This window comes from Neophocaena asiaeorientalis, unplaced genomic scaffold, assembly GCF_003031525.2.
Source record: "Neophocaena asiaeorientalis asiaeorientalis breed wild unplaced genomic scaffold, Neophocaena_asiaeorientalis_V1.1 scaffold136, whole genome shotgun sequence".
In the NCBI taxonomy this organism is placed as follows: domain Eukaryota; kingdom Metazoa; phylum Chordata; class Mammalia; order Artiodactyla; family Phocoenidae; genus Neophocaena; species Neophocaena asiaeorientalis.
This window is the reverse complement of record NW_020185333.1, coordinates 2,500,497-2,644,675: the sequence shown is the minus strand read 5'-3', so window position 1 is coordinate 2,644,675 and position 144,179 is coordinate 2,500,497. Positions and strand designations below refer to the sequence as shown.

The window sequence follows — 144,179 nt, the reverse complement described above, 5'->3', positions numbered from 1 at the left end:
ATATATTGAAGAATTCTTGCATTCCTGGGATAAACCCCACTTGATCATAGTGTATGATCCTTTTAATGTGCTGTTAGATTCTGTTTGCTAGCATTTTGTTGAGGAGCTTTGCATCTATGTTCATCAGTGATATTGGCCTGTAGTTTTCTTTCTTTGTGATATCTTTGTCTGGTTTTGGTATCAGAGTGATGGTGGGCTCGTAGAATGAGTTTGGGAGTGTTCCTCCCTCTGCTATATTTTGGAAGAGTTTGAGAAGGATAGGTGTTAGTTTTTCTCTAAATGTTTGATAGAATTTGCCTGTGAAGCCATCTGGTCCTGGGCTTTTGTATGTTGGAAGAATTTTTTTTTTTTTTTTGCAGTACGCGGGCCTCTCACTGTTGTGGTCTCTCTCGTTGTGGAGCACAGGCTCTGGATGCGCAGGCTCAGTGGCCATGGCTCACGGGCCCAGCCACTCCACAACATGTGGGATCTTCCCGGACCAGGGCACGAACCCGTGTCCCCTGCATCAGCAGGCGGACTCTCAACCACTGCACCACCTGGGAAGCCCAGGCAAAGACCTTTTTGACCTCGAAGAGCTTACCATTTAATTGGTGAGGCAAGCTTAACTAACAAGACCACTTTTCTGTAATAAATTTACTATTTACCACTCTTTTTTCTCCTAGTTTAACTGAGCTGAAAGGAAGGCTCAGCGGGACCTTGTATATTAGTTATTAGGCAGTATAGGGAAAAATAAGACAAGGTACCTCCCTTGAAGCGGCTTGCCTTGTAATGGGAAATAGAGAACTTGACATATGGAAGAGTGAAATAACACTCTAAGAAGGTGCAGACCTTGCTTCGGTGTGCGGAGGATTAACTTTGACTGGGACTATAGGGGCAAGGCTGAATGTAAAGTTTGTATTTGAGCTGAACCTTAGTGAGTGAGTAGCTCTTTGATAATCAGAGCAGTGAATGGAACAGGGTGGGGGTATCTTAAGTCTGGGGAAATTGAAGGGCAAACACAGACTGTCCAGGAATCTCATGGCAGATTCAGGGAATTGATATACACTTGGATTGTGGTTTTATGAAAATACTGATATGCAGACCACTAGTCGTTTCAGAATAAATTGAATAAGCATTAGGGGGGAGAAGTTTAAACTTTGCTTATCCACCATGAGAAAATACAGAGCCTGATTCTTTTGGGATATTTATAAAGTTCACGTAAATAGCTAAAAATGAGAATTTTCAGTTGAACAGGGTTGTTCAAATGCTAACAGACTGTGTGATTTTGAGATAGTCACCCAGCCTCAACAGCCCTCAATTTTTAAAAAATAAGATGAAAGGACTGGACTACAAAAACAGGAAAAGTCTTACCCACCATCCTTTCCTACACACAAACACATATACAACTTCACCTCCCTCAGTGTACAGCTGATGCTATAAAACCACTTCTCTAAGTCTCTCTATTACAATATGTTACCTTTCCATTTAGCCACTGGGTTGTCACCCAATGCTAATAGCACTGTTGAATATCCCGGCTAGTTCAAGGATTCCACGACTACATGCTTGGGAGGAGTGTACAAAGTGGGTTAGGAGGGGAGAAGAGCTAGCTGTTAGTCCTGACCACATCACTGACTTGCAATGGGATAATAGAAACATCACTGTGGTTCTTGTGTGTTCTTATCAGCAGGATGAAGATCATTGGCTGTCATATTGACTAGCATAGGAATTTTTCTCGAGTGGAGGAAAGAATGGATGGAGGTTTATGAACAGGCATTAAAAGTCATCAAGAGTGCTCCCTCTTTGTACAAAGAAGACATTAACACTGCCTACCTGCGTGAAACTAAAACTGGTGCTTGTAGTACAGGAATGATGCACTGAGGTAAATGATAGAATTCTAATTTTCCATCTGACAAGCATGTTGACACTTTTGTTGCTTGTCCCAAATTACATATAATCATCTTATGACACTCAGGTTATCCAAAGCTGTCCCCAAGGGGTTTGTCTTGTCAAATAAACATCTGAAAAGGAATGAAGATCACAGTTGCTTTTGGCTGGGATTTATCTGTCAACTTTAGTTTTGTTGTTCCTGCTGTTTTCTCAAACATTTATATCTAATGGTGGGGAATTTTCAATGCTAAAAATAATTAAAATAAATGCATGCAGTGAATGATGAAACCTCTACCATCTTCAGGCTCTCATATGATAAAGTATCCCTTTTTAAGTACTATATGTTTAGGAAGCCTCTCCTTTTAAAAGTTCTCAGGTTCCCCTGGTGGCACAGTGGTTAAGAATCTGCCTGCCAATGCAGGGGGACACGGGTTCGATCCCTGGTCCGGGAAGATCCCACATGCTGCAGAGCAGCTAAGCCTGTGAGCCACAACTAGTGAAGCCTACACTCCTAGAGCCCATGCTCTGCAACAAGAGAAGCCACCACAATGAGAAGCTTGTGAACCACAGTGAAGAGTAGCCCCCGCTCGCTGCAACTAGAGAAAACCTGTGCACAACAATGAAGACCCAATGCAGCCAAAAAAAAATTTTTTAATTAAATAAATAAATAAAATTAAAATTCTCATGAAAACCACTGCTGCATTATTACAGAACGTATATTCCATGACTAGGGTATACCTAGCATAGTTGATGCCCAGAGTGCATGATTTTTAACAACCATTTTTTCTATATGGAAAAATATTTAGAAATAATCATGAAATGAAACAAATAATAAAATGCCCAGGAAAGAAACATAGTGAATATTGTTTTCATTAAACTTCATGTATAAAATGGTGCAAGTTGGACTTCCCTGGTGGCGCAGTGGTTAAGAATTCGTCTGCCAATGCAGGGGACATGGGTTTGAGCCCTGGTCTGGGAAGATCCCACATGTCATGGAGCAACGAAGCCCGTGTCCCACACTACTGAGCCTGAGCTCTAGAGCCCATGAGCCACAACTACTGAACCCTCGTGCCACAACTACTGAAGCTCACACGCCTAGAGCCTGTACGCCGCAAGAAGAGAAGCCACCACAATGAGAAGCCTGTGCACCACAACAAAGAGTAGCCCCTGCTCGCCACAACTAGAGAAAGCCTGCGCACAGCAATGAAGACCCAACACAGCCCAAAATAAATAAATTTATAAAAAAAGAAAAGAAAAGAAAAAAATAAAATGATGCAAGTTAAAAAATGTTTGAAAAATAATAATAGAATAGAAAAAGGGAAAAATGCACAGCTATTTATTTAATAATTTTATATCTATCTAAACAATGTGAACTTGGATCCTTTAGTTACAGCCTGATATTGTAGTTTATGTAAGTAATTTTCCAGTAATTAATAAGCAAATTTTATTAAAACTGAAATTCTATAAAAGACATAATTTAGACCATTACTGAAGTGTATCACTAATGTAAAGTTTTATTTTCTTGATCCATTCTTTAATTTTAAAACAACACTTTAAAGATTATAAATTATAAAGATATTAATCAATAAAACAGTTCAGATATAAACTTTAGTTCATGCATGAGAAAACAATTGTATCTCACAGTTTGTATTCTCTTTCACTGTTTTAAATTTTAAACAAATAAATATTCAAAATGGTTGTATGGAATGAAAGAAATGAAACAACACACATTCTGTTCCTTTGTCTCTCTAATCACTGTGGTATTATTGTTATTTAAAAATCTACTGTTTAAATGTAGAAATATGTAGTACCACAGGGGTTGGAGACACAAACTATGCCTAGAGCAAGCTCATGTGATTCTGAACATTTATGAATTTGCTCTTGAAGTGAACACATATAGCTGAATTTGAAGTTCTCTGAGTTAACTTTCAGGTAGATGCAATGTTTCTTAAAGAGGAAGTACTGAAAATGTGCTAATTTGAAACTTACATACATATTATTAAAATTTAGGAGTAACCATGGTCATTATTTAGAACTTAGACCAAAATATTTGGGGATGGGGGAACATTTTATTACTGATATTTTTCAGAATTGCTGGTACATGGTGATCATTAAAAGTAGACCAACTTTTATTTGCTTTAAAACTCTGTACAGACAATATTCCCCCTTATTGCCAACACCCAGGGAGTGGGGTGGACATCCCACTATTCATGACTATTTAGTTATGGGACAGATTCTACTGCAAAGGGGATGCAGAAAGAGGCTCACTTGGCTCTTCAATTTTCTCATAAGATTTTTTTCTTTTTTAAAGATTGAACAAGATACAATCTCTCAGAGTTTTCAAATCTCCAAGAGGGAGAGAGCCCTTCTGTCTGGGTTATCAGGAAATGCTTCAAGGAGGAGGTTGAATCTCCTCCTGTCCCAAACCCCACTCCAGGGCAGATCTGGTCCTCCTCCCATTATCACAGTATAAAATACCATTATCTACCTAATCACATGGACCAGAACCTGGGTGCCATCTTTGTCTCTTACCCCACTCCATCAGCCACCAAGTTAAGTTAATTCAGCATCCAAAATATCATTCAAATTCGTTTTCATGCTACTGCCTTAATTTGGGTCTCATTCTACTTCATGAGGATTATTGTCACAGCTTACCAACTAGTCTTCTACATTCCAAATTTGGCCTTGTTCCCCTCCCTGCACCCCAATTCATTCTCCACATCACTGTCACAGTTTACATTCTTTTTTTTTTTTAAAGATTATTTTTTTTATTTTTATTTATTTTTGGCTGCTTTGAGTCTTCATTGCTGTGCATGGGCTTTCTCTAGTTGCGGCAAGTGGGGGCTACTCTTTCGTTGTGGCGCCCAGGCTTCTCATTGCGGTGGCTTCTCTTGTTGCAGAGCACAGGTTCTAGGCACGTGGGCTTCAGTAGTTGTGGAGAGTGGGCTCAGTAGTTGTGGCGCGTGGGCTCAGTAGTTGTGGCTTGCAGGCTCTAGAGCGCAGGCTCAATAGTATGGTGCATGGGATTATTTGCTCTGTGGCGTGTGGGATCTTCCCGGACCAGGGCTCAAATCCGTGTCCCTTGCACTGACAGGCAGATTCCCAACCACTGCGCCACCAGGGAAGTCCCACAGTTTACATTCTTAAGACGAAAATCCAACTGCAAGACTTTTTTGCCTAAAATCCTTTAGAGATTCTTCAGTGCCTGCAAGAAAATGTCCAGACTTCATCAAATGGCATTTTGCCCCTGCCTCTTTATGCAAACTTGACAGTCCCCCCCACACACACACTCCAGCAACCCACATCCACTTGATGTTTCTCCTACCAAATGTCCCATGCTATTTTGTGTGACATGCATCACTCTATTATGAGTAAATATGTGTTTATGCATCTTTCTTCTGATCTTGTCTATGACCTTCTTGATGGGATGGCAAAAGGAAATGGCCTTAGAAAAGGTATGAAAGTGAGAAAGCATGAGACTGAACAGAGAGAGCTTCATGAAGAGAAAGATCTCCTGTTCACACTCTAATGCTCTCTGTGCACTAAGACACAGAGCAGACGCAGCTGAGTCCTTAGGTGTATGGACTAAAGACATTGAGGTGAAGGATGTATGTATATCAACATACCCTTTAGTGGTTATAACTTAACCACTAAAGAAAAACTAGAACTTACAAGTATGCAATGTGTAAAGGCCTGATTTATGTCCATTCATGGGTGATATTCAAAATATTTAAGAAGTGACACTCCATGGTCATCCAGATACCCAGATCAGCCAATCGGAAAGGTGTGCCGACCACAAAAAACTGCATGGTCCAGTACCTTCCAGCTTAACAAGTGTAGCTGCTGGTGTAAATAATATCAGGAGCTGAAGGGAGTAAGTAATTTGTGAAACTTACTAACTACTAAAAACCTAAAAGCCAATCGACAGACGAATGGATAAAGAAGATGTGGTACATATATACAATGGAATATTACCCAGCTATAAAAAGGAACAAAATTGGGTCATTTGTAGAGATGTGGATAGACCTAGAGACTGTCATACAGAGTGAGGTGGGTCAGAAAGGGAAAAATAAATATCGTATATTAATGCATGTATGTGGAGTCTGGAAAAATTGTGCAAATGAACTGGTTTGCAGGGCAGAGGTAGAGACACAGGTGTGGAGAACAAACATGTGGACACCAAGGGGGGATAGTGGGGAGGGTGGTGGTGGTGGTGGGATGAATTGGGAGATTGGCATTGACATATATACACTAATATGTATAAAATAGATAACTAATAAGAACCTGCTGTATAAAACAATTAATTAATTTAATTTAATTTTTTTAGAAAAGAAAAAAACAAAGACCATGAAATGAATAGAGAGAATTTTCACATTCATCTTCTATCACTATTTTCTCTTTAAAATCTTCTTAAAATGGTATGTGAAACCTTTCTTTAATTTTGCTTTCATATGGTATTTACAGAGCACATTTTTTAAATAATTTTTTTTTTTTTGGCTGCACCGCGTGGCATGAGGGGTCTTAGTTCCGTGACCAGGGATCGAACCTGTGCCCCCTGCAGTGGAAGTGCAAATTCTTAACCACTGGACCTCCAGGGAAGTCCTTATAGAGCACATTTTAAAACAATTTCTTCTAGGGCTAGGATTTCTCATAATGTGATATGACTATTTTGGAGAATATTTTGAAGACGATCTCTTTACTCCAGTAGTATTGAGCAATCTAAGACATTAAGCCATATATCGCTTGCTTTTATATAGTTTGGGATAATTCTGAAATTTTTTTGTCTTGATATAGTTATTCTAGTATTTGCCATAGCTTTGTCTAACAGTTAGCAAAGCATCTAAAGTACCTGTGTCATTTCCTTTCCTTGAGATATTAAAGAATAGTACAAGCAGAGAGCTTTAGCGATCATCAGGTCAGATAGTTTAAGTCACATTTGAAAGGTAACCTCCAGAATCACTGCTTCATATTGATTGCCACTTGCCCACAATTGCAGCATATTTCGCATTATCAAAGTACTGTAAACCCATCCTAGGTGCTCCCGACAGGAGGAAAATAGGGATATGCCTAATATTTTTTGAGTTCTTATTATGTGCTATGCACTTCTACGTACAATACATATATTGTTTCCTTTGATCTTCACAGCAGTTCTATGAGGTAGTTACTACTATTATCTTTATCTTAAGTGGGAGAAACCAAATATTAGAGAAGCTAAGCCACTTACTCAAGATCACCAGCTGGCTGGAGGCAGAGACAGGACCAGACTTGAACCCAGGTCTGGTTACAAAACCACAAGTTCTTTTCTGGTAGAATAGTTGTGAAAGTGCATGGGAACACATAGGAAGAGTTGTTAGCACTGTGGTTCATTCACAATAAATAATAATAAATGCCAGGCATTACTATTTTTTGGATAGGGTGAATTTAGGGAAGCAACAGAGCAGTTGAGTAATTGTCCAAGGGTGCAAGGCCTATGGGAGGCAGAGACAAGATGGAAACCCAGAAGGTCTGCCCCAAGTGCCTCTGCTCTGAGCAGTTACTTCCAACTTCTTTTGGGGATCAGCAGTGATGTGATCATGGATCAGTGATGTGGTATATTCACCAGCCAAATGAATATAATAGAGATAGAAAAGGTGTTATATCCCATAGAAAAAAGTCCTTTTATATGAGACGTGAAATTCTTGAGAATTATACTAATGAAGAAGGCTAGTCTTGGTCAAAACTAGGAAGTAAAAATCCTTTGCTTTTTGGTACTTTCTCAAGCTTTCTCTGAGTACTTCTTCATTACATTTCCACCCAATGACAAATATCCCCCTGCAGTTCTACCCTACTGGTCATGCCTTTGTCTCCTCAGACCAGAGGATTCACTCCAATCCTTCAGAGTCCTGCCTGTCCTATGTGATAAGGATGAGTTTCCGGTGGAGAGTTCGTTGGCCAATGTGTAATTATCTCTCTGGAATAGCAAAGGTTTTTACCCAGTTCAACAGACCCTAAAGAAAAATGAGTCATGTTGACAATTTAGGGGATAGTTCTGGGTAGGGAAGACTGCCTGGTATAGGTGGGTCTGTCCTTCAGAGATGCTAGGCCTTCTACCTTCCTCACAGTGGCTTTAGGAAGAAAATCAGGTCAAGAAAAGCCTAGAACATACCTTGGAAGCTATGGACAGTAACATTCAAGAGAGCCTTTGGCATTTTATAAGAAACCAACATGAGTATTTCTAAATGTTGCCTTCAGTGTTTGAGTGGTTACATGTGATGCTCAGAGTAACCGTGGGTTATGTGTTGTTGGAAGGACACGAGGAAAGTCCATCTCTACTTCTTTTCCAGATACTTCCTCACCATCCTAATACATTCTACTACAGAGATCACACTGAGATTCACTGGCATTTTCAAAGCCCTAGAAGATGCCTAACATTACCTATGTGGGCAGAAACTGCCAATTGTCCCCCAATATTAATTCTCCTAATACCCCAGAAGAAAAAGAAATGGGGCCATCACCACCCAGGTAGAACCTAAGTGTCCCAGCCTTCCTTATAGCCACTTCTGGACAATGGGTTGTTTGTGATACATGCAAGTTCCAGATTATGCTTATAAGATAAATGTGGCTATCAGGAAGGTGGTAAGGAGGAGTTAAAGAGCTCTACCAGCTAAACCTAATGTTTCCCTATGACTGCCTAGATGGCCCCTCTATCACTCGCCTGTACTGTGTTCAAAGTGAACCTCACGTTGTACATGTTTAGATTCTGAGCATACTAACATGATTCCCTGCATGTGTACACACAGACACAGGCACACAAGTAATTTCTTCCATGGAGATAAGCATGGAGATCAGAGTCCATAACCATGAGAGGATACCGGAAAGGTGGAAAATATTGAGCTTATTTTAGGTAAGGGAGTGAAGAAAATTGGAAAAGTGAAGCAAATTGCTTATGATACAACAATTCACTGACACAAAGTAACTCAAGCCTCATGACTCCCAAACTCTGTTCTCATTTCTTGGTGATGGGGATGATGGGAGATAATGATATCAAGAGTTCTTTATAGACAACTTTTGTCAACCCCAAATGAGAGATGATCTCCCAATACTACTTTAAGGGGACTATCAAGTTAATTAAGTTTGGGACTAAAAGGGAAAAAAAACCTAAAACATTATTAGCTAAACTTACACAGGACTTACTATGTAAGTTTAGCTAATAAACTTCAGTCACTGTTCTAAGAGTTTTACAGAATTAATTCACTCAATACTCACAACAACCCTATAAGTTCGATATCATTATTGTCCCCATTGTTTAGATGAGGAAAGAGAACCAGAGAGGTTATAGTCACAGAACCAGTAAATGGCAGCGATGGGAGAGTAATCTAGTAATCTAGAGTCCCTGATCTTATCTGCTCCACCACTGTGCCTCCAAGGAACAAAGAAAAATGTTGATTTCCTTTTTGGACCTGATTACAAATACCTGTGAACATTTTTCTTTCAACAAATTCTGAACTCTAAGTAAAGGTGAAACTCACAAATGATGGAAATTAAGTAGGAAAGTCCCAGTGAATCAAGATAAACTGTTTAACTTCAACATTACAATAGAGGAAATTTTGATAGTGGAACAGAGGAAACAATAATTAACTAAAGACCTCAGTGTTAGGAAAGTCTATTCAAGGCTGTGATCAACACAAGAATTGGTCTTTTCATACCTCAATCCAGGAAATCCTGTAGCTGCAGAATGTATTTTTAGACATTTACGTAAAAGGTAGTCATATCTTATGACAGGCATTTTTGTAATAACAATACACAGGCATTTGGCAGAAGGCAGAGCTCTATCTCTGGCATACAATGTGCATATTTCAATAAGAACAAATAAGTAGAGCCAGAGAAATAAGCCTGATAAAGACACTGTGTTACAAAACCAGAAAATGAAGGAATGAGAGACAGATTCAGAGCACTTTTGCCCCAATGTTTCTTCTCTGACCCAAGGATATGGCCTGTTCATGGTGGAGAAACAGAATATGGGAGGAATGTGGAGTATGGATCCATGGATCACACTGAACTACTACCATAAAGGAGAAAGAGAACACACACAAGACCCACATGGAGACTTGGCCCCAACCACTGTGTTTTCAAAGGCACCAAACAGTCAGTGGCCTCTGGTACTAGACCAGATTAGGATGATTTTTTATTACAATAAGCAGTGATCAGAGATTTCCTCCTGCCTTTAGTCAGGATCATATATAATCTCTGCTATAACCAGACATTAACTGCAGTGCTCCTGGCTGCTTGAAGCTGGGATCCTTCGTTGATGCTCAGCTGAACAATGTCCCAGGACCTCTCAGCTGGAGCCGCTCATTGGGGATGAGGCAGGTGACTGACAAGGGCCATCTCCACCTGCAGCCTAGTTCTTGCCAGAAGAATCTCTCTATATGTAGGTGCTGAAACTTTTATTACTTTCATCCAGACAGAAAGTATATGTTAGATACAAAGGGACAGAGTTCCCCCTAATTTTTTTTTGAGAAACACAAAAGGCAAGCAAGCGTAATTTCATTATAAAGAAAGACCTTAAGCTGGAAGTTTGTAGAGAACTTTACCTTTTTTACAACCTTATTACGGATGCAGCCTCATTCCTGGGAAGAGGCACACAGACTTCACATTGCTTTGAAGTGGAAAGGAAAAAATCTTTAAAAATTATTTTTAAACAGTTTGTGCCAGTGTAAAGAATTCAGTAAGCAAATCACGGGAAATCTCACCAACCTCTCTTCCTAATTTAATTCAAGTAGTGCTACAATCCAAAAACTGCTGGATAAGATACCTGGCCAGTACTTTATCTAAGGCATTCCGTTTCATTTTTCAAATAATTCATGTCACTATACTTTGGGCTAAATATATTGTACAATATATTTCATGTATTCATTTTATTTTAGCTTCAAAACCTCAACTATTTTAAATGATAATATTAAAACTTGCTTCCCACTTAATTGAATATTGTGTGGGTTGCTTGGTGTAAAGAATATTAGCAAAAATACCATTAATGTTTTTCAAGCTTTTATTATGTGCACTTACTATGCCAGGCACTTTATCTACTGTATTTGTAGTCTTCACAGAAGCCCCATAATTTAGGTACAATTATTATTATTTCTATTTTACAAAAGAGGAAACTAAGGATAAGAGAGGATAAGAAACTAAACCGAGGTCACACAGTAAGTGGCAGAGTCAGTCAATGAACCCAATTCTAACACCCAGGTCTGTTTTTGTAAGCACATGGAGAGGAGGAACAGAGTTGTACCATACTCCCAGTGTGATGCAGCACTGCATGTTCTTTTACTTCATTTCACAGAGAATCGTTTATATATTCTTCAGACTGGTATGATTTCTGTTTAATAATATTTGACTTCAGTTCTAGCTAAAGTGAAAAATCCAGTCAGCCATCCTACACCTCATCAACATAATACCAAATACTTAGAAACATAAAAACGCTTAAATGAAGGGGATTTTTATTTTGCACCTGGTTGCGTGCCATCCTAGCATCACAAAGACATTCCAAACCACACAGCTTCAGAATTGAAGATGACATTTACAGGATTTCAGTGACCATATTTTCTGATTTGAAAAATTTAAGAGTATGTGTGCTTGTGGGGATAATAAGGCAAGGTATTTGAAACCAGGAAATCAGAAACTTCTGCTAGCTTTTTATAGCCCTTCCCCCTTTACAATATGTGGGCATCTGTGACCACGTAAGGGAGCAAGTGAACTCATCACTTTTTTGCCTGCATAAAGTCTTTGCAAAAGTGGCCAAACATCGTCTATGCAGAATCCAAGCTGTTTTCTATATCATGACACCCAAGTAGGAACATTCTTTTTCATCATACTAGAAGCAGAGACAGAATGCTCCGATCCCATATTTCTCAGCATTGTCTCATTCAGTATTCTCAAGGCATGTTCCCCATTGAAGCAAGTAGCGAGATTTTATTTAGCCACATTATTCCAGAGTAACCATGGAATCAGATATAACTCCAGTTATCCAACACCTAACCTACCCACCTGAGTACCTCAACACTCCTCTAGCTTCAGTTTGGAAAGAACAAGCTATTTATTCACCATCTGTATGACATCCAGAACATTTTTGCTAGTAGGAGGGATAAATTTCTACTGAACTATTTATAATGTTTGCCCAATTCTCTTTTCTTACCATCTGTGTTTTTAAGAAAACAGCCAAACTGTGACTTAAATACTGTTTTCTAATTTGGTTTATGTCCTATAATGTCTTCAGTGAGCAAGTCTAACTACTTGGTTTCATCTACCATTATCCACTTGACATAAACACTACATCCTACTACAATCAGCAAGGGAAAGCATTGCCTCCAACCCCCCCTGAGAAATAGAAGAAGTCAGTGCCTTACCATTGATACTCCAGATGCCTACAAGTGGAATTAGGAAGAGGACCCAAAGCAATTTCCCAATTCCAAGCATGGTTGGTGATGTCTTCATTTCCTGTTTATATCACAGATACTCAAGTAGAAAGCTTCCCTTCCTCCCCTGAATTCTTCAGAGTTGGATCAGGTTACCTACTCCAGTGACATCTATAAAATAGAGAAGAGAGAGGAGGTGGGAGAGAACAGTAAGAAGAGCCCAAGTAGTCTGTGAAACAAAATGAACAGAAAGACTAGGCGGTACTCTGTTGTGTGGGTTTCACTTCTTGTCAAATTAGCTGTTCACTTTCAAATGCTCTGATCCATTAAGCAGTGCAGTCCTTAACTTCTCTTTCCATACCAGCCTTTTTGCCCCACATTTAGGTTTTTCTCATTCGAACTTCAGTGAATGAACAACTAAACTCTAAAGAAATTTATATTGTTGAAATCTTTAGGTTGAGATTTTAATCAAATCAAGGTCAGGAAATTCATGGTAACAAGTACTTATGGTAAGTATACATTTTCCCCCTTTCCACAACTTGTGATTATGAAACTTCTTTTATGTAAGAGAGTTTAGATTTACCTTCCCCAAAATCATGTCATTATAAGATGAGAACGCTTATTAAACCAGTGAAGATTCTTCTGAGGTTATGGAGAAAGTGAGTGACAGGAAGCCTTTCCTCAACAGATGAAGGAAAGGCAACTGTCTTTAGTCTGTAGATAAATATCAATGGGATGAGATCATCATTAGTACTGGCTACATGTTCTCTCTAAATAATAAAGTTCCAAGCTGAATAACACCTTGAATATCAATTAACGGAAACTTCCATTTTCAACATTCTTCACGTGGTTATTATCTGGATTAAATAGAATAGAAACAATAAAGGAAGAAATGGAAAAGTTCAAGATCAGACAGGATCAATGTGGGACTGTTTTCTCCAAGGCCACTTGTAATAATTAGCATAGCTTCTAATCACAGAAGCTAATTAAATTCACCCATTTGAGATTCCAAATGAAAAATCTAGATTTGTGACATATGTGGTCATTGACAGAAGTTGATTTTGTAAGTCTTTCTCTCAGAGGCTGGTGATTTTCTTCCAAGGCCAAATTTCAATGGTTTTAAGTATATAAGGTTAAAAAACAGTTATCATGTATTCACTGATTCAGATAAACACTGTGCAATGGTTGGAGGAACAAAGAAGAAAAGTCACTCTTTCTGATTTTAAAGGGCTCACCCAGCACTGTAATTTCCTCATATCAGCCTTCAGTGTTGGGACATAAATATTCAGGCATTTCAACCACCACACTGTAATACAGAGCGACTACACATAGCTTCTTAGAACTTCCATTACTGGAGTAAACATCCTGCAAATATTACAGTATTTATGTAATATTTACACAACTTTCTTTCCCATGCTCAAGGTGGAATGCAAATGACCTATACCAGCCGAGGTAAGGCTCATTGTCCCTTTAAAATGGTCTCAGAAGTCAAAGCCATAAACCACAAGGCCAAGGATCTCAGGATATTATCCCAAACCAGAAAGAAGTCCTATAAATGTTGTTTATCTCAACATAAAACCTTCATGATTCACTATTCTAAAGATTTTTTCATATAAAAATGCCTGCGCTAATTAGATAAATTTGGGGGAAAAAACTTATGTAACATCTAATGTATTTTTTAAAAGATATCTATTTTGTGACTTTTATCAGCATGACTGGTCCTTTGTCCCTCCAGAGCTGGAGTCCTTAGAGCCCCACTGTAGACAGAATCCTCAGTCAGAATCTGACTCCTATCTTCATTCTGGTAAAGAAGAATTGAAAGAAGCCTGGCTCAAAAGTTTGTTAGCTCAGCAACAAATCAATTTTGCTTTAAATTTTTACCTCATCTAGTAATTAAGCTTCTATCTTGACCCTTGTCCCATTATAAATATGTACTGTTTGATCAGAAAATTATACTTTTATTTAAATGTGCAAATTTGAAGAATTTGCTACATCTTAAAAAGTAATTGCATCGTATTTTAGAAACAATTTCAAAAACATGAACCTATCTCCGATTTTATAGTTAAAGACAAAAAGCAAAATAGAATTTGGAATCTTCAAATTCATTTTGCAAACATCTTTGGAGCTACTTACAGGGCAAATTCTTCAGTTCACTTACAGATGCAGTTGCTTTCATGAACCATGAAGCAGCTGTGCTTTCTTCAATATTTTTACCCAAGGGTGATCAGAGAAACAGCAATCACAAAATAAGACGCAGGGTCCTGGTGTGGTCTTGCCACTGACTTTAGATAACATCAGCCCAGGGGATGAATCTTGATTCTGAATTTTTTTAACACTCCAAAACTCTTTGGGTGACTTCTATCAGAAATATAGTACAGTGTTTAAAACCATTTCCATTCTTCTACTTGGCATCCTCTCCTCATCAATGATAGTAATAGTTTCTATATATGACTGTACCTTTGAACCAGCCTGGGCACTTTTTATTAACTAGGTGGAATTCTTGGATCTCACCCACATCTACTGAATTAGAATCTCACAGGATTGAGGCCAAATATTCATATTTTAAAGAAATTCCTATTTTAAAAGTGATTCTGATACAACTAGTTTGGGTGAATATTTGGAAACCAATTATAAATTAGTGGGGATCATGGACTTTTGAGCCACAAAAGACTTAGTGTCAAATCTTTGCCACTTACTAGCTGTGGACTCTTTCATATATTTCCTACATTCTTAGAGTCTGTGGTAGACACAGACGTACCACTCAGATCCTTTTTCAAGGACATATTTGCTCTTAGCTATTGGGGAATGCAGTTAGCAGACTGTATCCAGGTATGCTGTATGCTCCTTCAAGGTCTGCTCAGCTGAGATTTCCCTTGTCCAAGGTCATGCTTTCCCATGACAGCCTGCATCCAGTGATGGAGCAAGGAAAGTGTATAAAGGGTTGGCCATTGTGACTCCACACGGGATGTCGATGGGCAATACTTGACCCAGAGCTTCCAGTTCAGTCAGCCAAGGTTATGTCAGGCTTCTATCACAGTTTGACTTCTTCCTCTGCCCAATCTCCCTTATACCCCCTTTCTTTCACAGGTGTTGATCCCTAATCTATTTTGATGTCTGCTTCCAGAGAACCAAATCTGCTCCATATCTCAATTTGGATGGATACCAGGAAGATGGATACGAGGAAGCCCTGTATTAATAAGCAATAAGATGGATACCAGGAAACCCTGTATTAATAAGCCAAAAAATAATGATAGTGGAACAACTTGAAAATGTGTATTTGCTAATGGTAGTCACTGTTGTATAGAGAATGAGACTCAGGAGTGTCATAACAAAGCTGTGATTAGCAGAGAAATGTAATAGATTAAAGGTCTGAATTCCAGAAAATTCACAAGGATGGATCAGCTTCACAAACAGGCCACAGAAGTAAAGGGCAGAAAGAATTAGAGGCCTGAGAACAGGAGATCTAATGAAGGGTCCAGCCATTTGGTCTGTCCCTCAGGGAAAGAGCTGTAACCCTCCAAAAGACTGGAAGGGGTCAAAGTAGTCACAAGAAGACTAGAGGGCTGGACAGGTAAACAAGGCAGGGGCCACTTACTGAAAGTGGGATACAGAAAAGGATCATAGTTATTGGCACCACACCTGAGAACCTGAGATGGGCAAGGATGCTGACTTGCTACTGAGCTCTTCCCCTTGGCTCTTTAAAGTGTATGTTTGGTGACAGAATCAATCCCATACTGTGAGGTGGATAGGGTTGATCCAAAAAAACAGTATAAAATACCCTCAGCTGCAAAAATTAGAAGACTGAAGTTGCTTTAGGGAAAAAAATTCCTTGAAATAAAAAATGTATATATAGACAACACCCGAAAACACCCTTCTCCCCTTACTTCTGTATTGGTGGACTTGAAATGTATTGTGGTTCTGTTATTTACTAGATGTGTGTCCTTAGACAAGTTACTTAACTTTGAATCAATTACCTCCTTGAAACCCATTATTCCCTCTGTAAAGCAGGAATAATCACACTTACCTGGAACCTTGTTATGGGTATTCAATAAGAGACAAAAATAGTAACTAACATACATTTTAAGTTTAACAAATGTGAAACCACTTACCACAGTGACTGGCACTAAACCAGGATCCTGATAAACGTATTTTCCTCTCTTTCCTCCCACTCAGACAAAAAGTATAGAGTGCCTATGTCTTGTTTATTTGTATTATTTGTATTGCATGGGCAGGGAGAGAGTTGACTTCTCTTATATCCCAGGAACTATATTTGTATATGCTCATATTTTTGTGCCATATGTATGTTTATCTCATTGCTTGTGTCATGAACCAATTTATGGATGCATCATTGCTTTGCAAATTGTTTTCTCTTTTACTTTTGTGGATGTCCACATGTCTTGATGAGCCTACAGCTTTAGATCTCAGCAAAATGTTAGGGTCTGAAGCCATGAACTTGTTCTTCCAGGAGGGACTAGGGGGTTTACATGGAAAAGAAAGGTGGCATACCTTGTAGATTTCCAAATATAAGGGTGTAATTGACCAAAAGCCCCAGGTTCTGCACGCTGAGATTTATCACCTTATTTGTGCCATGAGGCTCTGCTTCCCAGCCAATGACTGAACACAACAAAAATACCAAGGTAGGTCCATTTCTGAGGGACACAGGATACTTCTAATGACCTACTTTCACTTAAGAACTCCCCTAGAGCCTTGCTAAACCTTCTTGTGGTACACAGCACTCTAGGATTCTTCCACCCAACCTATTTCCTGCAGTCACTCAGGATCACACTTGCTTTGTGGTCTAATAGTTCTTCCTGGCATTTTTTTTTCTCACAGGTGTTTCCCCTAATCTAATCCTTGCATATTTTATCCCGTTTTGGAGTCTGCTTTTTGGAGCACCCAGTCTAACACATTAATTTTGCATAGTTATGACGATGTTGAATATACAACTTTTAATTTTGCTTTCCCATACCCCTTGTTCAATAGATGATATTCTGCATAGAGGGGATCTATTTTGCAGAAAGTGGGAAGGCATGAAAGCTAGTTAGTAGAAATCGCAGTATTAAATTAGTCAATCTGGGAGAAACTGTGACGATCAGCCAAACCAATGGGAACAATAGTGAAAAACAGGCATAGAAAGCAGGCAGAAACTTGGCAAATTCACATCCTTTTAACTACAAAAGTGAAAGTAGCTAAGAGCACAGTGGGAATTGGACCAAATAAAGCTTTATCAGAGCTGCACTGTGCATGCCCCACTCGCATGTGTCTTAGCAGTAGAATCCTCTCCTTATTTACATGGCTTTATGAGAAAAAGAACATGCAAGCGAAGTAAACAGTAATTCAAAGCAAAGGAAATGGATTTAGTTTTATTTTGGAGTAAGGTCAAAGAAAGAATTTGGGAGAAGTTTGTCCTGAAATGAAATATATATCCATATATATTCTCCAGCAGCTTCCTGAAGGCCCAATTGTGCCGGTCATTTCAGTTGCTCAGTAATGAAGAGATCCCAAAATGATAGGTCCCAAGGAAGGATCCCAGGGGGCCAGGGATGCAGGGAGTACTCAAGGGCTCAGGTCAGGGCAGCAACTAGTTGCCATTCCCCAACCAGTTCAGAAGTGCAGCATTTCATATTCTAACATCTGGTAGAGCCATATCAATGGTAACTGACTGAATTTTGGGCCTGTTTATCCCTTTAATGCTAATTGGAGTCAGTGTTAATAAACTTAGATAACTATATACCTAAATTTTCACACATAATGGTTTGAAAGGAAACTCAGAAAGATCAGGTCCAGGGGAGGCATGTTCTCCTGACTTCTGAGCAGATTTTTAGCTGCTGCTCAGCTGCCTTGTAAGATTGCTCTCCCTGCCCTTACCATAGGTGTTTCTCCAAGTGAATTAGGAAAAAATACTTTCCAGTAGCATCCATTTAAATAGCTGAATAATATTCTATCTTATAATTACAGCGCTATTCATTTAGTCATTTTCCTATTGTAGGATGTTTAGGTTTTTCTAATTTTTCACATAAAGATAAGTATTTTTGCTCTGCTGCATTTTGGATGATTTCCCAAAAGTGGTATTACTGAGTAGAACATATGAACATTTTTAGCACTCTTGATACTTAGTGCTACATAACTTCCAAGGAAGACCAGCATATATTTCTAGCGGCAAGTTATGAAAGCATCCAGATTTGGTTAACTGCACTCTTACCATTAGTAATGTCTTGTTATGATCATCATATTTCTAAAAGTAAAACTTTCCATTTATTTTGGAATTTTATGCTTAATGAGGATGAACAGATTTGGGGGGTGTTTTATCATTTGTGAATTGTTCTTACACGATTAACTGTTTATGAAAATATTGGAGTCAGTGATTTTCTTATTATTTTAAAATTTTTTATAGTGCATATATAGAATATATTATACTTTTGTCACCTTGCCTGCTATATTTTCAGCAAACAGTTTGTTTTTGCCTTTAAACATTTTAATAGTAGTTTTTGATTTATGGAAGCTGACTTTTTAAAAGGCAACCATATCTACCTGTAACCATATGTAACAATTTCTGTTGCTTTTAAATTAGAAAAACACCTTTCCTGAATGATTTCTAATCAAGATGTCTATGTAAGTGGAGTCAGCCTCCCAAATGTGTCTACATCCTAAACCTTGGAACTGTGGAACCCCTGATACTTTATATGGCAAAAGCTAATTCACAGATTTGATTAAATTAAGGATTTTGAGATGAAGAGATTATCCTGGATTGTCCAAGTGGGCCTGATGTAATCACAATGATCCTTATGAGAGGGACGCAGAAGGAGTCAGAGTTGGAGGAGAAGGAAATGTGACAACAGAAGCAGAAGTTGAAGTGATGTGGCCACAAGCCAAGGAATGCCAGCTGCCTCTAGAAGCTGGAAGAGACAAGGAACAGATTCTCCCCTCTGGAGCCACCAGAAGGAACCAGCTCTGCTGACATCTTGATTTTAGTCTTGTAAGACTCATTTGGGATACCTGGGTCTCTAGAACTGTAAGAGAATAGATTTGTGTTGTTTTAAGCCACTTAGTTTGTGGTAATTTATTACAGTGGCAATAGAAAAGTAATGAATGATGTAATTTTGTTCTCCATCACACAAATTGCCAGTAAATGTCAAAATGTTATTGTCCAGTAAATATTCTCTACTAATATAAAAGGAAACTTGCTTCACTATAAAATTTCATGGAATTTCTTTTAGAAATAGTGTGGATGAGGATGAACCATAATACCATAAGAAGCTAGAAGTTCTCGAGCCTAATTCATCTCCTGTGAAGCTTAGTGTACCTGGTAACTATGGAGACCACTAGGCAGCACACCCCTCACCTTCCCTAGGAAGAGTGATGACAGGTCAAAAGGCTATTTTAGGATTACACCACTGGAGTTCTATATCAATTTAGATTGAGTGCAGCTGTATATAGTGGAAAAGTCCAAAATAGTGATGGCTTTAATAAAATAGAACATTTTTTCTTTTACATGCAAAAGAAGTATAGAGGTAGGCAGGACAGGGTTGATATTATGGCTCCTCATTAATCAGCAACCCTGTATCCTGTTTTTTTGTTTGTTTGTTTTTTTCACTACCTTAACTCTGACATCCATCTCCTGGGTCCAAGATGTAAGATGAATGGTCTCAGCTCCAGTCATCATGTCTGAGTTATAGGTTTGAAGAAAGAGGCAGAGGACAAAGGGAGCAGACCTTGGGGATGACTGAGACTCTTTAAGGAGATTTTTCTGGAAATCCAATCCCAAACTTTCACTTACAACACACTGAACATGACTTAATCATATGACCACACCTTCCTGCAAGGAAGACTTGGAAATGAAATTTTCTATCTAGGCAGGAAAAAATACACAACTAAATTTCTAGATTCCATTGTTAAGAAGGGCCAAAGCTTTATCTACCACATCCACCACTTTGAGCACTTAAACATCCCTGGAAGAACACACATCCCTCTCCAAAAGGGACAATATCAACAGCTCACCTTGCTAACTCATCCAAAGTCAACGTATTTGGAGGACATATATTCTCCGCATCAGATTTGTACATAGCTTCTCATGGTTCTATGACCTGTGAACTAAAAGGTAACTCATATGCTCCCAACATTTATATGGTAGTGTTTAAAAAAGATTTTATAAGCATTTTTGATTGTTGAATGAAATGTTATTTCCAATGATAAAACATAACATAAAGGAGGCCCTCTTCTAAAACAACTGGTCTCCCCAAATGAAGAAGGAATATAGTATCCATAGTTTAAATTATTATATGACAATAATAAATTCTAATCGGGTAACATTTTGTCCATTTTGATAAAAATAACATAAGTTTCTGCATATCTTTTCTAGACCATGTTGTATCAGTGTTCCATATTATATAGAAGGTTACTTCAAACCAAAGGCAAAAATGTCAATATGATTTCTTTTCAGCTTTTAGGAAAAAGATACACATTTCTATACAGAAAAGGGTATAAAGGAAATACAGGTAGCTACTGACAAGAGTGAGGATATCCTGCTGCCAACAGTGGACAAATTCCTATGTTTGGGCTTCCAATTGCCCTAGCCTTTGCCTTCTAAAGTCTCTTCCTAGTTTTTGAAGATTAAGTTCCTTGGGAAGCCGACTCTGAGGCTGAGATGAGCACACAAGAATTTTATTAAAGAGTGCTCTAGGGATCATTGACTGTAACGACAGAGAAGAGAGGAGTATTAAGCAGAGGGGTACACCAGGCTGTGATACGGTCCCAGCAAAGGCTTCAGCCAACCATGGGGATGTCTGAAACTGGATTGGCCCCTTAGAGTAGATTTGAGCTTGGCTGAGAAGACTGGGACTTTACATACCTGCGTCAACAAGTCATTGGATGTAGGCTGTCTTCAGGAAAGGTGGTGTGTCCTTCGGTGAAGTATTTCTCTTCAGCAATTTCCCAGACAAGACTGACAGCTGAGAACACTCTCAGCAGCTCAAGAATTGTCCTTCAGTCCTAAAGGGGATCTGGATCATACATCATAGCCTCTACTACACTGGTCCTTTTTCCTTTAGGACCACAGCTGAGGGGGGCATTGGAAAGGATGACTTTGGGGAATGCACAGCTTCATCATTCTACTTCCTGTTTGTGCAAGTTGGGGTCCAAGTACAGTGTTGATATTTATCAGTCACAGGCTATTATAAGCTAGTCTTGGGGTTCCCGCAAAAATCTAGTAGGATTTTCTTCTATTATTTTTTCAGTAAGTTTCATGCACAAATAACCACAGTTAAGGAGCTGGTATAGTTGTGAAATTTTAAGCCAGAAGACTTACTTACTGGCCATTATCCTTTGTCCACCCTCCAGCTCTCAGTTAATGAGAGCTATCCTGAGACTATTTGAAAGAGGATTAAGTGAGAAGTTAATTTTTAATCTGATTTTTATCAATGAGCTAGCTCTCATTATCAGGCAAACAACTCTTATGGGACTTGCTTGAAAAAACTTGCGATCAGAAACTTATCTCCTTCTAAGGCTAAACAGTAGCCTTTACTCTTAAGGTAAGAAAGCAGTTGATTTTTTATAATAGATTTTATTTTTTAGGGCAGGTTTAGGGTTCACAGCAAAATTGAGCAGAAAGTAGAGGATTCCTATATACTCCCTTCCCCCACACAAGCACAGCCTCTCCCACCATCAACATCCTGCACCAGAGTAGAAGCTTTGTTACAACAGATGAACAAACATTGACAAACCATTATCACACAAAGTCCATAGTTTATATTATGGTTCACTCTTGGTGTTGTACCTTCTATAGGTTTTGACAAATGTATAATGACATTTATCCCCCAGTATAGTACCATACAGAGTAGTTTCACTGCCCTAAAAATCACTGTGCTCTGCCTATTCACCTCTCTCCCTCCCCTCTAACCCTTGGCAAACACTGTGGTCACCTTTTTGCTTTTTCCAGAATGTTATATAGTTGGAATCATACAGTATGCTGCCATTTCAGATTGGCTTCTTTCACTCAGTATAATATACTTTTAAATTACCTCCATGTTTTTTCATGGCTTGGTAGCTCATTCCTTTCTTTAATAATTCTTTATTTATTTATATATTCTTGGCTGTGTTGGGTCTTCATTTCTATGCGAGGGCTTTCTCCAGTTGCGGCAAGCGGGGGCCACTCTTCAGTGTGGTGCGCAGGCCTCTCACTATCACGGCCTCTCTTGTTGTGGAGCACAGGCTCCAGACGCACAGGCTCAGTAGTTGCAGCTCACGGGCCCAGTTGCTCCGCGGCATGTGGGATCTTCCCAGATCAGGGCTCGAACCCATGTCCCCTGCATTGGCAGGCAGATTCTCAACCACTGTGCCACCAGGGAAGCCCCTCATTCCTTTATAATGCTGAATAATATTCCCTTGTCTGGACGTACCCTACTTTATTTATCCATTCAACTGAAGGACATCTTGGCTACTTCCAAGTTTTGGCAATTATGAATAAAGCTGCTATAAACATCTATGTGCAGGTTTTTGTGTGGACATAAGTTTTCGACTCATTTGGGTAAACACCAGAGTTGAATCTTTTAACTCTGCAAGATTCCCAATTACTAAAGACTCAGTCTATTTAGATTGCAGGCAACAAGCCCACGGCCTCTCTTAGCCAAGTGCTAGTCCCTCCCACCTATAGTTTGAGTTGATCTGTATCTTGCAGGACTTCACTGAAAGCAGCAAGAATCAGCACACACACATTAACATTTTGAATTTTCCCCAACATATTGGTTAATGTAACGAGCTTGGGCAGCATGGGTTCTGCCATCTAAGGATTGTGTGATGTCATATAACTAGGTTCGCAAGCTTTCTACTCTTCAAAGTCTAAATTCTTAGTATCCTTCCGCCTACTTCCTTCATGAAGCCAAAGACACAATTTAGGTTGTGATGCTCTCTGTACACAGTCCTGGTAAAAATGATTGCATTTCAGATAGCAGAATCATCTATAGTTAGTTTAATCAAAAGAATTCATTTCATTTCAAATTTCTTGAAGTGCCAGGAAACCAACTTAGAGGTCACATAATGAGAAGGAATACAGCAAAGAGAAATATCCAGTTATCCAGTAGGCTTGTTACAACAAAATCACACTGCTGCCACAGCACTCAACACATGTGAAGCCAGAGACTAGGCCATCACCACTACTGTTCTAGAAACAAAGCATAACAAATACCTCAATGACACTGCTTGTCATAAAAATCACTGGTCTGCTGCCTCGTCATGTTCACTGCCATGTTCCGAGTCTCACACACAGAATCCTGACTACGAGAGAGTCTGGGGAATGTGATCTTCACTTGCTGCCTCCAGGGTACCAGAAGGCAGGATGAAAAGGAGCTGGAGTTACATGAGGAATGGTTCTCACTGAGGGGTGATTTTGTCCCTCCAGGATATTGGATAATGTCTGGAGACACTTCTGGTTGTCACAACTGAGGCGGGGCTGATAATAACATCTAGTGGGTGGAGTTTAAGGATGCTGCTCAGCATCCTACAATGCATAGGATAGACCTCAAATAAAGAATTATCCAGCCCCAAATGTCAATGGTGCCGAGGTTGAGAAACCCTGGTATAGAGTGAGCCAATCTATAGTATCTGCCTTAAAGTTCCACCTCAGATTCACAGTCCTTGGTGACCGTGGAGGCCCTAGGTGTCACTTCTGGAGACTCACAACACAGAGCCTTACTCTAAGCACTGGAGAACCACATCCAAGGAGGAAAAAAGGCAGGGACTATGTTTTGTTACCACCTGAGTCTCAGACTTCCACCCACTTCCCAAGGCCCTTCCATCCCTGCACCTTGGAAATGATAAAAATTTCTCATAAATATAGAACTGTCTTCTTCAATCCAAACTTGAAGAATCTAAACAAGTACCTACATCGGTCTCTCACCAAAACCATCTCAAGCTCGGTTTTAGATTGCATTTTCCCAGAAGCAAATCCCAATTCAAGGACTTGAGTGTAAGTGGTTTTTTTGGAGGTGTTTCCAACACAATATGGGAGTGAAGAAGTTGGAGAGGAATGGTAAGGAAGCAAATAAGTGGGTTTTTTTCTAGAAAAGTACCACTGTAGATAAGGCACTTAATCCTCACCTCCAGGAACTCTGAGATCCAACACAAAACATATGCCTCAGAGTCAGCCCACTCAAGCACTGAGGAAGCTGGTGTATTTAACCATTTTATGAGTTTCCTATTGCTCCTGTAACCAATTGCCACAAACATAACACAATTTATTATCTTACAGTTCTGGAGGTCAAAAGTCCAAAATGTGTCATACTGGCTAAAATCAAGGTGACAGCAGAGCTGCATCTGGGAGCTTTTGGGGAGAATCCGTTTCCTTGCCTTTTCACCTTTGAGAGGCCACCTGCATTCTTTGGCTGGTGTCCCCTTCCTCTATCTTCAAAGCTAGCAGCATAGCATCTTCAAATTTCCCTGTAATTGTGACTACCTTCTTCCATTTTTAAGTGGATTAGGATGTGCACCTCTTTGAGCAGGTCATTTTTTTTTGTCTACCCAATATATCTATTCTCATCAGTTGTTACTTGAAGACTACTCTCAAGAGGGGCATTAGCATGTCTAGCCTGCTACTCAGATAAATGAAGCAGGCTCTGGTGGCTAGGGAAAGCCCGTAAGCAAAGAAGTGCAGGTGCCAGCAAATTGCACCAAAGTGGTGAGGATGAAAGATATAGGTGGGGCTTGGACACCATCTGATGCAGTTCCTCCTGCATATAAGTCAATAATGGAAAACACAGGCAGTCCTTTTATTAGTCTTTGTTTTGGTTTAAGAGAGGAAGGAAGGAAGGGAGGGAGTGAGAGAGCATAAAAATCATAGTATATCTATGTAAAGATATTGTTTATATGTAAGGAAAGGTTCATATAAAGGTAGAAGAGGGACACAGAAATATGGTTAAAAAACCATATTTTTTAACACTATTTTTTAAAAAAGAAAGGCAACTGTAAAGAATCAAAGGGACTGCCTCCCTTTGAAAGAGATTTATTAAGAGAAACAGAATAAATTTTAGAAAGTTTTATGTTTTCAATGTAATTCATGAGTTCATTGTTCATTTTGGGAAGATGGGGGTGGCGGCAGCATGGTTTTGGAATGTTTCCAAATTCCCACATCAAGACAAACAGAGTAACTACATAGCAAAACCAAAAACCCCTAGCATTTACAAGAAAACCAAAAGCAACAAACCCAAAAACCCCAGGTAACAAACTGCCCCACAGGCCACAAACGAGGACAAACTACACACAGGCATAAATCTGCATGGTATCAGCTCTGTGCAAGAGGAAGTAGAGGGATGTAACAGGGCACCTGACAGACCTGAGAATAGTAGAACCCCAAAATAGCCAAGGAACTCACTGGAGCATACAGTGGGCCTAGCGGAAATAGCAGCTGAAACTGGGAGGGCATGTCTACTCCATTAGCAGGTAATCACAGGAGCCTGCTGTAAGAGGGCTGAAGAAGCATAGTCTCTGTGAACTTTCAAAACTTAGCCACATGGCTGTATCCCAGGACATGGCTCTATCCCAGGACATGGCCCTACCCTAAGCAGTAACTACTAAGGGTGGCATCAAAGTAGATGGCAGCGGTGATAAAGGTGAAGAGAAGAAAGGGATCATATGAAGGTGGGGGAGGAAAACAGAGTTCAAAAAGCAAGCCACAGTATTTCTGAACTCTGAAGGAAAAACAAAAACAAGACAAAAAACAGACAATAGAGCTCTCTGCAGTTAGAAAAGCTACCTTGAATCATTCCTCCTTCTAAAAATTTGGAAAAATTAATTAAGAAACAGGAAAGTATTGAGGTCAAATCCCATACAAAGTTATTATAAGAAAAGAGAATAAAGAACAAAATAACTTCCCTACCAACAATGAAAGCATGCCAGAAGACTTCCCTGGTGGCGCAGTGGTTAAGAATCTGCCTGCCAATGCAGGGGACACGGGTTCGAGCCCTAGTTCGGGAAGATCCCATATGCCGTGGAGCAACTAAGCCCGTGTGTCACAACTACTGAGCCCATGTGCCACAACTACTGAAGCCCGTGAGCCTAGAGCCCGTGCTCCACAAGAGAAGCCACCACAGTGAGTAGCCTACACACCACAACAAAGAGTAGTGCCCACACGTCACAACTAGAGAAAGCCCGTGCACAGCAACGAAGACCCAACACAGCCAAAAATAAATAAATAAATAAATTTATTAAAAAAAAAAAAGAAAGCATGCTGGAAAGACATGTTCACAGAACAGATTTTAAAAGAGCTAAAAGAAATTAAATAACACAAGACATGAAAGAACAACATAATTTAGATCAGAAAAAAACTCAAAATGAGGTGACAATTCAGAAAAGAATTAGAACTAAAAGAAATTTATTTTAGAGACAAAGACTAAACAAGAAGGAACACAAGGGTGAATGAGCACAACAGACAATGCCTTAATAAAATAGAAGGTGAAAAATTAGACAAGTTTTTAAATTCAAAAGAAATGAATAGGTAAAAAAGGATTTGAGAGAAAGTAGCAGTATTGAAAGTAGGAAAAAAAGGTCAATTATACAGTCCTTTTTTTTTTTTTTGGCTGTGCTGGGTCTTCGTTGCTGTGCATGGGCTTTCTCTAGTTGCTGCAAGCGGGGGCTCCTCTTTGTTGCGGTGCGCAGGCTTCTCGTTGCAGTGGCTTCTCTTGTTGCAAAGCATTGGCTCTCTATGTGCACAGGCTTCAGTAGTTGTGGCACGCAGGCTCAGTAGTTGCAGCTTGTGGGCTGTAGAGCATGGGCTCAGTAGTTGTGGTGCATGGGCTTAGTTGCCCCATGGCATGTGGGATCTTCCCAGACCAGGGCTTGAACCTGTGTCCCCTTCATTGGCAGGTGGATTCTTAACCACTGGACCACCAGGAAAGTCCTTGACTATACAGTTAATGTAAATTTCTGGTGAAGAAAAATCAAAGCAAGAGAAAATCTAAAAAATATAATTTAAAAAATTTATGAAATAAAAAATATTGTTATCCTAAGCCTATTATATATGTAATATGGGATAAAGTAAGTATAGGATAATCTAATTGTTCCAATCCCTATGTCTCTGAGAACAGAAGTCTCTGTGACAGGAAGGAAATACAGATGTAATATCGAGGTCCAAGACACTGTAGCATTCCCAAATTTTAATTGGAGGTATAAAGTATTTTATCCTAAAATATGTATATACATAAGCACAGAGCTAGGAGATAGATGGATAGAGAAAGGAAGAGAGGAAGAAAGAAAGAAAGAAAAGAAGAAAGAAAGAGAAAAGAAGAAAGAAAGAAAAAAGAAAGAAAGAAAGAAAAAGAAAAAGGAAAGAAAGAAAAGAAAAGAAAGAGAGGAAGGAAGGAAGGGGGAAGGAAGGAAGGAAGGAAGGTAGGAAGGGAGGGAGGGAGGGGGGAAGGATGGAGGAAGGGATGAAAGATGGAAGAAGGAAGAAAGAGAGAGAGGGAGGGAAGGATGTCTTTCCAAGCTCTACCCACTGAAGAGGCCTAGAAACAATGACCAACCCAGTAGCAGTAAGCATCTCTAGAACCTGAATTGTGGTCTTGACATAATATTTCCCATTTAAAAACAAAACAAAACAAACAAAACCAGCAACCCAAAACTAGGGCCTATTGGAGAAACAGTTGATTCAGGACTTGGGGCAGGAAATGGACAAAATAAACGTGGAACATATTGTCAGAAAAAGAGCAAGGAAGCTATGAAAGATTACTAGGGTTATACAAAAGGATTCAGAGCCAACTTGAAGAGGCTCCTATTGGCCAAAGATGAGACAAATAAGCATATAAATGGATAATTGCAATTTGTTAAAATCAATCAAATGTGAGGAACGAAGTAAGCTGGAAGAGAATAGACAGCATGCCCATCCTAGCAAGGCCAAAAGAGAAAGCTTAATGTCAATTCAAGGGTTTTGTCTTCCACGTTAGATTGAACACAGTGACTACTGAATTATGACTCTGTTTGCAAAAATGATTCTAGGACAATCTATTACTCAAGAAAGATCAGAACAGCCATGGGCCTGGAACTTTACCCAGAGTAAGGGGAAGATTGCTGCTACTTCATAAAGTTTGAAGGAATGGTGAAAGAGAAAAATAAAGTTATGATTTTTTTAACGTCTTTACTGGAATATAATTGCTTTACAAAAAGTTATGTTTTGATTATAATCCATGTGTCATGTTTATTCAACATACCAGTTACATACATAAATATATGAAATCTGTCCCCATGGAGCAGGTAATCTAGGAAAGATTTTACATGTGTACAAATAACTATATTGCAAAATAGTATGAAATAAGTGCCACAACGGAGGCACAATCAAAATTCTATAGTTAAGTAGGCAGAAATATCACTTTTGACGATGCTGAGAGAAAGAGAGAAGAGTAAGATCTGAGTTGGTCTTTAAAGGAAGAGTGGCATTTAGTGGGCAGAGATGAGAGGAATTACACGCTAGCCTGAAGAAATAGCTTGAACAGAAATGCAATATAGAAAATGTAGGGAATGTCTTAAAGCACAATGAGAGATTCCACTTGTCTGGAAGGAGAAGGTATATGATGGAGGAGAGGCAAGGCTGGAAAGATGGACTGGGACCAGGAAATTGGACAGTGCCTTTATTAAAGATTTGGAATTTATCTTACAGTCAATCATTGAAGGTTTTTAAATGGGAGAAATTTCTACCAACTAAAACAGCATTTTAGGATGCCTGAAAGATGCATTAAAAGGAAGGACATATGGAAGCAGAGAGACCAGTGAGGAGGTCACGGCAATCAGAGAACTGAACTGCCATGGACACGGAGGAGGTGAAAAGAGAGAGAGGTGCCAGAAATATTCTGAAGGAAAAATCAAAATTGGGTTTTGATGAATGATGATGCATGATTAGATAGGGCATTGAGAAACTGGAAGGGAGTAAGGATAACTGAGGGTCTGAGCTTAGTGATTGCAAAGAGCTGTGACTGGGTTGGGGAGAAGAGAATTTTGTGCTTTATAAACTTGAAATGAGTGTACTAGGAGGAACAGGACAATGCAAATGAGAGACTGGAGTCAGAGAGAGGGGCTGAGGCAGGAAATAGAGTTTTGGGAGACATGTCTATAAATACGACTCTGAGACAGTAAATGAGAACTGAAGGGAGTGCAGAGAAAGAAAAGAAGGGAATCAATGATAGGCCCTCGGGAGAGACCAATGTTTGGTGTGGGCAGGAATGGATGGTGAGCAGGATGGAGCAGGGCGGAGACCCAGCGCTGTTCTCCTGGGTATGCCAGAGTCTCCCAGTGTTTAGACTGCCCCCAGACATGGATTAAATCAACCTAACCAATCCACCAGGTTCTATTTGAGAATCGGCACAGTTTAGAGCAGTGCTTCGCAACCTAACTGTGGTGAAAGACCAGTTTTCTTCTTTCCAATTTGTTGTCATCAATACTTTTGTAAAATCAATAAAAGTTAATTAACAGAAAAATGATTAAGTGCTTGGATGTTGTGGCAATGTCAAATTGCTGTAAAATTTTCTGTGGGCTTACTTTCAATTTCTGTACTAACATTGTGAATATAAAATAAACACCAGTACACCCGAGTAGCACCAAGAAGAACTGAGTCAGGATACTATTTCGGGTGCTGTCATTAGCACTCTGCGTAGGCAAGCTTTTTAAGTTCACTGGGCTTACATTCACTTGCTTTTAACGTAAGGGAATTAAATTTGCCCTAAAGTCTAGAACATACAGTCCTTAAACATTAGTTGACACTGAAAGGGCCTGACTAAATTATCATTCTGCCCATACTCGCTTCCTTGTCCAAGTAAGGTTTTCTTCTTCTGGGAGACTTTTCCCCCTCTTTTCTAGTATTTTGAGGTGCAATGCTGTGTGTTGAGGCTGGAAGACTAATCAGAGAAAAACAAGCCTCCAGGGGGCCAAATTTTCTGCAAAACTATTCTGAGCTAACCTCTAATTATCTCTAATTGCGGCACATAGAAATCACAGGAAATCTAAAACAAAAACACTAACCCTGAACCACAGATCCCAGCTTACACGACAGGATCCATGGCTCAGTAGCTCAAGATTCCAGGCTACCAGCACCTTGCCCAGATCTGAGTGTGCGCATTTCCACGTCCACCAGCTGACTTGACATGGTCAGTGGCATTTATCATATCCTGTTCATCTTATATGTTCCAAATGCCAAACATAATGCGAGGCATGAAGTAGAGGTTCAATAACTCCTTCTCGAATAAATAAATGGAGGAAAAACACTCATTTCCTTCAAAAGCCTTCCACACCCCCAGGCTGACACTACTAAGTTTTTCCTTATTCAGTGTCCCCTTAGCACTTACTCTTTGAAGAAATTACCCATTTCCTGCCATTCATTATAGGAACTGTGATTCACAGCTCTAGAAAATACCTGTTTGGACTGAATTGTGTCCCCCACATTCCCCTGCCTTCCAAATTCATGTTAAAGCCCCACCCCCAGTGTGGCTATATTTGGAGACAGGACCTATAAGGAGGCCATCAAGATTAAATGAAATCATAAGGATGAGGCATCAGTCTGATAGGGCTGGTGTCCTTATAAGAAGAGGAAGACATTTCCCTCTCTCTCTCCCACTGTCTCTGTACACTACAGAGGGAAGGGCTTGTGTGGACACAGTGAGAAGGTGGCCATCTGCAAGCCAAGAAGAGTCCTCACCAGAAAGAGGCTTTGCCCGCATCTTGATCATGGACTGTGAGAAACTAAATTTCTGTTAAGACACCCAGTCTGTGATATTTTGTTATGGCAGCCCAAGCACACTAATATAACGCCCTTCCTTGATTTCTCCCATGCAAACAACAGAAAAAAGTGACTGAGATTCCCCCACATAGAAAGCCTCTAACTTCCCTTTACCACAACCTGAGGGGATCAGGGGATTATGCTTTGGGACGTTATATTTCATACCACAGAATCATCAACACAGGTACAGCCCACCTCTCAGGGACAAAGCTATTTTTATATACCATGAGGCAAACACCTATACTAATTAAATGATTTTTAAACTTTTGCAGTCATAGACTCCTTTGAAAACTGATGTAAGTTCTACAGTAGCACTGTCTACCTGAACTTTCTGAGATGATGAAAATGTTCCATAATCTGCATTGTCCAATATGGAAGCTACTTAGCCAGAAATGACTATCAAGCTTTTGAAATGTGGCTAGTGCAACTAAGGAACTGAATTTCGAATTCAGTTTAATTCTAATTTGTTTAATTCATTTAAATTTAAATAGTCACATGTGGCTAGTGGCTACCATATTGTACACCACAGCTCCTTAGTGTCTAGGCTTCTAAAAATGCATATATATACTTACACTCAAAATTTTGCAAACCAGTGTTGGGGAGTCCAGTAACAGCATTAACAGCAATATCTACTCAGGTCAGGTGACCTGTACTGAAAACAAAGACCTATGAAGGAATGAATTTTTTTCAGTGTGCAGTTGATGTGTGGTTAGTAATTAGAAGTAACACAGAGCAGATAAAAAGCCCAATTTCTGTAGTCTAAAAAGTAGTCAACTAGTGCTTACTAGGTTCTTAATATACATATCCAGCTCAACCCCTCTGGCTAATGAAAGATGTCTATGCACTCCTTCTGTATCCCCACTGATTCCTATGCCTTTGGGGAAACAGAAGAGGTAGTACAATAACAATGGCTTTCAGAGTTTAATAAATCTGGGTTCAAATTACAGCTCCCTTTATTTTACTCAGAATAGATTTTTTAATATACTAACAAACAACTCCCACATCTCAGTGTTTAACAAAAGTTTGCTTCTCACTTTTCAAGTATCTGCTTGGTGCAACTACAGGGCACCACTCCTTCAGTGGTGACGCAACAGACTTTCTCCATACATAGTTTCATCATCTGAGTACGAGGGGAGGGGAGAGACTGAAGACATTTGAGGGACTTTTCACTGCTACATCTCATATCTCATTGATAAGAACTATTACTCAGCCCCACTTAATTACCAGGGAGATGGGAAGCAAACTTTTCATGTCTAGGAAGGAAAAACATTACACTAAGTGTTGATGAACACAAAGCATTGTCTTCTGCTATGCTCTCTAACCACATAAACCTGAAAATTTAATTAACCTTTCTTAGTTATCTCATTTGAAAAATGGTGATAATTGTATCTACTAAATAAAATGAATGTTCATGTGTAAAGTTCATTGAACAATGTTTTGCACATTGTGGGAACTCAGTGATGGTGGATTCTTTTTCTTCACTGGAAAAGGGATGGTGTAGCAAACTTGCAACAGCTCAACAGACTCATGGAACAGCACGTACACATCATGTCTCAAACTATCATAGCTCTGATCTAATTCTTCCTGCTCTTAACTATTTTTCCTCCCACTCGGTCCACCAACAACCCCTTACCTTTATGTAATTTTTAAGATGGACCTTTTGTTGTTTCTATTAGCAGGTATGGGTAATTAACCATAATTATCACAACCAGTAGCTCTAATAATTAGTAACTATACAGAGAAAGCTTTAATGTAAAATTATAATAAAGTCAGAGTTCTAAAATATCAAACTCATAGATAAAAGGTGCTTTTCCCCCTCTCTTCCCTCCTTTTCATACATACTACATAGCCTGAAGTGAATGACATATTTGTTATGTACTTGCAATTGTTAGTAAAGGCAGATCTGAATAACATTATCAATCACTTTAATCTAACTGATTTTTATACAATAGTATATCCTGCAACTGTACAATATATATTCTTTTCAAGTGCATATGGTGTGTTCTCTAAGGTAGACCAATGCTGGAATATTAACAAGTCTCAATCAATTTAAATTTACTGAAAACGTACGGAGTATGTGCTCTGACAACTGAATTACAAATCAATAGTAAGATATTTAGAACAACTCCCTAGTTTGGAAATTAAACAACAGACTTCTCAATAGTCTATGGGTCAAAGAAGAAATCATAAGAAGAATTAGAAACTATTTTGAATAGAATGATAATGAAAATATATCAAAGTTTGTAAATGCAGCTAAAGCAGTGCTTGGAGGAAAATTTATAGTTTTAAATGCTTATTTTAGAAAAGAAGAAAGGTCAAAATTAATGGACTAAGTTTAGAGCTCAAAAAACTAACAAAAGAAAAGCAAAATAAACCTAAAGTAGTAGAAGGGAGAAAATAATAACGAGAAGATATAAATACCTTGGAATAAAATGAGCAAACAACAGGGAAAGTTATCAAAGACAAAAGTAAGTTCTTTGAAAAGATCAACAAAATCGATAAAGTTCTAGCTAGAAAGAACATAAATTTCCAATATAAGAAATAAAAAAGAAGTTATCCCCACACATCACACATACATTAAAAAGACAATAAAGGAAATATAATGAATAAGTTTGTACAAATTTGACATCTTAGATGAATGGACAAATTCTTTGAAAAATACCACTAACAAACACAAACACAAAATGACATAGAAAATCTGAATAGGACTGCCTATATACATTAAAGAAATTATATCTGTTATCAAAATCTTCTCAGAAAGAAGACTATAGACCCAGATGACTGCACTAGTGTCTTCTATCATATATTTAAGGAAAAAATCTTACATAAATCTTATCGGTTCATAGCAGAGAAAGGAAGTTTTCCCAACTAGTTTTATGAGGTCAGTGTGTCCAAAATATCAAAACCTGACAAGAATATTATAAAATATAGAAAAAAGGAGAAATAAAGATACAGAGAGAGAGACAGAGAAAGAGAGGCAGAGAAAGAGACAGAGAGAAAGGAAGAAGGAGGGAGGTAGAGGGGAAAATTACAGACCAATATACCTCATGGACATAGATGTAAAATGTCCACAAAATATTAGCAAATCAAATTCAGCTATATATAAAATGGATAATACATTATAACCAAATAGTGTGTATTAAGTTTAGTTTAACATTCAAAAATCAGCGTAATTCACAAAAAAGGGGGGAAAAGTATATGATAATTTCAATAGATAAAAATAAAGCATTTAACAAAATTCAACTCATTTATGATTTTAAAAGTCTGAGTTTTTTTATTGGAAAAGCAAGCCCTACTTGGAATACATATATTTTTTTAATTTTCAGAGTCCCTTCAATGTCACAAAGAGTAAGTTATTTGAATTTGCAGAAGTTAATGTAGTGGTGGAACACTGATAATCACCATTCAGCAAGGCAACAGGCATGGTAGCCAAGTATACCAAAAATTCTAAATTTACTATGTTAAATGATTTGCAATTTGAGAGAGAAAGAGCATCCTGAGAATCAGATCTTTTAAAAAAAACTCATAAAACTATGAATACAAGGGACTTTCCACAATTTGACAGAGGTCATTGTCAAGAACTGTAAACAGTTTTTCTCTACTTACAAGTTAACAAATCAGCCTGTCATGGATGCTGGCAGAAGACACAAATCTCCTAGGTCCGCTGTAAAGGACAGTTTATTTCTCATAACAATAGCAGTAGCTAGAGTATTATCATTTTCTTGTGCTACTTTCTCAAGCCCCAATTTCACAGGATGACACAATGAGGCCTAGGTGCCACCTGCACACACAGTAGCTTACATTACAGAAGAGAAACACTGAGTTTAGTGAAGTCAAATCTCTTGTAATGGGCTGCAAGCAACCCTGCCTAACATTTGCCCCAAAGGGAGACATTATCATATTGGACAGTAAACAGATCCACCCTTTGCTCTGGAGGGAGACACTATATATTCCAAGGCTTTTTGCTATACAAATATCCTTGAAAAGGTAGTCTGGAACAAAACAGTGCTTAGTATATCTGCTTGCAAGATATGTAGCAACAGGAGACTCATGGAGAACTGTCTCCTCAAAGGTGACATATATCCTATAGCTAACATAGCTAACGATAAATATCAAATGCTTTTGCCACAAGATCAGGAGCATGGAAAGGATGCACAGTCATATCACTTTGATTCAACATTGTACTGAAGGTCCTAATCATTGTAATAAAACAGAAAAAAGAAATAAAAGCATAAAGTTTAAAAAGCAAAACTATTTCTATATGCAAATGACATAACTGTTCACATGGAAAATCCTAGAGAACTCCAAATGACTACTAGAAATAAGTCAATTTAGTTAAGTGATAAAGTTACATAATAATCAGTAATAATAATCAGTAATATGAAAAAATCAATTGTATTTTTATTCATACTAGCAGGAATCAAATAGCAGCATACCATTTACAACTATGTAAAAACCAAAATATTCATTAATAAATTTCAGATGTTCAAAACACCTACACTGGAAACTACAAAATAATGCTGAGATACATAAAAGAAGATTTAAATAAATGAAGAGCTTTACCATATTCATGGAGTAGAAGATTCAATCTTGTTAAGATGTCAATTCCCTCCAAATTTATCTATAGATTCAATACCCCCAGTAAAAATTCCAACGGGATTTTTCTTGTAGAAACTGACATGCTTATTTATAATTTTATATGAAAATTCAAAGGACCTAGAATATCCAAAGCAATCTGGGAAAAAGAAGAAAAAATTTGGAGGACATACACTACCTGATTTCAAGTCTTCTGTAAAGCTATATCAATCAAGACCAGGTGTTGACATAAGAGTTGACAAGTAGATTAAAGATACAGAAGAGAAAATCCAGAAATAGACTCATATTTTTAAGATCATTTGATATTCAACAAAGATGCCAAAACAACCCGACGGAGAAAGGAAAGTCCTTTAAACAAAGGGGATGGGGTGGGGATGGGAGGTGAACATGGACCCATAGTTCATCCATATACATAGACCTACCTAAAGTTAAACACTTTAGGGGAAAAACAGCAAATAGGTTCATGTTTAAGGGTAGAAAGGTTTTTGAAAAAGGATATAGAAAGCAAAGAAAAAAATGGAAAAATTAGACCTCATCAAACGTAAAAAGTCTATTCCTCAAAAGACAAAACTAAGAAAATGAATAGGCAAGCTATAGACTAGAAGCAAATATCTGAAAAACATATATATGCCAAAGTTCCAGTGCAGGATTTGTGAAGAACTACAAATGAAAAATAAAGACAGCCCAATGAATAAGGGCAAAATATCTAAATGGACACCTCACAAAAGAATACATACAAATGGCCAACAAGCAAGCAGAAAAAAATGTTCAATAGTATTAGTCATCAGGGAAATGCAAATTAAAACCTTAAGATCAAAACTAAAGCCACCAGAATGGCTAAAATTAAAGACTGACAACATCGATGTTGGTGAGGTTTTGAAGCAACTAGATCTCTCACGCATTCATGATGGGAATGTAAAATAGTATCTCATCTTTTTTGTGGTGAGAACATTTAAGATTTACTCTTTCAAGTATATGATTCTGTATTATTAATTATAGTCACTATGCTGTACATTAGATTCCCGGAACTTATTCATCTTGTAACTGGAAGTTTGTACAACATCTTGGTTTTCTCCCACTCCCCAACCCTTGGTAACCACAGTCCTAGTCTCTGTTTCTCTGAGTCAGCTTTGTAAAATTCCATGTATAACATGATATAATACAGTAGTTTTCTTTCTCTGTCTGACTTACTTCACTTAGCATAACGCCCTCAAATTCCATCCATGTTGCCACAAACAGCAGGATGTCCTTCTTTCTTTTGGCAAATACTACTCCTGTGTGTGTGTGTGTGTGTGTGTGTGTGTGTGTGTGTGTGTGTGTATACATATGTATGTATACATATGTCATGTACATATGCGCCACATCTCGTTTATTGATTCATCCATTGACACTTGGGCTATTTAAATATTTTGGCTACTGTGAGCAGTGCTACAACGAACATGGCGGTGCATATATCTCAAGACCCTGTTTTCCTTTCCTTCATATATATACTGAAGAGGTGGGATTGCTGGATCATATGGTAGTTCTAGTTTTAAGGAACCTCCATAATGTTTTCCAGGGTGGCTGAATGAATTTACACTCCCAACACCAGCACAAAAGGATACCCTTTTCTCCACATCCTTGCCAACACTTCCCTGTTGAAGAGGTAGGAAGATGAAGAGAGCCCTCCCAGGCCTTCTGACCTGGTACGGAGTGCCAAGCACCAGATTCCCTTCTGGTGTTTGCATAGGTGGGAGCTTCCCTAGCTGACCCTGGTGAAAAGAGTAGCCTTGAATGATCTTGATTCCAATGGCAAATCTGCTCATAACTTCCAGCTTCCCCTGCTCCCTCTCTAAGCTCATTCTTTGGGTTATCTCTTTTTTCCCCCATTCTTTCCCGACCCAAACATTCTATACCCTCTAGACTGACCTGCTGATCATCTCATCAACAAAGAATGTAGATTCTGAGGTTGACACACTTTGACTCAAATTCTAGCTGTGTTGCTCATTATCTGCGTGATGTGGGACACAAGTTGCTCACTAAGCCTCACTAAGGCTTACTGAGGCTCACTAAGCCTCAGTTTTCTCATCTGTAAAAAGGGGGGAACTTGTACATTTCTCAAAGGGTTGTGGAGCTTCAGTGGGCTCATGTTATGGTTACTTATTGCTGAATAAAAAACCTTCCTGGCTCTTAGTGGGTTAAAAAAAAAAAGTATCTCATGTTAGAAAAAGATTTGACAGGATTTTCTGTTTTTGAATGAAACTACATATACATCTACCTTATGATTCAACAATTCTACCCCTAGGAATTTATCCATAAGTTAAAAACAGGTAATGTTATTAGAATAGCAGAGTAGAAGGATCCAATGCTCGTCCCCCCAACTACACACTGAGGAAAATAACTCTAGGACAACTCCAGAATACAATAAAGTAGCTTCAGAAATCCTGAGGAGCACAAAAACTAAGGATGGCACATAGAAAAGTATAGAAAGCAAACCTGTGTCATCTCATCCCCCAGTGTGTCACAGCTTATTGCCAAGAGGGATGAGTGTGACCAACCCCTATGGGGAAAAAAGAGAACCAGAGGACCTCAGCAGCCCTAATTACTGCTGAGGACACTCTAGCTTTTGCCAAAGACTCCCACTGTCCACAGCTATGCTGAACCCAGCTGATGGAGCTGCCTAGAGTCACCCCCGCTGTCCCCTACTCCCTGCTGGGCCCCAAGCAGCAGCTGCATCCTCCCCGCAAGGGCCAGAGCTGCCTCTGTGCAATGCTGCCCCCTCTCCAGGGCCAGAGCCATATGTACACTGCTGGATCCCTCAGTTCCCAGTGCCAGAGCAGACACCCTTCTTCCACAAACATGCACTCGTCCTGGACCCTATCTCTGCAACTGCTACACATGAGCCTGTGCCTGAGACTCTTCTGCTGCACTACTGCTGCAGCAAATGCTCATGCATGCTGGACCCACACCCAGAGGTGTCCTGGCTGTGACTTGCTCAAATGAAATAACACAGTAAACAGCAACACAAAAGCATGTGAAAGCACAAATCTCACAAAGGTAAATATACAGACATATGTAGAGCTGTCTATAACACAGTAAAGGTGGTGTATAAATTATTTTTAACCCTAATATAAAGCTTAAACATTTGTTTGTGGGTATACAATATAAAAGGAAACCAAATGTCTACAAGAACATAAAGTGCTGGAGGTGGGAAGAGTAAAAGGACAGGGCTTGGTACGAAACTGAAGTTTTGTTATCAATTTAAAATAGAAGGTTATAACTACAAGATATTTTACGCAAGTCTTGAGCTGACCAACAAGAAAACAGATACACAAAAGATGCAAAATAAATCAAAGCAAATCACTATAAAAAATCGTGAGAGGAACAGAGGGACAAAACAACTGAAAGACAAACAGAAAACAACAAAATGGCAATGTGAAGTCATCACTTATCAATAATTTAACTTAAAATATTAAACTCACCAATCAAAAGGCACAAAGTGGCCAAATGAATTTAAAAGACCAAGATCTATCTATATATTGTCTGCAGAGACTTGCTTTTAAATTAAAGATACATGTACACTGAAAGTGAAGAAATGGTAAAAGATATTTCACACAAATGGTAACCAAACAAAGCAGATTCACTATACTCATATCAGATAAAATATACTTTAAGTCTAAATCTGTCTCAAGAGACAAAAAAGGTCAGTATATAATGATAAAAGAATCAATTCAGGGCTTCCCTGGTGGCGCAGTGGTTGACAGTCTGCCTGCCGATGCAGGGGACATGGATTCGTGCCCCGGTACGGGAAGATCCCACATGCTGTGGAGCAGCTGGGCCTGTGAGCCATGGCCGCTGAGCCTGCGCGTCCGGAGCCTGTGCTCCGCAACGGGAGAGGCCACAGCAGTGAGAGGCCCGCGTACCGCAAAAAAAAAAAAAAAAAAAGAAAAAGAATCAATTCAACTGGAAGATATGAAAATTATAAATACATAACACACTCAACATCAGAGTATCAAAAGTAAATACTGACAGATCTGAAGGCAGAAACTGACAGCAATGTAACAATAGCAGGGAACTTCAATATTCTGCTTACAATAATGGATAGAACATCCATCCAGAAAATCAATAAAGAAACAGCTGACTTGAACACTATAGATCAATGGAAGTTCATATACAGGACTTTCTACACAACAGCAGAAGAATACACATCTTTCTCAAGTGCACATGGAACACATTCCCCAAGAGAGATCACAAGTCAACGAATTTAAGAAAACTGAAACCATTCCAAGTATTTTTTATAACCACTTGGAATAAAACCAGATCAATAACAGGCAAGGAAACTGGAAAATTCACAAATACATGGAAATTAAACAACACACTCTTGAACAACGATTGGGTCAAAGACAAAATCAGATGAGAAGTTTAAAAGTACCACCGGACAAAGAAAAATGAAAACACAGCATGTCAAAAACTATGGGATGCAGGAAAAGCAATAATAAAAAGGAATTTTTAGTGATAAATGGCTACGTTAAAAAGAAGAGCACAAATAACCTAAATTTACACCTCAACAAACTAGAAAAAGAACTAAGCCCAAATTTAGCCAAAGGAAGGAAATAACCAAGATCAGAGTAGAAAAAAAAAAAAAAAAAAAAAAAAATAGAGACTAGCAAGACAATAGCAAAGATCAAAGAAACTTTAGCTAGACTAAGAAAAAAAGAGGGAAGACACAAAATCATAAATAAAAGAGACATTACAACTGATAACACAGAAATACTAAGGATCATAGGAAACTATTATGAATGATTATATACCAACAAATTAAACTAGAAGAAATGGATGAATTACTAGAAACACACAAACTATCAACATTGAATCATAAAGAAACAGAAAATCTGAACAGAACAATAATGCGTAAGGAGACTGAATCAATAATCAAAACCTCCCAACAAAGAAAAATCCAGGACTGTCTGGTTTCACTAGTGAATCCTACCAAACATTTAAAGAATTAATACCAATCCTTCTCAAAGTCTTCCAAAAATATGAAGAGGAAGGAACACTTCCAAACTTACTTTATAAGGTTAGCAATATCCTGACATCAAAACCAGACAAGAACACTGCAAGAAAAGAATATTATAGGGCAATATCCCCAATGAACATAGATGCAAAAATCCTCAAAATATTAGCAAACCAATTTCAACAATACATTAAAGGAATCATACACCATGATCAAGTAAGATTTATTCCTGGGATGCAAGGATGGTTCAACATATGCAATTCAATAAATGTTACATCGCATTAACAAGATGAAGGATAAAAATCACATGATCATCCCAATATATATTGCAGAAAAAGCATTTGATGAAATTCAACATCCTTTCATGATAAAAACTCTCAACAAACTAGGTACAGATAGAAGGTATCTCAACACAATAAAACCCATTTATGGATAAGCCCACAGCTAACATCATACTCAGTGGCAAAAAGCTAAGATCAGGAACAAGACAAGGATGCCCATTATCACCATTGATAGAATTCAACAGCAAAAAACAACAAAAACAAAAACACAACCCAATTGAAAAATAAGCAAAGTACTTGAATAGATATTTTTCCAAAGAAGACATCCATATCGCTAACAGGTACACGAAAAGATGCTCAACATCACTAATCATCAGGGAAATGCAAATCAAAACCACAACGAAGTATCAACTCACATCTGTTAGGATGGCTATTATCAAAAAAAACAGAGATAACAAAGGATGGTGAAGATACAGAGAAAAGGAAACACTTGTACATTGTTAGGGAATGTAAACTGGTACAGCCACTATGAAAACAGTACGGAGATTCCTCAATAAATTAAATAGAACTACCGTATGATCCAGCAATCCCATGTCTTTGGGATATATCCAAAGGAAATAAAATCATTATCTCAAGGAGATATATGTACTCTCGTATTTGTTGCAGCATTATTCACAATAGCCAAGATTTCAAAACAACCCAAATGTTCTTTGAAGGGGATGTGGTACGTGGGGATTGGAATTCTGGAGTCCACTGGTATCTAACCCAGCATAGGCTTTTGACCTCTATTTAGTGAATGAACATATTTGGGCTCCGTAGTGGTAGTTGTAGCAGCAGCAATATCAAGGGGAATAATAATAATCATATAACAACAACAATTTTCTTTAGCATTTTCAAAATGTGTTCACTGTGGTTGTCATGGAGGCATGCCACTCAAATCTCCCTTCTGGAGAGAGCCTCCTGCAAGGAGTGTAGTAAGCTGATGGCTTCCACCTGCCACACCTTTGGGATCTGCACACAGCAGTAGAACCAGGACATTCCTGGCAGATGGGGTGCTTCTCTAATAGGCAATCTGTGCTCCTGGATCCCCATTAATCTGTCTGACACTTTCTTGGAGCTGCACTGCAAGATGAGACTCTTTCTCCCCAAGTCTCCTTTCTTCTCTTTCTCTTTTCACAGCTGTCTCACCTGCATCGTGGTCTCTCCTCGACTACTGTTAATATATACACTGCAATATTATTCAGCCTTTAAAAAAAATAGGAAACCCTGTCATTTGCAACAACATGGATTAATCAGGAGGGCATTTCACCAGAAATAAGCCAGATAGAAGACAAATACCTCAGGTTATCCTTTATATGTGGAATCTTAAAAAAAAAAAAGAAAAAAAAGGCAAACTCATAGAAATAAAGAGTAGAATGGTGGTTTCCAGGGGCTGGGAGAAAAGGGGAGAGGTTGGTGAAAGGTTATATAAACTTTGTTATTAAATGAACAAGGTATGAGGATCTAAGGACAGCACGGTGACTACAGTTGGTAACAGTGCATTGTACAGTTGAAATTTAGGCAAGAAAATAAATCTTAAGCCTCCTCACCAAAAAAAGGAAAAAAAAAAAGTAAATATGTGAGATGATGGGTGTGTTGTTAGAATCCTTTACAAATTATTCATATATCAAACCATCACATTGTATACTCTAAATACATTAAAATTTTATCAATTATACATCAATAAAACAAAAAAAATTAATCCATTCTCATTTTAGAAAGGTAGATATGAAGGACATATCTCAGGGAAAATGTCAGGTGATTGAAACAGCAAATAACTGCAAGCAAACACTGGGTAAACTGGATCTCACTGTTCTTCAATAAATGAAGGGGTGAGGATCTCAAACATAAAGGATGTTGACCAATATCATCCACCTCCTTCCCCCATTAAGATAAAAAACCCAAAGAGAAAGTGGGAGAAGCAGTTTTTGATAACTCTGCCACATCCAGAATGCTTAAATGCTTAATCTTGTGCTATTCCACTGCCCTCTGCTGGATGTGATAATTCTGACCTCAAAACCAGAAGTTCTAGAGTGGCAGCAATTGTAATCATCATCGTCATCACACTAGCTACAGCATGAATGTCAAGCACTGTGCTAAGTGCTTTACATGCATCATCATCTTCAACCCTCCTAACAATTCTATGGCTAGAAAATGTCAGCCTCTCTTTGTAGGTGAGGTATCTGGAGGTTCAGAACCAAGGTCACACGATTAAAGGGAACTGGGAATTCAATATTGGCTCTAGAGACAGCTCTTAGCTACTTCCTGTTCCCTAAATATAAACTTCATGCTGTCAGCTGTACTGGGAGACAAATCTGAAAAGGTATTACCTTCTGAGACCAGTTGATTCACTATTAACAATGGAATCACAAAAATGATTTTTATTTTAAAAAGCTCCCCCAAAATATCTTCCTCTAATTTTTCCTTAAGAAGCCCCAAAATTTATCAAAAAGGAAAAGTTTACTCCTCAACTACGGGCAAGAGAGTGTTTCTCAAGAGTTTCTCAAAGTGTGATCCATGAATCAACCTCCTTCATTAAAATCTTGTGAGTTGCTGGTTCAATACACAGAACCCCAGGCACCAGGATGTGTCACGGAAGTAGAGAGGACAGGACTCGCCGCTGAGAGATGTGATATGTATTAGTGGGAGAGGAGTGGACAGAGAGAAAGAGTATGATTCCAGGAATTTTGGCTCAGTAACTGGGGGGGGGGCTGGTAGTGACGTCAAGTGTGGAAAATTGGAAGAAGTGAGTGGTTTTTTATTGTTAGCAGTTCAGTTGTGGTAGTTGCTGTTTGGCAGTGAATATAAAATCAGGAGTTTTGGCTTAGACATGTTATGTTTGAGATGTCAAATAGGATAACCAAATAAAAACGGAAAACAGAGGAACTACAAAGGAAATAACTGACTTTTAAAACTTACAATATGTTTAAGATCTATCCATGTTGTTTCATGTGTATCTATTATGTATCCAATTGCTGTACAGTACCTGGTATCCCTACCAATGATTAATCCCCAGATTGCTTCCAACTCCTGTCACCATAAACAAAACAGCAATGAACACTCTATAGGTTCCCTGTAATATAATAATAAATATATATGTTGGTCTCTGTCTCCAGTTCCTAATACAGGGCTCCTAAGATCCTTAAAAATTCCTAATTGATAAGAGCACTAAAAATATCTTTGGACTTCCCTGGTGGTGCAGTGGTTAAGAATCCTCCTGCCAATGCAGGGGACATGGGTTCGAACCCTGGTCCGGGAAGATGCCACATGCCGCGGAGCAACTAAGCCTGTGCACCACAACTACTGAGTCTGCGCTCTAGAGCCTGCAGGCCACAACTACTGAGCCCGTGTGTCACAACTACTGAAGCCCGCGTGCCTAGAGCCCGTGCGCCCCAACAAAGAGAAGCCACCGCGATGAGAGCCTGCGCACTGCAACGAAGAGTAGCCCCCACTTGCCACAACTAGAGAAAGCACGCACACAGAAACGAAGACCCATTGCAGCCAAAACTAAATAAATAAAATATATTTTTAAAAATAAAATAAATATATTTTTAAAAATAAAATAAATAAAGTTAAAAAAAAAAAGAACATCTTTTGTTCTGTCAAGGTAATTCTAGGTGGACTCTTTAATCGGGGCTCATAACCAGAAAGAAAAAGCCATGATTAGAACTTAGAATTTTCAGCCCCACCTCCCCATCCTCCAGAGAGGGAAGAAGGGCTAGAAACAGAATTATCATCAATCATGCCTATGTGAGGAATCCTCTATAAAATCCCAGTAGTATGGTGTTTGGAGAGCTTTCAGTTTGGCGAACACATCCACTCTGAGAGGGTGATGCCCCCGCACTGCACAGCAACAGAAGCTTCTGGACCCAGGACCTTCCTAGACCTCATCCTTCATCTAGCTGTTCATCTGTTATCCTTCATGTCCTTTAATAACTGATAAATGTTGTGTTTCCCTGAGTTCTGTTAGCCACTTCAGCAAGATAATTGAATCTGCGGAGACATACTTAACGTGACCAGGTACTACCAGATTCCTCTAAAATGGCTGTACCACAAAGGAAACCATTGACAAAATGAAAAGACAACCTACTAAATGGGAGAAAATATTTGCAAATGATATGACTGATAAGGGGTTAATATCCAACATATACAAAGAGCCCATACAACTAAACATCAAAAAAACAAACCACCCAATTTAAAAATGGGTAGAAGAACAGAATAGACATTTTTCCAAAGAGGAAATGCAGATGGCCAACAGGCACATGAAAACATGTTCAATATCACTAATCATCAGGGAAATGTAAACAAAAACTACAATGAGATATCACCTCACACCTATCAGGATGGCTATCATCAAGCACCACAGGGCTTCCCTGGTGGTGCAGTGGTTGAGAGTCCACCTGCCGATGCAGGGGACACGGGTTCGTGCCCTGGTCTGAGAAGATCCCACATGCCGTGGAGCGGCTGGGCCCGTGAGCCATGGCCGCTGAGCCTGCGCATCTGGAGCCTGTGCTCTGCAACGGGAGACGCCACAACAGTGAGGCCCACGTACCACAAAAAAAAAAAAAAAAAACCACACACAACAAATGTTGGCAAGGATGTGGAGAAAAGGGAACTCTCTCACACTGTTGGCTGGTATGTAAACTAGTGCAGTCACTGTGGAAAACAGTATGGAGGTTTCCCAAAAAACTAAAAATAGAGCTACCATATGACTCAGCAATTTCACTCCTGAGTATATATCCAAAGAAAATGAAAATAACTCAAAAAGATACATGCACCCCAACGTTCATAGCAGCATTATTTACAATAGCCAAATACAGAAGCAACCTAAGTGTCCCTCAACAGATGAACAGATAAAGAAGATATAGTATATATACACAATGGAATACTACTCAACCATAAAAAAGAATGAAATTTTGTCATTTGCAACAACACAGATGGACCTGGAGGATATTATGCTAAGTGAAATAAGTCAGCGAAAAGACAAATACTATATGATATCACTTATACGTGGAATCTAAAAATTTTTTAAAAAGAACGAATATAACAAAACAGAAAGAGACTCACAGATATAGAGAACCAACTAGTGGTTACCAGTGGGGAGAGGGTAGGGAGGAGGGGCAAGTCAGGGGTAGGTGATTTAGAGGCACAAACTACTATGTATGAAATAAATAAGCTACAAGGATATACTGTACAGCACAGGGAATATGGCCAATATAACAACTTTAATTGGCGTATAACCTATAAAAATACTGAATCACTATGTTGTATACCTGAAACTAATATTGTAAATCAACTATAATTCAATAAAAAAAGAGGCAAGAACAAAAATAAAATGTACAAACAGCTCAAAAAAATCTGTAGTTTTATATCAATGTTAATTTCTTAGTTTTGATAAATGTATCATGGTTATATAAAATATTAACATTAGAGGAAGCCAGATGAAGGGTGTATAGGACTTGCAATTTTTCTGTAAATCTAATATTATTTCAAAATAAAAAGTTATAAAACAAAAGAAAAAACCATTACCATTTGCTACTACTTATGCAAATTGAATGTTTAAAAATGCCACAAAGCTAATATAAAAAATAAACTAGGTGCAAAGACTTGTAAGATTGCCATGCGTAATCTGAATCCCAATTCTAAGTTCGTTAAAACAACTTTATTGTTTATCAAACCAACCCCATTTTTCTTAATGAGTGCTAGAAATCTGAACTCATAAAAACACATTTATACCATTAACATATCCACTTTTAGAGTCATGTACCACAATGTTCACTGCAGCACTATTTACAAAAGCCAGGACATGGAAGCAATCTAAGTGTCCATCGACAGATGAATGGATAAAGAAGATGTGGCACATATATACGATGGAATATTACTCGGCCATAAAACGGAACAAAATTGAGTTATTTGTAATGAGGTGGATGGACCTAGAGTCTGTAATACAGAGTGAAGTAAGTCAGAAAGAGAAAAACAAATACCGTATGCTAACACATATATATGGAATCTTAAAAAAAAAAAAGGTTCTGACAAATCCAGGACAGGAATAAAGACGCAGATGTAGAGAATGGACTTGAGGACACGGGGAGGGGGAAGGGTAAGTTGAGATGAAGTGAGAGTAGCACTGACATATATACACTATCAAATGTAAAACAGATAGCTAGTGGGCAGCAGCTGCATCGCACAAGGAGATCAGCTCAGTGCTTTGTGACCACCTAGAGGGGTGGGATAGGAAGGTTGGGAGGGAGGGGATATGGGTATGTCTGTATGTATACATACAGCTGATTCACTTTGTTATACAGCAGAAACTAACACAACATTGTAAAGCAATTATATTCCAATAAAGATGTTAAAAAAATCCACTTTTGTTTTATGCATTAGGCACCCATGTAAAGATTTCAATTGGAAAAAAAGATCTTCTGATTTATGCCACCTAGTGGTGATTGAGATAAATACGACTGCTGGCTTTAAAAAAAAGATTTGAAGGTATCTGTACTATAAATAAGGCTTAACTGGGAGAAAAATGTTGACAATGTGATAACATCTATTACTACATACCATTTAGATTACAGGTATTCAAAAATAGGATATTTCAGTAAAATCAGTTGGGAAGATTAATTCAAATAAAGCCAGAAGAGTAGCTTGCTGCCTACATGAGCAAGCAGGATATCTGATGTGTATTCTAAGATGACACCCATGTTTACATCTCTCTATTATGCCATATCAAACACCACCTTAATTCTATCAAGATTTTCATTATGGAGAGCTCCTTAAAACACAAAAATTGGGTTACAATTGGAAAAGGGGTAAAAATAAAGGGGCACTGAAGGTAAGGCAAGTATTCTTGAATGATGAGGAATACAAAAACAAACCAAGAAACGAAGGTTCCTTAGAGGCAGGGTTAGCCACTCCCACTACGTGCAAGATGGAAAGAAAGGGGACGAGGGGGCAATGTGGGGTATGAAGAGAATGTAAGAGGAGTCCTCAAAGGGCCTGGGTTCTACTCCTCGGCTCTCAGCGGGTGTCCCTGAGTAGAACCTCACTTAACCTTTCTGAACTCCCAGACCCGTATCTGTAAACTGATGTGATACAAGAAAGGGATCCCTTTAAATTCTAATATTCTATCAGGCAATCACCATAGGAAAAATATTCCTGAATCTTTAATAAAAAAATAACTTTGGTGATACAAACTTAGTATAACAATCCAGAAAGAAAATAAGTAACAGCACTTAACGCATTTCCTGGCACACAGCAAGTACTTCATCAATATTAACTACTAGCAGATAGGAGATTTAGGGAGATGGTCAGAGAGGGGAAACAAAAGGAACAGAAAGAAGGAGGGAAGGTGAGTCTAGCATGAAGTATTTTCTAGCCCCAGCTCTCACATTATTACACATTTAAATACCTTCCTCATAAGTGTGAACCAAAAATACTCTTATCATCATTCTGTATGAGATACTTCTACACTTGAAGAATTATCATCTTTTGATAAGCAAGAAAAACGGTCTCTTTACACTCATTTTATTAAACAAATAAGGCTGGTAGAGGAACTTTTATTTAATGCATAAACATATAATTCTCTTTATTAGAGAAATTGTACATATCGGTGAATATGGTCAATGGTCACATCTATGGGTTAATTCTTTAAAAATCAGAACCAATAGTTAGGATAGATTCTATGCTCTCTTTGTTACATTGTGAAGTGTCTTGTGTAGTCATATTCTATTGTTGGAATGACAGCTTGTACAAATTTCAAGAAAATTAGAAGATACCTAAAGGTCTTTAGCTAAGGAAAACAGATTGGTAAATAGTTCTATGATTTAAGCTAACATTGTAAATATCCATTTTACTAAGCAATAACTCCTCAGAAAAAATACAGAAGACAAAATCTTAAATCAAGTATATTATATTAAAAAAATTCATTCATGCAATTGGTGTCTATTCAGCATGAGGCTCTCTGTAAGAATGACTGACCCGGCCGCATTTAATATTTGCATGTAAGACTTCTTAATGAGTACAGGTTCATATTAGCCCAAATATTTTAATATAAAAATAAGGACAAGATTGTACATGTTTAAATGATTGGGAGATGGTCTTTTTATTGCCTATAAGTTTGCTAGAGTATGTCAGAAAATGAGACAGTGTAAAGAATATAAAAATACTGAAGGAAAAGAACAAAAAATAACTAAAAACCCTCCATAAGGAATGATTCTTGGTTAGTATACGTACTTGCCATATACTATACTGGAATAGTCTTTAATAAATCTGCTATACTGGACTGTCTTTAATAAATTCCTGAATTTTTTTCTATGTTCCACTGCACTCAGAAACATTAAGAGATTAATTTTTCTCAGGGGAATTGATGACAATTATGAATTATATATAGTCTTCCAAGTTGCTACACAGCTTCCAAAACAGAGATAAATGCTCAAATTATGCATAATAGAATTTTAAGAGTAATTCTGGTTTGGACCAAAAGTTCTTGGTTTGTTTCAGTATCAAATCAGCCCAATGTTTCTCTGAGGCACACATTCTATTAGCAATGCTTAGTTTATCTGTAGTTCCAAGACAGTGGTGACCCCTCAGTCTACTTCTAACACTGAGTGGCAGGAACCACCAAGTCGAATGTCAACCTAGCATCAAACTAATTCAAGCTATTTGGTATTTAAATCATTGACTCTTGACTGCTTTTGATGAATCCATGCTATGGGTACGTGTATTTCAGGATCCAGTAGTTTACTTAATTCCTCTTGCTAACCCCAGAGAAATAAAGAGGTGCTCTTACCTGGAGAAAAACGAAAATACTACATTTGAAGACAACCTGAAATAGATTTCAGGTGCTTTACTTTTTAATTAACCTCTTTATTTAATCTGAATTCTTTCTTTGCTTCAGAGACCTCAGACTGACAAAACCCAACTTTACTTTTACCTGATAGAAAAGTACGTTTTTGATAACATGTTAAATCAGAAATATACTTGAAAAGAAATTCATGTGTTATCCTCTAAATTCACAGGTTATCATCTTTCATCAACAGATTAAGCACTTTGAGTTTCTTTTCCATAAAGAGTTCACAGTTGTGGAATTGCATACTCTCAGCCACTCCCTCAACAAACAAAAGCACTTGGCTACCTAGAAGTACATATTGCTCTGAAGCTCTGTAACAAGGCAGAGCTAACTGGTGCACACAGGGACATGTGCTTATCAACTGAACAAGGCCAGAACTATCACAATGTAACATTTTCTAAATAAATTAAGGACTCCCACTAAGACTTCCAGATGTGCGGGGCTAAAATAAGTTATACTACTGTGCCTTAGAATTTATACTAAATTTCCCAAAAAGGGGGAAAAAAAATCCCAGAAGCAATTTGCCTCTAGTCGCATACACAGGTTAAGGATACATATGAACACCAAGTTCTCCCCCTCCTTCTGCAACAGTCTCAATGATTTTCTTCATCACCTCAGCATGCCTAAAAGCAAAAGAACACATCTTATTAGTACAGATCAATTGGATCAAAGTAGGAAAAGCAAGTTTTTGTTTGCGAAGAAACCTACATTATTACACCTACGTTATTACCGCCTGTGAATTAATTTTAATATATAACAGTACTATTGTAAAATATTCTCCTCCCTACTCCCCAACAAGCCAGATTGTTGAGTCATGCAGACAGTTTTATTGTAGCCATGGTAGTCACAAATGAACACAATGGGACTAGTTAGCTTTCCTATAATGGGGGTGGAAGGGAGGTAGGGCAGAAAATCAGAGAAAGGGAAATCATGCCAGGGTATAAATGCAGAGCAAGGGCTTTCTGCTCTGAGAAACAAAAAAGAACCTAAATAGGCAAATTCAAAAAAGCTACATGGTTAACAGCTGGTCAAAAAAAAAAACCACAAAGATATCTATAAGGCTGTGATTTTGACTGTTCCAATGTTTAACAGAGAGTAAACCAAAACTGAGTTAAAAAAAAGCCAACTGGTCAGAGTTAAGAGGTTTATATATTTTTTTTTTCAGATTAAAATTATCTGATTCTATTTAGAAAAATTTTTTTGGCTTTATATAAAGAAGGATATTTATCTGAAGTTTTCCACAATTTTTTTTGTGGCCAACTGGTGAATCTCCTATGCTATAGAAAAAGGTGGCATCAAAGTAATTGCCTGAGCATAGAATTGAGAAAAGGGCACTGTACAAAAGAAATGAATTTTTACACATATCCTGGCTTAAATAACACTACTTCAATTTTTTTTTTTTTTTTTGTGGTACGCGGGCCTCTCACTGTTGTGGCCTCTCCCGTTGCGGAGCACAGGCTCTGGACGCGCAAGCTCAGCGGCCATGGCTCACGGGCACAGCCGCTCCGCGGCATGTGGGATCTTCCCGGACCGGGGCACGAACCCGTGTCCCCTGCATCGGCAGGCGGACTCTCAATCACTGCGCCACCAGGGAAGCCCACTACTTCAATTTTTATGAGTACAACCTTCATGAAAGAGGCAGTCAACTCAGAAGATGAGAATAAATGTATTGGCCCTGAGAATATAAAGACATAATCTGAGGCAGCCAACGGCAAGGCCTAAAATGCCCTTGCAGTCTCATTTTACAGGGCCCCAGCTTTTTTTGGCCTTATTTACATTATATTCCATAATACAGTCATTTACTAAAATGTTTAACATCACCAGTTAAATTACTTATCTCTTTTTCCCACTGAGTAAAGTTTATACTTCAGAAAGAGACCTGCCTCAGTTTGATAAGCTCTGTCCTAAACTCTCAAGCCATAAGAGGATCCAAAAAAATAACTCTCAGAAATGAAAACCTTTTAGATTAGATAATTTTAGATAGTTTTAGTTTTAAACTAATGACTCTTGAAATACTTTTCATAGTTAGCATTATTAACACTCTTAACATAAATAAACTTGAAAAATGAACGACTACCTATGGGATAGATTTTTGGAATAAAAAGGTTGTTAAAAATGAGAAGAAAATATTAAAGGATTTTTTAAAACAAGACTGTTGCCTCTAATTAGTCAATGGAATATCAGAGTTTTCATCTGAAAAATACTGTTACCAAAACTGCTCAATGATTTGTAGAAGTTACCCATTAGAAATAACTGAAAGAATTTAGCATGTAATTTTTTTAAGGAAAATTCTAAACAGATCATATATATAGATTCAGTTTCACTTATTTGGCCCTGTGAAAACACATTAATACAATGAAATCCCAAATTATAGAATGTACTTGATTTGGTAGGGCTGAAAACCTCTTAATTGAAAAGTAAAGGAAGAGAAATTCTACATACATCTCCCTTCACTAACCAATAAAAAGAGATAAATAGGTCACCTAGAAAAAGCACAAAGTTAACTTTACATTACACATTCGCAGAAAGATATATCACAATAGAGCAAACCATGTCTAAATGACTAGTATTATTTCATCTAAAAAGGATCTTCCAAAGTATTCTTGGAGCTAATAACAGGAGTGAAATCACAGAGATCTATACTATAACTAAACACACACAAAGGACAAAAATTATTCTTAATGAATTTAAACTTAAAGGAAATTGGTAAGGTTTTTTTTTTCTTTGTCTTATATATTATTTAAGCACAAAAACATTCCTAAGGAAGACAAAAGAGAATTTTATTTATTAAGTAAATTTTTTCTGTTCGGGCACCATGTTTATACAGACTCCCAAGTAGTAAATCCATGAAGTATACACACACACACATGCACACAAATACACACGCACACACAGACACACCTGCATGGGTGAACTGAACACATAGGAGGTGGTGGAAGATGAGGGTGATTTTCAATGGTCACTGTTTTCTTCACATGATCTTGACTGATGTCTTCATACATGTGCTCAACTGTTAAAGGCTGCCGTTGCTAAAACCATAAAAAGTGCTTCATTTGAAATTAATGTTTAAAAACTTTTAGGCCTAAACTTCAGGGTTTATACTTATCCCCACCTCCCACATCACTTGCAGTTCTGAATTCTATACTATTTAGAATCACCAGATTATTTTGGGCCAAGGATTTATTTACACCAAGTAGGGAGGGAGGGAGGAGAGAGTCTGTCCATCAAGGTTATGTGACATCAGCCACCATCTAATACAGAAAAGATCCCACAAAAGGGCAGGTTCATGGCTATCAAAACATTTTATAACTTTCTAACATCTTTTAGGCCGATTTTGTTTTATTTTCTTGTTTCTCATTTATAGTCATTGGAATGACAGGTTAAACAAGTTACTTTTATTTTAGTTATCCTTTAATTCAATTAAGTGAAATTCTTAAGGAAAAAAACTGCATGCAATATGATCATTCTGCAAATGCCTATATATCCACTAGATATAATCCCAAACAAAATTTAATACAACAAACCAACTTCAATTTTCGTCACATTTTGAAGGGATAAATAAGCTCAGGGACCAATAAATAAATGTAACAGATTATTTCTGTTTAATTCTTAGCAGTGGTGGTGTTACAATGAATAATTCAGTTTCTTCAAAATAAGAATCAAACTCAACATAAATCACAAAATTATAAAACAAATGATTTGTAAAATTTAAAAGGCAAAAGTATATATCCATGGGCCTAATGACAAAAGAATTCAACACAAAAATTTAAAATATTTACATTAAAATGTCTTTCTTTATTTTTACCTCATCATAGCCGAACAACCATAGTCGTGGTGTCTGGTAATATTTATCATAAGTGATGTAAAGGTCGTAAGTTCTTGTTTGCAAAATAGCATCTTCACCTCCAGCATCAGTTTTAGCTTTACAAGCTTCTACTAGTTTCCTTGTATCTAGAGTAGCCTGGTAATAGTGGAGAAAAATTTACAGCCATTAAAATCACTATGAATGTCATGTTTTAGAAAATCTATTTTTCCCATCCCATATATTTTTTATTCAACAGCAGATATAACAAAATTTAAAGCTAAAATGTTATATACTGTAAACAATGTACACATATTAAAAACTCATTTGATAGATCAAGATATTAAGAACACTAATCCCCAAGTTTACTCATTAAAAATTAACTAAAGAAAAAACTTGATTTACAAACCTCATCTGTTTCCAACAATCCACTCTCTTCATATTCTGTTTAAAAAAGCAACAAAAGATTAATCAAGTTCGAAGTAATTTCCTAAACCAAAGTACATATTACTTCAGAGTATCACTCAAAACCTGGGTTTCTGCTTTTGTTCTGACTGAAGATATTGAATAAACATGAGGGAGCTAATTCTATACTTCTAAAGCAGCACTTTACCTGACAAAGGCAGAGAAAGTTAGCAGGCTTAAGGCTTGGCCAGTGCTACAACAGGCTATTACTAATACCAACTGGCACAATGATACTGCAGAGCCCTAGGTGACTCCATAGGGTGCACAAGGCTATTTACAGAATTGCATAAAATGCGCTCGTTAACGTCATCACTGACTTCCACTTGGCTCAATCCAGTGGTCAATTCCCAGTTTTCATCTTAATTGACCTCTCAGGAACATCTGGCATGATTTATTCCTTCTTCCTTGGAACGTTTTCTTTCCTCAGCCTTTAAGATACTACATTTTCCTGGCTTTCCTCCCACCTCACTAGCTTCTCCTTCACTATCTCCTATGCTGGTTCCCCTTCATCATCTATAGTAACTACGGGCTCAGTTTTTGGACCTTGTCTCTTCTTTATCCACACTTACTCCCTTGATGATTTCATCTAGTCCCAAGGGCTTTAAATGCTGATGACTCTTATATTTATTCCCTGACTGCAAACATGGATACCTAATTGTTTACTTATGACTACAATGAGTGACTAAGGAGCAGAGCAAATATCACATGTCAAAAACTGAGCTCCTGACTCCCCCTCCAAAGCCATTCACTCCTACAGTTTTCCCCATCTCAATAATGACATCTTTCCAGACATTTGGGTCAAAAACCTTGGAGTCACACTTGAGTGCTCTCTCTCCCTCATGTCACACCCAATCCAGCAACAAATCCTTTTTCGGTCCTACCCTCAAAATATGTCCAGAATCTGCAGTTTCTCATCACTTCCAATTCCTACTCGAGACCATGCCACAGTCATTTCTTGCCTAGATTATCAAAATAGCCACCCAACTGTTGTCCCTATCCCTTCACTCTATTCTCAACAGTGAAGTCACAGTGATTCTGTTGAGATGTTAAATCTCATTCTCAGTTGTTCCTCTACTTAGAAAAACCCTCCAATGGCTTCTTGTCTCACTCTGAGTTAAAGCCAGGGCCCTACACGATCTGGTCCCCGGGTTACCTCTCTGACTCCATGCCTTATTACTCTCCCCTCTCTCCTCTCTAGACATAGGAGCCTCCTTGCAGTATTTTATACAAGCCACACATGCTCCCACTTCAGGGCCTTTGCACTCTTCCTCAGATATCCAAACAGCTTGCCCGTTCACTTCCTGCCAGACTTTACTTAAAGGGTATATCCTCAATGAGGTTCTTCCTTGACTAACCTATTTAAAAATTACAACACTCATCGTACTACAAGACTCCCTATCCCCTCCCACCTTTATTTTTCTCCCTAACACTTATAACCATCTAAGACAGTATATATTTTGCTTATCTACTGTTTTTTGTCTGTGTCCCCTAAATCAAATATTAGCTCCATGAGATCATGTCTACTGCTTTGTCTCCAGCACCAAATACAGCATCTGATACATAGATACTGTATTGCTTGATAAATATTTGATGAATGATGGATGAAAATTAACTGTTATATTAGATACCAACAACACTGTTTTTAAACAAAATTCCATATATAGCAATTGTTTCTTTAACTCTATCCAAGGGAAATGTAACAAACATACTAAAAGGCTGCCAGATATTTAAGGCAGTCCCACAGCTTGTACTCTAAAAACAGTACTTTATTCATAAGGTTCCCCACTCCAACCAGGACAACTGTATGCCATTCAGAGACAAATGGAACCCAGAAAGAGTATTTGTACAGAAGGTGGTTCTGACAATTATGAGACATCCACGTAGAAATGAAACTAAATAAGTAGATATGAAATTCAGGAGATCTGGGTTGGGGGTTTAGACATGGATGTCTTGAGCGCAGGAATGGTATATGAGGTTGCTGTGAGCAATTTCGGTTACAAGTGACTCATTTGGATTTCCTCAAAGAATAGGAGTACACAGTGGAAATAAGGACAAGACTCTTACTAGAATTCAGGAACAGATATACAGCTAGGTTTCACAGAAACTCAAAGTAATTTAGGAAACAAAACTAAAAAAGGTACTTTTAAGTAAAGGCTACTCTGGTTGATTAGGCTATGCTGTCACCTCCTCATCATCAAACACCACTTGCCATTATGGTGCTTCAACTCTACTGACACTACCTTCTACATTTGCATTCTCTCTCACTAAATCCTATGTATTGGGGGGATTTAGCCACCTTACAGCCTCTAAAATATCTGCCCTGTCTTTTTTAAATCCTCTTCCTTTTTCCAACTAACCCTCTCTCTATACACACACATATTCGTATTTAAACTCTCATAGAGAATCTAATGTAGTTTATATACCATTTTTCCTGTTGTAAACAATTCTGTGCCAGACCACAGTACTCAATTACAGAAGTCGTAAGAGTAGATAAAAATCTACCTGGGAGTGAGCAGAAAAAAAAAAAAAAGTGAAACCCCATGAAATAGTAACATTTAACAGTGAAGCAGAAGTAAAAGAGCCCAGCAAGATGACTTTTTAAAAGAAACAGTCAAGGAAAGAGGAGGAAAATCCTGTGTCAAAAAATCAAGGGAGGGGCTTCCCTGGTGGCGCAGTGGTTGAGAGTCTGCCTGCCGATGCAGGGGACACGGGTTTGGGACATGGGTTCGTGCCCCGGTCGGGGAAGATCCCACATGCTGTGGAGCGGCTGGGTCCGTGAGCCATGGCCGCTGAGCCTGTGCATCCAGAGCCTGTGCTCTGCAATGGGAGAGGCCACAACAGCGAGAGGCCCATGTAATGCAAAAAAAAAAATCAAGGGAGGAAAAAAAAGAGGAGGAAATGGTTAACAGAATCAAAGCCGTATACTTTTAGACCCGTATTACTGTGTTCTGTTAGTACAGTGGGTTTCAATCTCTTGTAACAATGATTCACTAATGCAGTGAGTCTCAGCTAGCAATCCTAGGAAGGCACTTCAGATTTTCAGGGAGCAGTGGGGGGATTCCATGTAGTTCAAAAGCCCCATTAAGAATCACTATCATAAGGTTTTAGTAGTAAGATGTTATCAAAAAGGAAAAAGAAAATACTAAATGCCAGAACAAATTTTGTTCTGTTCTGAAAGAATTTAAGAATTAGCTTAAGAATCTGTGTCTTACGGCTGTACCCAGCATTAAAGATTTATGATCAGCACTTATCTCAGCAGAAATAATGCTATCACAGCTATGCTTGGGTGAAGTAGAAGAGTCTAAGACCAAGATAAGTTCTGTGCTGATTAAATTTAAACTAAACAAATCCTCTCTAGGCTGTTAAATGTTAAACTTAGAACTCAATGGAGTAGAATTCTTAACTCACATCAATTACACCAATTCTAAAAGCAATATTCTATTGTGAGTAAAGCAAATCCAGAACACAATACCTTCCATATCTGCAGCTTCTCCTTCATCTTCCTCTTCCTCCTCCTCACATAATGCTGAGCAATCCTGGAGTTTTATACTGTCCTTTGAAATTGATTATATTTAAAGTCACTTAAATATGTTCATTAGTTCAAATACTGAGCACCCACATGCCAGCAGTGCTAACCACTGTAAAAATAAGAGTGATAAGATAGTTCGTATGCTCAAGAAACTCCTCCATCAGATGACAAACCCATAAGCCAATCTTTAAGAGTGATGTGCTAAGTGCTGTGACTGAAAAATATAAAAGTATCATAGAAGCACCAAGTCATCTAAAACAGTTGCCAGTTGCACTTCCAACAAAACAATACTTCTAGTTAAGCAATTCATTAGTATTAGAAAACCAAAGTTAACTTGCACACTTAAAGGAGAAAAAGCCATATATCTATAAATCACAATACATTTATAAGTTAAATTTATTATTATAAATATCATATTCTCTAATTTGTTAACATTCCTGACTGAATTAAGCAACTACAGTTACTAGAACACATAAGATTTCAGTTCTTAACTACATTTGCTCTAGAATGAAATAATGCTAATCAAAGCCAAGCCTAATATACAATTATCATTTTCACGAAATTAATATTCTAAAAATCTGAAGTCAATGTAGTAGGTAAAAGAATTGGACATTTAGTTTCACCTAATTTATAATTTTACTCTGGATAGCAAGTATTCTAAGCACTAAATTATAAATAATCATGTAAATTCTATATTAAACAGGAAATGACAGGGAAGATATATTCTAGTTGTAAATTATTCTAAATATTCAACCTTTACTAGGACATAAGAATGTTAAGTGGGATACAAAGTACCATATTAACCATTATTGCATTTATTAAAAATTCTTAAAAGAATTACCATAAACCTATCAAATAATGCTATCCACACTCCTCTGCCATTTATCATTCCCGAAGTCTGAAGCATACATACTAATGGCTGGAGTAAACAGGAGCTTCTGAAGCAGCAAAGCCATTTATGTAATTTTTCCTTTATCATTCATTCAAATTCTCCAAAAAGTAAAACTTCAAAAGGATGAATTCTCAGGCTGAACTGAACTTTAAAGCCCTAGCAAGCATAAAATTGTACACAGGGAAAAAAAATATTGTTTTGGTTTCTAACACCTTCTGTTAAGCCCCAGGTAACAAATCCCAAAAGATCCAAATGACAAAAACACATAAAGAAAACTATCTTAAACTAGGAACTGTTGTAGTTGAATGTTTCATAAGGACAAAAGGAACACAGTTATTCTGTCCAAATATTCTATCTTCTAAGAGATTTGACTGTGAACAAAATAGTTAAGAAAAGATAAGGGTGAAGGCATTTCCTATTTTTTTCTATATTATTTCAAACAACTATATCAAAAATATGAAGACAACTGTAATCATTCTTTCTCTAGAAATGGAAAAGCTAATGTAATACAGATAGTCTAAATTAATGAAAACTTTCAAGCAGAAAATTTCTACCCAATTATGTATTTTTACCCTTCCTTCAAATAAACTGTACAATGAAACCCCATTTAGCTTCTACTCATCCAAAATGTCATGATTTTGGATGACATAAACTAAAGTTTCCTTTAAATTTTCAAAAACAATAAAATAAAACAAAAAAACAAGAATCCCTCAAATTAGCAGTAAATTAAGAAACTACAGAAGAAATGAGTAAATTACTTAATGTTTAAACTACAAATTTAAACACGATACCATCAGCAGCTACTGATCAGCAAGTAAATAAATCCCCTCAAAACCTCCACTTGAAGACCATTTTGTACTTATACTTAAAAAAGCCGTTTCTTTTAAAATGGTCTAGAAATCTTCCCAATTAGTAAAAAAATTTGTAGATTTTAACCAGTTACAATCTCAAAAAATGTTCTTCTTAACCATTTGACAGATTAAAGAAAAGAGAAGCACTGGGAAACAGCAGTGTTTTGGTATGTTGATGTAGAAAAATGAGAGGGAATAAAATAGCTGGAATTTAAAAGAGCTTGATAATAAATAGAGTTTGCATAAAAATGATATGAATAATCTCAAAATAAATATACATGCAAATAACTAGGTCACTGAATTTAGAAACATAAGTAAACAACCAGTACCTTGCTTTCCAGTGTAATCTCCTTAACTGCTTCTGTTATTCCTGCAATACCTGTTTAAAATTCAGCAGAATATAACTAAAATTAAGTTGTAAACATCCTCCATTTACCTGATTTAAGAAGTATAAAAATACTTAATATTACCTAAATTCTCAAAGTTCTCTGAAATGAGGAGGCAATGTTAGCAGCACTTTCACAAATGAACTCTAATAGGAATAAATAATCCCAAAGGCTCCTTTCATATTAAAAATAAAATTAAAAATTTTAAATACCAATTTAATATTTTACCATAAATTATCCTACTCTATCATTCCTCATTTACTATCCTTCACTTATTTACTTTCCTTGTGTGAGTCTATCTAAATAAATATTCATCCTCATAAAATGAACAGATTAAGAGATTACTGGAGTCATACAGGGTTGGTCAAAAGGTTCATTCGGTGTTTTCCGTAAGATGGCTCTAATAGCATTTAGTTATCTAACTTCATTCCAAACAGTTTTTTTAGATTGTACGTGACAGCTGTCATATCAGCATGCATTTAAAAAAAAAAATCAAAATTGGTGAATTTTTGTGTAGCCATTTTACTGTTGAGGATGGAAGAAAAACAACATTTTCGGCATATTATGCTTTATTATTTCAAGAAAGGTAAAAACATAACAGAAATGCAAAAAAAAGATTTGTGTAGTGTATGGAGAAGGTGCTGTGACTGATCGAATATGTCAAAAGTGGTTTGTGAAGTTTCGTGCTGGAGATTTCTCTCTGGACAATGCTCCACGGTCAGGTAGACCAGTTGAGGTTGATACTGATCAATTTGAGACATTAATTAAGAACAATCAATGTTACACCACGTGGGAGATATCCAAATCAAGCGTTGAAAATCATTTGCACCAGCTTGGTTATGTTAATCACTTTGATGTTTGGGTTCCACATAAGATAAGCAGAAAAAACCTTTTTTTTTTTTTTTTTGGCTGCGTTGGGTCTTTGTTGCTGTGTGCGGGCTTTTTTTTTCCTCTAGTTGCGGCGAGCAGAGGCTACTCTTTCTTGCAGTGTGCGGGCTTCTCACTGCGTTGGCTTCTCTTGTTGTGGAGAATGGGCTCTAGGTGCACGGGCTTCAGTAGTTGCAGCATGGGGGCCCTAGAGCACACGGGTTTCAAATTCGTGGCACGTGGGCTCTGGAGCGCAGGCTCCATAGCTGCGGCGCACAGGCTTAGTTGCTCCACGTCATGTGGGATCTTCCTGGACCAGGGATCGAACCCAAGTCCCCTGCAATGGTAGGTGGATTCTTAACCACTGCGAAGTCCCTGGAAAAAACCTTCTTGACTGTATTTCCGCATGCGATTCTGTACTGAAACATGATGAAAACGTTCCGTTTTTAAAACAAGCAGTGACGGGCAGTGAAAAGTGGATACTGTACAATAACGTGGAATGGCAAAGACTGTGGGGCAAGCGAAATGAACTGCCACCAACCACACCAAAAGCCAGTCTTCATCCAAAGAAGGTGATGTTGTGTATATAGTGGGATTGGAAGGGAGTCCTCTATTATGAGCGCCTTCTGGAAAACCAAATGATTAATTCCAACAAGTAATGCTCCCAATTAGACGAACTGAAAGCAGCACTCAGTGAAAAGCGTCCAGAATTAGTCAACAGAAAACACATAATCTTCCATCAGGATAATACAAGACCACATGTTTCTTTGATGACCAGGCAAACACTGTTACAGCTTGGCTGGGAAGTTCTGATTCATCTGCCATATTCACCAGACGTTGCACCTTCGAATTTCCAATGATTTCAGTCTTTACAAAATTCTCTTAATGGAAAAAATTTAAATTCCCTGGAAGACTGTAAAAGGCACCTGGAACAGTTCTTTGCTCAAAAAGATATAAAGTCTTGAGCTTCCCTGGTGGCGCAGTGGTTGGGAGTCCGCCTGCCAATGCGGGGGACGTGGGTTCGTGCCCCAGTCTGGGAGGATCCCACATGCCACGGAGCGGCTGCGCCCGTGAGCCATGGCTGCTGAGCCTGCGCTTCTGGAGCCTGTGCTCCACAGCCTGAGAGGCCACAACGGTGAGAGGCCCGCGTACCGCAAAAAAAAAAAAAAGATATAAAGTTTTGGGAAGATGGAATTATGAAGTTGCCTGAAAAATGGCAGAAGGTAGTGGAACAGAAGGGTGAATACGTTGTTCAGGAAAGTTCTTGGTGAAAATGAGTCTTTTATTTTTATTTAAAAACCGAACGCTCTTTTTGGCCAACCCAGTATTTATATTTAAACCTGCACTGAAATTTTTTCAACAAGATACTGGTTATACTAAATATGCTATTTAGGGGCTTCCCTTGTGGCGCAGTGGCTAAGAATCTGCTTGCCAATCCTAGGGGATACGGGTTCGAGCCCTGGTCCAGGAAAATCCCACATGCCACGGAGCAACTAAGCCTGTGAGCCACAACTACTAAGCCCATATGCCACAACTATTGAAGTCCGCATGCCTAGAGCCCCTGCTGTGCAACAAGAGGAGCCACTGCAATGAGAAGCCCGTGCACTGCAACAAAGAGTAGCCCCTGCTTGCCGTAACTAGAGAAAGCCCACGTGCAGCAACAAAGACCCAACACAGCCAAAAATAAAATAAATAAAATAAATTAATTTTTAAAAATTTAAAAAATATATGCTATTTGCTTCAGAAATCCTGGACATTCAGAGGTAGTAATATCATATCAGATTTATATAGGACTTTTTATTTTACTGTTTCTATATCTTATATAATCCTTACAAACACTATTCTGTAAGGCAATGATTTCTCCCTATAAAGAAATGAAGTCTCCAGAAAAAGAAAGTAATTTGCATGAATCTCACAGACAGTTACATGAATAATCTGGGACTCAACCCACACCTTTTTGGTTCAATGCTCTGTCCAGTGCACCTCATTAAGCAACTACCTTGGAACCTACTTATCTCAATGAAAGGGACATTAAGCAGATGGCAGCATCATAAGTCAGTTAAATAATATTTCTAATTCAAAATACCCATCAGTGTTCTCAATTAAATAGTTCAACAAGGATGGGAAATATTAAAGAAAAAAAACCCTAAATACAAAATATGCTTTGCTCCCTTGTTAATCTTCTAAAGCTTTGATATATCTGTTCAATATATCCAAACCAAAGAATGACTCATTTCCACAAATGGAAAATGTCACAATCCACAGCTCTAGCATAAAACTTTTACTTCACAGTAGTTTTTCTAGAAATTATTTTATGATAGGTATGATTATTTTATAACAGTAAAGCCCAAATATTAATGTAATAAATTGCTATTACAAAACAATTCACTGAATCTACTACATAGAAACAAAAGAAAATAAACCTCTTTAATCTGTTTAAATATAATGTAGTAGTATCCCATTAAACCAGACTCTCCTAAAAGTAGGACATACTGGCAAAGAAAAAGACAGCTCAAATGATTCTAATGAAGGTAATACTCTATAAGGCTGTGATGGTTAATTTCATATGTCAACTCAACTTGGGTAGGTTATTGTGTCCCATAGTTTGATCAAACAGCAGTCTAGATGTTGCTGTGAAGGTATTTTTTAGATGTGCTTAACATTTAAATCAGTATACTTAGAGTAAAGCAGATTACCCTCCATAATGTGGGTGAGCCTCATTCAATCAGTCGAAGGCCTTAAGAAAAAAGACTGAGTGCTCAAGAAGAAGAATTAATTCTGCCTCCAGACTGCCCTTAGACTCCAGCCGCAGCAATCAACTGTTCCCTGAGTCTTCAGGCTACTGGCCGGCCTGACCTGTACATTTCAGAACTGTTAGCTTCCCCAATCACATATGCCAATTCCTCAAAACAAACCTGTCTATATCTATATCCATGGTTTCTCTGGAGAATCATGACTAACACAAGGGCTAACAGAAATAAAAGAAACCTGAGAGAAGAAAAGCAGTGATGAAGCAAAGGGAACTGAGGTGAATAAAGAACCAGGCACCTAGCCTTGTGAGTCAGCTGGAAGCACTGCTTTAAGCCAATCAGAATATAGTTTAAACCTAAAATTCTAAGGGTATCTCTCATAAACATTACTTAGAATTTATGTACACCACATCAAATGAAGTATAATACTATGTTGCTTTCTATGTACGAAAATGATGCTACTTGTCTTCTGTCAACATGGCAAACATTTGTTTAGTTGTAGAATTTCTGTAATAGATTTCTGTCAATCCAATCATTCCGGCACCTGCTTATCTCTGTGATGAATGCCTCTGTAAATATGTACCTGGATTTTGGGGTAGGGGTTATGGAATACAATACAACTAGACAACTTGAGAAACTCACTAACTTGATATCAGAAATACAGTGCTATAACCAATGGCTCTATTCAGTCAACAGGCAATTTCCTACAGATGTGCTACTCATATTTCCCAGTCATGTGAAGACTAAAGCAGAGCAGCTAAAAGATTTTGGGAAGATCCAGGGGAAAAAAGAAAAGTCCAACAGCACTACTCAGTGGAGAAGAGAGGATGATTTTTGAAATTATTTTAAGACATTGTTCAATCTATTTTCTCTAGGCCTTGACATGACAATATTCAACTCATTAAGGAACAAAAGAGCTTCAAATCAAGGAGCTCAATTCCTAAATCTGTTTCTATATCATCATAAGGAAATGATGGCAGTATCCTTTACTCAGAGAAGAGGAGAAACAGACTTAATGAGGTACTTTTTCCTGTGCAGATTACTTAGCCCTCTGACTAGTGCAGTGAGTATCAACTGAGAGTAGCAATTTTGCCCCTCGCAGAATATTTGGCAATGTCTAGAGGCTTTTCTGGTTGTCATAACTGGGAGGATGTGACAGGCATCTAGTGGGTAGAGCCCAGAGATACTGCTAAACATTCTGCAATGCACAGAAAATGCTATGACAAAGAACTATCTTGCCCAAAATGTTTACAGTACTAAGACTGGGAAACCCTGCTCTGCCACTACATTTGATATACCTCCTATTCTCTAGGAATTAAAGGGAGAAAACTTGTTTTTAGTATCCTAGATTTAAACTCAGAACGTATTTATTAAAACTAAGTCATAATATGCCTTTATGTAGCCTTTTTTTAAAAATCAAGGCTGTTATCAAAGATTGTAAAGGAGTTTAAAACAATTTAAACTAAATACATGCCATTCTAATCTCCTCTTACCTGTATTATGGTAAGTATCTACCCATCCCCCATCACCATCATCTTCTTCAATGATAGCTTCCAATTCATCTGAATATTCCATCTGTTTGCACCGCTTGTAGCATGGCACTATAAAAAAAAATGGCAAAAACAGTTACTCTGACATAATCTGCTTCCTATAAATCCATTAAAAAAAGAGAAAGTTTATTCTATAAAATATATTTCTGCCACCAAAATATTAGGTATATGATATTTTACTTCTAATAGGAGTACTTAATTTAAGAGTCACATTCAACCCACAAAATTATTTGACCACACTTATCTTTCCCTAAATAGCTTTGTTAGAAGACAAATACAAAGGCTCTACTGGGAGTGTTCTATATATTCTCTACCCTGATGATCTGTGAAGATCAACAAAGCTGAAGTCAGAGATGACATTGTTCAACCTCAGGCTAATGAATAATATACTATTTTAACAGCTTTACTCTCAGGACATGGAGGCACCACCTGTCATAATCGGAGGTGGTAGAGGTGACCTCTGGTTTGCAATGCTAAAATAACTTTCAACATGTATTTCATAATTCATATTTAAGCTCCAGCTATTCATAATGGATAAACCAGTTTAAAGTTCACTAACCTGCTAAACTTTACTCTCTTATACAAATTGGTGCCAAGTTTTTCATATAGCAAATGTATCGAATAACAGGTATTATAATTCATATAAGCCTAAAATTGAAAAATTATAAGGTAACAACATTACGACATGGGGTCAACAAAATGCTATTAATCGCCTGATTTTTTTTTAAAACAAGCAAGATATAAATGACCAATCCTATCAAAAAATATACTGTAGGAAATAAAAAACTGATGTTTGGTACATGTTTTCCCTTTCCTATAATGAGCAAATTAGAATAGAAATCAATGTATTGTTATGTGATTAGATAGGGACTGTAAAAACGTTTAGATGTTGTTTTCAAATTAGCTTCATAAATAATTTCATTAACTTCATAAATACCTGTTTCAGAAACATTTTTGTGCCTATAGGCAATCTTTCAATGACACAACGGACAATAAAACCTCTAGCTTTGAGATTTTAGATATCAAAGATAGTATCAGTTATACTTTCCATGAAAAATTTAAGTCTAAAGATGATTAGAATAGCTAAAAAGATTATGATTATGAAGTATGCTTAAAAAGCCCAATGAGAAAAAAGTCCATTTTGCTTAAAGCTCTTTTCCTTCATATCTTAAAACTAGACTTTTTTGGCAAAAAGAAATAACAAAAAGGAAGGAGATAAAATCAAGTATGGAAAAAATACTCTACCCATAGAAAATCCAGAGTTTCATTAAATTTCCAAATTTCTGTATGAGGGAAGCTGCAAGTACCGCTTTAAGCATGAATTAAGATCAGCAAGTGCTAAGGTTTTTTAAAAAATGTAACTCTTTGCGCAAAATTAACTAATACATACAACATAATTCTTACCATTTTTGGTGACCAAAAATTGTTTGCCTGATGGTAGGTAAGCCTTCACTTTCAATTCCTCTCCTGTAGCCCTTTAAAAAGAGTGAAAAGCACCAAAATACAAAAAATATTTTCAAAGACAGAAGGTATCACATGTTAATCTCAACACTACACAATCCACACCCCTGAGAAAATTATTTTAGGACTGGTTTGGGAAGGATGCCATAAGTGACATACGTCACGGCAATGAAGAGCACAGCAATATTTATTGTAAATGAAATGTACCAAGAGATGCAGACAGACCAAAAGAATTTGGATTAAATATTAGACAAAAAGGTAGAATAATACAGAACTATATTATGCAACTATTGTGTTTGCCTCTAACCAAATATAATCTCATTCAGATTTTTAATCTTAAAGTACTGCTCATCTGAAGACCAAGAAGAGGCAGAAAAATAGCTCCATGACATTACATAACAAAGTAGGTGGTTCACAAGATCCATATTCCTACCACTGTATTAAAATTGGAACTAAGAGATAAAAGATGCTTTGAATCACAAGATGATAATGTTGAGAATAATGGTTGTAACAAACAAAAAATCCTTTTATTGAGTGCATATTAAGTATAGGACCTAGAACTCTAACATGCAGTATTTTTATATAATCCTCAGATATCTAAATACTGAGTAATATTTATATTCCCATTTTATAAGTAAACAAAAGCTTAAAGAAGTTGGGTTGCCCACAGTCACAAAACCAGAAGGTAGAAGAGCCAGGATGGAGCCAAGTGACTCTAGGGCTCCTGCTCTTGAACACTGCTCCCTCTGTGGGTCAGAGCCAGCTATTTGATTTGGGGGGGCTACTGTGGAATATCTCACCAAGAAATTTGTTCAAAGATTCTTCTGTGGGTCACCTAGGGGAATTGGTCAGAGCTAGAGTGGCATGTGGTATCTGTCAAAAATATAAATGAGCATAAATTTTGAGTTCTGCTGCCGTCCTAAGCTTCAGTCTAAACTTCAAACCATAGATTTGAGCATAAGATAAAGCCAGGAAATGTCCTAAAACCATCTGGCAGGCTTCTAGTATCTTTAGACCATTTCCAAGTGTCAAATTCAACAACATCATGGTAATGCCTGAAGTTCTGCGGGAAGATGATGTAATACAGTCACGATGGCACCTGTAAACATGAACATATAGCATAGAAATGGTCTGTTTCTAGCACTGATTTAAAATGAATTGCTCCTTTGGCCCCAACAATTTAGCCAGAAGTATAGACGTTGGAGTGTGATATAATTGAGTTCTAAGTTACAATAAAATTATTTAAACCATCACAATTTATGAAATGGAACTATAAACTACTACCTGCTAAAAGTAGATCCTGTCCATATATACCAACCCCTATAACAATACTATAGATTATACAACTAAACTAACTAGACAACTAAGGGCTTCAACAAAGAAATCTGAATAAAGAAAATGTATATCTATCACACGTGTATTGAAGAAAATCCTTATTTAGTTCTTTTTCCATAGAATGACTATTATCTTAAATTTTATATATCTATATGACTTGAAATATACATATATATTGTAGACCACAACATAGCTAAATATAGTTTTAACAATTTAGGAAAGAAAAAAGTCTAAAATCAGAAAGCTTCTATAATATGAACATAATTTAAAATTTGGAACAGAAATACACATAGGAAAGACAAGGACATAAAATTAATGAACCTGACATTTTGGCCTTCCTTGGTACATAAAAAACAATGTTCTACAAGATAAAGAGCAATTGATCAAAAGCAGTAAGAACTATTCGGGATACGTGTTAAGCATAAAAATTAAGGGTAGGTTGGGCATTGGCCAAAGGCTCGGTGACACAAATGCAGTTTCTCTTTCACTTTTTGAAATATTGAAAACAGTCCAGGAACCCACTTTATTATTTTACAGATCCCAAAAGGCCCACGGTCCCCAAACAGGGGACAGACAGAATCATGAAACTCACAGAGGGGCAAGGACTTGTTAAAAAAAAAAATTAAGGGTAAAAGAAGAGGCCACAGATGAAAGAGAATTCTAACTGTGATTTTAAATAGTTTAATTATTTAAGCTCTTTAGATATTAAGGAAAACATTATCAATTAGAATCTGGTTAATTCTAGAACCCCTGCTCCCAAATCAAAACTCTACCTTTCAACTACAATTGAAAAAGTGTCACTGAGGAGAAAAAAAGGATGTAACAAGTTGAACCACTCATATCCAAACAAGATGATAATTCCAAACAATTCTAGCCTAATTAAAATAGTCTGCCAGTATTGGGATCAATTTTGCAGCTACTGCCAGATGCTTTTATCGTAAGTATTCAAAGTAATGAAACTGAAGTTGTTTTAAAACATTGTTATTATTCAGATATTTAAAAAACACATTACAAGAACTGCTAGTTGCTTAAATTACTTTATAATTAAAAGAAAAGTTAATGAGGAAAATAAAAATTTGAAAAGTCTGTTACAAGTAGATTTCCAATTAAGACCTTATTTGGTATCATGAATCTCTCAACTTTTGAGCTCATTCCTAAAAAGGGGAGAAACTTTTGAACCTTAAAGAAGGTCTTACGGTAAAGAACCGTAAGATTCTGCAAAATTCTGCATTTATTAATGTCATAAAAAAATCCATTGAAAAAAAAAAAAAAAAAAATCCAGGGCTTCCCTGGGGGCACAGTGGTTGAGAGTCTGCCTGCCGATGCAGGGGACACAGGTTCGTGCCCCGGTCCAGGAAGGTCCCACATGCCACGGAGCGGCTAGGCCTGTGAGCCATGGCCACTGAGCCTGCACGTCCGGAGCCTGTGCTCCGCAACGGGAGAGGCCACAACAGTGAGAGGCCCGCATACCGCAAAAAAAAAAAAAAATTCAATACATTTGAATTTGAAAAATAAGCTAATCAGGTTCCTTAAAAATCTAAAAATACAGCTACCATATGACCCAGCAATCCCACTACTGGACATATATCCTGAGAAAACCATAATTCAAAAAGAGTCATGTATCACAATGTTCACTGCAGCTCTATTTACAATAGCCCGGAGATGGAAACAACCTAAGTGTCCATCATCAGATGAATGGATAAAGAAGATGTGGCACATATATACAATGGAATATTACTCAGCCATAAAAAGAAATGAAATTGAGCTATTTGTAGTGAGGTGGATGGACTTAGAGTCTGTTATACAGAGTGAAGTCAGTCAGAAAGAGAAAAACAAATACCATATGCTAACACATATATATGGAATCTAAAAAAAAAAAAAAAGGTCCTCATGAACCTAGGGACAGGACAGGAATAAAGATGCAGATGTAGAGAATGGACTTGAGGAAATGGGGAGGGGGAAGGGTAAGCTGGGATGAAGTGAGAGAGTAGCATTGACATATATACACTACCAAATGTAAAATAGATAGCCAGTGAGAAGCAGCTGTGTAGCACAGGGAGATCAGCTCGGTGCTTCGTGACCACCTAGAGGGGTGGGATGGAGATGCAAAAGGGAGGGAATATGGGGATATATGTATACATACAGCTGATTCACTCTGTTACACAGCAGAAACTAACACAACATTGTAAAGCAATTATACTCCAATAAAGATGTTAAATATTACTCTTATGAACAGAAAAAAAAAGCTAATCAAAGTTATTAAACTTTTGAAAATTATTTTTTAAAGACCCACCACAAGAACAGACTTAGACACTATAAATAAACAGAATACTGGTAAAGGAAGTAAGGCATTTATCTCAAAAATCTCCATCTTTCGTGCTAACAGAGCAAAACAAAACAGGCATAATGCTCAGTTTTTCTTCATTTATTTTACTTTAGCAACACTGGAGCACTATTTAATAGAAAAATCTACTAGAGGAGGGTTAAACAGGTCATTCTAATTTTCATGCACTAATCTATTTTGTAAACTGCCAAAATTATGAAGTCACACCTTTTATAAACTTTCTATTCCTCACTCAAGAGTACTTACCATTGCCATGTTGGACAGTGGTGGACTAAGTGATCTCCAGCTGCTACAAACTATTGAAGATTTAGAAGAAATATGAAAAAAGGAAAAAAGAAAAATTGAACATCATTGAATATAAGGTGGCAAAATACCAAAGGGACCATCCTGTGTAAACTTGATTCAAAATAATCAATCAAAATGCAAACAGCACCAACTTGCTCTACCAGCCTAAAGATTTATTTTTGAATATTTATTAAAATTACAAAATTTTTAACATCCATGAAAATGTATATTAATTTTGGAAGAAAAAATATTGAGTGCTGTTAATTTTTTTATTCAATTGTAATCACTGGATTTAGATAATGCCAAAAGCATACAGTACCATGAAATGAATAAGGGTAACACAACAGGATTTTAAAATGCCAAAAACCACTTTATGGATGAATGAAATGTAGAGCGATTCTTGCTAATGGTTGAAAAGTCAATGAAGATCTTTGAAAAAATTACTAAATAACTACAGGTCTATGATGTAAGAATAGTTTATTACATCACAGTGCACACAGTTTTTCTTCCTCATTTTAAAAAAAAATTAAGTAACATCTTATTTTGAAAGCTTTTTCACAATATTAAAGGAATCATTAATAAAAGTGAGAAATGTACTGCCAAACAATGGGGAAAAAGTTAGAAGCTTTTGGATTGAATCAGAAAACACCAAGACAATTAAAAAATTGAATCCTCTAACACATCTTGGACTTTCTGGGCAGGCTGAACATTGTACAAATTTTTGTTTTTCTTCAGAAATGAAAAACAGACTCAGGAATAAAGAGTTTAATCTTCTGAGAATTTCCATTATACATGAGCATGGACTGATCTTATCGTACGACAGAAGTCCTGCTTATTCTTGAGAGCAGAAAATGAAAGTCTGTTAAACACAACTGCAGTGTCCCAACTCAAGCTATATGCACACATACGTCCCCAATTACTATTTCACAACAGCTCTAACTTAAAATCATGTATCGTTCATGGGTTTATTATACAGCAAAAAATTATATTATCTTTAACCTTCTAATGTCTTTCTGACATGTCTATGTCATGTCATATGACATACATATGTCTATGTATGATATTCTGCTTTAATTTGAGAGAATAAAACTCTATATAATAAGAGTTCTGGCAGTAACTTCTTTTAAGAAGATAGATTAACAAGATAAGATTTAGCAGCATACTTCCAACAGTAACTTTACAAAATGTTTCTGTTCTTTTATTTGAGTAATTTCTTTACTACTTAAAGGGATTAGGTAAAGACAAACACCCAAATGAAATCAATACCCTCTCCCCCAGGTTTTAAGCATTTTGGGTCTTTGCAACCAGATGCTGCATAACTCTACGGCTATTGGGAACTAATTCATCATCACCAAAAAAGTATTAATTTAACAAAGTGCAAGCAAAATAAAGAATTAAAAACTTAAAAATTCTTTAATGGGGCTTCCCTGGTGGCGCAGTGGTTGAGAGTCCGCCTGCCGATGCAGGTGGGCCCATAAGGGAAAAAAAAAAAAAAAAAAAAAAAAAAAAAAAAAAAAAAAATTCTTTAATGATACTGCCTTGAGATCACAAGACTCTAATATTTTATTCCCCAGCACCTCTGGTGGCATCCATCGAAAAAATAACAAAAACACTAGAAGATAAGGAAAAATATAAAAGAACATAGAATTGCTATGCTACTAATGATATTTAGTACATGTGTATATCTGCTCTCATTAGCAGTGGCCATTATTATTATTACATGCTTCCTATGTTCAAATGAAAGATTCAAGTTTCTAAATTCTCAATACTGCTTACAGTAGCTTTCTCTTAGTGATTAAATATTGGATAAGACTGAATAACTTTAACAAGGTAGAATCAATATTACCATTCTGATGAACAACTTTACTCTTCAAGCTATCCTCTATTACTAGTACTCTATTTACTCAAGTCATACACATGTTGTACATTATTTTTAGTCAGACAGTACCATATTAGATAATGCCTGTCCTTATTTTTAAACACAATACTTCCACACCTCTCAATGAAAACAAAAAGGTAGTTAGAGGCTGACAGCCAGAAGCCCAGAAACAGTAAGAGAAAACAAATGAACAGATCAACTCAGTATAGTACAGATCCAAAGCATTTTGTCTTCTGGTTTTCTTCCTCTAGACTCATTCTAATCTAATTAAATCCCATAATTGCACTCTATCTCAATTCAGCATTATGTGGTTGGTACCCAGCTGAGCTAGTTTTTGCCTTGCATTTGTTTAAAAATGGGGAAATTCATAAATCACTTCATGATACAATTAAGTGTAAGAGTTATTCATTGTAGGATTAGTAGCTGTTTTAAAATGGTTTGCTTAATTCTATTCAATGACCACAGACTTGTATCTCTAAATCCAACTATCTATTTACCAATTAGCCATTTTCACATAGAGGAGATAAAGTCAAAGAGTACAAGAAAAACAGCACACTTTCATCTCTGCTCTTTATTTTAGATACTGAGTTTCAAGAACATTAATGATATCCTTCAGCTCAAAATTTAGTTTTATTTGGCATTCAAGGTATTAAACTCATGATGCCTAAGGCAGACTGGATTCTTTAGAGAATGTCGTGTCAACATCCCTCATTTTAAAGATGAGGAAACGTGAGGCCTGTGCCTAGATAGATTAATTGATTTGCCTAAGTCAGAATAGGAGAAATTAGAGAAATGGGTCTAGAAGGCAGGTCTTCTAGGTTTTATCCATACTATTCTGTGTCTTCACTAAACATGAAGACAATTTTAGATAAAATTTTAGATAAAATTTTCAGTTAAGCACACCATCCTTTGAACTTACAAGGATTTGGGACTGAAGAGATTCCATCACAATTGAAAACTAAAAGATCAGTTAATTCCCTGGCTTGAGGTCTTGGAATTTACAACCAGATCATACAACATGCCTCATTTCAATAAAGTTCCATTGCCAATGACTGGTACTTTTAATGAGAGTTAAAGGTGAAGCTTAAATAAATTATTTACCATTCATTAAGACTAAAAAATAAGTCTGCTGTAACCATAACTATTCATAAAACTGGAGTCCAAAAGGATTTTTAGACCAGAATGTATTTCTCTAAAGACAACAAAATAAACTACCTAAAGGAAAGACAATACTTTTATTATATAGATTTAGTGAACAAGTAAAATGATTCCTCAAAACATAATTCTGTATTAAAAGTATATAAAACACAACTGGCCTATAAAAGAGCCATTTGTTTCAGTATTAAGCAGATTCATCATTGTCTGGTTAGTAGAAAAAGTGAAAGAATGGTGGGAAAAAAAATCAATGTTAAGTATGTAGCAATAAAATATTTAAGCTAAATACTGATAGAAAACTTAATATCCAAGCATTGAGACAAAGTTTCCAAATGGAAAGCCGTAAAAACTCATGTTTGGGGTAGAAAGCAGCAAGACAACCAAACGCCAGAGTCCACTGCACAGCTCAACATAATACAAATATTAGTGAAAGATAAGTCACTATAGGAATCTTTTCCATTTCCTCTCCCACCCTCACTTCTAAATAAAAAGAAATTACAGAAAAATATGAGAAATGACAAACTGAGAGGGAAGTTACATTTTCTTTTATGGGAAATAGAAACTGCTATTATCGTAATTACAATTACAAAATTGCTAACATAGTCAACAGGATCTAATTTTACTCAAATCAAGATTAAATTTCAAGATGTTCTCTTATAAAACACAGAAGCCACCCAGTTTTATGTAATTGTAGAAAATAACAGCTTTATACTGATATTTTCAATACTCACCTCTTCTGGGGTGATAACACCTGTTTCCTTAAACTTTGATTCCTATAGAAAGTAAAAAGAATAACAGTATTACACTCTCTCTCACTTTCAACTGAAAAATGTTTGCGGGCAACTATGTGCTTGGTACCCATCTAGGTAATGGAGCATGTGCAAAAAAACAATCTGTCACTGGTACCTGACCTCAAGGAATACGTAAGTATAACAGAGGAAACTGACATGAAAATAATCACAATATAATGTGATCAGTGCTATATTAGAGCAAAGCTCTTTGGAAAAACATTCAAAGATTTATACAGGGGCTTCCCTGGTGGCGCAGTGGTTGAGAGTCCGCCTGCCGATGCAGGGGACACGGGTTCGTGCCCCGGTCCAGGTCCAGGAAGATCCCACATGCCGCGGAGCTGCTGGGCCCGTGAGCCATGGCTGCTGAGCCTGCGCGTCCAGAGCCTGTGCTCCGCACGGGAGAGGCCACAGCAGTGAGAGGACCGCGTACCGCAAAAAAAAAAAGATTTATACAAACATTAAACCTCAAAATAATTTTGTGAAATGACGAAATATCATTTTACAGAACAGAAAAACGTCTTAAAGATGTTTAAACATATTACAATTCAGCCAATGTCTCATTTGAGTAATATTAGAAACCAAATCTAGAAGTCCTAAATCACTTAATACTTTCCCATTATTCTCATCTCCACCAAGATATTATACAATATTGTCTCCTCTAAAGCAAGGATGCAACTTACCAAATTTTTCTAAAGTTTAAGTTATACATAAGGTTTTGTGGTAGAAATCTACAAAAATGAAGATTCACTTATGAACATTACTGATTCAAAACATACCAAATAACTACTATATGCCAAGCACTATTTAAGGTAATAGGGACATAGAGTGAATAAAATAGACCATACCCCTCCTTGTCCTCATAAGAAGTTTAAACTCTAGTTCAGGGAGAAAAGCCAAATGGTCATCAATATCAAAAAGAAAAATGGGGCAGAGAGGAAACTGGTCAGGGGTGGAGGGAGAGAGATGGTTATTTAAACTAGGATGGTAAGAGAAAAAAGACTACACTGATGGGTGACTATAGAGTAGAGACCTTAAGGAAAGGAACCAGCCACAAGGCTGTCTGGAGGAAGAGCATTTCAGGCAGAGGGAAGAGCAAATGCAAAACCCAAGGCAAGAGAGTGCTTGATGGATAACACAGAAGGTCAGACTGGCTTTTAAGCAAAAGTGAACAAGAGCTTTTGCTTAAAATCCAGTAGTAGGTGAGAAAGGACCCTCTACCAAACAAGTATAGGCTTGAAGTTCATTGTAAGGACTCTGGCTTTTACTGTACATGTGCCTTCCAAACCATGATTTTTCTTAATTTTTACTTGTTGGGATAAATCATCATCTATTTCCCAGGGATTTAGCTTTTTCTCCTTGCCTTCCCATGTCTAGTAGGAAACTACAAGAATTCACTCTGTAAACCAACAGTTTGCACAGGGAAGATCAAGGAAAGGGTCATTAATTCTGCTTTCCTTATTACTAAAAATACATAAACAAGCTAACACATACTTTCAGTTTGGTGAACAAGTAGAATGCTTTCTCAATACATAATCCTATAAGTTCAAAATAGCAGTTTTATATTTTATGTGGGAGGTTTTTTTCTCTCACTCCTCTCTCCCTGAAACTAAAAAGTTTTAATAACTGTGTATTATTTAAATGCTGTATGCCTAGTAAATTAGACGTTTCTGATAAGATGACATAATATGCAAAAGAATCATTCGATTCAAATGTCAAAAAAAATAGTTTCAAAGTTGACTGAACAATCTTAATTATGATGGGTTTCACAGTAAACAAATGTAAGCGTAGCAAGTGTTGGAGTTCTCATTTATAAACTTTTTTTTTTAACTTGGCCCAACAAGACATCATTTTAAAACCATTCTTAGAAATAAGTATTTAAAAACTGCAGGACTAATATTTCGCTTTGTCATGGAAAGGGGGCAAAGTAAAATCTTCTTAGAACACCAGAGTAACTTCTTGAATAGAGAGGAACAACCATGTCCATGGATATTTCCTCCTACACTAAGATTTGTAAAATTTTAATAAAAGCTTAAAGAAAAAAAACACTTAAGCAAGAAATCGCTATTCATTTACTATCATTGCTCGCTTTTCAGAAAGGAAAAATAAAGATACAATAACAAAAAACTTACCATAGAGGGTTATAAAAGAAAAACTCGAATGCAATTCTATTAATTTATCTTTGAAAATAAGAAAGTCAGTCACTGCTGTAATAGCTAATGTGTCACAATTTTTAGTTTAAAAATGCTGCTATTGCCAATGTAAAAAAAAATTATGTATCTAGAAGGGTCAAGCTGCTCCGTGTTATCACTGACGTCCAAGATGAACTAGTTTCAGCTATTTTAAAACTTGGGAAAGGGGGTTTTGCCTGTAAACTGGGTTCAACGGTACTGAAAGAAATAATGTTGCAAATTTCACCTTGTTCCACTGAAATCTAATAAGCTGCGACCTCATTCACAACTTACTATTTCAAACTCCTAATTACAAGACTTACTACCAAATTTGAAAGAAAAAAAGTAACATGTCATTTTAGTACCAAACAGATTCATTTCTTTAAAATAAGCAAAATCCTTGTTTAAAAAGTTCAAAAGACTTCCGAGGTTAGGATTTAATGTTCTAAAACCCACTTAGCTGCGGACTACGCTCCAACCCGATGTACCCAGACGAGCTGAGTTCTGGCGGGTGAAGTACGCACAGAGCGTCGCTCCAAGTTTACCCTAGAGAACAGCTGGATAAGACCGCGGGAGGGGGCTGCACCCTTTCCCGCGTACCACCCTACACCGCTCCCCACCGGACAACACCGTGACTCCCCCGGCGTCCGGTCCTCGGTCCCTGCAGAGCCAAGCGTGAGCCTGACAACCCCCGGCAAGCCCGGCTTACCTTGAGGACCGGGGTCAGGTACTCAGCCACTTCCAGTGCCTTTCCCTTCACCGTGTTAATCACATTCTGCATCCTGGGGCCGGAGTAGCGGCCGGCCCCGCGTCGGAGAGGAAAGGGCAGCCGGGACAGTGGTCGGGAGTCAGAAAATGTCCCCGCTGCCGCCGACTCGCCTCAGCACCGGCCGGCAGCACCCAAGGGGACGGGACGCGACGGGAGGGACGGGACGAGGGGGAAGGGCAGCCGGCGCGGCGCGCAAGGGCAGGGCGCGCGCTCCTCGCGCCCCAGGCAGCGCGCAGCAGGCCAGGCCCAGCTGTCACCTGGCCGCGAGCGAGGGCGGCGGGGCTGCGCTGAAAGAAGAGGGCGCACGCGCACCCCTTGCCCTCTCGGGAGGAGTCTTCTCTGCCAGCCTTCACTCGCGCCCCTTCCGGCTTCCGCTTCTTACTCTCGCCCTCTGGCCGTAGCTCCGCCGCCACCTGGGCCTCACGTGACACAGGAGTCTCCGGGTACGTGACGCGAGAAAGGCCGCGCTGGGGCGGGATCGGGTCGCTTCTCCCCTCCCTCCGGAAGCGTAACACTGAGCGCGCCTGCGCAATGGGCGCCAGGTCCGCTTTTGCTCAGTCGGGTCTTTATTGTGCTTTTTGTTACGGAATAGGAGGGTTGGGTCCAAAGGCTTATTCGCCTTTCTTTTCCTCCCATAGGTTCTCTGCGTATGGACCCTAAAAGCTACCGCTGCTGCTGCTGCGGACCTAGACAGTTACTGTCTCAGCTTTAGGATGTACGCTCTTCCACTAGAAGCTCTTCCAAGGGACCGAGGTAACCGCGCCCCCCGGGACAAGGAAGTGCGCGTGCGCTTGAGGGGAGGGCGCCCCAGACGAGATGTCTCCTGCGCATGTGTGACAAGAAGGCGTTCCTAGATCGTGGAGGGAAAGCTGCTCTTCCCGAGAAGGGGAGGTGTCTCTTTGGCCTTGGTAGGTTTACGCCCACCTTGGGCTGTGGGCAGTGGTATTTCCAGCTCATCTCTCACCAATCCCCCAGGCACTGTGCACTATCCTTACTCTGGGTTGCTTTGGGTAGTTACCCGATCTGGAGTTTAATGGCCTTAACATATCAAAAGAGGGCCTTAGAGCCATTGATTTCTAAGTCGTCTTCTACTTCCAACAGTAGTTCAGTATAAATTAACACAGTGTTTCAGATATTTCTATTTCGGTCATTATTGTAACGAAATCTTTCCCATCAAGCTCTTTTTCTTCCTCCTATGGAAAAACTGCTACTGAGGAGAAAAATACAAATATGAAATTATCTTCTAGAGCAAAGTTGCTCCTAAGAATGAAAGTTAAAGAGTTGCTTTTCTGCAGAATCCTGCTGTCCTAAAATGTCCTACCTTTGGCAGCACTTCTAACCTGGCTCTTGCCTTTTCAGTCTCTAGAGTTCCCCGTCCTATCAAATTTTGACTCTTTCCTTTCCCCATAGTTTCCCTTGTACTCCCCAACTTTTTTGCTTTGGGTATAGGCATAACCAGACATCTAAAAAATTCCTTTTCTGTTCTTCACAAATCAGTGGTATTTGCATTATGCTTAATCTGCCAGTAGGCTTGCTCATGAACTTGTTCTTCTCTTTAAGGCAATTGAAAAACAGTGGAATGGAAAGCAATTATTGTGGTCATCCCGTGTTAAGCTCCTCTTCAGCAATGTATACATTCCTGCTGGGGGCTATATTCATTGCTTTAAGCTCCAGTCGAATCCTACTTGTAAAATATTCAGCCAATGAAGGTAAGTTAAGATTTGGAATATGTATGGAGCACTGCCATCTAATCACACTTTATCTTTCTTGTCTTTAGTTTCCCTTGTATATAAAATGGGGATAATACCCTTTAAAGTATTCTGCTTCATGTCAGTGATAAGGCATGTTTAAATTTGGTTCTTTAAACTGTCATTCCTTACCAAGAAAAATTTTTGATGCTGAGTGAAATTTGGGTCAGTTAAGTACAGGATCAAAACCTTTGCAGAACAGATCATAACATCTGACTGTTGGTTTAATCAACAGGTGTTTCTGGGCCTATAGCAATATATATTATAACTTATTTTGAAATAGGAGATACATTTGGTCACTTGGGGTTTGTGAGGTACTATTTCAACTACATTATCAATGGAGCAGTACAGGTTATTAGCTTTGATAAATACATACTCAGGAAATCTTTTATTATTCTTAATGTAAGAATTTGTATTTAAACAGTTTAATTCCACAAAACTGTGTTGAGAACCTCTCACTAGTTATTGAGTACACGTAAAATCATGACATCATGATCGTTAATGGTCTGCTTGGGGAGTCGGATGTGTACATAAGTCTCTTTTTCAGTTAACATTTCTCTGCCAGGCGCTGGGCTAGATCTTACTAGCAGAGTTCAAAGTGCACAAGATATAGACTTTATTCTCAAGAATTCACAGTTTATTAGAAGAGAAATACATGTAAATGCATCATGAAAATACAGTATAATAAGTGCAGTTCTATACCAAAGATACAGAGGTAGTTTTACATAGAAAGTGATATATTCTGTCTGGGAGAGCATGATGTGGACTGTGAAGCAGTCAGGGAACACTTCCCTGATAAGGTGACAGTTGATCCACAAGACAAGGTGGGCAGAGGTATTCAAAACAGAAGCAACAGCCTGTAAAAATTAACAGATGTATTAAAAAAGCAGGATGGATAGTGAGAATGTGTAGTTCAGAATTACTGAGCAAAAAGTTTTAAGGACTTGGACGAGGGGGGAAGGAGTGCTTAGCCAGAGAGGGCAGTAATGATCAGAGCGCTGAGGACTTTATATGTCATGCTAAGCATCTGGGACTTTATTCTCTAGGCCCTAGAGTCTGGGGGACGAGGAATACTTGGAGGAATATAAACGGCAGGGTAAGATGAGAAAGACTATTATGGTAGCTGGATGGAGAGTGGACTAAAGGGGAAGAGAAGTAGCCAGTTAGGGGGTTATTACAAATTCAAGCCACAGATGATGAAAACTAACCAAAGCTTTTGAAGTAGGAATTGAGAAGAGAGGATAGATTCAAGAAATATTCTAAACATAGAAAAGATAAGACCCGGAGAATGTGTGGAATGTGGAGATTAAAGGAGATGAAGTATTGGATAGTTCAGAGGTTTCTGGTTTGGATGCTGAGTAGATCAATGATCTCAACTGAGATGGAGACTAAGGAAGGAAGAGCAGTTGGACAGAGCTTAGAGAAATTAACAGTTTTAACTCTTGTACCTTCCATGAGGCCAGGAGCTGTGTCCTTGTTTACTGCTGTATCCTGCAGTGTTTAGCACTTCACACATGTCAAGGAAATGCCAGTTAAGTGAATAAATAGGAGATAGTCATTCATATGGATATGTTTAGTGAGCATTAAATGTTCCAGAATACAGATTTGGAAACATTTATATTAAATTGACATTTAAAACTCAAGGAGCGGAGGGCTCCTTCAGGGTAACCACACAGAATGAGAAAATAACAAAGAGCCAAGGAATGCCAGCATTTAACAGGAGTGCTGACACTCAGAGGACATTAAGAAGGAATTAGAGAGGTGAGAGAACTAAATGCACATGACTTATAGAAGGGAGTTTGGGAGGAAATTGCAACATCAGGATAAGATAAGGATTAAAACCCACTCTTGGGAATTAGTAATTAGAAGATGTTTGGTAATCTCAGGAACTAGGTAGTTGGAGTACTGTGGTGGGATTAGAAACCAAACTGCTTGGGGGCAAGATCTGAGTGGAAAGTGGGTACAGTGGAGATAATGAATATTGACACTTCTATGGAGATTAGGAGGAGGTATGGTAGCTGGAGAGGGAGGATCTTATATTTTATTTTTTTCAGTTGGGAGTTTTGAATATATTTGTAGGAGAGGAGAGGAAGCCAGTTAATTGAAAGATAAAGGAGATACACTGAAGCCCGAGGAAATAATTATTGGAGCAAAGCCCCTGAAGAGAAGGGAAGGTTTTAATGGGGAGAATGGGTAAACAGTGGGGCCATGGCTCCTCTGTCTGGGAGTGAAGGGAAACCAATAAGGATGAATGTGGCGTAGGTAAGGTTGAAGTGTGGGCAGAAGAGTGGAGAGAGGTCACATATGATGCTGTGATACGATACGGGATCAAACATGAGAGAAATGCAAGGAGAAAAACAAAAATGATGAAAAGCAAGAATGAGTTAAAGAGCAGTGACAGGAGTTTGAAAGTTGTGATATGAAGCCCCCCCCATTTGTGTGCGTGCATGTTTGCTCATGTGTATTGTGCTAGAAAGTAAAGCAAAGTATTGTTGGAGGATAATGGAAATGTGATTTCAGTATAACTTTGAGCTCAGAAGAGGGAGGAAGAGATGTTTTTAACTGAGCTTTGAATAATGGAGAAAGTTTAACAGCCAATTAAGTGCCTACTAAGTGCAGAACACTTAACTGCCAGGTTTAGGATGTCTTACAAGACATGATCCCTGTCTTGTAAGAAGCTTACTTTTTAAAATTTATTTATTTAATTTGTTTGTTTGTTTTTATTTTTGGCTGTGCTGGGTCTTTGTTGCTGCGCGCGGGCTTTCTCTATTTGCAGCGAGCGGGGGCTACTCTTCGTTGCGGTGCACGGGTTTCTCATTGCAGTGGCTTCTCTTGTTGCGGAGCACGGGCTCTAGGTGCATGGGCTCAGTAGTTGTGGCGCACGGGCTTAGTTGCTCCGCGGCATGCGGGATCTTCCCGGACCAGAGCTCGAACCCGTGTCGCCTGCATTGGCAGGCGGATTCTTAACCACTGCGCCGCCAGGGAAGCCCCAAAGCTTACATTTTAAGGGTAAGACATACAACATAAAAAGTAACTATAATACAATGTTACAAGTACTGTTATAGAGGTTTATAGGTAGTGTTACCCGAAAGCAGGGTTCACCTCTTGGTAGGTGTTGAGCCAAAAGACACAACCAAGCCAAAGATCAGGAGAAGGAAGGATTTATTATTACTTGTAGCAAGTAGGGAGGACACCAGGGATCTTTCCCAAAGCAGTGTCTTCCCAAACAGCAAAATTGGGGAAATTTTAAGCTAAAGGGTACATGCATTTTATGAAGGGGCTTGGGTGGTTGACAGAATCCAGCTTTAGTTGACTGAAGTCAGGAGGGTCAGAAAAGGTCAACATCATCATCCAGTTCTAGTCGATCTGGTAGTTGAGCAATGCAGGCTCATCTTTACCATTGAAACTGAACTGGGAGTCTTTACAACTGATATGTTATCTTTGCTATTGTCACTTCTCTTGCTGGGTAACAGTTTATTCCTGCATTCTTCTGTTCCCTTAAGATCCTTAATTACTCAGACCTGTTCAAGGACAAGCATTATGGCCAGGCTTAAGTCACAAGATGGCTGAGGCCAAAAATGGCTTCTCTTATGTCCAGAAAGCCACGCCTGGTTCTCTTTCTCTGGGAACCCCCTACCCTATCTGTTTACACTAGTGCTACAGGATCAGAGATGAATAAAGGATTGACTATGCATAGGTTGTGAAGGTCAGGGAAAACCACAGAAAAGAGGAAGAAAGAGTGTTCTGGGGAGCAAGAATGTCGAGTTGGCTTTTTTCCTTTGTACTTGGCCAGTTTTTTCATATGACAACCAAGGGAAACAAGCACATATTTTTGAGAAAATGCATTCCTCAAAATAGTAACTAATAAAATTTATGTTTGTCCTTGGCAAAATCATAGAGCAAGTTGTTTGTAAGCATTTTAGAAAAAGGAGAGAAATAACAGCTAAGTCAAGATACACTAACCAAACCTCATTTCCTAATTAGATTGACTTGTAGGTTGGGATATAGCTTCCTGATTGGTCAGTGGGTTTGGATGTGTCAGTGTGTTTGTCCACCGAAGAGCCCTGGGCCAGTTGCCTCTTGCCTCAAGCCGCTTCCTTCTGTTACCACAACATACTGTTTGTCCCAGAGTGCCTAACAAATATTGTTTTCCATGTGTACCATGATATGAAACAGATAGGAAAACTCTGAGTTCAGGGAATATCACAGACAGAGTGTACCTTGATTTAAGCAAGGCAGACAAGTCACACAAGAGGAATCACGAGCTGGGTAATAATTCAGCCACCTAGATTGATAGCTGTTTGATTAGTCAGGCCCTGATTGTTAGTTAATGGTCAACTTAGAAGGTGATCTCTAATGCCACAAAGCTTTCTTCGCCTGTAGCCCTAGCCTCCTCAACACATTTTTCAGGAACTCGAAGGAAAACATGAGAGGCATATCTCTCAATTTCAAGGATAATAAAACGCTCAATGAGGTAAGGTGAATTCACGTTAGGTGAATTGATTCAAAAATCCAAAAGAGCCAAAACCAACTGGATGAAGTTTAATATAACCAGTCTTTTGCGGTACGCGGGCCTCTCACTGTTGTGGCCTCTCCCGTTGCGGAGCACAGGCTCCGGATGCACAGGCTCAGCGGCCATGGCTCACTGGCCCGGCTGCTCCGCGGCGTGTGGGATCTTCCCGGACTGGCGCACGAACCCGTGTCCCCTGCATCGGCAGGCGGACTCTCAACCACTGTGCCACCAGAGAAGCCCAATATAACCAGCCTTAAAGTCCAACTTTTAAGTTTAGAAACAGCTCTAAATTATTTACTGTATGTAAGCATTATATAGAGCAAAATTTATAATTAAAAAACATTTCTGTTACATTTCAGAGAACAAATATGATTATCTTCCAACTACTGTGAATGTGTGCTCAGAACTGGTGAAGCTGGTTTTCTGTGTGCTTGTGTCATTCTGGGTTCTAAAGAAAGGTGAGTCTTGAAATGGTATTATATACTGGTTAAAAATCACAGAATCAAAAAATTTTAGAACTGAAAGGAACATTTCATATCAGTTAGTCTAGCCCATTAATTTTATATATGAGGATACTAAGATACAAATAGAAATAGGATTACTCATGTTTTGCAGGTGAGGAGCAGACTCAGAGAGTAAGTAGTAAGTGTTAATGTGGTGCTGGGTAGGAGGGGGCAAAGCCTGGACTGCAACCCACATGTCCTAGAGTCCCGTCCACTGTGCTGCCTCTTGACTTGTTCCTGTGGTGGGTCACACAGCGAGTTAGTTTTTGTTCAAATTCAGGATTATCTAAATCACTGCTGTCTGACGCGATATGTAGCATACTGCAAAACAATCCCCATTGCCTTTAGGGGGACAGCATAGCGCTTTGGAGTCAGAGAGACTGTATTCTAGGGCAGATTATTTTACTTTTCTGAGCTCCAGTTTCATCATCAAATAAGTATCAAATAAGGGTGCAAATAGTATCAAATAAGGGTACTAATCCTTCCTCAGATCAAAATATGTACCCTTTTGTGGCTATTAATTCTCCAGTTGTTGAACCTTAGCTCTCTCTACTACTTTGATCCACCTTCCCACATGAGGTAGACATAGAATTTACACTATTAAAGGGCTTGCCCAAGAAGTTGTCTTTTCATTCTCAGAGGTTTCAGGCTTTGCAGAGTTTCTAGTTAGTGGAATACATTTCTTAATCTCATGAAATTTATGAAGTATTTACAGGGGTTAGACTTAAATTGTTTTCTATCTTTTCATTTTATTTTACATTCTCCGTTATAGTACCTTCTTAAGTTTTTGTAAACCTAGAGATAGGAGAATAACTCATACTAGGATGAGCAAGGTTAATTTTCTCTACTCCCCTATATATAAACTTGCACTTAGTTATCTCCCTTTCCTGATTCCCTCACCCACCACAGCACCACCGTCCCGGCCCCGGGAAAAAAAATCCCAGCATGAACGCTACATTTTTTGTTCCACTTATTTTAACTTGTTGATCTCTCTTGGCTTTATGCTCAGAGTAGTAAGAGAAAACATAAGTGTGTCCTGAGTTGCCTTCTTCAGTAATACGTCTGTCTCAAGTTAGCAGGAACTAAGAAAATCAGTATTCCTAAAGTGTTGCTGTTGTCAGAGATGAGCACGGTGGTGGGGTGAAGAAAGACCATAATGGAATCCTGTGTAGTCCTTGATTTCTCAAGGCTAATAGTCACTTATGAAAGCATGTTCATTAAGTCTCTTTTAAAGAATTATATCAGAAATTAAATACAATTTACTTTCTCTAAAACTATGTGCATTCTCATCAAGCTCATATATTTATTGCTGTATTTCTTTCTTTAGAAGATCATCAAAATAGAAACTTGAGATGTGGTTCCTGGAAGGAATTCTCTAATTTCATGAAGTGGTCCATTCCTGCCTTTCTTTATTTCCTGGATAATTTGATTGTCTTCTATGTCCTTTCCTATCTTCAGCCTGTAAGTAAATAATGACAAAGAAGACTGCATTGAAAAGACAGAGAAATGAATCCTGGAACTAACCTTTCTCTTTTTTTTTTTTTAATCGTTTTCCTTGGCACTGTTAGTTTCTCATTGCCTCACTGGCCTTCCTGAGGTTTGAGCAGAATCATCTGAGCACTGACTTAACAATCCACTTGCAAGACTCTTCCACTGTGAAAGATAACTATTAAACTGTGCTGACTGATCTGTGGGAGCTGCTTCCTGACCACTGAATCTAGAGCCATCTCTCTCTCTGTAACCTTAACCAGTCTGCCTATTTTCTGAGCCATCCTGTGGTCACCCACCTCTAATATTAATCTCAACATCCAGGACCTCCCAGCAGACTCCCATGATTAACTCAGAAAATTATACACTCAGTGTACTGCTCTTTCTTACACTTGTTTTAATGTGGTGTATATGTATTCTTTTGGTATGATTTTCGTTTTCTGTTAGTCCTGTCATTTAACCAAGTTCTTTAAGGGTAGAGATTATATCCTCCCAATCTAACTGCTATCCATAACTGATAATACTAGGTATACTTCTCATCTCCCCTGGCATCCCCTACGCCAATTTAGAGAGCTGTTAGTAATCAGAATTAAAGTTTGGTGTCTTCTGCTTTTACCTATTACTCAGTTTGGATCACGTGTATATTTTCCCCTCTATATTTTCATTTTATAAAACGAGGGTTTCTATTGCCACATTTAAGAAAATGTGTTTTAATTTTCTTTAAAGAGCAAGTTCAGGCATTTTGATCATAAATAGAATTTCTGTTGACACTAGTCCTCTATTTGAAGCCTCTTAAGTATATCCAAATCAGTATGAAAGTGGGGTGAAAAGGAGGGGTCAAGAGGGCACTAAGGTAGAAAACAGGAGTTTGATTCTTTTGCCCAATTTAAAAGATTAGAACCAGGCAAGGCCAAACTGCTCTGTAAAATAGAATAGTGTTACCATACCGGCCCAAAGGTAAGGACCTAGGCCAGGGGATTACCTGAAGTTGCTTTCAGCTCTGTGATCCATTTTATTAGCAAAAGTTCATTCCATTTAAAATGTGTCCTCTCCTAAATTCTTTCACTTTGTTTTTCAGATCTGAGAATTCCTCCCAACAACATAATTATTCACATTCAAGAAGTGTATATTTGTTGTGTTTTATTTGTATCCAACAGACTACCTCTAAATTTATATCCCTTTGCTAAATCCCTAGTACCAAAGCAGGAGTGCAACTTCCTGTTCTTACAGCTTCTTGCTTTGCTCTTCCTTCCTGATTGTGTACAGCCACAGATATTACAAAATAAATTACTTGGCATACATATTCTGTGTAGTGCTATGCCCACACCTCGTTGGAAAGAATTAAGTAGAGATGCATGGAAGTTTGGGGGCAAAGAGCTGTGATATTTTATTTGTTCTATACTATTGCCTGGACAGAGTGGACACAATTCCCCAGGCCAGCAGCAGCGCTGTAACTGTGATTGATCAGAGCCGCCACTTCCCCACTCTTAACCAGCCACGTACTTTTCTTATCTCCTCTTACTTGTCTCCTAACCAGGGGTTCACAAGCATTCATCTGCAAAAAAAAACCTTAAAATAATGGTTCCCATAAAAGTCAGTAGGAAAAGAGCAATATTGTATTCTTGGAATTTTTGCTAGTTGTTATTGGATTTTACTCTTATTTCTTTAATTCAGCTGCATATCAGTCGTGTTTGCTGGTTGCATAAGATTGTGGATACTCTTTAGGGTTGGTCAATTTAAAGTGACAGCAAGGAGGAAGGCAGTAGGATTTGTTTTTAGAAATTATTAATATTGTCAGATCCAATTATGGGGGCAGTGATAAATTTCATATTTTCTGGGCCAAAATGTATATATGTTCAGATTAATATTCTCATATGTGAAATTTGACTAAATTCACAAAAACAAACCTTAATAAAATCTGGCTAACACCTTTCTAAGTGTTTAGAACAATGTGAATAAATCCAAAGGACTGTCAACTATAAGTTTGGTAGTGAATCACTGGTATTGAATCACTACAGTTGAACCAGGTATAAATTGATTTAATTCCTAGAGCATTAAAAACGCTTAAAAACCTATACCTCCATCTTCTTAATGTATAAATGGGCCTAACAGTATTTGCTTTCTCTCTACCCACAGAATCAGCGTTAAAAGTCTCTGAGAGCTTGAAAAAGTATGCTTTATAATCATTGTAACCATTATTTCTGGACCTAAACTTATAGAGTTTTTACGTATTTCCAGATCTGCACATAAAGATTATTACACAGGCATTTGCTGAATTTCAGCACATTTTCAAAGCCTGTACAATAATTTGATCATATCTACGTAAGTTTAACAAGCAATAAAAATAGAATTTAATCCTCTAGTGAAGTAGCTGCCCTAATAACCCCTCTGGATTTTGACCAAAAAGCTTTTTTTGTCAGGTGAACTTGCACCAAGCTGGGAGATTTCTGAGGTCAGTGCTTTGCTTGGATTGTAACTCTATCTTCTCTTTCTTTCTAGGCCATGGCTGTTATCTTCTCAAATTTTAGCATTATAACAACAGCTCTTCTATTCAGGATAGTGCTGAAGTAAGTAACTTGTTGTGAAAGCATATATCATACTTTAAAATGGCACCGCCTTGTTTCAGATGATATACCCTCTGAATCCCAAGGCCGGGATTTTATTCCTAATTTGCTTTGTGTGTTGGGCAAGTTGTTTAACCCATCTGGAAAGCAGCTGCAGTGTTAGCCTGTCTAAATCCTCTGCGATTCAATGTTTGAAATATATTTTCTTAGCATCTCAAAAGACAAGAGATTATTGGGTTTTAATTATTTTAATTTTTAGTGCCAGATTTTCAACAAAGAATTCAATAGCTTTTTTTTTTTGCAGATTCTCTGTACACTAATAGGGAACCAAGAAGTTCCTAAGATTAATATATTTGTTATTTGGAGTTTGGAGGTGATAAAAAGCGGCAAATTCCTTATTAAACTCCTTGAGCTGACTACGTGATTTAAGCTCTAACTGGCAGAGGATTTGCATGAGGGATCTAGTTAAAATTACAATTAATAAGAGTGAACTTATTAAACTTTCCAAGTGCTATCACTAATTCATCTCCAGGAGAACGTTTGAATAAAATAAACATTTTTAGTTTAGATAAGCTCTGCTGCAAAGCAAAGGCCAGAATGTCCTAAGGTGATACAGGATCTGGGTACTTAACCCCAGTTTAATTTGTTATTTAATGATGATGATGATGAAAATAAAATTAACTCTTTGTTATATTTGTTGTGATTGTTTTTATTTTAATTTTACATTCACATTCTCTTTTTAATTTGTTTCTCAATGTGCTATGTCATAGTGTGTTTTCATAATTGATGTGTACGGAAGGATGAAGGGCTTGGTCCATAGGCACTCAGTGGTTATTTGTTGAATCCCATGATGCATTCAGTACATAAATTATATGAAATTCTTGAAAGGTTTTCTTTTACCCTGAGGAAACATTCAATTTAATAGTTAATGTAAGAGATGGGAAAAAAATGAACATAGCATTTCATCCAATTTAAATGTTACAGTCACTGAATTTTGCTATCACTTTCTTCATTTTATTTATGAATTGTGAGAATAATTCAATTCAACTAGCAAGTTAAAGAATGCTAATCCAAAAAAAGTTTTAAAGTCTTTAAAATCAGCACGAAAGTCACTTTGTAGGATAAAAGTTGGCTTCTGAGAAAACATATGTAAGCAATAATATTTTTATATTGATTCCTGTGATAAAATTAGGGATGCACTTCCATAAAGGAATAATTGTTGGCTCTGACACACAATAAAATACTCACTATTAATAGGGGAGCGATGGTCTCAAAAACATGTATTTTTGTTTGTTTGTTTGGGGCTTTTTTTTTAACTTTTTTTTCAAGTAAAAAAATTTTTTTTCCCTGTGAAGTGACAGTTTATGAGTACACATGGTATTATACTTAAGTTGTTATATAATACAAGTATTATGTCAAAATTAAATTAATAACTGAATTTACCGAAGATAAGTTTAAAGGTATTTCCTGACTTGAAATTGGCTAGTAGCTCTAGCTATGCCCAGAGTTGTTTGTTTTTTTTAATGACCCCAGAGCATGAGCAGGGCTGTGGGCCAAGGTGAGGGGCACTTGGAAAAGCCCTGCCCAGGGTGGCCCGACTGCCGTGTGGGCAGCTGCGCGGGGATGCTCTCCACCGGTGACTAGAAAACACTAAGGTCTCCTCAGGGCCTTTCTACCCTATTTCGACTTAACCCCACAATGACCCCATGAGATAGGTGCAGTTAGGCTGAGTCTATGCCTGGAACCCAGAGCCACTAAGCATTTTGCAGCCCTCAGGCAGCTCCCTTTGGCTGTAGAAGAGGGAGTGTAGGTGGATAGGCTGGGGGCAGAGGGGCAAACAACGTTATGAACTACAGTTCAAACTTCTTTTTTGTTTTACATATTTTACCTCTTAATATTCAGAGCAGTAATATGGATTCTTAGGCATGTGTTTGCTTTGTTGTTAATACCACTCTGTTTTGAATCCTTAGAAGTTCTTTAGATTAAAGAAACAATAAAATCACTCCATTTTTATTATTTCCACAAGCGCTTAGCTCCCAGAATGGGTCTTAGTTTGACTAATTCACAAATCAGCACTTGAAGCTACTCTAAATAGTGAAGCTAAAATGTGGTAATTAATAATGTCTTTTATGGGAATACCTTTTAGGTATTACCTATTATTATACTTTAAAATCAACTTTGTTCTATTTTGATCTTTTTGTTGGTGATAGTGTATGTTGTTTGTTAGTTTTTCCCTATTTAATCTACTCTTCATGAGTCATTTGATGGTCTTTTGCCCGTGGCAATAAAATTTTGACCTAAGAATAGCTTGAGTTCTATCACAAGTTCTTAATTTGTTTGTCATAAATAACTCATTTAGAATATCAAAGCTCTTGTCTTATACTTGACTCTAGCAGAGCTATCAAATAACCTTTCCCATACAGGTAAATGATATAAGGCTATACAGGTAGAAAAAAATAAGTCCAGTGACTAATGTAAAACCTACTTGTAAGAATTTGAAAGTGAGAAAAAGTGAAAAGTATCATCATTCAAATGTCTCACTCTAAACCCCATGTGAATGCATAGATTTCCTCCTTGAAGTACAGTTACTGGTTCAAAGTGGAAATGTGGCAGGCATACCTCAAAGCCCTATTGGTTTGCTCTTAAGGCTTGGCAAAGTTGTATAATCTTGTTTGCTAGGCTTTAGGGAATAATAATGTCAGCCTGAACATCGAGATTTGGGAGATTAGAGAGCGAAACCAAGACCAGCACTTATTTTTACCTAAAGACTGTATATAAGTTTCTGTGATTTCTTCAAAGGGAAGGGAAAAAATTCTTTAAAAACACATTTTGAAACATATGTTGGATGTCTTAGAAGTTACGGTGAACTTTACTTTCTGAACCAGCAGAAAAGATAAAAGTGCCACTCAGTAATAACAAGCATTTCTCCAAAACCATTCATTCACTTGATAAATATTTATAATTTCCCTTGATAAATCTGCCCCTGGTCACTCTTTGTGCTATTTAGAAAGTTATGATGCATGGTTTCTTGTAAAAAGTTACGTCTTTCCACTTAAATATTTTCTTGCTCTGCTTTGGTTTACCACCAGATATGGTAGAAATGCTCATATGTGACACAGTTTGGACCTAATTGTTGAGTTACTAGGAAAACTCAAAGTAGGGATGTCATTTAAAATATATATACATACTTTAGACAATTTAACTTAAGGTATGTAAGTGTCGATTCATCATTCTTTTGATGGTTCAAAGTGGAACCATGGTTCAAAGTGGAACCTTTCCTTTGCATACGTGTGGGGTTTGCTGATTTGGAGTTCTTTGGCTTCTTTCTTGCTTGAACCTACATTCATTACACATCATCTGTGGTTTCTGGTTTCAATTTCATTATAGTGGAGCAAGCCTTAAGTATATTTTTAAAGTAGATTCTTCTGGATTTTTATTATTCATTCCCTAAGCTTAAACTGACTTACCTGTACCTAATTCAAAGGCAAGTTTTTTGTCTTGAGATTTGCCTTTTGTCCTCCCAAAGCATTCAACTTAGTTTCCATGAAAACAGCAATCCTTTTCATTCACTCATAATTTATGATTTCTGTAATCATTAAAATATATAATTACAATAATGAGGTCACCTGGCAAAAACACGTTTTGGAACAGAGACTCTTTGTGAGCAAACAGTTCACTTGGGAGCAGAGGCCTTCAGGTTCAGCAGCCTTCCAGCCAGAGGCATTCAGCTCTGCGCATCAATCTGAATGTTTTACTGGGGCAGTGGAGAGGTCGGTTAAGTGAGTTTCTACTGTTGAATCACCTAAGCCGTAAGGAGCAAACTTTTTCAAACTCTTTCGTGCCTAATCAGTCATCATTTATAAGAGTGCAGATCCTCAGCTGACTTTATAGGATGATTTATTGTTTTATTTTCTTTGCTAAAAATCTATTTTCACCCTAATCCTTAATAATTTTTACCTTCCTAGAACATTATCTTGAATGAGTAATTATTTGCAGTAGGTACCGGTTAGCTTATTTAAGGCTTTATTTCCTTGGATTCTTTTTTCTCCATGGCAATATTAGTGGAAGATCTATAGCCGTCAGAATTGAAAACTTCTAAAGGACCTGTAGAGTATATCATTGCCTCCTTTATCTTGACTTACAGTACTTGGTTATATAATGATTTTTATAAATTGAGCACCCATTTTTCATCTCTGTCTTTTCGGTTTCCGTTCCATTTGCTTTCTACTACTAAATGTGTACCACCTGCACCTTCAGAAATGTATGTGACTAGCTGACAGTTTCTGAACTCATGGACTATAAGGCTGTGTTGGTCTCATCACTGCATGCTAGATCTGGTTATAGGAAAGTGTATACACAAGAAGACATATAGGGAGCACAGGTGTGCTGCTGTCTGTGCTATCTGTGCAGTTAGCAGTTTCACAGCATGAAGCTCTATGGAAGCATTGGTGAAATCAGACACATATTCCTGTACAGGCATCCTGGGAACTCAGAATTATACTTAAGAGGTGCATTGGTCCAGAAGGAGAACTTACAAAACCATAGCTCAGACTCCTTCCTTGCTCTTTCATAAATACATGACCTTAGAGAAGTCAGTTAACCTCTGAGAACCATTTCCTCCCCTAGAACAGAAACTGCCTGACCCATAGTAGGTGCTCAACAAAGGCTCCAAAATTCTTGCAACTTCAGTTCTCACCTGTTGCTTTACACGTCTGCCTTTGCTCATGTTACTCTCTGTTCTTGGTGTGCCTCTTCTCCACCTGACTAATCGATCTTCAAACTTGAAGGTGTTGTTCCCCCCAGAAGCCTCCCTGGATGCCCCCACCTGAGTCCCGTACCCCTCTTTCCTTAGTCAATGTACCTTCTTGTAGCCTTTGTATAGACTCTTGCCTCTTCCTGGGTATATTGCCAACTCCCTTTTCACATGAGAAACTTCAATTTATTTTTCATCTTTCAGCCTAAGTGTCATTTCCTCTTCGAAGCACTACCTGACTCTATTTCCAGACTCAGGTGTTGTTCCTCAGTGTACCCCAATTGTTCTGTGTATCATATGTCACACATTATATTGTCATCATTTAGTTCCATGGCTCACTCCGTATTAAAGTGTAAATTCTTTGAGGATGGAGACCAAGTCTTTTTTTCTCTTCCCAGCATGCCTGGCACATAGTTGCTGCTTATTAAATGTCTGTTGAACTGAATGAATTTGCAAAATGGAAGAATAATCATCACATCCTCCATATCTGAAAAGTTTGTTGTTAGGAAAAATAAAGAAATAAAGCATTGTTAGGACTTCATCAACTGAAACACTGAAAATATTTTTTCCTTGCCTTATCAAACAGTTTGCTGTATATTTTATGATAAGGCCATGAGTCTGGGAACTAGCTTCCTCAAATCATTTCTGGGTCATGAATACCTTTGAAAATTTGACAGATCTTTGAAGGATCACCTGGTGGGGGTGGGGAAGACCAGGAATTCCTATGTAGACCTATGTAGAAGATTTGGCACACACTGCAAGAATTCACAGATATCCTAAGCTCGTCACATTTATTCTGGTTCATGGAAACTAGATTGAGAATCCCTGCTATAACTTACTTTATCGCGAGATTAAAAAGTGATCGTATCGAACAACTAAGATCAGTTCCCAAGGTAGGAAGGAGGCTTAGTTAAACCTGTAGGTTAAAAGGAAACTTAAAATGAGAAATGACTGAATGGCCTTAAGGGACAGCTACTATAAAAACAGATAAAAAATAAGTTCAAGAGGCTTCCCTGGTGGCGCTGTGTTTGAGAGTCCGCCTGCCGATGCAGGGGACACGGGTTCGTGCCCCGGTCCAGGAAGATCCCACATGCCGCGGAGCGGCTGGGCCCGTGAGCCATGGCCGCTGAGCCTGCGCGTCCGGAGCCTGTGATCCGCAACGGGAGAGGCCACAACAGTGAGAGGCCCGCGTACCAAAGAATAAAAAATAAAAAAAAAAAATAAGTTCAAGAAGCAGACACACCCTAACGGGTTTCCTTTGAACTTGAATTGTGGGGAATGCTGGCAAAAACAGTATGGTTCATGCAACCAAGTACTCAAGTGATTGAGTTTTCAGTAGACACAGTTGATAGGAGGAGGAAAAAAGACTAGTATTAAAATCTCTTTTTTCATCTTTGAACAGGAGGCATCTAAACTGGATACAGTGGGCTTCCCTCCTGATTTTATTTTTGTCTATTGTGGCCCTCACTTCTGGGACTGAGACCTCACAACATAACCTGGCAGGACATGGATTTCATCACGATGCCTTCTTCAGCCCATCCAATTCCTGTCTTCTTTTCAGAAGTGAGTGCTCCGGAAAAGACAATTGCACAGCAAAGGAGTGGACTTTTTCTGAAGCTCAGTGGAACACCACGGCCAGGGTTTTCAGTCATATCCGTCTTGGCTTGGGCCATGTTCTTATTATAGTCCAGTGTTTTATTTCTTCGATGGCCAATATCTATAATGAAAAGATACTGAAGGAAGGGAACCAGCTCACTGAAAGCATCTTTGTACAGAACAGCAAACTCTATTTCTTTGGCATTCTTTTTAATGGGCTGACCCTGGGCCTTCAGAGCAGTAACCGTGATCAGGTTAAGAACTGTGGGTTTTTTTATGGCCACAATGCATTTTCAGTAGCCCTTATTTTTGTAACTGCATTCCAGGGCCTCTCAGTGGCCTTTATTCTGAAGTTCCTGGATAACATGTTCCATGTCTTGATGGCCCAGGTCACCACTGTCGTCATCACAACGGTGTCTGTCTTGGTCTTTGACTTCAGACCCTCCCTGGAGTTTTTCATAGAAGCCCCGTCAGTTCTTCTCTCCATATTTATTTATAATGCCAGCAAGCCTCAAGGCCTGGAATACGCACCTAGGCAAGAAAGGATCCGAGATCTAAGTGGCAGTCTTTGGGAGCGCTCCAGTGGGGTAAGTTTGTGAGAATGCTGCATTTTTGCCTGTTCTTCCCAAATTCAAAGTGTAGTTATACAAGAAAAGAAATAGATCAGTGCTGATTTGGCACAGGGCGTATTGGATCTCTGTGACTTACCGTTCAACAAACATTTGTTGGACTCCTTATGTATAAGGGCTCATGATAATGCTGTCAGGGGTTGAGAAAAAGTATAAATCACAGTCTCAAGGACCTTATGCATTAGTTGTATCATAGGATATTACAGTCACAGAACCAGAAGATGCATCACAGGTTATCTTGTCTAGTCTCCTAGTTTTACAAGTGAGGAAACAGACTCAGAGAGGCTAACTGGGTTACAGATAGTAAGTGAAAGAACTGGTACCAAACCCATTCATTACTCTTTCCACCCCACTGTAGTTGGGGAAACAAGCCTCATTCGTAAGAAAAGTTGACCTTTGACATCAGTAAGTCTTGTTAAATATAAGTCAAAAGCCTGGCTTCTTTCTTTTCCCTGTAGTTTTTCATAAACCAGAGTGTGCCAGAAGGGCAACCTTGTTTATCTCGCTAAGACGGCGGTTCCCAAGGTTCCCAAAAGGATCGCTGCAAATGCATAGTGATCTCTTGGAGGCTCAAGTTACGAGATACATATTTAAATAAAACATGGAATGGAGTCCTCTATCTAGGTTTAAATTTACAGTTTTCATGAACACACAAAATATGAGATAGTTCACACAATGAACATTTTACTCTTCGGGAAAGTTAACCTATTTCTTATTAGATAGAGTTCATGGCAAAGCTTCCCTCAGTAATGCCTCTGAAGTGATGATATTTACAACAGATTCTTAAGATGAAAAAATTAGAGGCCTGCTCTGCTATCAGTTAGAATATAGATTTAGAAATCCTGTATTCTTTTCCAACAGTCTAATAACACTGCTTGCCCTACATTTTTAGGTAGAAGAAAATCAATGTAGGTAACAAGGCCTAGTTTATACCTATTTCTGCAGCCTTTAGTCATTTCCCTCCAAGACCAGCAGAGGCCGCTCCTTACTTTGCTCTTGTTAACTTTGAAATTCAAATGTACTGAAGTGCATTCCAATTTTTTAATCTCATTGTATGCCTGCGGTTAACTTTCCAAGAATTTATTTATTTAATTTCATTTAACAAGATTATAGTTTAATTAAATAAAATCCATGATTTGTTAGTAAGGTTTCTCCTTAGTAATCATTAAAAATGGGACATTTCTAGTTTTGTCCTAATTAATTACTGATTTCATGTTTCCTTTTAGGATGGAGAAGAACTGGAGAGACTTACCAAACCCAAGAGTGATATTGAATCCGATGAAGATACTTTCTAACTGGTACCCAAATAGTTGGCAGCTCTCACAAACCTTATCTTCACATTTTCAGCATGTGTGATATTTATCTTTCCACTTTGACAAACCAAGAACATTTCTAAAGCATAAAACTCTTTGTATATATCTAACCGCTCCCTAAATAATTCCAACCAAAGCTTAGAGTACCCAAAGGCTAAAAAGTTCTAAGGAACTGATGTAAGAATAATAGTATGGAGACTGCATTAATGGCCTGGTACTTAGTAGGTCAAGATATATTTGCAGATTATTTTCCTTGTTCCTCCATTCCAGAAAACTTGTAATAATCATGTTAGCCGTACCCTATAAATATACAAATAGAGATCAGTTTGCCAGATTTTCAGAATTGTGTAGTTACACTCTGCATGCCATAGTCTTCCCTTTTTAATCATTATAGATATCACCTAGGTTGACCCTTGAATTTTGAGGCCATGGAGATAGTCATTTTGTAATTAAAAAGCAATGAGACTCTAAAAATTTGGTTGAAGGACCTGAATAACCAGCCACAACATTGATTTGAGAGTAGTGTAGTCTGTGCTAAATGTTTTGCCAAAGAAGCAAATTTTTCAACAAAAATCTCAGAATTTTAATTTTTAGAAATTTGTGGGAAATCTTATTTTTAGTGGTTGTCTTTTGATGTTTTTCTACACAAATAAGCTTCCATTTAGGTGAAAGCTGGTTTCCAGTGCCCACAGTTATCACTTGTATTTTACATCACTTAAATGAGCTATGGTGGGTTTTTTTCTCCTCACTTTAACCACATGACTCTTGAGTTATTCTATTTTGGAGAACTAATAAGCCACTTTTATTAGTTATTAAATAGAACTTATGACTATTTTATATCTTTATATCATACTCTGTTCCTAAATGTTGAGACACTGGCTTCAGAATCATGCCAGGTTGTCAGTAAGACTATTGCCGAAGAGTTCTTTTAGAAGAGTCACTTTGCAAACAAATGACTTTTACTGAAATATGAATAGTATTACTCTAAAAAGAGGAAGGCCAGTAATAAATAAAGCACTTTATAGTAACCATATTGCACCCTTAAACTGCATGGTATTTCTTGAGGTATTTTTGCATGCATCCAGTTGAGTCTATGAGGTAGAGAAGTCAGGTGATAGATAATTTAAAAATGAGAAAACAGAAATGACTTGCCCAAGGCCATATGGTGGATGGTGATGGGACAAGTGTTGGCTTCAACTAATAGACCTGTGTGTTTATAGAGCACTACACTGTAAATGTGAGCTTTAAGTTGTCGTTTTCATGCAGTCTGTACATCTCTTCTTTCCCCTAATTTTCATACAGATAAATATAAGATAATACTATTACATAATCCATCTGTGATATCCAGAACAATATGAATGGCAAGAGTTGCTGGAAATTTATAAATAAAATAACTATTAAACACTTACCTTGTGTTGCCACTTTGTTATATGAGATGGAATGCAGAGTATTTTTAATTTCAAAATGTAATTTCAAAAGAACTCTAAAAACTCTCTCTTTTTCAGTAGATCTTGACTTCTGAGAATAGCAAAACTTTACCTTATCATAGGCGTTCCATCAGAGTAATGTGAAACAGAAAGATTACTTTATTGTGGCAATTCATTTTAAGGTAAAGAAAATCGGCTATAGGAAGACCTCACTTTTAGGAAATATAGCATACAAAACATACTTATTAAACACGTAAAATTGCAACAGTATTGTGAAGGTATTGCCTACGGGATATATTAAATAGCAGATCCCACTAATTCATGGAGATTGATTTTCTCATTTACAGTTGCTTTTTCACCCTCCTTTTCAGGAAAGCATTGATTGCCCAAAGGAAGGTTTACTCATCTTAATTTACAAATTAAGTAGAGAGAGGGAAGGAGCTGGGACTAAAATGTGAAGTTCTGATGTGGATGCGCTGGAGTACAGTTGACCCCTCAACACAGGTTTGACCTGTACGGGTCCACTTATATGCATATTTTTTTCAATAAATACAGTCCTATACAATCACCGGTTGGTTGAATCCTCGGATGCATAACTGCAGATATGGAGGGCCGGCTCTGGGACATGAGCATCCTCAGATTTTGGTCCGCAGTGGGTCCTGGAACAAATCCCCCGCAGATACCAAGGGACAACTGTATTTTGTGGGCGCTACTATTTTAATAGGAGAGTAACTGGAAGGTGAGAGGTCTAGAAACCATATCCTATCATCTTAGGTGCTCTTGGATCACGTGTGTAATCTGGGGAGAACGAGTGTCATGTGGAAAAAGAGGTAGACTTCTTTCCTGTTCTAAAGAACAAGTTATAGGGTGATGGTTATTCTTTCTTTATAAGGAAGACTCTCCTAACAAATGATACTTTCCAATAAGGCCTTCCTGAAGAGTAGTAGAGTGTAGTAGTAAATTCTCGATCACTGAAGTGTTAAGGAGAGATTGTATCAGCAGTATGTTTTAGAAGAGATTCCATCATTGGTATAGAAGTTGGACTAAGTGATTTCTAAAGTCCCTTCCTATTTTTAGATTCTCTTCTAAGCAGTTTTGACCTACAACTAATGTGCTGAATAGCCTTTGGTTGGACCACAAGTATGGCCTATAGTGACCTGATTCCAGCTCTGTCACTGGTCCTAGGGTCAAACTTCTATCCAGCAATGTGCCTAATCCTGAGGAGAAGCAGGATGTGGCTGTTGGTTATAGAGGGAAAGATGGCTTAGACCCAGATCCCAAATGCTTGGCCAGCTGTGTCCTGCTGCCATAGGTTTTCAAGGTCCATATGCAAAGGAGACTCAGGGCAGAGTTACTTTGTTTATAACTCTAAGGCTTTTTGCATCTGAATCCACATGTGGAAGCCCTGTTGCTGGTGACCTGGGTTAGACTATGTGGGGCTGCAGGGAAACCTTTTGCTCTTGTACAGGCCCAACCTTGACCAGACACAGCCCAGGTCCTCCTTGGCAACTTCTCCTTTTACTTAAGTCCTGATTTTTCCTGCGAACTCTTACCATTCTAGTATGGTGAAGGGGCAGAGAAAGTCAAACCCAAAGGAAAGAGAGTGGTTTTCCTTCTCTAAAGCCGAGAGCAGACTTTCTAATACTGAGTAATATATATCCCTCCTTTAAAGGAAAAAAAAAGCCTCTCACAGATCAGTGTTGACCTTTTTTTCACTTTACTGTAATTTAAATGCATATGAACATAAAGTAGAAACTTCTCATAGTTTTTATATGAAAACCAAAACAAATTTACAATTAAAGTATAAAGCTATAAAAGCAGTAAATTTTCAATTCAAATAGGAATTTAGTGAGAAGGTGATATTTTGCTCAAATGGAATCACAGTAAACTCCCTAACAGATCTGCAGAACTTCTGTCCTCACTTGCTATTTTACTTGCTTCAAGCACCATCCTGTCTCTGCCAAGAAAGATAACTGAAACCTGCTGACAATGCTGGTAATGCATTTAATCCTGCTGGGATTTATCAACCCATGTCCCTAACAATCCCATGCGGATGTGGTGTGCGTCGAGCTGCCAACTCCCATTGGCCGCGATGCCCTGGAAAGGTTTTAAAAACGTCAGCTTTATGTGTTCCCTGAAGCTTTGAAAGAACTCACAAATAAAATTGCCTAGGCTTGGCACTTTTTTGAGGAGTACTTTTTTCCCTACAACAGTCTTTGTTTCTTCCTCCTCTCCTCTTCTTCTTGATTCACTCTTGATCATTTATATTCAATATTTTGCTAAAAAATTAACCATCCAGATTTTCAAATTTATTTGCACAGGAATTCGTGACTCATGCTCATAATTCTTTTACTTATTTCCTCTTTTACTATAGTTCTGTTTTCTTTCTCATTTTTGATTTTGTGTATGAATGGTGTCTCTTGGTTTTTTAAAAAATAGGTTAATGAGCAGCTTCTAATTTTTACTTTATTAAAATTTATGATGTTCTGTTTTTCTAAAGTTTGTTTTGTTCTTTTTCCATCTTCTTCAAATGTATTTGTTTTCTTTCTTGCTTGTTAATGAACATGTTTATAACTAGTAGAAAAATTCCTTGAAGTAAGTAGACTCCAGGCCGGTCCCCAAAGACTTTAAAATACAGCATTATCATTGTTATTTTTTCTAATTCTGTTTCGAGTCAAGAGTCGTGTCATTGAGGATTTTATTCATACTTTTGTTAGTTTCTAGTTTTTATACACTTGGTTGGAAAATGAGATCTGTGCTCTTCCTGTTGTTATTTGCATATTTTTATTGAATTTATTATTGTAGTTTGGCTCATCCTTTGTGTAAAAACTTTTTTGAGAAAGTTGATGTTGGTTTGATATTTTGAACCAGTTTGAAAGTTTCTTGTCATATTTTAGATTTATTCAACTTTCATTTCTAGTCTGTTTCACTGCTAGTAGTTACTTCTACATTTTTAAAAGCAAACTTAGAACCTTATTTATAAATGTTTAAACCTCAAAAATTAAAATATGGTCATTGACTCCTTTCATTGAAAGATGAGGAACTTAGGTTATTATATGTCCTCCCAACTCCTCCTTTTTCTTAATAAGCTCTGAGAATTTTATCTAGGTCTGCTACGCTGTATTTCATCTCTTCTAGGACTCCTATGTTTTCACATTACCATCTCTGAAATTCGGGTGTGTTAAGCAATGACATGTTAATATAGCTGCTGCCTCCTGGCAGTAATGAAGTTGTCTTTGCTTGCACATGCAGGCATTTGGCACGTGCCTACAACTTCTTGATGTTTCAGTCAACAAACCACTTAAAAGACCATTTGAGGAGAGGATAAGAGTTCTGGTTGTTGTCTGAAAATCTTTCATTGGTACCTCCTGGTAAGATCAAGAACATGCCAGCATCAGTTTTTACATTATAAGTGTCAATAGCTTGGAAGGAGACCCTAGAGACAGCAGAGAAACTCTCTTAAAATGCTTCATCATCTTCATGTCTCCCAGTGGTGCTGGGAACTATCTGCCTGGAAAACCTCAGACATCTACGACTCTGCGTCAAAAAGGGATTCAAGAGATTCTGGCTCAAAATGTGAAGATATTCTAGAAATAGCTTAATTTATTTAACTTATAGTTTCCCTTTTTATGTAATCAGAAAATGCTACGTGATAAATGCAAAGTATTTAAAAGCTCTTTAAAAAGAGATATAAAATGAAAATTCTAAATGACAAGAAAGTAATGTTTAATTGACTGTTTCTTAGCAGGACATGAAATAGTGGTGTCTCTTAGATTTGATGTTGTCATGGATATGATGAAATTTGGAAGTTTTTTTTTTTTTTTTTTTTCCGGTAAGCGGGCCTCTCACTGCTATGGCCTCTCCCGTTGTGGAGCACAGGCTCCGGACGCGCAGGCTCAGCGGCCGTGGCTCACGGGCCCAGCGGCTCCGCGGCATGTGGGATCCTCCCGGACAGGGGCACGAACCCGTGTCCCCTGCATCAGCAGGCAGAGTCTCAACCACTGTGCCACCAGGGAAGACCTGGAAGTTCTTTTTTAAATGTTTTATTATGCACCTTTTCCTTCAAGAATTAATAGTTTGCCTTTTAGTTTGTAATCCCAATTATCACAGCTAATTAAACTTTATTCGTTCATGACATAATTTGTTTATTCATAACTTTAAATGCCAGTTCATCTCTCAGCTGGGAGCTGTCTTAAAATAGATTTTTCTCTTCCAAAAGTGTTTTCGACTGATACACTTCCTGAGGTTTTAATATTTTTTGGTGTCTAATAACTACTAACCGCAGGTTTTTTCGAGTCATATTATTGTTCAGAGGTTTTGCATTTTTATTACTTTCTATAGCTATTTAATATAATATAAATAATGGCTTGTCTGAAAAATAATTCTTAAGTCACCTTTTATTTCCATTTAGAAATCTCCTTTTTTATCATTTAGTGTTGCCAAAAAGTTGTTTCCCTGCTCTATTACATATGTACGTATGTATGTGTATTATATATATATAATATATATATATATATATATAGGGTTTTTTTCCCCATTTTTGTAGGGGAGCTGATTTCTAAGCCTGGGTGCATGGATGCCTCTGTATAGATCTTTTCTTTAAGATTTCTGTGTACTCATCTTTAAACAAAATTTTAATCAGCCCCATTATTTCCCACAAAATGGTGTAGGTGAAATCTCCCTTACCCAGTTGCTCTTTACCTGGACCCTGAATGGCATCTTTGAAGTTGTGTTAAAGCTAGAAGGTGTTTTAAGAAGGTGGAAGGGAAGTAGGACCATGGAAAATTGCAACGAGGGAACTTTCTGGGTGTGTACTTTTCCTCTATCTCAGTTGAAATGCCTGCTTTGAGTGCCAGTTCCATAGAGATAGGGGTAGTACTGTCTCCTGTTGTGAGGAGAGGGTATCACTTGACTTTTAGTTTGTTCCTCTGTTTGAGACTGAGCCCCCTGCTTTGATAAGAAGTCAGGCTAAGTGAAGTGCCTTGAAAGCAGCACACACTTTCTCTACAACTGTGAAATTTGCTACTAGAATGTTTCTATTGTATACTTATATATAATTATATAATATTTGTATATATTCTTACATTTAATATGTTACAGACACTTAACATATTGTATAAAATATTTTAACATTTCATATCTGTAAGTTTTTTTATGTAAAATTTATACACACTGCCCTGCTACAAAGATTTCCCACGTTCATATATTTGAAAGGACTCACCAGACTCCACAGAGGACACTCACGTAAGACTTTCATTTAAAGCAAAGGACATGGTGCTGCAAGAAAAGGAGAGTGTAGACACTGGGGTTCCAAGAGAGCCGAAGCCTGAGCTCCCCAGGGTCCTTATTACACAGAGACCGCACTGTCTCCACTGTCTCCAGCTGGAACTACCAAGATCTGTGGGAGGAATCTTGACTTTGGGAGAGCTCAAAGTAGAATTTCCCAGGCTTTTCATGGCCTCTCTAGCCAGCTAATCAGTCAGGTTTTCGTAATCTATTAAGCCAGTGGAAAACCATCATTAAAGAAATTAACCCTGGGGATCCCCGGGGTAGTTTCAAACTTTAAACAGCACATCATAAATCCCACTGCCCTTAGTTTGGCCAAGAGTCGAAAAAGATACCATCATGTCCCCAGAGATAGAGCTTTTCCAGTCTAGCTGTAAACCAACTACATCCTGCATATATATATACCCTTATCTCCAAACCTCCTTCCTCCAATTAGGAAGTTAGGGGGAAAGAACGGCAGGGCATAGCCATGTCACTTAACTTTGGCCTCTCAGCTACAGCTGATCCTTGCCTGAGTAACAGACTACAAGTGTATTTCTTATCTTTCCTAGTGCTCAACTTCCCCAGTTGGGGATAGTAAGGAGACACACATTACTCAAAGTTCATGCTTTGAGATTAAAGCTATTCCCTAGTTTCAATCTTGATGAAGTTTTCTTCTATAAATTCATGCTTATTGTTCATTTTAGTTTATTTCAGTGAGGGGGTAGTGTTGATGAATGAATTAATATTAGTGCCAGCATCCTTTCATGGACATCCGGACAACTTCTTAAATCTGGGAGCGGTAAGAAGTTCCCAGGAGAAGAAGTGCCTGCGCTGTGAGTATCCAAACGCCATTGACTATGGTGACAGTGGAGTCAACATGAGGTACTTGTTCAAATCATGTCGAGGCTGACAGGAAGAGCAATGTAATCATTCTAGTCTCCAAAAGATTGAAGAACTATCATCACTTGTATCTCCCTGGTCCCTTCTTTATACCTCTCCCCCCATCGTTGATTATATATACTATCTTATAATCGACTGTGTACATGGCTGTTCTCTACTAATCTGTACTGGAAAATGTCAGTTTTGTATTACTCGTTTCTAGCAAAGTACATAGAAAATAATATAAATACAATAAATGTTGGAATCATCGTATAACTTGAGCATAACCTGAAAATGAGTATCTTGGATTAAGACCTGGAATGACTAGACGGTTCTCTTCGCACTTCAAGGCTTTCAGCCATTCTTGATCAAGTCTTGCCAAATTTGGGTGTATTCCTGCCTCTGCCTACCCTGTTCTAATTTGGCTCTCTAAAGAGTATTCACAGAAAGAGGCAAGCCAAAGATAGAAAAGAGGACTAAAGGAGACAAACAGAATGATGGTGAAATCCATAGGAGGAATTTACTCTTTCTCGAACATTTTCGGGAAGGAAAGTGAGGCTTGCTTCCAGGGATTAGCAATCTTTCAGAAATGGTTTGTCAAGCTGTTCCCTATGGCCCTTCTTCAAAGATCTCCTTTTGCGCTGCAGATGTCCTTAGAAAGGGTGGTACCTTTAGCATGTCAGTTATATACCTAATCAGTTGTAGTCATCTGTGAGCCAGAATGGTTCATGAGAGAGGGGCCAGGGAAAGGAGAAAAGGGCCAGGAGAGAGGAAAGGGATGCTTATGGGGGAGGAGGAAAGCCAAAGAAAATGTTGCCCAGGGTCAGTTTTAGCTGTTTAAAATCACCCCACCCCTTCACCCAGCCTCCTGGGCACATGTATCAACCCATGGAGTGGAGGGTGGAGGACCATCCTTTTGCTTTCTAGAAGGAAGTACTGATATCTAAGGTCTCTGAAGTCTGCCCAGGGACTGCCCAGTTTCCGAGCTTCAGGTGATGCATTTGGTCCCCAAATTAGGAAATTTGTGTTGAAGTACAAACATATGCTGCAACACAAATTTCCTAATTTGGGGACCACAGTCCTTGCCAGCCTGAATCCCTTGGAAGCTCCAGCCTGGCTGTTAAGGTGATGATGAGGGTTTCTGCGTGTTAGAGGTGATGACCGCCTTAGAGCACAGCCACAGCAGCAGTACTGTGCCGGGAAGAATTCAGTGAAGTTGCTTAATACCTTTCCCAATTCCCATAACAATCTGGAACTGGATTCTGAACTATGAAGTCTGGGTTCTCTGAGAATTAACATTGATTGGATCATAGGAAATCTCTGAGCTTCTCTGAGCTTAGCATTCTACTCCCTAGAGACCAAGAAAGATTCATAAATGTCACAGAGTTAGAAGAAACTTAAATGTCTAGTCCCACTCTCTCATTTGGAGATAAGAAGCCGAGTCCCAGAGGTAAAGTGACTCATCTCAGGTCAGGGCAAGGACCAGTAGTTTTCCCAAGTCCAGTGGCCCTTTTAAAACACCCATCGAATTCTCTTACAACTTGCCCTTTGCGCTTCATCACCTTCTGTGTAAGTGCCTGACAATTAGCTTTTCTGAGAGTAATGTAAAGGCTTAACATTAATCTTTTGATTGTCAAGGCATCCATGTCAAAGAATCCATCTCGAATAAACATGTTGCCAGCTACACAACTACCTAAAGATCCAGCAACCCCCATGAAGTTCCCCTATTGGAAAGCCCTGGGTGACCTACATAACTGACCCCTTGAGTGACCCTACTTTTCCCTTCATGTGCCTAAATTCCCACTCTTAGGTTTAAATTCACCAATAAAAAGTAAACCCGTGAAACCCTAGGCACCTCACCCTCAACCCCGATACAGGCAGAGCCCCAGGTCTCTGCTCTCTACCTGCAGCCTTGCCGTGTGTATCCTCCAGGACCTGTGAATAATAAATCTTGTTTTTTACAGAGTTTCGTGATGGTTGATGAAATAAAATTCATATTTTATGGCAAGATGAAAAACACGTAAAATTCTTCTTTGCCTGTTTCGGCTTCCTCCCTCCCCTTTAGTGTGTATTATGCATTTGCACTAACCAGACCTCCTTAGGAGATAACCTTCCTTCCTAACCTCGTAAGGGGCCACTATGACCCATGACCCACTACTCATCATTTTGTACATGTTGATCTGTAAACTGTCAAATGATGCATTACTATTTGTCTCAAAAAAAAGTATGTAACCGAGCTTTGACCTCTAATTGGTAGAACAAACCTCAGAGCTTTCTGAAAGACTGTCTCCCAGATTATAATCCTCAGGTTGGCTTGAATAAAAATTTCCATTTCTTTCTTAGATCTGCTATTGATTAATTTTTCATCAACATGGTTGTTGCTGAAGTGCACTTTGCGATCATAATAAGAACCGCAAAGGCCAGTCCAGCCACAACATTGGTTCCTATGGGGAAATGTCTGTAATACAGGCCCAGGTGAGTGCCCCCGGGCATTCCTGGCTGATAGCATCACTGTTGACAGGTTGAGACCATCAGGAAGCACCACTCCGACCTTGATTCTTGAGTTCTTAGTAACTAATAACATGTACAAAATGAAGAGGAAAGTCTGGCATTAGGGGCTTTGCACCAACTCTGAGAGGACTGAAGAGAAGTAGTTAGCATTTTAACTGAGCTTCACTTGGAGGTAAGAGTACTCAGCAACCACACCCTCTGTCCACACACACCAAACCATCAAGTACAGAGCAGCCATGGAGCAGAAAGGATTCCTCAGCAGGGAAAGGGGAATTCGTGGTGGCACAGAAATGGACAGAGGTTCTTTTCAAGAGGCTTCTCCTTTTCTGGAATCTCCCTACAGTGCTGAGCACTGAGATCATCAATCAGGGTCAGCTGAGGCCATCATTCACCCTGGTCCTGAGCTATTTTTATCCTCAAGGCTCTAGGAGTTGAGAAGGTGTGAGCTTCGTTATTAACTATAATCCAGAAAATGAGACCAGTAGGCTCCACCGACTCTGCTGCGTCTGGGCCACCAGCCTCTGTAGCAGGCAGGAGAAGGATCTCTCTGCTGAATTAATATTCACCTTAGAGGGCTTCCCTGGTGGCACAGTGGTTGAGAGTCCGCCTGCCGATGCAGGGGACACGGCTTCGTGCCCCGGTCCGGGAAGATCCCACATGCCGCGGAGCAGCTGGGCCCGTGAGCCATGGCCGCTGAGCCTGCGCGTCCGGAGCCTGTGCTCCGCGATGGGAGAGGCCACGACAGTGAGAGGCCCACGTAATGCAAAAACAAAAAAACAAAAACAAAAACAAACAAAAAAATATTCACCTTAGAGCCCTGGGATTTCTCTAGTGGAAACCAATTCTTAGAAATTCATGGAAGGGAATTATGACAACCAGCAACTTTGGTGAGGCTGTGTCCTTTACAGAGTTTTCCAGATTTTCCTAACTCAACTTTCTTTCTAAATACTATAAACTTTCTCAGAGACTATATTTTATTTATTTCTTACCTTTTGTTGTTGCTGTTTTGGGAAGGAAATGCTTTTATAGGAAAAAAACAATACTCAGATTTCAAACAACCTGGTCTATACCCCTGGAAGACAGAGATTCAGGTTACCTAGTTCTCCAATCCTCCCATTTGGTGAGAATTACTCTGTAGTTTTCCAGATTATAGAATCTGAGGACATTTACCAAAAACATCTTCCTCTGAATGTGTTCTTTTGCTGAGCTATGGCTTATACTACAGTCCCCCAAATGATTCTACACGACTTCTGTCTCCACTCATTAGAGGAAGGAGTCTTCAAATGCATTTGCTAATGATCATTTCAGTGTCCCTGAAACCAGAAGAATTCTTGAAAAAGTAATCTCAGGTTATGAAAAAGTGTTGTCTTTCTTTGGGTGTAGGAGCTAGAACCTTATTCATATTATTCTATAAGTAAATTTTCTATTATCCCTACCTAGTTTCCTTGGGAGATGAAACTCCCTCATTATTATATTTCCTGAAATTGAGACTATTTGTGGCCCTTAGAAATTGTCCCTATGTAATTTCAGAAACAATCATAGAGAAAACCATTCTTATTGGCAATTTTAAGCTGTGCTTCACCTTGGCAAAAATGCAAGAGCAATGCACATCAACCTGGTTCTTGCACCTTCACCCTTCAGGCAGCTGGTACAGACTGTTCTAGGAGAGAGGAGGAAAGCTCTCCACTATGGGAGCGGGGTAGGGTGGGAGCATAGTTTATATAATAAGAAAACTGTGTTCTGAAGTCACTTGTACTTTCTGGACCTCAGTTACCTGTAAAACAGGTAAGAATGAATGGTCTTCATAGAGAATAAGGGACAAAACAAGTGATTCCTCAGGTTCATTGAGGTACAAATTCCACTTTTACTATAATTATAACAAAGTTCATATGATGTAAAGACAAACTTGTACAAATAGGCACAGATAAGTTAAACGCTAGTAGTATTCACATGTGGCTTGAATGCAGTTATTAACATCTAGGCTCACTAGAGTTAATAACCAATTTCAAGACTATTTGGAGAATTAGTTGTTAATAACAGTGACAAAAAATAAGCATCCCCATTACTGATAGAGGCTGGCACTGTCCGGATGCTAAACTCTGGGGAAACTGATCACCTCAGGGCAAGCTCATACATATTAGTTAATATTACTTGGTCTTTGCTGAAAACCAAAGAAAAGTAGGAAAGAAGGAAGGAAGGGAAAGAGGGAGCGAGGAAGGGAGAATATTTAGTTTATATGCCGTATGTAAAAAATAAATGCTCTATTTCAAAGACAAGGATTATATTCTGCAATCCAGTTACAATTTTATCCACTGTTAATTTAGTAACATTTTCCTTTGAAAACAAAAAGAACCCCTAAAAATAATCTCCTTTGTAATTTTATTTTACAAGGCGCCAGTATGATAATGGGCCCATTAGGGAGTCAAATGTGAAGAGTCAAGGTTTCCCATGCTGGAAATTCCATGGTACCTGATAGAACTCTGAAAGTAGCACCTCTAGCTGCAGAGCCAGATTCTGGTGGTGATCTAGAAGTTCCTTTTCCCTGAAAAGACACTAAAAGTTAACAGAAACAGGGCAGGAAGTGGCTATGATAACAAAGCTGAGTTTGGTACTTGCCCTGGCTTTGGTAGCCAATATCACCGGACTCCTGTAGTATCAAACTTCAGGAAAGAAATTCACAGTATAGGGCAGAGCTGTCTTAATCATTTTTAGACTAACAGTTCAAAAAGGGTTAAGAAGCTATCTGCTCTGTCTGTTCCATCTGCTCAGATGTTCATCTGAAAATATCTGTGCTGTGATCTTTAATTTTCTTTAACAGTCATGGTTTTCACTTACCAATTAATACTAAAAAGAGAGGTATAAATACTTACGCTATAGAATACTGTATTCCCAATCACGTCCACCATATTAAGAAAAGGAAAATATCCATTTTCAATAACATTATTCAGCACCAGATCCCCTCCAGTTAGACAAACAATTCTCTTAAACATCTTTATGATTTAAGGCTTCAGTAACAACTCAAGAGTAGGCAAAAGTTTGCTATTTATTTAATCTTGGAAGAACACTGAAAGAAAAAGGCAGGGAATGTAGGCAGTGTGGAAGAACTCTCCTTTACATAGCTGGCCACATGTGGCTTCAACAGCTGCAGGGGAAACTGGCTGGGGCTAAGGTTACATATTTCTGTTCAGTAAGGGTATCCATGGTGGTAACTCTCATGATGACGGTAGTCATCCTGGTAACCATCCTGGTATCCTTGATGGTAACCATAGCCTGCATACTCATCTTCTGGGCAGCGCATCCCCAGTGACTGCTGAATAGCCATTTCCTGTCTCCGGAGTTGCATCGAATCAATTAAATCGTACACAATCACCATGGACCACATTGGGGAAGGATACCAGGATTTCACATTTCCATCTTTTCCAACTAGAAGCATGGAGAAGTACTCTGGGCTCACTTGAAAATAGTTACGTATGTCTTTCACCAAGTGGGCTGGTATGTCTTCTCGCTCCACAACAGAGCTCCCTGGAATAGGATTAGAAAAGTTGTTAGCGGATTGAAGTGGCAGCACTCAGGAAAGCATCAAAGTGAGAAGGAACCACTGTGAGAATAGAGAGAGGACCCAGGAGTCTCTTCTCTTCAGCTCAAAAATCCAATTTAAAAAGTTTGCTTGTTTTTTCTATTAGCAAAGAAATGTCCCTGCTGTTCTACAACATTATTAGTGTATCCAACTTTGGGGCACATAATGTCTCCTTATAGGAATGTTACAAAGTATAAAACCAGTCCCTTCATTTAATCCTGGCAAGATCAACTGCTTTAAAATTTGTCACTAACAAAGATTATATTGTTTATATTTCTAAGTTTACTTCCAATTAGCTTAGTTTCTTCTTTGCGGTTACAGTTTTACTTTTGATGCTGTTGTCTTTATAACAAAACTCTTATTTCATTGTCAAAGGTGAAAAATACCAATTATCTAAGAGCTGGGAATATATTTAAACTATTATCATTAGTGAAAGGAAGAAAGGGAAGGGAGAAGGGCACTGACACTTTCTGGGTATCTGCTCTGTCCAGCACTGTGCCAGGGATTTATCCACATTATCTCAGGTATAGCGCTTGATCTTGGATGGAAGGACTGGGTTTACTTTCTGAAACTTTTAGTCACTGTCATTTTCTTTCAGCTTCTCTGAGCCTTTTAGTATATGTCCTTATCTGTTGCAAGGGAATCAGTGAGATATGACCTTTGTGCCTCATAAAACTATTTCGAGAATTAAATGAGATAACATAGATGAAAATGCTTTGGAAGCCAATACAGCCCCATGCAGACAAAAAAGAATTACTTATTTCAGTTAAGAAAATGGATACTTTTGCTGTCACTTATGATTCTTTTAGTAAAAACAATATTAGTGCTTGTGCTCTCCTTCCCCTTCTTCTACATGCATCCTGTGTACACACACACACACACACACACACACACACACACACACACACGGGCAAACATGAAGAGGGAGGATTTTGTGACCTTTTTTCACCTGAGGGGTACATCCACTGCTTACATATAAATTAACATAATTTAACTGAACTTATCAGTAGTTTATACTGTTTTAAAGTAACAACACTTTACCATTAATCGGGAACAGTTCTAAAACTCCCCCTACTTCCTCTCCAACACCTAAAAGCTTCAGAACAGTTATGTGGCGCAGACCTAAGAGAAAAAAGAAAGCCGTAGAATCTGTAAGTCTTTCACTTCCAAAGACTGGATGTCTGAGAATTAAAAATCTCTAAGTTTATAAAGAATATAAAACATAACCTGATTACGTAAACTAATTCATTTTTTAAAGTTTTTTCATTAAAAAATAGATTTAAATACTTATAACATCTTGAAAAAAGACTAATTGCAGATTTTAGGATTAACAACAGGGTCAGATGTGGTCTGGTTTTGTTTTGTTTTTGCAGATTGAAATAGAAGAATTTGCTTTTAAACTGTGATTCTCACTCTACTAAATGACAAAACAAAAATGAAGCCATCGGAACTTTAAAATATCTAAGATGATCTAAGCTGATTAGTGTTCCGGAAAAAAGTCATGCCTAAAGTTATAACAGCTTGCATGGATAATTTAATTTTCTCTCAAAGAAAAGACTACAGACCCTAGCCGTTGTGATTGTTTAAGAAATCATTCTGGCTTCCTCAAAGAAAAGTTTGTCAGTTTAAAGGGCAGGTTCTTAGCACTTTTTTAGAAGACTCAAAGGGGTAGCACAGCAGGCACAGCTTGCTTCCCAGCCTCAGCTAAAGTTTCAGGAAAGGAAAGAAGGTCATGCCTTGGTAGCTTGTTGGAATTCTTTTGAAGATGAAGCGCATATGAAAAGATTCAGGAGAAAGAACACCGGAGGACAAGGAGGCTCTAGATTCATCCTATTCAGATTTCGTGGTTTTAGACAAAATCCGAGCCTAGTCATGGTAGCAACTTGGAACGAAATATGAATGTTGACGGTGTTGACTGTCCAGGGGAGAAAACTGAAAGCCACCATGGAGGGCTTTTTTAAGGAAGAGTTGAAATCCAGGCAAAATGCTATTACAAAAAAGTTTTGTGGCCTTTACTCTTCTCCCAGAGAAGTGAAGCATTTCTATTCTACATGTTGTTGAGTCATATTTTCAAAAGGGAAGATCATGAATGTAATTATTCCTTAAAAACATGACGTGTTCACATTTCCCGTCTACTGCAAAAGTGTTTGACTTGGGCTCTGTGCAGAGATTCAAAATGAAACATCACCTAATAGCTGCTGCAAAGACATCTTTAGAAAATTAGCAAACCATGATTTTATTTACACTCTTATTGTGGAGGGTCATTAACTGCTCTAAAAACTTCTGTCTTACCCAGCACTGTTGGTGGCTATACATAATTTAAATTTTGCCGAAGAATACTGGCACAATCAAATCTTCTTTACATATATTGATATAAGTTCTTAAAGCATTAACCTTGTTAATAGGAGTATAAATAAAAATTCACAAACTTTCTAATTGTTTTTACTGTTATGAGCTCATTTTCTGCCTTCTTTTGAGTTATTATTTCACATCTTAAAATTGAAATGTATTTATAATGTTCAGGTACTGGGTCATAGCAAGGGCCCAGGCTCTGGTAATGCTTTACAAGACTTATGCCACCACACCACCTTTTATAAATCAAACACAGCTTTATAACTAACAAATGATTCTTCTTCCTAATAGAAGTATCAAAACAATAAAGATTCATCTATGTTCCAATTATGAATTATTCAATCTGTGGCCCCCTAGCTACTCTTCCCCCCTCTAATGACTCTCTCAAAATTCTTCCTCTGCAGAGGTGTATTTTACATGAGACTTCAGTTGTGATTTCCACTTTTGAAATTGCCATTATCTCTTTGGTTCAAAACAGAACTTAGTAATAAGTTCTCTGTATTATGCATTTCCTTTCCTTTCTATGTGTCCATATTCAAAATGATACTAGCTCTTTCTGACCACTAGGATAATAATGTTTGGTAAAGAAAGCATACATTAGTTTTCAAAACACTGAGCAATTTACTGCAAATAATGATAGTAATAATAAAATGCATTTCTCTTTGACCTGCTTGTCTTAAAGCATAAGGTTCTGTTTAACAGATCTTGCTGTCTTCCTGGTGCCCAGTTATAGATCAAAATCCTTTCTAAGGGAATGGCAATATAGTACAGTGTGCTTCAATTCATTCATTAATTCCCAAAGCCATTCCTGTTTTACAAAAGATATTTAATCTATGGAGAAGTACACAATGTTGGTACCTAATTATTACCTAAGTAAATGATAATACCTGAGTTTTATGATCTTGAGGCAAGTTTTTAAAAAGGAAACAAGAAGACAACATAACAGAGATCACTTAAAGTAAAGCAGCAGGTATTTTCAAACACTTTAACGAAGAACCTGAGAGGGCAGAATATTGAGAAAAAAGAAAAAAGAAAAACAGACCCCAGTTGACTAAGATTTCAGTCTGAAAGCAACTTTATCCTCAGTATAACTGAGTAAGTGTCTAGGAATCTACAGTTTGGACTGGGGAATATTTGGATGACCTAATGTTCCATTTTAGAACAGACCAGGAAGAGAGTGGTATGGGAAAGCAGTGATGCTTTAAGACAAGCAGGTCAGTGAGGCTTCCCACTCACCAAAATTGCATGCCTGACCACTGAGGGCAGAGAGCTGCTGTGAATAGGCCCAGTCTTCATCATTAGGCGCTGAGATCACTAGCAACCGTCTCCTCCATCGGAACCTGGAAGAGAAGCAGAAGCCCACAGTTGCTGCTTCAAACAATAGAGGCCAGTGTGAAAACGCAGAGGAACTTTGGCTGTCATTTTTTTTCCTGTGCCCAGAATAGAAAACAGTGACCCTTAGAAATATTTCATAGCTCCTCAAAGCCTAATATTAAACGGTATTACCACATTTCTTGCACTTTTTCTTTTGTAACTTCACAGTCTGCCATACTGTGACATTTGCGTGATGTGTCAGGCATGAGTCTGGTCATCAGGCATGAGTCTGGTCCCCATGCCCGATGAGGTCACTTAGGGAGAGACGAAGCTCTCAGATACAATGAAAACTAGCCGATATTGTATGTTAACTTGTAGCAACAGAAATAAGGGAATCAGAAAATAACTGAAGAAAACTCAGGTTCTGGGGCTTCCCTGGTGGTGCAGTGGTTGAGAGTCTACCTGCCCATGCAGGAGACACGGGTTCGTGCCCCGGTCCGGGAAGATCCCACATGCCGGGGAGCTGCTGGGCCTGTGAGCCATGGCCGCTGAGCCTGCGTGTCCGGAGCCTGTGCTCCGCAATGGGAGAGGCCACAACAGTGAGAGGCCCACATACCGCAAAAAAAAAAAAAAAAAAAAAAAAAAAGAAAGAAAACTCAGGTTCTGGTAGAGTTCCCTAGGGTTTTTGGGTGGTACAGGGATTAGTGAATATACGGACAGGAAATAGTATGGAGAAAAAGAACTGAATTTTAAGTAGATGACAGTGACAGGAGGAAGGAAAATAGGAAAGTGTCTTAAGGGGTCAAGGAGGGTTCCTGGAAAAACAAAGCCCTATGTACCTTCCTCAATAGCCAGTGGCTCTTCCAGGGGCAAATGCTAGTTCTAAAATGTACCCTATCATCATAGTAAGAACCACCACTTACAGAGTACCCCTATGAAGTAGAATGGGGCTAAACCTAGAGCCATAGGATTTTAGATTATATGATAAACTTGTTTCTGCTCTTACAGCTCCAACACGGCAGGGCAGTGCAAAGAGCTTTTGTCTTACAGCCAGGAAGCTTGGTCCACATTTTGTCACTGCCACTTTTTGGGTTCCTTGAGCATGTCACTCTGTTCATCTAAGTCATAGTTTTTCCTTAGCTCTAGAATCGAAAAGAGCATCCACCTCAAAGAGGTGTTATAAGAATTAAACTCTAAAACCCATCAATGGAAGTTATGCATGTGATGGCATGGATATAGATCATGCCTTAATCTGCAGGCTTCTTGATTTAGAACTTTGTCCTACTGATGGTTAATGTCCATTTCCCCATTAACAGATCTTGGACATTATCTGTCATGATGTCATACAATAACCCACTTAATCCTTATGTTTGTGTATCATTTTATAGCTCACTTTCACCTACACACTATGTGATTCTCACTAGAGTTCGGTGAGGGCATGACTTGTTTTCCCCATTTCACAGATAACAAGACGAGGCTTAGAGAAGTGAGGTAACTTGCCTAACTAGTAAATCTAAGAGGTGGTACCGAAATACAGATTTCTCTGACTCCTGGTGCAGTGCTTTCCCTAGTCTACCCCCTCAGAGGTGCTGATGCTTGGCTGCCACATCAGGGTCCCAAGGAGGATAGGAAGGAGAGAGGGTGTGCGTCCAAGGGGCCGCTGCGTGCATTTGTCTCAAATTCCACCTTCACTGGAGAAGGGTTTTTTGCTTTCTGCCCTCAGTGCTGGTGACTGCGGGGTGTCAGTGCACTCATGGAGCCGGAAGCCAGTTGATTTTATTCATGGCTTCTCTCCCTGTGCCCCTTCAAGCCTCACAGTGAACAGGAGAGTTTTCAGTCCCAAAGAAAATGGCCTCTTAGGGGAATAGTGGTTTGGATGAATGAGAGAAAATGATAGTCTGATGAAATACAACCTCTGAATGGGTGCCTGTAGCAAGGCTCGCCAAGAATTGCTTGCTGTGACATTACATTAGCTTCCTCTGCTTGTTTTTCTTCAAAGGGAAAGAAAAACTAAAATCTCCACTGAGGATAGGAAGATGAATGTATTTGCATAAAGGAGGGGAGAGGAGAGTCTGAGACTGTCTGAGGTTTCCTGGGAAACGGAACAGTGACTGCTCTCGGATCACGAAAAGGGTCTCCTGTATATTCCCTGCTTCCTTAGGAGGCATGCCAGACCAGCACCGGCACCCCAGCCAGCACCCAAAGCAGGCCAGCCCTCCTGGCCTCACACAGAGCTTCAGAGTATCCTGGAGGGAGATATTTTGGGTGAGGTCTATTTTGGCTTGTTTACCTGTGTGCACCACTGAATGCTGTCAGACTGGAAAAGGATGGGATCTGAGACTCCCTGTCCCAGACACAATCAAGAGAAGGTCATTTCCCCTAAGTGATGATTCTTTATCCCACAGACCTTTACATTAAGATACAAGGCCCCAGTTCCCAGCACTGAAGGACAAACGTTAATGGAACTAACTTCTGTGGGAAGTAACAAGAGATGTGAATGTGGCCCAGATCCTTATTTTGGACAAATTGTTTTTCCGTCACTTTACTTTGTCAGTAAATAGAAACTCTACAAGCTATGCATGTGTTTGCTTCTTTTAATTGGCATTTCCAAATTAGTGTGCATTTGCCCACTCTTTAGGGCTTCTGTCTCAGAGAAAGGTAATTATAGCCTGGATCATATGAATGTCACTAAAAACTAGACTGGCTTCAGAGTCTGGTCAGCTGAAACCAGGCTGTATAGACCCACTAACAACTCAGCAAATATGAAGGAAAATTCCCATTTGGATACTCCTTTATTTATAGAACAGTTAGGTAGAAAAAACATTTTTTTTCAGTTCTTTTTGCCTGGGTTTCAGTTCTGAAGGTGTTTATTAAATCTCCTCTTAGCTCTCCTTTGATGACAAAGTTCTCTAACTAGGACCTGAATAAATGGCCCTAATGCTACTAATAGCCACCATTTATTGATTACTTGCTTTGTGCTAGGTTCTAGCTCAGTACCTTTAGTATCAAATTTACCTTTCACAAGGATCTTAAGAATAGATCAATTTATTATGCCCATTTTGCAAATGAAAAAACTAAAGCCCAAAGAGATTAAGCAATTAGCCCAAGGTCACACAGCTAATAAGTGGAGAAACCAGGAATCAACTTCAGGGCTGTCTTACTCATGCATGCCTTTAAGTAATACCCTATTCTACTTTAATTTTTAAGATCAGTGACAATTGTCAGCACGATGATTCCATGACCACAGGTCATAGATAGCCATAGGACATCTAACTTATAATCATATGCCATTCTGAATATCCATAAAAGATGTATGTTCCTGAAACAGTAGTGAATATAAGAGCTCACAAGTCTCTAACATTAGAAGGAAGATACATTTACATTATGTAGGGCCCTATCCAGTTCCAAAGACTTTAGATGCAAAATATGTATAATGTCTTAAGAATCAAAAAATACAAATTCAAGTCAGTGATCAACTTGAATGAGCATTGCAAGCTTTGTGAGTGAATAAAAGTGAGATAATGTCAGTTTTCCTTTTCAAGTTTTGAAACCCATGACACTGTGATTATAAAAAGACCCTCTGCCTGGAAATGGTGAAAATAATCCCTCAGAATGTCTGTAGTTGCAGGTCTCATGGCTGGCCTAAATCCTTGGCTATAAGTAATATATCAATGAACTAGATGGTTACTGCTTTAGAGATCAGGCTATGTGAGTTTAATGGGTTGGTTCAGTGGGTAAGCCTCTTTCAGTCCTAGAAGATTTAGAATTAAGAAGAGGAAGTTTGCAAAGAATCAAAATCATAGTAATAATATACATTTCTGATTTTCTTTATATAATTTATGTTCTTGTGAAACTTAAGAGAATTTGGCTTAAAATGATAGCCTTGAAGCTCCAAACTAGAATGTGTAATTGAGTATTTGGTTTAGATGTATAGTTTTAGGTTGAAATCTTACTAAGCGCATACAGTTATTGGAACATCTGAGAAAACTTTAGATTCACTGTATTTACAAGATTAACTTATTAAACTTATGGCTCATTTAAGTACTCAGAAAGGTTTTGTTTATTTCTTTCAAGGAATTGAAAGAAATATATTAAATGTAAAACGGTTGTTTGGCATAATGACATTGTTTAATTACTGAGTTCATAAGTGAGATTAAACATTATTCAAAGCCCCTTAAGAGTGATAGTTAAAATTTGTCAGGTTATAAATAAAATGACAAGATTTAAAAGCCTAACTTAAAAGTTTAAGAGAAAACTAAGGTCTTGAATTTATAACTTGGATATATTTAACACTATTGGTTAAAATCAAAAGTAAACTTCTAAAGAATCTTTTCTGCCTAAAAAAGGAAAGAAAGGTAAAAGAAATAAAAGGAAGGGAAGGAGAGGGAAGGGGAGGGGAAGAAAATACCTCAAGGACAACAGCAAGCTCTTATCCTCAATCTTCTAAATCACTGACATCTAGAAGGATGACCTTGAACTAAAAGTTGATATTTCAGAGCCCCCAGGATTGGACAAGAAGCCATCGGCCCAGTAGAGCCCTAGAGCCGTTTGGCCGGAAGACTGAATGAGCCTTATGTCCTTAGGGAGGCATGCACCTTTCACCTCCACTCCAGGTATTTGCACTGTACTGGAAATTTGGATGAAGGCAGAATCTTGGGCTCCTTTCAGCTCTGAAATTCTGTGGTTTTAGGAGTATCTTTCTTCACTTCAAACTCTGGGGCTCTGGGTTCACACTAAAATTAATTCACATTATATTTTCAAAACGAGTGTTAGATAAGAGCGTGGACTTTGGGAACCAGATTATCCTGGGGCCACTAAGTTCTAGAACTGACACTAGTTCGGTGATGAAAGTTATTTCATCTCCATTAGCCTGAGTTGTCTTGTCTGCAGCAAGACAGTAGTTACAGCATTTAGATCATGGGATTGTTGTGAAGATTAAACTCAGGAGGGAAGAAGAAGTGCTTGGCACAAAAGGTGATTACAGCAACCCTGGAGTGGAAGTAGGGCTACTTGCTGTCGTTATCCTCATGGGTGAGTGATTTTTAAGATAGGGTTAATTGGAAGCATAGGGGCAACATACCTAGAAAATTGTAAACTGAAAATTTGGATGAATGGCAAGTCCTATGCTCTTTACACATCATGTTGTTATCTCTTAAAAGACCCAAGCTTCCTGAATCTAGAGGAATTCAGATTATCCATTTCCTAATCACAGAATTCTTGATGCTTAGGTGAAATTTCTGCATCCTTGCACCTCTTAAGGTCCCAAGGATTTGTAGAATTTTCATCCAACATGAGGGAAGGGATGGAGAAGGGAAGAAGTAGAGTGATTTTTTTTACACTCTTTCTTTGTGTATGTACTAGAGTTTCCCTATAATGGTTTTCAATAAACCATACTCCCCAAGGAATCGGGGAGCTGGGTCAAGAGGATTTCTCCTTTTGAGGTCTTAGTGGACCTTTTGTTCTCTGCAGAGTTGGAAGGAAGCAGAAAATCAAGCAGTGTTCCAAATCCTGTTTGGAACTAGAAAAGGCCCAATAAATATGTAAAATAAAAGTACAGTATACAAAGCCCTCCAAATTGACTGACTGAATAAACTAACCCTCACAGAAGTTCAGAATTCTGTATCTGTGCCAAAAAAAAAAAAAAGGCAGAAAAAAAAGAAAAGACCTATCCAAAGCCACCAAATTAACACTCAAGCTTGGAGCTGACCCCAGCCAGCCTTGCAACCAGAGCAACCTCCAAAAGGACAAGACTAAGCCTGGTGGCTAGAGTGCCATGAAGAGGACAGACATCTCACAGGGAAGGTCACTCTGCACACACATGTCTGCTCTGTGTTTCTCTGGGGTTTTCATTAGCTCACTCAGAACACTCTCCCGTCTGCCTCCTCGGGGTCTCCAAAGGTGATGTACCTGGATAGGAAGTTCTCCAGTGACTGCTTCTTGTCTTCTTTGCAAACAATGCCCTCCTTCTTCTGCTTTTCCATGTCTTTGATTCGGGACTGGAAGGTATCAATCACATCGAACACAGACTTCATTGCTATAGGCACCTCATAATATTGCTGTTGAAGGAAAAATAAAAAGTATATAATGTATAAAGGTGTTTCTTCCCTATGTCCAGAGGATAGAGAGCTTGAGAGAATTCTGGGTGGCTCCAGGGAAATCAGAGCCTGGAGGGCTCTTTGATTTATAAATTCTCTCCTGCAGTAGGGCCTCTGCTGATTTTTTGAGGTTTTGAATCCATGAAACCAAAGCCTTTACCTTCCATGAAGGTCTTAACTTCACTCTTTTTATTGGGAAGGGTCCATGCCTTCCTCACCACACATATTCTAGGCTCACTTCCCTACCTCTGGGACTAAGCTGGTTCCTCTTCATTATACAACTGGAGAGAAGGTCAGAAACACTATACTAAACACAAGAAAACAAATGGAATAACATGTTAGAGCATCTGACCTGAGCAATAAGGGTAATTTTCCACCAGAAGGAGGGCTGCTCTGTGGCCATCAGAAATCTACATAAACTCTTCGTGATTCCCAGAGACTATTTTATTGAGTGAGCATTACTTAAAATTAGGTCATGTTTGCTTATGTATTCTCAGAAAAAAAGTTGGATCTAACTTATTTGGGGATAATGAAATTCAGTTTCCTGCATCAAAGCTGTCTGGACTTAGAACAGCAACCTGAGGTGGATTTGAGGGCTGGCTGATCAGCATAAGTGCCCTCAATGGGAATTTAGTAAATCATGGAATGTGAAAGCTGGCCGAAACCTTGGGGATAATCTAGTCCAACCTCTCACATTAGAGGTGGCACAACACAAATGTGGAATGAATTATTGAAGGGATCTCTCTCCAGATCCAGAAAACGACTGCAGGTTGAATCAGCTATTCTAATAGCCCAGGCAGCTTTTTTTCAAAAGGATTTTCATGTAAGTATGGGCTCTGGAGTCAACCTGCATGGGTATGAAGCCCAACACTAACTGGGTGAACTTGGGCAAGTTACTTAACTACTCTGGGTCTCTATTTGTCCTCTGTGAAACAATGATAATACTTGCTATTTATCTTAGAGGTTTGAGACAAGGATTGTAAACATCTGAGGTGAGCGCTTGACATAATGAAAGCACTCAATAAAGTTAGTTATTATTGTTAATATCATTATGACTACATGGCACAGTTTTTCAGGGTTCAGAATCTCTGTCCTTATCATAGGAAGAACGTAGGTGTAAAACCCTACTGTCTTGCCCATGTTGGATCAGGAGGTAAACTTCCAGGCCCTTTCAAAGTAGACCTATGTTAAATCTGGGTTTTCTGAAAACAGAAGCTAAATACTCTTTACTTTTTATCACCAGGGCCTGGCTGGTGATAAACATCATAGCTATTCAACAATTGTCTGGTGAATGCATGACTTTGATGTTACAGAAGAATTTAGTCTGAGTCAAGTAGCTGGGCCATAGGTGGTCATCCAATCCAATATTTTCCATAGACCACATTTCTAGACACAAATTCTACAGGACAGCGGGAACTGTTTGGACCATTTCAAAACCTTCCCATTTATGAAATAACTTGTGCTTAGTCATATGTCTAATAGACTCATTGACAACAAATTGAGTTGCTATCTTAAGGAATGTCACTGCATCATCCAAAACAGGAACCCATACCTTGACTCTCAGGTCCACATCGGTGAGCACCATGAAGAAGTCATTGTAGGTCATTCCATACTCCTTCCTTAGCTCGCTGATAAGATGCTGGTCTACCAAGTCCTCATCATCCACAACACGCATAGGTTTCTCATTATCTTAAGGCAAATGAAATGTGAATAAATATGGATGTGACAAAACAGAAATCAGTGGGAAACCGAAGGGTGGAGGCCCTGAGCCTTCATCTCAAGTTAATTAGAACAGTTTTTGTTAGTTGCACACATTTGACTAACATTTTGTTTGAACAAGCGTTTCCAAAGTGAACAAATAAATATAGAAACAAGTGAATAAACTCATTTTGAAAATCACTCTTCCAAAGATGATCAAACTGCCATCTCTGCCCACCCTGGTCACAGTGAATCAGAAGGAGCAACGTGAGAGTGAAGCTGCTGAGTCATCCCTGGAAGAAGATTACCAACTCACTCTGGGGATGAGTCATCACCCTAACTCACCAGGGAACCAGACCCAGATTCTTTGGTTAAGTTTTATTTCATTTTAAATTTTATTTTAGTTTTAGTTATTTGTTTAAGTCTAAAATCAGTGTCTGTTCCTCCCACTTAGAGAATCACTTTGGGACTCAGTGAACTATGTCATTGCAATAGAGAAAAATAAAAAGCCTATGTTCAATCTGGTCATTTGGCTCCAAAACAAGTCAAGCTATTCATAATATAAATTTTGTGAGTGAATACAATTTTAAGTAAAATGTTACTGAATTTATGGAAGTTTTTAGTGTTAGGTATTTTTTCAAATATCAAACCCTGAAAACAAATTATTATAATTCAGAATGGTTCCTAAAGGTGCTACTGGGTTAATGGGAAGTATGAACATGGCAAATTACTATGTCTGGAAAGCATTTTGGAAAGGATAGGACAGCTTTATTTACTTCTTCTCTCCCATACAGGTCACAGTGTTTCCCTCAACCCTATTAAAATTTTTATCTGCAAATAATCCCCTGTATTTAAAAAAAAATGTGCAAAAGTTAAAGTTAGCAAATATATGATAACAGATCTATTACAGAAGGGAATCTATCAGTTATTATCAATACTGCTACCCAATGAATAGTACTACAGTAGAAAAAACACAATTTTGCAGATACAGAGGTTACACAGCTGAGTACCACAGACTATTACTCTTTTATTGATATAAAGGGGACAATTACAATTTAAGTATTACTTTGGTTTATTTGATTAGGATTGAAAGTATATAAGTTGAAAGTATATAAACAAAAAGCTTCATTCTCCCAAGCAGATCATAATGAGAGGGGAGAGAATGCTATCATTAATAAAATATAAATTAATTTAAAAGAATTGTTAGGTTCATGGTGTTGGTTTTTGTTTAGTATAGCTCACTGAATAAAAACAGCAACTTGCAGAATAAAGTACATAGTATGATGTTATTCTTAAAAGGAAATAAAGCAAAAGAAAACATAATACATCCACATGGGAATATGCATAGGAAAACGTCCAGAAGGACATACAGCTGATAAAAATGGTTGCCTCTGGGGAGTGGGAAGAGGTGAGGTAGAAAATTTCACTGTTTACTCCATGTAAGTCTATATTATTTAAATTTTAACAAGGAGCATATTTTACTTTGTCATTAATAACGATAATAATAATGAAGGAAATCTTAAAAAAAACTGATTTGTAAATGTCCTCAACAACTAATGTTCTGATTCTAAGACTTTACAAACCAGATTTTATCTTGAACCTAGGAATTGCTATTTTTAATCCGTAACATACATTCATTTTTGCTTTTGTTCATTGAACAAAATATTTGCTGCCAGTGTCCTAAGCTGATTCTGTGCTGGATGCTGAATTCAGAGATAAGTAACTTGAACAGAGTTCAAGCTCCTAAGTAGAATCACAATTAGAACATTTACATCTACCTAACAGATAAAGTCACAAAAACCACTGAATGGCTGAGATGAAAGGAAACTGGAGACTGTAGTGGATTTCGAAAATGGTCCCAGGGCTTCCCTGGTGGCACAGTAGTTGAGAGTCCGCCTGCCGATGCAGGGGACATGGGTTCGTGCCCTGGTCCGGGAAGATCCCACATGCTGCGGAGAGGCTAGGCCCGTGAGCCATGGCCACTGAGCCTGCGCGTCCGGAGCCTGTGCTCCACAACGGGAGAGGCCACAACAGTGAGAGGCCCGCGCACTGCAAAAAAAAAATAAAAAAATGGTCCCAATTCTCCACCCTTCCCTATACTTACACTTTGCCCAGTAGCTGTAGCTGCCTGTTATGGTGGATGGGTTGAACTGTCCTACCTCTTGATTCTGAGCTCATCTATATAACTTGCTTCAGTCAGGGTTAGCCAGTGTTCACATAAGTGATACAAATGGAGGCTAGAAATGGGCCTGCACATTTGGGATTCCTGCTGCTTCTGCCATTACCATGAGACTACGTCCATACTAGCCTTGTAGAGGATAAGTCAAGCCAAGTTACTCTCGTCTCACCCCAGCCAGGGCTATCCCAGATCAACTGACAGCCAGTTGACCCTTAACATGTATGCAAGCCCAGCCAAGATCAGCAGAACCACCTAACCAACAGGCAGCTGACTGCAAACACATGGGCAAGCCAAAGCTGAACCTTTCAGGCTTGTGACTCAATGAAAGTTTAATGTCGTATGCCACTGAGGTGTGTGGGTCTTTATTACATAGCCTTATTGTGGCAATAGATAACTGCTACAGACATTATCTGGCCCAACCCAGTCACATTACTGAAGATGAAACCCAGGACTGCAGTGGATACTCTGCAGTGCTGGCCAGATCCTACCTTCAGGACTAAAGCTGCTGTGAATGTTAGCAGCTGAAACCCTCTGAAAACTGCTCTCCTTAGAAAAGTGCTGCCTTTCCCCAAATCACACCCTTACAAAGAGATAGCCCACACTCAGTGGTTGCTGCAGGGGGGGAGGCAGTAGATATAACAGCTACCCCCTTGCCTCAAAGTGAACAACGCTGAAGGGCCAATTGCATTCAAATTCTCTCTCTGTCACTTTGCATCCCTCACCCCTCATAGGCATTATTCCTGAGAATACTCCCCATTAACCTCTTGCATGCAAATCTGAGTCTGTTTCCCAGAGAACCAACCTATCACAGACACCATGAAGGGAGCAATCTGCTCAAGTTCACATTGCTAGTTAATAACAGACTGCAGGTTAGGACTCAGGTAACATGACCTCACTCCCATCCAGTCCTCTCTCTACTTTCACAAAATGCACCACACTCAAGGATAGAGATGACCCAAGAACAAGATTTAAACCAAATTTTATTCTACTAAGATATGGAGGGGGAAAAAAAAAAACCAATTTCATGGTCTGGATTCTCCCTTCAACTAGAATATTTTCTGAATTGATTTGATCAAACTAAAAATGATAAACAGAACATTTTGCACTCCCAGCCTACAGAAAGATACATCCCGAAGCACTGTTTGTGCTGAGAGAATCTGCCAAAGAAAAACAATGAAAGGCCTGATGAACACTGGATCCATCTGGGATGGGGACAGCTCTAGAGCAAGACGGAGTCTACCTCTGGCTGAATTCTGAGGAGGGTAAGTGTGAGGCCAGTTCCTGTCTCCAGATGCCTACTCCTGACACAGGTCTCTGTTACGCTCTGCATTCTGTCTAAATCAGGGCTGGGTGAACAAGAGGTTCTCTTCAGTCTGGAAAAGCAACATCAATTTGACAGCTTCTTATTAAATTTATCCAAGTTCTGCCAAAGATCTCTAGTCCTCCTCAAGGGTGGCAGGGCTTAAAGCAAACATTCTTTAGAACACATCCTATAAATTGTCCATATGGTCCTGATCCACCTAAAATGATTCACAGATCCAAGCCCATTTGGTAGGATTTGGTCATTCCACACAACCTGCCCCTGCACCTAAGATTTTTTTTTTTTGCGGTACACAGGCCTCTCACTACTGTGGCCTCTCCCATTGCAGAGCACAGGCTCCAGGCACGCAGGCTCAGTGGCCATGGCTCACTGGACCAGCCGCTCCGCGGCACGTGGGATCCTCCCGGACTGGGGCATGAACCTGTGTCCCCTGCATCGGCAGGTGGACTCTCAACCACTGCGCCACCAAGGAAGCCCCTGGACCTAAGATTTTTGAGGAGGGACGGCGGGGAGGATGAACTCTGCTGTGTGCTGATGAGTACTGGCTCTAGAAGAGAAACACCTGCCTAGTTTCCCACCCTTTCAGAACTCCAACTCCAAAAGTCAGTCAGTGGTCAGTGGTCTTCAGGTAGTAGTAAGTTTCTTCATGTATTCGTTCTTCCATGTCTGACTATAGACAGCAATGACACTGCAGAAAAATTCAGCTCCAATTACAACTTATTAAACACCAACTGTGTGCCAGGCATTGTGTCTGAAGCCTCCCTCTGTGACTGCTGCATCTCTGTGACATCCATGGTTTCTCCTCTTTCTCTTCATCCCTAAATTCAGGCCATTCCTCCTACGTCCTGGGACCACTTCAGCTCCCCTATTGCTTCAGAAGTTCCCAATTTCCTCTTGCAGTTTTTCAAATTATGAGTCACTCTCTACCTTCATCATGAACCTGGAGTGCATGTTAAAAATTACAATCCTTGAATCCAGATCTAATCTGGTTCATGCTCCCTGGGGGGCACTATTCCTTTGCCTTAATCAATTGTCTCAATTGTCTAGAAAGACCAATTTGCCAATTTGTCTTGTCTATGAAGAATGTGTCCTGCCAGGTGCTTTTCTGTCCTACAGACTGACTACTAAACCTTAAAAGTTATTTAAAATTTATTTGAAAAATATATTTAGAAATCTTTAGTGACTTCACATGGTTTACCAAATAAAGTTTGAATTCTTTGTCCTGGTATTTGAAATCCTTTAAAATCGGGTGCCAATCTATATTTCTAGCCCTCTCTTCCCTTCTATCCTACACCCAACCTTCTGCTCTAGATCAAACTTATCTGCAAATCAGAATCCCTTGAGCAACATTTTAAAAACAGATTTCTGGACCCCATCCCCAAACTGGGTCAGCATCTTGGAGTGGAGAGAAGACCAGGGAGTCTGAATTTTCCTTCTGTTTTATAAAGAACGCCTATAAACTGAGATTAAAAAGACCAACAACACAATAGAAAAATAAGCAAAGGACACTAAAAACAAAGCATAAATGTTCCTGAAACATATGAAAATATCTTCGATCATACTCATAAAAAGAGAAATGCAACCTAACACTATATCACACTAAGATACCATTTTTCACACACTGCATTCCTTAAAAACATTCACAAGTTTGATCGCACAGTCTATTGAAGAGGTTTGGGGAAATAGACGTTCTTACACATTTCTGGTGGGACTGCAATATGATACAACTTGTATGGAAAGAAATTTGGTGATATCTACCAAAACTAGATACACTTTCTGTTTGGCCCAACAATCTTACATCTCAGAATCTATTGTAAAGATATACCCACATACATAGAGTGACATGTGTACGGGTTAATTCTGAAATTGTTTATAAAAACAATATACTGAAAGCAATCCAAATGTCCATCAAGGGGAATGGTTAAAGAGACTGTGGTAGAATCTCACAATGGCTTAATAAAGAATGAGAAAGATCTCTATGTACTCATAAGAAAAGATCTCCAGGAAATATATTTAAATGAAAGAAGCAAAACGCAAAGTAGTCCATGCGGTATACTACAGTTTGTATACAATAGAAGGGGAAAACAAAAAGAAATTACTTTGTAGCACAGGGAACTATATTCAATATCTTGTAATAACCTATAACAGAAAAGAATCTGAAAAAGAATATATATATATTCACTTTGTTGTATACCTGGAACTAACACAACTTTGTAAATCAACTATACTTCAATTTAAAAAAAAAAAAAGGTCTTTCCTAGCCAAGGTAATAAAACAGTTTCCTGTTAAAAAAAAAAAAGAGAGAGAGAGAGAAGAGGAATATAGGCATTTATATTTATTTGTGTTTGCACAAACAAGCATTAAACGGATAAACAAGGAATCATAAATATTCCTATGGGGGCAGAGAATAATAAGGTAAAGGAATAAGGAACGGGTGTAAGACTTGTCTGTGTATGCCTTTTTATGTAGCTCTGACTTTGGAATCCAAAAAAATGTATCATTTGTTTAAAAAAAAGAATAAAAACAAAAAGCACCTATGATAGAGTCATCATCTATCAAAAAAAATCTACTCAGTTTCAAGGCCCCTCCTTTAAATCCACCCGCTTTTCAAAATTCTGTGATACATACAGTACTGTGATGACTGCAATTGGAAGAGCTTATTCCTCTACCACATTCTTCAAGCACTTGTTTTATGCACTTGACTTATCAGGTGTTTTTCACCCCTTGCTTGCAGGGGTTGATCTTGACACTGGTACACTTGCTGTTGAATGGGATGACTGGACAAGTGAGGGGGCAGCCTCTCCAGCCTCTAGGGCACGGAGTGATAGATAATCAAAGACTGAATAAACAGAGAGCGAGACCACAGGCAGTGTCTGGAAATCTGATCACTCACCCAGCCTTGTCTCCCGGCACCGGGTGGCAGGTTCTAGAGAAGGCAGCTGCCGGGCATAGTCACCACTGAAGAAAGGAGGAATTGGGGCAAAGGGTCAATTTTTCAGGTGCTCCTGTGGGAAAGCAGCATTTCTGCATTGTTATGGATCCTGATGGTCGTGAGGCTGTTCATAAAGAACAATTCTCTTCAACAGGATCGAAGGTAGAGTATTTTAGGCTGAAATGTATTCTATCAGTCTCACTTAGGAAAGCTGTGTTAGAGATTCACCTAGGAATTCTCTACTCACATGAATAAGGAATCAACACTGTCTCTCCTTGTCGCCACATTACACTTCCATAAACTCTTCCACCTCCCTTTTTTTCTTCTTTCAAAAGAAACTATCAGGGCTTCCCTGGTGGCGCAGTGGTTGAGAGTCCGCCTGCCGATGCAGGGGACACAGGTTCGTGCCCCGGTCCGGGAGGATCCCACGTGCCACGGAGCGGCTGGGCCAGTGAGCCATGGCCGCTGAGCCTGTGCTCCGCAATGGGAGAGGCCACAGCAGTGAGAGGCCCGCGTACCGAAAAAAAAAAAGAAACTATCAAAAACTGCCTTTGCCCATAAAAATGTCCTGTGTTCTAACTCTTAAAATTTGGTGATCAATACCAGTGTCAAAATATTTTTCATCTCTACATTTTGCTAAGCACATAAATATATATATATATATATACATGTCTGCTGTGCTTTCCTCACTTCTCTTTTCATTCTGCAATAAATGCCTTTAGCTAGGAACTGCTTCCCACCTGACAAACTTTGTCTATAATTCATACACTTAACATAGACACCAATATTCCTATCTTAGATTGATACTTTAAATATCTCTAACAATTAAGAATGCCTTTATGTGTCAGGCCATTCTATTTTTCGTCTTTTGGTTTTGGGTTTTTTTTTTTTTAATTTTTATTTTCTTTTTGTGTTAGGTCATTCTAAACCATCACGTATAATATACTCTGGGCTGGCAAAACCAGATGGGCTTATTCTGCATTGGAATTTGCTCAAGAACGAATAATGACTGAAACCTTAAAGTAAGTTTCCTGGTGTTTGTAGGTCCATCATCTATAACTCAAATACATTTAGCAAGACAGGCCAGCTGATGAGTACAGCCCACACTGTAGTTGGATGTGGGCCTCTGCTTTTAAGGACCAGTAAAAGACTGGAAGAGTAGAGAGTGCCTGATTTATTTTGAGGAAAGTAAGGCCATCTGATAGATTTCCAGCTGAAAATCGGTCAAGGCTGGAGATTGGTTCACTGAGACCATGGCATATGCCAACTCCTGTTTTCCCATGGCTGACTCCCAGTCTTGGCTGAAAGTACTACAGCCTTTCCCATAAGGGTAACCTGGGACATGACACAAGGAGAGAAAGGCCTTCCAGGAATTAGATAAGGAACAAAATAAAAGGCCCCCAAATCATGTCCAAGCTGCCATTCAGTAAGTGGCAAACACCCAAATCACAATACCTGATTTCCAATAAGGCAGAAAAGAAAATCTCAGTCCTCTACAGTTCATATTCAATCCAGATGTCTAAAAGACAGCAGGATTAATGTTAACATTTTGCCAAGGCAGCACCAAATGCTTGTAACAGTTAGGACCATGTAGAGGTTGAGGTGGAAGATATAATGATTTTTCCAAACTTCTCTGAAGTAAGGAATGACAATTCTTTGTGTGAGTTGGTGCATAACATATTTGACACTGGGAACACCTGGTGGAGGAAGGCTTTCATCACCAGCCAGCATGTTTCTGTACTGGATTGAATACCTACTTCCTCTCTAGACATCTGGATTATAACCAAGCTCACTGGCTCATGCTACTATTTGAAAATCCAGGAAGCCAATGGTTGACTCCCAGTTAACCACAGAATATGTGGCTTTGTAGTATTAGTCTCTTGGGCTTCAGTTTTTTTTTTTTTAATACACCATTGAAAAATTTTTTTCTTTTAATATTAGTTTATTTATTTTGGCTGTGCCGGGCCTTAGTTGCAGCACATGGGATCTTTGTTGCGGCATGTGGGAGCATTAGTTGCGGCATGCATGCAAGATCTAGTTCCCTGACCAGGGATCGAACCCGGGCCCCCTGCATTGGGAGCGCGGAGTCTTAGCCACAGGACCATTAGGGAAGTCCCTCTTGGGCTTCAGTTTTGTCACCAAGAGTAGTAATGCAGCCTGACCCTGAGAAGCAGTTGTGAGGGTTCCCTGTCAACGCTGTGTAATTAGCAGAAAGCAATTACAAGTATTTTTCAATTATACGTGCTCTAGTCCCTGTGACAGCGCATTGATCTCCAGATGCCTGCCAGATCAAATGGTGGTGATGACCACAATAGCAGTACTTATTATGTGACAGGTAATTACATATAACTTCTTATTAAATCCTCACCATCACCTGTGAAATGTATATAACTACGTTCTAAGCTGAGACTTAGGAAATAGCTTGCCCAAAGTCACACAACAAATACATTGTGACCGTGGATTTGAACCTCTTTATTTAACTCTAGAACTTCTTCTGTGTCTTTTGTTTGTATGACTATTGTTATTGTTGGTAAGGACACACACTCTCTCTCTCTCTCTCTTTTTGTTCTCCCTCCCAGACATACATACAGCACAGAGATAAATGTCCACAAACCAATCACTGATCCACAATGATTTATGAGAGGACATTGGACAGGATGCTATTTATTTTCCTTTAGAACTATCTCAGGGAAAAGTGAGCTAATAAAAATAGAGAATGCATAACTGAAACTTCAAACCCAAATAAATTTGGGAGACCTGCTGGCCAACACTGTACCTATGTATACTAAACAATACTGTATTGTGCACTTAAAAATTAGTTAAGAGGATAGACCTCATGCTGAGTGTTTTTACGACAACAAAAAAATATGATTTAGAAAGCTAGACTATATTAAAATCAAGTTGACATTATCATGACATAATTATGACTGATACGTGTTCAATGATACCAAGATCACATGACAGAAAAATATGTGAGGTAACGTTACATGTAATGAAGTTAAATGTTAACTAATGGAGGGACTTCCTTGGTGGTCCAGTGGTTAAGACTCTGCACTTCCACTGCAGGGGGCGCGGGTTTGATCCCCGGTCAGGGAACTAAGATCCCACATGCCGCGGTGCAGCCAGAAAAAAAAAAGTTGACTAATGGAAAAAGTATGTTTTGTATGCTTTCAGATGAAATATATTTTATGGAAAATATGTAGGATACGCAAATGGTACAAGAAGAAGGATTTTCATTATAGTTGAAACAACAATAAACAAAAGTAGAGAAATCATGTAAGAAAAAACTTTTTTTTAAAAAAATAAAGCTCTAGAGATGTAATAGTTATAAAAGAAACTGGGTGGGTTAGAGGTGGGGCTTCTGACCACGAGGCATAACTACTCACAGTAAGCCTTGCCATGTTCCCATGAGAACGCAGTGAGTTAGACCTTAGCTGCCTAACGCTGAGCTGTACACCTCACACGCATCATTAATATGAAAAACTGTGAAAACTCTACATTAGCCAAATCCCTCTGCTTTCCAAAAGGACGTGGGCGCCATTCAGTCTGTATTTCCAGTGATTTTTCATTTAGCTTCACAGCTTCTCTCAGCCCCGGCTCATTCCCCCCAAGCCTGGCCAGAGTCAAGGACCCCCAAGGGTCTGCAGGAACCCCATCTGTGAGGGAGTCGCCTGCAGCACAAAGGCTACAGGAATATCAGATGGTGCTGCTCACAGGCAAGAAGACTCAGGGGCTTCCCTGGTGGCGCAGTGGTTGAGAGTCCACCTGCGGGTGCAGGGGACACGGGCTCGTGCCCCGGTCCGGGAAGATCCCACGTGCCGCGGAGCGGCTGGGCCCGTAAGCCACGGCCGCTGAGCCTGTGCGTCCGGAGCCTGTGCTCCGCAACGGGAGAGGCCACAGCAGTGAGAGGCCCGCGTGCCGCAAGGAAAAAAAAAAAAAGAAGACTCAGGATCCAGAAGAAAGTGTCAGGATACCTCTCTGGCTGCCCCCGACACACTGTTATTACTTCTCCCCTTTTCCTCCATCTTACTGACTTTCAAACCATACAGTGTTTGATATTTTTCATTTTAAAGTGCCCAAAACTTAAACCAGAACCATTCAGAATGGCTACATATCAGTAATTAGGCAGACTGACCTTTGTTACCACAAGAAAAGAGCCCTCTTGAAACCTAAATTTTCCTTTTGATTCCCCACCGACCTCTCCCATAAGGTGTGCCCCACCTTAGCTGAGAGAAAAGCAATAATATAATAAAGTGTTTCAGAGAACCTAGCTGGAAGTGGTCGATTTTCATGGTGCTGTTGTTGACAGGGCCAAAGATGGTGATCACGGAGACTTTCCTGGTGGCCATCTTGCAGAAACTTTCCAGATACTCATCTCGCTGCTGCACATACATACTGTTCTCAGCCTTGGGAGCAGTGATCAGCTGGAGGAGGGTGAAAGCAAGAAAATAGTAACTCACGGTGATAGTTTCACACAGAGGCAAAAGCCAAAGGGATGATTTGGAATAGAGGGTTGGTAGTGACTGACACCTAAATGAAGAAACTAGATTGTTTTGTTGAATAGATAGTATAATTAAGGCCAAAAGAGACCATTTGGAAAGGCCTTTTTTTAATGACTCCAGACAGCTTAGAGTTTTCTATTCATTTCCACTATTGTCTGCCTTCATTACCAGTCTCCACATGTCTTGGTTTTCTCATTTGTGAATTCTGCACAGGAATGCTTCTTTCGCAAGGCTGATGTAAGCATTACATGATACTTGGCATGCAACAATTGTTCAATAAATGCTATCTCTCTTGTTTTATGTTTTATTTATTTATTTTTTAAATGACTGTATTCTCTCTCTCTCTCTCTTTTTTTTTTTTTTTTTTTTTTGCTGCACCACCCACGGCATGCGGGATCTTAGTTCGCCAACCAGGGATTAAACCCGTGCCCCCTGCAGTGGAAGCACAGAGTCCTAACCACTGGACCGCCAGGGAATTCCCATTTCTTCCTCTATTTTGATCTTCATTATCTTAATTGGCTGCTCAGACATTCATGAATTCAGTGGTTACCACTATTATTTCATGTCTCACGGTGTTGAGTTTCATAGACAGGCCTTAGGCACTATGGAACATTTGACGGCTTAGAATTTTTATGGGGCAACCTTGCAGAGAATTTTTAGGACAGCCTTTTGGCCCAGTATTGTCACAGAATATAGTCATTGTCACACTGGGCCTGCATAGAGCTCGTGGTGGATGTCTGATGTTGGAGTCCTCGAACAGGATGGGTTTTACTCTTTCAGTTCAGCCTTCTCTCCAATTCAAAACTGTATTTTTCACCTAGCCCCTGTGTCTCTCACACTCACTTTGAAACTCTTGACTTTTTCTGGGGAAAGAGAAGATACAGCAATAGAAAGAGATGATTTAGTCACCAGCTATCTGGGAAAACATATTTCATTATTTTGGATAAAATGAGGATACTCTTATTTTTTAGGGCTCCTCTTGAACCCTCTCCCTAAGACTGCCTCAGTGTTTTAATCGAGCCCCAAATAAAAGCCTTTTGACTCTGGTGATTGTTTTTGCTGCCTTTTCCCGAGCTTTCTCCAATTTTACCAGGTTCTTCCTGAGCAGAAACCAGAACTGTGTACCACAATCCATGAGTGTGTAGGCATGTGCTGTTCACCCTGGAAGTGGAAGGACATGAAGTTTTATGCTGATGATGACCAGGTCTTTGTTGACCTCTCTAACCCCATTAGCTCACTAGGCTGATGTCTGCAGTAAACACTGTCTACTCACCCTTTGCAGGCTCATCATTAGTTCAGAGGCCAGGATTGAACTGGCAGTGAAAGCATGGAGTCCTAACCACTGGACCACCGTCTATACGGTTTCTTTCATTTGACCAATTCAAATTCGTCAACCACTTTTCTACTTACCCATCTAACCTTATAAAATATTTCTGAAGTTTGTGGCTATTAGCTTGGCATTTTGCAGAGGGAAAGTCACCATGTTGTTAACCTCTTTATCGAATACTTTATCAAAATGGTAACAAATCTGCTCCCAGCTCATCCTGCTGTTTATTTTGCTCTGTCAGAGATGTGTTTATTGCTGCCTGCAGGCTTTCCCTTCTAAGAATTCTCTGTGCTTGAGAAGATACTATGCTTCATGGAAATCAAAATGAGTTCAGGGCTTCCCTGGTGGCACAGTGGTTGAGAGTCCGCCTGCCCCGGTCCAGGAGGATCCCACGTGCCGCGGAGCGGCTAGGCCCGTGAGCCGTGGCCGCTGAGCCTGTGCGTCCGGAGCCTGTGCTCCGCAGCAGGAGAGGCTGCAGCGGTGAGAGGCCCACGTACTAAAAAAAAAAAAAAAAAAAAAAAAAAAAAAAATGAGTTCAATAGCTTTTGAGTGGAACATTAACAAAGTTTATCCAGAATGAAGTTTTGTTTTGTTTTGTTTTTCTCAGATTGTTATTTATCTTAAATAGACATGATTTCATCTATTTTTTTTTAATATGCAGAGAAACTGGAAGTTCATACACTGCTGGTGGGAATGTAAATGGTTTTAGCTACTTTAAATTTATTTATTTATTTATTTATGGCTGTGCTGGGTCTTTGTTTCTGTGCGAGGGCTTTTTCTAGTTGTGGCAAGCGAGGGCCACTCTTCATCACGGTGCGTGGGCCTCTCACTATCGCAGCCTCTCTTGCTGAGGAGCACAGGCTCCAGACATGCAGGCTCAGTAGTTGTGGCTCACGGGCCTAGTTGCTCCGCGGCATGTGGGATCTTCCCAGACCAGGGCTCGAACCCGTGTCCCCTGCATTAACAGGCAGATTCTCAACCACTGTGCCACCAGGGAAGCCCCGATTTCATCTATTTTTGATTTTGTATTTATATACCTCTTCAGATGGACAGGGCAAGTAGGAAATGCTTGTTTTAGAAAAATAACTTCCCAAGAGGAAAATAATAAAATTTCCCCTTATTTATTTGTTGATTCATACTTAGTCTTAAAAAAGATTTAAGGTGGCTATAAAAAGATATAGTGATGGTATTTTCGTTTTTGTTAGTTTTTTAATTAGCTACATGACATTTGAAAATAATTCTTTAGGTTTTCATGGTAGCCCACATCCAGGAGTTTTGTTTTGTTGGTATGTTTTAGGTTTTTCTTTCTGGCTTTTTTTTGTTCACAGATACACTATATTAAAATAAATAAAATGAATGTTTAAGTGAGAACACAAAAGAGTAAAAAAAACGAAGGTAAGATTTACTGGTAATGAGTCTGGATTCCCTGTGCTAAAAGAAGGATAGGCCCATATTTAGAATATATGCTAGATGACTGATAATTACCTGCCTCTGTAACTTCAAATCCATACATAGACTCCATTCCATTCATGGACCCTTACAGTACATGGACAGACCATGATATGACAGGATTTTAAGAGTCCTCAAAGCCCCCTTTGGTCTTTTTCTCCCCCTTGTGCATAATTGAGAATTTCAGAGAATATGTAATCAAATAGAACCTCATTCTCCCCTGCCTGGCAGCTTCTCCCATGTATCTCTGAATACAGTAGCCTTAGGCCCTGGATACCCAGTGGGAGCTGTACTTAAATAAATAAAGGGCTCTGATGTTTACTTTCACCTCAGGCCCTTTGCCCAAGGAAGCCTTAACCCACCCGTGAGGTGACATTCATTTAGCATGACTCATTTCCTAGCTTCCAGCCCTCCACAACCTGGCCTCCGGCTTTCCCTAGCTAACTTTCCTCCTATTCCTCCCTTACGTGACCTCTTCACCCTGTAGCCAGACTGGCCTAAATTGTGAAATGAGAGGAATCTGTGCAGAGTAGCACAGAGAAAGGGTGATTGCAGTCAAAATTGGAAGGCCTGCATTTTAGTCCCAGTTCAACCCCTGGCTACTCTGTAACCTCAACAAGGCCACTTAACATTCTGAACCTTAGTTTTCTCATCTTTACTGTGGAACAACTTCCCTATGAGCTCATAAAGTAGTGAGAATCAAGCATATACATTAGTATATATATTATGTATAATATATATACAGCCTGCGTGCACCACAGCATCATAGATGTATGCTGCCTCTGAATAATTCACTCACATTCTGCCTTCACCCATGTCACCCTTCTCACCCAGAAAGTCCTCCCCACCCTTCCATCTTATCAGAATCTGAGTCATTCTTCAAATGCAGCATCCTTCTTAAAGTGTCTTCTAGCCCACAATGCTCACTTTCTCCTTTTAATTACTGTTCTTATTGCCTGCACGGCTCACCTGAAATTTATGTATTTCCTTTTACCTCTTTGTTTCATGTTTATGTAATATCTCCCCAACCAGAGGATCCATTCTTCAAGGCACTGAAGCTCCAGCCCCACCATTGCCCTGCAGACAGTAGAAGCACAATTCTGGCCCACGTTCCTCTGGCTACACAGATCATTCCAGCCAGAGGAGTGGTTTCCTGGTTATGAAAGTCAAGATGCAGCCCACGAACCGTTGGTAAAGACACTCTCCCTTATGTTCAATCTGCTCCTCGAGTTTGCAGCACAGAAAGTAAAAGAGGCTGATCATCTAAACGTATTTCAGCGACTCTTTCCCTGTGTGTTGACATCTACGTCCCATTCATTTTCTAGTGTGGCACTACTTCAAACAGTGTTTAAAATGGTATCCAGTCCCCGCTTCCTAAAAAGAGCATTCTAGAACTTCTCAGTAAACATTATTGTCTAGCACTTGGCCTCTTTCCAGTTTGGTGGTGATAAATCAGGGCATGTAAAGTGAATTTAGAATTGTGTTGTTCTTTTTCATGTTTCTGTTCCAACTGGTATGTTGGCACAAGCAGCCTCAGAGTATAATCAAGCCAGGTTGCATAAGTAAAGGGCACAAACAGGAATGTGAAGATGTCAGAGGGAAGACATTTTAAGTCTCAACTTATTCCAAATACTGTGTTAAGGTCAAAATACTAGGACAGGATTCTGAGAAATAGCGTCCCAGCTGGTAGTCTGCCTTAGTAAACCGGAGCTTTATATCCTTTTCTAAAATTAAACCAAATAAGTAGATTGTTGTCCCAATATCCAGATTTCTGAGGTAAGGTTAAAAGTATTAACGTACTTGAATTGCGGGAGATTCAGTCTTCAAAGAATGCTTAAACTTGAACTTGAATCTATGTACTTTGGCGTGATGAGCCCTCTTGCTCATTGACAAGTAGGAAGATCTCAAGGCACAGCATGACGGCTTTTCAGCTACACTCCGGACTCCAGTGTTTTAGTGATAAACAGCTCACCTATATTCTCACTGTTGTCACCCCCAAACCAACACCAACCAGTCTGAGGGATTAGGTTAACTGGGATTCAATCTATTGTTCTCCACTGACTGTGTGGAAAGCCGGTGAGTTGAGGTGCAAAGAACTAGCTTATTAAAGACAGAAACTGTACATTGGTGCTCAACACAAAGTGTTGACAGTTGGTGTACCTCACCCTTTATGTGAGTAATTCAAGGTTGAAAATGAATTTTAAAACATCCGTATTACTAACGTTCATTTCTCAGTTTCCCCTTCTTTTTATGGCATATGTCCATGATAAGCTCACACCCATGGTTTGACCCTCAGTTTTAAAAACCAAACAGACCTCAGTTCTAATTCTGGCTTTGTCACGTATTAGCTATACACCTTGGGAAACTTCTCAGCTTGTCTAAGCTTCTGTTGCCTCCTCTGTAAATGGAGTTGATTAGTCCTTCCTCGTGGGACTGTTGTGAAAGTTAATCCACAGTCTCAGCAAAGCACCTTGCAGGATGTGCCCCTTTCAGTTGACAGGCTGAGAGGCAGAGGGTTTGGAGGCTTGACCTCTGGCCTAAGAATAGGACACCTGGCTCTACCTGAAGCTCCTTTTGAAGCCCATTAGGATGCTGTTCACCTGACCATAACCTATACCATCTCTGCCAGTGTTTCTCTAAGTAGTTAAGTAGCAGTTATGTGATGTTTTCACATCTAAAGAATGATATAAATAAATGCAAAGCAGTAGGTTAACTGTAGTTGGGCACCAAGTTACTGAAAATCTGGGAAGGTGAGCTAAAGGGCCAGCACAACTTCTTGGAATGCAAACCTCATTTCAGTTTGAGCACACTGGGTTAGGTTGAGGCCAGTTGGAGGGCTATGTTGTCAGCTGTACTTGAACAGCTTGGAGGCTGCTGAGCCTTAATGAATATTAATTGAATCACTGAAACTTCCTGAATAACATCAGCCATGCTTGACAGGAAAAATGAATGGAAAAAAGATACATGGCACCAGCAAAATCTTTCACCCAGAGACACTGGTCTCCTCTCTGTCTGGTGAAAAAGACACTTTTCTCTCCATCTTTTGACTTTATGTTGTGTTTCTTTTATCATGCCTTTTCTAATCCATTCTTCTTTTAGACATCATTAGCTCTTCAGAGAACACAGTTCTGATATGATCATCAGCTGAGCACACGTGGGACTGAAATGCCTCCTGTTGGTATTTTCTTTCTAATAACAATCCCAGTTCTCTGTCCAACCCCAAAGAGCAACATTGCCATGAGCAATCCCAGCTGGTTTCTGTTTTGCCTCACATGACATCAGCAGAACCTGCCGTTTGAGTTTCATTTGCTAGAAATTTATGATCAGGGATACTGTTAAAAGCAGAAAAGACCCAGCTGGGCTTTCAAATCCCTGACTAAGGGAGTGGAGAGAAAGAGAGAGAAATGAAAGGCATGACTAATATCAGGGATATAGTATGAAAACCCCTTTCTTCTGACTCACAAGCTAGGGGCGGTGGAAGTGTTTGCCAGATGGGTGCACAATTACAGTTCTGACATTTTACCCAGGATTATTTCCCCCTGGTTAAAACCTGACCACGAGGAACACTATGTCTGCCCTGCTGGCCAAATGGCCAGGGTTGGGTGATATGCTTTAGTAGGCTGGACAAAGTCCCAGGTACTCAGGAAGAGAGCAATAGAGCACACTACCAGTGCTTTCCCATACCCCAAAGACAGCACTTTGCCCCCAGAGTTTCTGTACTAGGTAGGATTCTACTCTGAAAGCAGTGATTCTTCTGGTTCTGACTGGAAACCTGTGTACTCTGGGAATAACCAAGCAGCTGTTAAACTACTCTAACAGTCAGCCTATCCTCTACTAACCTAAGTTTACATAGTTACTTTAAGGCTCTGGTGAAAAACGAGGTAACAACATACAAAAAATATGTAAAAAGACACACACACACATCACACACACACACATGAACCTGTAGAATCAACCAAAACGTAGGCTTTGTTCTAATACATAGATACACACACTATGGATGAAATAGCTGAGAATCTGGGGATATGCCCCACCCATGATAAATATCACAAGGGACTCCGCTCTGAATAGTATTTCAAACGCACATTTAACTTTTTGAAACCACTAAAGATACATGGACGCCAGAGTCACTTTGCTCAGATCATTAATCCAAATTTAGTTGGAAAAACTAAAAGACCCTCTAAGAGATGCCATCCCTTACGGTGGCAGGAACACAGGGCATGGAGTCACCTTGTGTCTTCAGCAGGATAGATGCTGACCTCAATGGCATGGGACAGCTCCCTTCCACCCAGTTAGCTGAGAGAATTATTCCTGACTCAGGTTACCCAACATCCATTTGCTGATCTTTTTCTCTGAATTAACTGCATTATGCACTTTTCCTCCCAGGCAGCCTGGAGTAAAATGTAACATTAGGAAGCCAGGGGCAAAAAAGGGCCCCTAGCCCCTTTTTAGTGCCCTTCTTGGAAGGGCACTAAAATAGGGGCAAGGAGACATTGAGAGAAGAAGAGCCTTTCTCTACACTGATGAGAATGCCTGTACGTTTAAGATGGTGCTTATTCCCGTCCAAAGCCCTCTTGGGTCTGACTAGGTTCTGGTATCATTCTTTGGACGGTGGCAAAGCAGTGGGGGAGGCAGCCTTTAGGGGAGAAGATTTTAGCCAGCTGGTTTTAAAAGTATATTCGTGAGGGCAGACCAGCAAGGACCCTTCCCCACTCCCGTCATAACCACTCCCCACCCAGGCTGCTCTACTTTCCCCTTTGAGTCTTCCAACTGCTGATATATACCTAATTAGGGGGGAAAGGAGGACACCTGCCATTTACCCATGCACATGCTTCTAGTTTTTAAGCTCATGCAGAGAGAAACGCTTGTCCTAAATTGTGACCACGGCCAGTGCATTCCACTTTAGGTATTCTTTGCACTTGGCAGAAGGGAGCGGTATCCTCCTGTGTATCTTTCCACTGTCCTGTGGAAGAGAGAAGTAAAGTGGGGATGGGCCTGATGGGTTTGGAAGAAGCTGAGTACAGGTGCTTCCCTGGGCTCATGGCTAAGATCCCCCAGTCATTGATTCTGTACTTAGGGCTGCGGGTCTGTGTGGATAGAGGTTCATAGAATATCTTAACCAAAAGGAACCACTGGCCTGGCTGGCTTTCCTTGACAAACCTCATGATCATAGCATGAACATAGCGCCTGTTCAGCCACAGGCTGCCATCCAACAATGTGATTTTAGAAAAATAACACACCAAGCCCGGACACTGCCTCGGCCCACGGAACAATGCCAAGGAGAAGATTACTTACAAGGAGCCTTCGTTTGCCTTCCAAGGGCCCCAGCAGGTCGGTCACCGACTTCCTGGGACTCTGCGCGAAGTGTTTCGTGGGTTTCAGGTGCCCGTCCTTCTCCGTTCTCCCCGCCTTTTTCTTCTTGTTCTTCTCTTTCTCCTGCCTGCTCTTTTTCTCAGCCTTGTCCTTCTTCACTTGCTTTTCACTCTTGAGTAACTTGTCTGCTTTCTCACTCTTCACCCTCTTTTTCTTCTCCTTCTCGGGTTTCTCAAGCTTTTCGTGCTTTTTAGACTCCTTCGCTTTTTTGGGGGCAACATTCCCCACCTGCAACTCCTCCTCCAGCTGAGAGGCGGTCGGCCGGCTGAGGTCATACTTACCCTCGTACTCATTGCTAAGGATTTTGTCCCGGGCTTTCTTTTGGGGAGGTTTCCCCTTTGCAGGCTTGTGAGGACCCGGCCCCACATTCGGGTCCCGGGGGCCGTGCTCCCACCTGTCCGTGCGGTTGTCCTGGAAACGGCCGGCGCCAGCCCTGGTGCTGGGCTCGGAGACGGTGGTGGGAGGGGCAGCCGTGAAACGCTCGAAGCTGGTGGCCTTGCTGGGCCTCCGGGCGGTCTGCGGCCTCTCCCTGGGCTGCTCCTTCCTGGGTGGAGGGTAGAGGTTCTTGGAGGCCACGGGGCCCCTGGCAGTGGCCACCTCGGCTGTTGCTGAGGCCCTGTGAGGCTCCGAGGAAGGGTGCACCGGGGGGGCCCAGGGCCTCTGGGTGGTCGGAAAGCCCACGGGGGTTGTAGGTCTTGCAGTTACCGTCACCGGCCGATAGGTGGCCCGAGTCACTGCTGTGGCTGCAGCAGGAGGCAGGGTGGTGGCCCGTGGGGTTGTGGGCGGTGGAGGAGGGGCCCCCGCAGCGGTGGCCGCTTTCCTCATCGCCTTCAGCCGACTCTCCCTGGTTGGTAGCACTTGTGCTCTCCTCTGCTCCTCTTTCCTCTTCTCGCTGCTCAGGCCTGGCCTTCCTGCCTCTCTGCCATCGTTCCCTTCCTCCACCACCTGGCCCTCTACCCCGGAGGCCTTACATTTTTGCACAAAACCCTTCTGCCTGATCTTCTCTATCCTGCGGATGGGGCCCTGGTCGATGATCTCATACATGGCCTCCAGCCTGACCGGATAAGGGTAGCGCTCCTCCACCTGCAGCGTCTTCTTCAACAGCACCATGCCAAACTTGCCCTTCTCCAGTTTCAAGAAGCTCATCAGCTTTGGGATGAGGCTGGGGTCCAGGGGCTGCTCCAGGACCCGGCCCTCAGTGGTGATCCTCCGCACCTTGCCTCCTTCCTCGCCTGCCTGGTGGAAAAGCACGATCTGCTGGATGTGCCTTTCCGCCAGCTCACAATACACGTCGTCCTTCAGCAGGCTCATCATGAGCCGGTAGTAGCCTTCCGAGGCGTGGGGGGCCGAGATGACCCACACCCTATTCTTCCCTGCAAAGCTGGCAAGGATGTTGGGAGAGCTGGAGCCAGAGGGGAAGCGCAACATTCTTGACCGAGCTGAAGACCCCTCATCTCGGACCATCTCACGGGGAGAGCTCCGGGCTGCTGGTCTCCGCACAGTTCTCACTGGGGCCCCGTGGATACCCAGGGAGGCTGACGGTGCCGTGGCGTGAGCCACTCTCAACACCGGTATGCTCCTCCTTCTTTGGAGAGGCTGGAGGTTTGGTTCTTCCGGAGTGGTTCTCTCAATTCCCTGAGACCTCCCCGTGTGCCTCAGTAACCGAGCTGGCCTTCTGTTGACGGGGGAAACCGGAGGCGCTTTCTGCCCTCCGCGGCTCCCTCTATTCATGGCATGCGCGTGGGGTTCTGATCCGCACACCAGCCACAATGCCAGTAGCATGGTAAAACTGGGTCCCATTCTCCATGTCATTGTGCAATCCACTTTGGGGAGGCAGCAGGGTCAAAAGACAGAAAGCGGAGGGCAGAGTAAAAAAAGAAAGAAAGAAAATCATTTAATTGCAAACAGAGCTGGGCATTATCTCTTTCTCTATCTTGGCCAAGGGGAGGGGAAGGGGGGGGCGGTTAGAGAAGAAGGAGGCAGGTCAGGGAATGGAAAGTCGGATGAGATCCTGTTGCATTTAAGTCCCTGTAATTTGTCAGTGCTTAGCAGAGACAGCTATATTAAGCAGGAAACCCATTCAACATGCTTGCACTGTTTCAACTGACAGTCTGATGCTCCAGAGAAAATGCACACTGAGCATATCAATTATGACAACATTCCCATTTCATTTCTTCAAATAAGCGACAAAGAAACAAACAAGCACAGCAAAGACAGGCAGGATTACACACTTACATGGTGGCTCATGGAGATGGAATGCAGAGGCTTTAAAATGTAATCTGAAGTGTGCTCCCAGGACAGTTCCTAGATGAAATACTTTTCCTCCCAACTCTCTTTCTCCTTTGCGAGGCTGTCCGATACAAAGGGGTCTACTGCAGCTCCAGCTCCCAAAGCCACACGCAGACCACCGCCTGTCTGGACCTGAGGGCTGAGCTTTCTTCTTTTCTTTCTGGCTGTGCCTTTTTACCTTCTTGACAAGTAGAATGAGGTGAAAGGAGCTGTCCTTTTAAGTCTTTGCATCTCCATTTGTCTGCAGCTTCTTTCTGCTCAGGCTTGTGTGTCTGTGTGTGCCAATGCCCCCGGCCGACAGTACTGGACGCCCCTTAAAGTGGAGCCCCAGCTATTTCTGAATCTCGCTCTTTCTCTTTTTCGAGTTCCAGGATCCTTCTTATCACCCTTTCCCCCACAGTCTGGCTTAGTCCCTTTGTTTCCGAGCGTAAAAGCACTGGGATTAATATAGTTTCCAGGCTGAGGGAAAACACAGGAATGTGATGTTGAAAAAGGACTTTTTTCTTTTCCTTACGCTTCTCTCCTCCCTTTATTTCTTCCCACCTTTTTCTCTCCTCTTTTCCTTCTCCTTTTTCTTCTTCCTCTTGCCTGGATTCAGTCCCAGCAATGCCAGGACAACCTCAGTTTTGATCCAAACCAAACTCAAACAACAGCAGCCACTGGAAATCAAGGAAACTTCACTAAGAATTTAACAGATCAGCAAAACACCGCCTCCTTCCCATTTCAGCATGGTGAGCCTGAGCCTGGACTGGGGGAGAGAGAGGGGCTGTTCTTTGGGGTTGGGCTGGGGCGGGGTGGGGGAGAGTTTTGAAACACTGCACATCATCATAAATCACTTTAGAACAGGATGGCTGAGGACTTAACCCCTTCCCCACTGAGTCATCAGGGCACTATCCCTTCCTGTCTGTACACAGACTGCACTCTGGAAAGCGAAAATTCTCAGATTTCTACATCTGACTGCTTGGTTTTCCTAGAGACAGATACTCATTTATGTCAGGATGATTGGCTGTACATACACAGACAGTATGTACATTTATAGTTCCATGCATGTATTTTTATCTCTTTCTCCCTGCTTCATGCATTTCGTTTGAGGTTGGAAAAGCCCATGGAAAACATGGCTGGGTTGTTTTTATTTTATGCTAACTGGGGATCATATTACTGTGTTCTTGTTCCTAGTTTCTCCTTGGCATGAAAGGAAGCTGGTAAAAGGTTAGAAATGCAGGCAGTGGCTGCTGTTCCCCTGAGATTGTGGGCAGCCATTACACAGGGAAAGGCCATTATGACCTCCAATTCTGGGCTCTGGCTAGAGATGGTAGGCTAAGAACTTCCTCAGAGGGCACGAGTGTATGTGCATGAGTGTGTGTGTGTGTGTATGTGTGTTGCAATATCTTGCTCTCTGGAGGCTTCAGGTGTCCAGAGGGCTTTAGGCAATCCTTAGAAATAGCCATATCGGGTTTCCAAAGGAGATACTGAGGCAGCTCTGTGCATCCACCGCCTGGATCTGCCATGAGGATTCAGCTTTTAGTGGGGAGGGAAGATGC

The 144,179-nt window shown here is 39.2% G+C and overlaps 3 protein-coding genes across 6 annotated transcripts; 1 reads left to right on the top strand and 2 right to left on the bottom strand.

Annotated features, from left to right (window-relative positions):
• Positions 1-48,433: 48,433 nt before the first annotated feature.
• On the bottom strand, positions 48,434-77,471 carry ATG3 (autophagy related 3). Its single transcript, XM_024735389.1, has 12 exons — positions 76,979-77,471; positions 74,042-74,083; positions 70,238-70,287; positions 66,256-66,326; positions 64,795-64,902; positions 59,628-59,677; positions 57,499-57,580; positions 53,971-54,005; positions 53,565-53,720; positions 52,661-52,788; positions 50,314-50,382; positions 48,434-48,686 (listed from the first exon to the last, which is right to left on the bottom strand). The coding sequence occupies exons 1-12, from the start codon at positions 77,048-77,050 to the stop codon at positions 48,605-48,607; spliced, it is 945 nt and encodes a 314-aa protein (XP_024591157.1). The 5' UTR covers positions 77,051-77,471; the 3' UTR covers positions 48,434-48,604.
• A 117-nt stretch (positions 77,472-77,588) lies between these two features.
• On the top strand, positions 77,589-97,553 carry SLC35A5 (solute carrier family 35 member A5). Of its 4 annotated transcripts, none has more exons than XM_024735364.1 (7): positions 77,589-77,791; positions 78,599-78,747; positions 83,659-83,757; positions 85,130-85,263; positions 87,790-87,857; positions 94,010-94,790; positions 96,059-97,553. In XM_024735364.1, the coding sequence occupies exons 2-7, from the start codon at positions 78,618-78,620 to the stop codon at positions 96,125-96,127; spliced, it is 1,281 nt and encodes a 426-aa protein (XP_024591132.1). In that variant the 5' UTR covers positions 77,589-77,791; positions 78,599-78,617; the 3' UTR covers positions 96,128-97,553. The 4 variants fall into 4 exon arrangements, with proteins under 4 accessions (XP_024591132.1, XP_024591134.1, XP_024591131.1 ...); XM_024735366.1 differs by having other exon boundaries at positions 77,589-77,946; positions 85,133-85,263; XM_024735363.1 differs by having other exon boundaries at positions 77,589-77,946.
• Positions 97,554-109,252: 11,699 nt separating this feature from the next.
• On the bottom strand, positions 109,253-143,359 carry CCDC80 (coiled-coil domain containing 80). Its single transcript, XM_024735420.1, has 8 exons — positions 142,585-143,359; positions 140,272-142,172; positions 131,966-132,122; positions 121,121-121,257; positions 119,381-119,529; positions 113,396-113,499; positions 110,849-110,929; positions 109,253-109,752 (listed from the first exon to the last, which is right to left on the bottom strand). Exons 2-8 carry the CDS (start codon positions 142,159-142,161, stop codon positions 109,415-109,417), a joined length of 2,856 nt encoding a protein of 951 aa, XP_024591188.1. The 5' UTR covers positions 142,162-142,172; positions 142,585-143,359; the 3' UTR covers positions 109,253-109,414.
• Positions 143,360-144,179: the final 820 nt, after the last annotated feature.

What these genes read in the sequence shown, in the direction of transcription:
- SLC35A5 (XM_024735364.1), top strand. Translation starts at nt 78,618, where the DNA reads ATGGAAAGCAATTATTGTGGTCATCCCGTGTTAAGCTCCTCTTCAGCA. An exon ending in ATTCTGGGTTCTAAAGAAAG is followed by an intron (nt 83,758 to 85,129) that starts GTGAGTCTTGAA and finishes TTCTTTCTTTAG; the next exon opens with AAGATCATCAAAATAGAAAC. An exon ending in CTATTCAGGATAGTGCTGAA is followed by an intron (nt 87,858 to 94,009) that starts GTAAGTAACTTG and finishes ATCTTTGAACAG; the next exon opens with GAGGCATCTAAACTGGATAC.
- CCDC80 (XM_024735420.1), bottom strand. Translation starts at nt 142,161, where the DNA reads ATGACATGGAGAATGGGACCCAGTTTTACCATGCTACTGGCATTGTGG. An exon ending in AAGGCAAACGAAGGCTCCTT is followed by an intron (nt 132,123 to 140,271) that starts GTAAGTAATCTT and finishes ACCCTCCTCCAG; the next exon opens with CTGATCACTGCTCCCAAGGC. An exon ending in ATGTGGACCTGAGAGTCAAG is followed by an intron (nt 119,530 to 121,120) that starts GTATGGGTTCCT and finishes TTCCTTCAACAG; the next exon opens with CAATATTATGAGGTGCCTAT.
- ATG3 (XM_024735389.1), bottom strand. Translation starts at nt 77,050, where the DNA reads ATGCAGAATGTGATTAACACGGTGAAGGGAAAGGCACTGGAAGTGGCT. An exon ending in AGAAGCTGCAGATATGGAAG is followed by an intron (nt 54,006 to 57,498) that starts GTATTGTGTTCT and finishes TTTTTTAAACAG; the next exon opens with AATATGAAGAGAGTGGATTG. An exon ending in GGTTGTTCGGCTATGATGAG is followed by an intron (nt 52,789 to 53,564) that starts GTAAAAATAAAG and finishes TTATGGTTTTAG; the next exon opens with CAACGGCAGCCTTTAACAGT.